The 144,179-nt window shown below is 36.9% G+C and overlaps 2 protein-coding genes across 5 annotated transcripts; one reads left to right on the forward strand and one right to left on the reverse strand.

Annotated features, from left to right (window-relative positions):
* Window positions 1–10,136: 10,136 nt before the first annotated feature.
* EXOC5 (exocyst complex component 5) lies at window positions 10,137–72,166 on the reverse strand. Of its 2 annotated transcripts, XM_007986793.3 has the most exons (18): window positions 71,893–72,166; window positions 50,871–50,965; window positions 49,954–50,101; window positions 47,437–47,631; window positions 43,238–43,302; window positions 41,066–41,094; window positions 39,438–39,547; window positions 37,729–37,773; window positions 37,483–37,623; window positions 36,076–36,158; window positions 34,925–35,134; window positions 33,162–33,309; window positions 25,939–26,047; window positions 22,978–23,098; window positions 21,668–21,754; window positions 13,503–13,611; window positions 13,115–13,330; window positions 10,137–12,357 (listed from the first exon to the last, which is right to left on the reverse strand). In XM_007986793.3, exons 1-18 carry the CDS (start codon window positions 71,917–71,919, stop codon window positions 12,169–12,171), a joined length of 2,127 nt encoding a protein of 708 aa, XP_007984984.1. In that variant the 5' UTR covers window positions 71,920–72,166; the 3' UTR covers window positions 10,137–12,168. The 2 variants fall into 2 exon arrangements, with proteins under 2 accessions (XP_007984984.1, XP_007984985.1); XM_007986794.3 differs by lacking the exon at window positions 47,437–47,631 and having other exon boundaries at window positions 71,893–72,142.
* Window positions 72,167–72,238: 72 nt separating this feature from the next.
* On the forward strand, window positions 72,239–91,745 carry AP5M1 (adaptor related protein complex 5 subunit mu 1). Of its 3 annotated transcripts, none has more exons than XR_012090967.1 (9): window positions 72,322–72,638; window positions 76,051–76,696; window positions 81,906–82,133; window positions 83,805–83,944; window positions 84,636–84,721; window positions 84,815–84,933; window positions 87,554–87,639; window positions 88,432–88,528; window positions 91,047–91,745. XR_012090967.1 is itself a non-coding variant. In XM_037984034.2 (9 exons), the coding sequence occupies exons 1-9, from the start codon at window positions 72,565–72,567 to the stop codon at window positions 91,127–91,129; spliced, it is 1,533 nt and encodes a 510-aa protein (XP_037839962.2). In that variant the 5' UTR covers window positions 72,322–72,564; the 3' UTR covers window positions 91,130–91,745. The 3 variants fall into 3 exon arrangements, 2 of the variants coding, with proteins under 2 accessions (XP_037839963.2, XP_037839962.2); XM_037984034.2 differs by having other exon boundaries at window positions 87,580–87,639; XM_037984035.2 differs by lacking the exon at window positions 87,554–87,639 and having other exon boundaries at window positions 72,239–72,638.
* The last annotated feature ends 52,434 nt before the right edge of the window (window positions 91,746–144,179 follow it).

Below are 144,179 nucleotides of genomic sequence, written 5' to 3' on the forward strand. Positions count from 1 at the left end.
TATTTTTTACAGCATCATTAATGGCTATGAATAAAAAGCTGAAGTAGTTATGTTTCAGTTACTTTTTAAAAATAACCCTTTTATTAGAATGTAACTTAAATAAGTGAACAAATTGTAAATGTATTATCAATGAATTATTACCAAGTAAACACACTCATGTAACTCTGCTCAGATCAAGAAATAAAACATCCTAGAAGCTACCATCTTGCCCTCCTCAGACACCATCCTTCTCTTCAAAGGAAAGAGTGGAATTGCTGGGTATGCATATGCAGTAGAAACAAACATAGTTATCCAAATAGCAACATATCTATCTATTCTCACCAGAAACATATATATATATATATATATATATATATATATATATATATATATATATATGAGTTCCACTTGCTTCACATTGACAAACACATGGAATTGTTAGGGCTTCTTATTTTTTGCCATTCTGGGGATGTGTAATGGCATCTCATTGTAGTTTTAATTTGTAATTCTCTGGTGACCAGTGAGATAGAGGACCTTTTCATATGTCCATTGGGCATTGGATATTCTCTTTTGTGGATCAAGTCTCAAATGTTTTGCCCATTTTTCTGTTGGATTGTATTTTTCTTAATGACTTACATACATTTTTCATATATTCTGGATATGAATCTTTTGGCAACTATATTTTATATTGCAAATATTTGTTTTGTCTTTCAATTCTTAAACTTCTATCAACAAAACTTTTCAAGAATCTTTATACCTCTAAATCCAGTTCCCCAACCTCTTGGCCCCAAAGATTCAGAGGCTCTTTTGCTCCCACTTATTCACTCTTAATTCCAAAGTCTATTCATTTTCTGCCTTAGGATAACTGGGAGTGGGAATATTTTTTTTCCTTCCAGATGAAAGCTTCTATCCCACCCACTCAGAGGGGGATCTGATCCCCACAGTCCAAATGGTAAAACTCTACCAAAGTAGAAGGGATTTTTCAAAGCCAAGATGAGTCTACAAATTGATCTAAGCATAAGTTCCTAATTTTAATTTAGTTTTGTTGGTTTTGTTACCTATAAAGATATCTTTGTTTACACCATAATGAAGATATTTACCTGTCACTTTCTAGAAGCTTTGTTTCATCTTTCACATTTGAGTGCATTATTCACCTAGAATTTATTTTTGTGTATGCTATTAAGAAGGGTCAAGATCTAGAGTGAGAGACAGTAGACCATTTTTTAAAAACTGCCTCTCCCCCACTACTGTGCAGTGCCAATTATATCATAAATCAAGTATCTGTGCATTTGTCAGTCTATTTCTGGACTTCCTATTTTGTTCTATAATTTTTCCTTGGCCAACATCAAATTGTTTTAATTATTGTAACTTTAAAAGAAGTGTTGATATCCAGTGGCTATTATTCGACCTTTGCATTTTCACATAAATTTTAGAATCAGCTTGTCAATTCCCACAACAAACCTGCTAATTTTGATTAGGATTTTATTAAATGTATGGGTCACTTGGTAAAGAACTGAATAATATTGAGTCTTTCAATTCATGAATATGACCTTTCACTCCCTTAATTTCTCTCAACAATGTTTTATAGTTTTTCACAAACCTATATATTTGATGTTTTGGTGCTTCTGTAATCTGTATTTTTTAAATTTTATTTTCAAGTTGTTTATTGCTGGTGTAAAAAATAGTTTCTTATATATTGATTCTGTATCTAGCAACCTTGCTAAATTCATTTAATAGTTTATCTTATATGAACTTTATATGTACACAATCATACCTGCAAATAATGAGTTTTATTTCTTACCTCCTCACTTATTACATTGGCGAGGATCTCTGGTACACTGCTAAGCAGAAGTGGTAGCAAGGATCCTTGCTTCATTACTGACTTCTGGAAGAAAGCTTTCAATATTTCACCATTATAATGTTTGCCATATATTTTTTGCAGATATTCTGGCATATTAAGGAAATTCCTTTTGATTCCTAATTTGCTACGTTTCTTTAAAATAATAAATGCATATTGAACTTCACTACCTGTTTTTCTCCTGCTTCTATCGAGATGATTTTTTTCTAATTCTTTAAATATGGTAAATTTCATTGACTTATTCAAATATCTAATCAACCTACTTTTGAAATAAGTCTGATATGGTTTCAGTATATTCTCTATTTTATATACTACTGGGTTTGGGTTGCTAATATTTTGTTTAGGATGTTTGCATCTATGTTCACAAGAGAGACTGCTCTGTAATTTTCGTTTCTTGTAATGTCTTTGTTAATTTTTCACATCAAGTTTATGCTGGTTTCATAAAATGTGTTGGGATGTTCTCTCTCCTTTACTACTTTCTGAAAGGGTTTAACAATATTGGTATTATTTTTCTCTTTAATGTTTGGAGGAACTTATCAGGAAAGTCATTGGAGCCTAAATTTTCCTCACAGGAAAGTCTTTAATTATGGATTCACTATTTTGGACATAGACTGTTAATATTTTCTATTTTTATCTTATATCAATGTTGGTAAATTAAACTTTTTTATATATATATATACACACATATATACATATATATATGCCAAATTACATACCATTAAAATTTCAAAATCATTCTCCTATGTTTCAAAGCCATTGATGGAGTTTTTTTTCTCCTGCCACAATTTCTAGTAGATTATGAAGTTTAAATTTTTTGCATGAACTGAACCAAGTTCTGGCAAAAGAGATGTTCTTTCAGTAGTCAGTGACATTCCTCCTAGACCTACTTTTCCTAATGTATCTATTTTAAGTCCATAGTGTTGGTATTCACCAAGATATGTAAACTAAGAATCTCGGAATCATCTTTGATTCCTTTTCTTGCTTACTCCCCACATCTAATAAAGCAACAATTAATAAGTCCTATTGGTCTAATCTTCCAAATATTCCAAATATTTCCTGAATGCATCACCTCCTCTTCATTCCTGTGCTACTCCCCTAGTTCAGGCTTTCACCAGATTAATGCAGTAGCCTGGTTTCTGTCCTCTTCTCTCCTGTAGTCCACTGCATACATTCTGACCAGTTCTCTTTTTCTAAAACACAGAATTGTTCATGTCATTCATTTACTTAATTTTCAATGGTTTTCTGGTTTTATGATAAAGCCTAAATTAATTGGGATACCATTTTAAAGACTTTTTTTTTTTTTTTTTTTTTTTTTTTTTGAGACTGAGTCTTGCTCTGTCACCCAGGCTGGAGTGCAATGGCACAATCTCGGCTCACTGCAACCTCCGCCTCCTGGGTTCAAGCAATTCTCCCGCCTCGGCCTCCCGAGTAGCTGGGATTACAGGCACTTGCCATGTGTATTTTTGTAGAGATGGCGTTTCACCATATTGGCCAGGCTGGTCTTGAACTCCTGACCTCAGGTGATCTACTTGCCTTGACCTCCAAAGTGCTCGGATTATAGGCGGGAGCGACCGCACCCGGCTTAGACTCTAAATAAGCTAACCCCAATCCAAATATTCGTTTTAACTTGCCCTTTTTGATGGACCCCACACATTGAGCTCTACTCACACAGCAGTTTTTCCATTCAGTGATATACAAGTGACTCATGCCTTCACATCTTGCAAGTTTAAGTTACTTCTGCCTAGAATTCCCCTTCTCCTCCCCTACTGATGAAATGCTACTTGCCTTTTTAAAGCACAGCTGAAATGTGACCTCCTTTGAGAAATCTTCTTAAAGGTAACAGAGCAAAGTGGTTAAAACATAGGCTGTAGAAGTCTAAGGATGTAAGTTTGAATTCTGATGCTATTACTTTTTAGATACATAATTTTGTGAAGTTATTTAACTTCTCTGTGCCTCCATTTGACTCCTATTTCACATTAAGTTTATTGTAACATCTATTATAACAGATCTAGCCCAGAGACTCCTTTCTCACATTAAGTCTATCTTTCTTAGCATATATATTTTCTAATGGCCTACAAAAACAATTGTATGATCATTTTTCCTTTGAAATTTATTAGTAAAAATATCCTATTGGTATTCAGTACTTAATGGTCAGGTTTCCATTCATACAGTTTCTCTGATGAACTCTGTTATTAAATAGCAATTACAGTAGCAAGGAGATTATATAATAGAAAAACATATGGTATGCATTTCAAATTTAATTCTTTCAAAATGTAAGTTCTGTGTCTTGGGCATAACACTTTACCCCCTCTTCAATTCAGCTTTACTAATTTGCTCACTACATTAAAACAAACTTCCACCAAAAATATAGTTGTTTCTGAGTGATAAATTGTAATTTTTAAATTTAATATTTTAAAATGTTTACATGATTTCTGCAATGACCATTCTTATTCCCTCAATTTGGTCCTAAAGCCAAAACTTTAAGAGCTATGTGAGGTGAGGATGGTCTCCTCCTGAGAGAGGGGAAGCCCAGTACGGGGTATGGAAGCTCAAGTGAGGTGGGGAAGATGTTGCAGAGGGGAGCGTGTGTGCAGGTGTATATTTAAAATGTGTGTCTGTGTGTGTGTGTACACACATGAAGCCCCCTAGCATTATCTATTGAGAAAGAGTAGGGCTGGATATCTCAATAACAATAAGCACATCTCATGCACAAATCTTGGTTTCTAACTGCCAATTTCTTTCTTTTTTTTTTTTTTTTTGAGACGGAGTCTGGCTCTGCCGCCCAGGCTGGAGTGCAGTGGCCAGATCTCAGCTCACTGCAAGCTCCGCCTCCCGGGTTCACGCCATTCTCCTGCCTCAGCCTTCCGAGTAGCTGGGACTACAGGCGCCCGCCACCTCGCCCGGCTAGTTTTTTGTATTTTTTAGTAGAGACGAGGTTTCACCGGGTTAGCCAGGATGGTCTCGATCTCCTGACCTTGTGATCCGCCCGTCTCGGCCTCCCAAAGTGCTGGGATTACAGGCTTGAGCCACCGCGCCCGGCCCTAACTGCCAATTTCATTAAAAGGTAGAGGAATGGCTGATTCCAGAGCTAGGGCAAGTTAAGTACAAGATGAACTTGGAAAATCATGTTGTGCCCAGAAGAAAGTGCTGTAAAAATGATGGGAACATGCTAAAACAACATAGGAGACAACCTGAAGAGGCTTCTTCTGACCAAATTGAAATAATTTGAGATTTGGTAAAATGACAGATTATAATCAACTTAACAAAAAACTATGAATACATAGTGTTATCAAGAGAATTCTGATTAGAAGGATACATACACATACACACATATAGGATGGCTGGTTAAGGTGGCTCACACCTGTAATCCCAGCACTTTGGGAGGTTGAGGTGGGTGGATCACTTAAGGCAAGGAGTTCGACACCAGCCTGGCCAACACGGCAAAACCCCATTTCTACTACAAATACAAAAATTGGCTAGGCATGGTGGCATGCGCCTGTAGTCCTAGCTACTTGGGAGACTGAGGTGGGAGAATCGCTTGAATCCAGCAGGCAGAGGTTGCAGTGAGCTGAGACAGCGCCACTGCACTCCAGCTTGGGAAAAAAAGCGAGACTCTGTCTCCAAATAAATAAACAAACTAGGGGGATCTATATATGTCTGTATCTATCAACTAAACCTACCTCCAAAATATTTACAAAGGGAAAAGTAATAGTTTTAAAGTGCAGAAGCCTGGTACACAGTACCTTAAGAAAGTGATAAAAATGAACATCATCAGAAATGGGGCAAATTGAAATTGTATACTATGTGATAGGATGCAACAGTAACACAAATTGCATCTGTGGTACTCCTGCCAAAAAGCACAACCAGAATCTAATTATGGGGAAAGAGAAATCCAAATGTAGGGGTATTTTACAAAGGAACTTCCCTATAATCTATAAAAATGTCCAGAGTCACAAAAGTCAAGGAAAGACTGTGGAACTGTGTCAGAATGAATGAAACTAGAGATACTACAACCTAAAGCAACACATGATTTTGAACTGAGATCCTCAAAAGGAATTAGGACAGCTAGTATAACTCGATTGGGGTCTGAGGATTAGATAGTAGTAATATGTCAATGTTACCTTCCCAATTTTCATGTATTGTAGTTATACCGAAGCATTCTTCTTGGAAATACAAAAGTACTGGAGGGTGGTGCAGCATCATGACAGTGACTTATTCTCAAAAGGGAAAAATTTTATTTGTACAGTATTTACAACCCTTCTGTTAAGTCTCAGATTGTTTCAAAATTTTTTCTTTAAAAAACAGAATTCAGAACACTAATCAGTAGATTCTTATTAGAGCTGATAAAGAAATTCAATGATATATAACTAAGAAAACATAATTTTAATCATGGTAAACTTTGTTCAATTCCTGTGTCCACTGTGCACATGTTCTTCAAAACTGTTTTGGTTTTATTATTAATTTCCTTTGAAATTTTTCCCATGCATGACTTTCAGAATCTTGTTTACACACATGCACACACACACATAATTAGGAGAGCAAAATGTTCATAGATGCTGTAAAGTTATGTGAGTTCTATTTTTAAAATAAAAAAAGTACGTATTACTATAAAAATAACTTCTCCCCCTTGTGGCAAAAATTGAAAATACATTCTACTGGAGAACTATAATGGAGAGGCACTTGGGTATTATTCCTTATAAAATATTCTCACATAACTTCATGTGAATCCCCCATGTTATCCTCTAAATGGTACACAGTATTTACAGACAATATACTTAGAGGTAGCTTCAGTTTTCTTTACATCCAGCATTGTCCAGACTCTATTTGGATATTTTCTATAGCAAAAAGCTAAGGGTTATTTTTCTAAAAACAGGGACTCACTATGTTCCCCAGGGTGGTCTTGAACTCCTAGGTTCAAGTGTTCTTCCCACCTCAGCCTCCCAAGTAGCTGGGAAGCTGCAGACTTGATAAAAGTGCTACAATAAAAGGCCAGTTGAAAGGAACCAGTTACGGTATAAAGATTAAAATGATAGGCAGGCAAAGAGGGATGGCCTCACTTAAAGGCACCTGCCAACTTTAGATTACAGGGGCATCAGGAAGACTTCTCACCTCTCAAAGTTTAATCTCAAAACTCTGGAAGTCCACCATTGGAGACTAATTCCTTTGTTAGTTCTGTCCAACTATCACTTAGTTTATTAATATAAAGATAACTGGAAAGGATACGACACTTTCTTAAGATTCCCAATGGTGAAAACAAAGTCACTCATCTGAGCTATAAAAGAAACTTAATCTTTTTATTCCAGGTTCCTACTTCCTTTCTTAACCCTCCATATTTCCTCCTATTAAGTCACTAGGCACTTATGATTCTACGTTTTACTGACCTTTCACTGATTATAAAGTAATTTAAGTGATTTTTGAAAGCAAACTTAATTCCAGTTTCAGACTTTTAAATTAAAAGTGGCTCAGTTGGATACTGTCTCTTAAACACAGTAATATAAATATTAGTATCTTGGCTAAAATGAATTATTGACAATTTTAATACATGTTGCACAGTACATATTAATATAGAAAAATACATGTTATCAGCAGCATAATGTTGACCATGTTCTAATCCATTCCACCTGCTCAAATATTAGTGCAAATAATTATATATTTGTAATGCATCACTGCTGTCTAGCAAAATCTACGCCTTCTGAATAAATGACTTTCCTCTGAGGTTGATTGCTATTTGAAATATGATGCGATATATTCCTATTTAAACTGGCTTTGTATGGTGAGGCAGACTGCGACCTTCTAAACCACTTAGAAAATGGGCAAGCGTGTTTAATTACTCATCTTTCCCCCAAAAGTAGATATTTAATCACAAAACAAAGGTTAATGGTACCTATCAAATAATAATGATAAAACACATTGCGTCTAGTACAAAAATAGGAATTTTGTTAAGCTCAGGGGCAGCCTAACTGCTCTAATTTGGCAATTAAAATCTCTGTTCTCTAAATGTCAGGTTTCTGTCCCCTATACATTTGAACAGTTGTTTCTTCCCTAAATTTGTAAAGAGAAATGATTGATCAGTGGTAGAAATAAAAGGTAAGAGTTATAACAGCTTTTAAAACCCTTAACATGCAATTCTGATTACATGGAAATGACTATCTACTGTTAATATACTAAATATTTTGCCTTACATTTTCACTCCAGCATTAGTCATTTACAAACTACCAACGTATTAAATAGTTAACACAATTGGCAAGCCTATGACATTTAATAGTTTTTGAACATAAAAACACTGATTTCTTCATATCTTCCAAGGTAGAGTTGTCATTTACTTCTATGTCACAAAATATAGTACCAAATATTTGGTCTCTTTCTATTGTGAAAATTATCAAGCTGGAAAAGTATATAAAATAATACCAATAAAGATTTGTGATACATATTTCTATGAGGTACAAACTTAACATTAAAGTTTCATGACCACTTATAAAATTTAAAAAAATCCAATTTAGAAAGTATGACCACACATTGAACATATTAAGAAAAACACAACAGTAAATTAGATACTGACCCTGTATGCCAACTCTGTAATATAAATGCTACAATAAGACTCATATTGGAAGAAACGATTAAGCAAAACTAATGAACCTACCAAACTAAAGGATCTATTTAATGTTATGTAAGGAGAATAGCATATAGAACCTAAAAGTGAGTGAGAAAAGATTTAGGTTTCAATCTGCGCATTTTACTAGCTGTAGACCTTGACTGGTCTACTTACCTTTCTATGCATTAGGTTTTTCATCTGTCAAATGGAAATAATAGTACCCAAATCCTAGGGTTGCTCTAGAATCAAATAATATATGCAAAGGACTTATTAGCACAGTGTGTGAGACTTAAATCAATACATGTAACTATAATTATCTTTATTATGCAGTAAAATTTTTTAAATTGCTAACTTTTAACTTTATATAGAATTATTCAGTCTGACAAGATGAACTGATCTTTTCTTCTAAAGTACATAATAATGTATTACAGGATAGGTCAGAGAGAAATAGTACAGAAACTGAATACAGTTAAACTAATTGAATGAAAGCACAAAATGCTTTGTATGTAAAATTCAGTAATATATGGGTAATATGCAGAATATTTTTGCATTAAAAAAAGTTAATCTCCCAGATGTTGGCTTTGTTAGTCATCAATAAATTATCTACCGACTGAACTGCTGTCTCTCAAACACAGTTCAAGCATGCCTTAGCCACTACCTTGAGAACTTGACCACTTTAAGGGGTTTTGTGGCATTTCAAAAATCAACAACTCTTTATCCAGATCCTTGTAAATACTTACCATCATAGGTAAGAAAAACGCATTTTAGGGAAGCAGTGAATTCTCCACTTGGAATCAATCTACTGATTGATAATTAAATTATTTCCCTGTGAACCAGAAGGCTAGTACTTAGAAAGCAAAATACTTAGAAGTGAATGAGGGGGGGAAAAAAATGATCTCAATGTAATATAAATTAACCTAATTTAAATTAGATTTTAATTTAACTTACTTTGACAGTTCTTTTTAAAATAAGGAAGATTCTAAGGACTTGCAACTATGGCAATCCTCAAAATGGGACTAAATATTGTCTTGGAATGGTCAGGTGGTCATCTGTCTAAAGATCCATCCAGCTACTATTTAATAATTCTTCATAAGGACACTTCATCTACTCTGGTTGACTGTCATTTTCAACATCATAATTTATGAAAGGTAGGCTTCCTTTACTGAACTCATATTCTGCATTTCAGGTATTTCTCAATTTTAGAAAAACAATATGCAGTGTGTTAGAGTGTATTTTCAACTTCATTCGATGCATTATGTAAATATTGCATATTAGCTCATGTGGTATTGTGTAATACTGCAAAGATTGCACTTATGTAAATGTTGGTTAAAGTTACCAATTATAAAAGCTCCATTCTCTACCTAAAATTTTACCATGTGCAAATGAAAAACATTTTACTTATTGATCATCTCTACTGAGCCATACACTTTGGGCAAAATTTTGTGATAGCTATAAATATGAAAACACTTAAAAAATCAGAATACAAAGAATGCATATTGCTTCATATGACGCATTTTTTTCCCCCCTTAGAGAAAGACCATCTGTTTAGGATAAATTTCTAGTCTTATTTATATAGTCAGTATTTTTTGCTAAAAAAGAAAGTGAGAAGACCTATGCTGTGAAAAATTTTTAAAATCTTAAATTTTTAAATAAAAAATCATTTATAAAATTCAGGATGGATGGCTCTAAAAGATAAAAAGAGTGAAATAAAAAAAAACAACTGCAGGGAATTTGTTTATTGAGCATTAATGTTAACACTTCTAAATTAAGTATTCACTTATGAATTTTGCCACTGTCCTATCAACGGACATAATAGAAAATATTGCACCGAACTCAAGCATGAAAATAATTAACAAAATAACTAAGCAACAAGTATATGCTTTACATTTTAAAAATTAATCCAAACAAAATAATTTGAAGCACTTCTCTGATTTGGAAGTCTTAAAATGTTATCTCATGTTTTATTTGAGATTTTTTTTCGTTTTTTCTTTTTTACAAATTGACACTGTACAAAGAACTTAAATGGCCAGTAAAACTACTGCCTTAAAATTGTTGGCTTTAAGTAACAGAGGTAAAATTTGAATTCACATCAGAGCTTTCTAAAATGGCAATAGTACAAGCATGTGACTTTCTCTAGTATCCAAAACCTGTTCTGGCTTTTCCTTGGCTAGAAAACAAGACAGCCTTCTAAAGCTGTCACATATGTCCTAAAATTCTTTGAAAAAAGTTGGTATACTTCATTCCCTTGCTTACCTTGGTAACACTGAACTAAACAGAAAATGAAGAAATTTCAGTCAATAGTAACTTAAACAGTACTAAGTTAGCTCTGGACTTAGAAGGTTTGGTAAAGTTGATGACATTCAGATTAAGGTTCTCAGAAGAAAAGCAGTTTTCCAAAAACAGGCTTAAAAGCCTGTATTAAAGAAAAAATGCCAAGAGTGAGTAACACTTAAGTTTATCTGTTCCTAGAAGACTATGAACAACACGATGGGAGCTGAAACATTACATATAATTTAGAATGCATTCTCCCAGAGCAAGTTTACAAGGTTTATAGAATAGCAATCGCCTTTCTAAATTTTCACTTGATGTTCAAAATTTTATAAGTGATTTAATACGTATTCAAATTAAGTCAATTCCATTAACTATATCCAAGTAGGAATAACTTCAGAAATGCTTTGAAAAAGGACAATGACAGACCTATAGACATGAAAAGCAACCAGTCTTTGCAAAGCTCATCTCCAAATCTATCAATTCTCAATTCCTCTTAAAATAAAAGACTAACCACATATTCAGCCATTCCATCTTATTCAAGTTTAGCATTACGACAGAAAATCTTAAAGGGCTGCATTGTTGCTAAACACTGTCAATATTTCTTATATGCACCATTTAGACTATACCTCACTTTTTTTACTTCCCTTATAATATTAAAATAATGAATAAATATGGTCCTTTAGTTAAGATCCTCCACCTTAAGTGAAATATAAAATAAGGTAGTTTTATCAATTTCTTACTAGAATTGGCTTAAAATCTATTTACCAAATAAGAAATAGTAAACTTTTAAGTTTTACCCAGAAAGCAGAAGTATTCTGATCCATTCCTAATGTCTACATAAAATATTTCATCATTTTAGTTCAGTTTATGACATTTTTTGGGCTAGTACTAATGTTGTCCCTCAGAAAAAAATCCAATCAACCAACTACAGAAAGTAAACTTAATTGTTAACCTTTTGAAAGAGGCAAAAAAATTATTTATGAAAACCTAAAATAACCTGATTAACAATTGATGCTGAAAAGGTCATTAAAAACTGAGGAATAATAAATGTAGTTTTCCTGTATTTTGCCTATTATTAATGGAAAACAGAATGGCAAAATTTCTAAATGGAATACGTTAAAAGTACAAGAACCGAAAACACTGGTAACATTTCCTTTGCCTTCTGACAGCAACATTTTCTAGGATGAAAACAGTGACATGTAGTTTTAAAGAATCTGAAATTTCTACATTCAAGAATGGAATTAAAATTCAACATAAGGGGCAAAAAGCAAAATATAGTTAGTGGTATCCAAACTTTAAATAAAACCTCAAAGGTAAGTATGGCTGCTGTTTTGTTCCAGTCACTGTTTCACAAAATGTTGGCTGTGTCATAAGGTATCTCCTGTGCTTTCTATCAACCGAGGTCTGCTGAAGTACAAGAAATTCCTCTGCAAAGGAATTGACATTGAATTCCTTTGTAAATTCAATCTCAGCTGAAGTGTCGAGCAAGGCGGGCAGATCTATAATCAGCACGAAGTTGTACGAAGGAGTGAAGTATATTCTTGTCCAGATTAGCAAGTTGTTCTCCTGAGCAGACTTGCTTTAAATTATCTGGGGCAACTACCAGAAGATTGCAAAGAGCATGCAGAGTATCAAAAAGATGTAATACCATTGGAATCTGAATTGAGAGAAGAAAAAAAGTAACATTGAAACAAAACAGTTTCCAGTTTTACAATTAGCTTGTAACTTCTTACATACTGTCAGGTGGGACTTACTAGTGTGCGTGGAGTTCAACATATTAGAATTTTTTAAAGATCACAAAGCATTAAAACTTAAAGATTTCGTAGTTAAATAAACTTACTATAATATTTCAAAAAGATTCATATGTCAATTCTCTTCAATATATCATATATACTTCAGTGGACTAAAACTAGTTATTAATATATAGCATTTTTCATAATTTAAATGTTACAGAAAAATTCAGAGGGACATAAATGAAGACAACGTTATTTTCCTAATGTGTGACATATACAGCATTAGTCATGGATGTCAGTAAGTCAAAGACTGTGGAACTGAAAATACACTGTGAAGCAAAAATGTGTTTAATATTAAATATGTGGGCCAGGCGTGGTGGCTCATTCCTGTAAACCCAGCACTTCGGGAGGCTGAGGCAGCGGATCACTTGAGCCCAGGAGAGACCAGCCTGGGCAACATTGTGAAACCCTGTCTCTGGAAAATAAAATAAAATTTAAAATTTAAAATTAAAAGAAAATGACTGCAACAACATTGTTTCAGGTAGAATGTGTTAATCTATCTCATACAATATCAACAAAAGTTATAAACCTTTCACTAATTATAAGTAAATAGTGATTTTTAATGATCTGACTTATGTTCCTGGGCCTAGTTGCAAGTTTGATGTTTTTGTGTATACATACCTTGAAGTCTTTGGCACACTTCCTATATTCAGCTACATCACAAATTGCCAACATGCCACCCATACAACTGTAGGAATATTGTTGAAGATGCTCATAGATAAGTCGATGAAAACGTACTCCAAGTTCCATCAAAACTGTATCCACATTCTTCCCATCCATGGAATTTTTAATCTTCTCCACTTGTTTTCTTACGTAAGCACAGACTTTTACACAGGCCTATAAAAGTTTTTCTACACTCATTACACAGAAATGTATACCAGCTTAGCTAAAGAGGAAATACATAGTTTCTCATTAATCTGTAAGTATAAAAGAAAAAAATCTAGGGCACAGTAGGATACACCAATGAAAATGTTAGCAAAGTATTAACAAATTGAATCATTTTACTCACATTAGTATATTGAATCAAAACATTGTTTTCATCTTCTGGCTTAAAATCTGTTTTCTTTTGTTCTGCAGCCAAAATATGCTTCATCTGTCCAATCATACAATTTAATGTCCTAGAGAATTGAGAACACAACATTCTTTAACCCATCTAACTTATTCTATGTTTATATTTAATTATATTATTTATGCTAAATTAAATCAGTTATTTAATATCCTATCACCATAAAACTCTTTCACTATTGGTAAACTTTAGATATTAGAAAAAGTCAGCTCTAGGTAGTAATATGAAAGAGCTCTTGGTTTTATTATCTTTCTGCTCAAAACAGAGGGCAAAAATTCTTTGTGCAATACTTCAAGATTCAAAGATCTCAGAAGCCTGTCACTAGTTTAATTCCTTAACAACTAAGGATCTTCAAAGGCAAAAACCATATACAAGTTAACTATCCCTTTCTCAAAATTCTTGGGACCAGAAGTGTTTTGGATTTTGAAATTTTTCAGATTTTGGAATATTTGTATATACATAATAAGATACCTTGGGGATGGGATCCATTCTAAACACAAAATTCATCTATGTTTCATATATATCTTATACATGCAGACTGAGAGTAATTTTATAAAATATTTTAATAGTTTTATATATGAAACATTTATGTTCATTGAGCCATCAGAAAGCAAAGATGTCACTATCTCAGACACCCATGTGGACAATCCATGGCTGTCTGGCATCACCACCATTCCTGACTCTGAATTTATATGCTACCAGTAAGCAATCATTTTCTTATACTTATTCACACATTAGTACTTAACAGTAAAAAAGATGACATGCCATTCATACAGAGAAAAAATAACGTTTAAGGTAACCAAACAGCACAGTAACATCACCACAATACCTGTATTGCCTATTAAACAACAACAAACAAGGTAGCAGGTTTTCAGTCTCCACCTACGATGCTGTGCTTTCCTGAAAAGGTTACTCTATCCTACATTTTATTTTTTTAGGTGACAAGAAACATCAGAAGCAGCTGGGAGACCAGAAAGCAGGACCTCTTTGGATGAGGAGATATTCTGCTGGATGGCTTCTTAAAAGTTTCCTCTGGAGTTATCTGCCTCATTAATAATGGTTTTTGTCTTAGAAGTCTCTATTTGATTTTGTAAAATGATATGACTTCTTGTTCTGTTATGAATGTACACTGCTGTACTTTTTTTATAAGCGCATTGCACATTTTCACCATGTAATCTACAGGCATTTTTTCTGCAGTGTTAGCAACATTCCTTTGTCACTATTATCACAATCACCTTGATTTAGAAGCATTTTGGCTATTTCACTACCAGTCCATGAATGAGCAACTGGAGTCTCACTGATGTTAAAAATTATTTGATATTCACTTCATCCAACTTACCGATAGACTCTAAATGTATTATTTTTTGTATATGTAAGAAGTCAGACATCACTTTTTTCTCACTTGAAATATGGAAATCTTCAAAGTCACTACCTTGTTCATCCTCTTCACTGAACATAGCTGAAGGCCAGAGGTTGTGCCAGGCATGCATCACTGTCTTTAGTTACTGTGTTCCAAGCACTGGCAACAGCATATACAGCATCTTTCATGCTCAACTCATTTTGAAAACCTTCCATACTCCTACCTCTGTTCATCGTTGCTAGTATGCTGTTCAAGAAAGTGTTCTGAGAGGCCGAGGTGGGAGGATAGCTTGAGGGCGGGAGTTCGAGACAAGACTGGCCAACATGGTGAAACCCTGTCTCTACTAAAAATACAAAAATTAGCCAGGCGTGGTGGTGGATGCCTGTAGCACCAGCTACTCAGGAGGCTGAGGCAGAAGAATTGCTTGACCCGGAAAGATGAAGTTGCAGTGACCTGAGATGGTGTCGCTGCACTCCAGCCTGGGCAAGACTCTGTCTCAAAAAAAAAAAAAAAAAGTGTTCTGAGACAGGGTCTCACTCCATCACCCAGGATAAATGCAGTGTGATGATTGCTCACTGCAGCCTGGACATACTAGGCTCAAGTGATCCACCCAACTCAGTCTCCTGAGTAGCTGGAACTACAGGCACATGCCAGAACACCTGTCTAATTCTTAAATTTTTGGGGGGTAGAGACAGGGTCTTACTATGTTGCCTTAGACTGGTCTCAAACTCCTGGGCTCAAGTGATCCTCCTGCCTCAGCCTTCCAAAGTGTTGGAATTATAGGCTTGAGCCACCATGCCCACTCAAGAAAGTGTTTCTATATTTACTCTTCATTGATCTAAAGATACCTTGGTCAGAAGACTGAATAAAGTCACATTTGGGAAAAAGTATGACACGAACAGTTGTCAAGGAATAACAAAATCTTGTAGTTGTTATCCAGTCCAGCTTTTCTGCAGTATGTGCAAGCCACTAGTAAAAAACGTTTGTAAAACCAATCAGAAAAGATACCCTTGGTTATCCATGTCTTTCTGTTAGCATAACAGTGGACCCAACAAGAAATTCATTCCCTGGAAACAATGAAGATGCAAGCTTTAGCCTATTACAGCAAGCTTACACTTCTACATGCCTGCTGCATTAGCACACCCCAGCACAATTACTCTGCCCTTGGCATCCTCAATTTCTGTAAAAGCCATCTTATCAGCTGTATTGTCAGTGTTTTCCTGGGGCAGTAATGCCAAAATAGTAGTGTTTCATCAACATTACAGACTTATTCTCACACCAGATTTTCATCAGCAATAACCCTGGCAAACTCATTAAGGAATTTCTCTGATGCTTCACGACCAGCAGATGCTTTATCACAACCAACCTTTAAAAACATAATGCCGTGTCTGTTCTTAACTTCTGGCAAACAGCCTATTGAATAGCCATGATTCCCTTCAATTTTCAATTCATTGTGATAGATCTTTGTTTGTTTCATGATCACCATACCATTAAGTGGCAATGTATTCATTGCAATGCTGACAGATCCACTCTTTCAATACATAATCAAGATCTTCACTTTTAGCTTTATGTAGTGTTTTTATATTTTTCATTAACTTCCATTCATCACTTTCAGCACAGAGTTTCTCCTTCTGTTTCTTCAGGTAATATATGGTGGTCATTCCAATACCATACTCTTCTGTAATACATTTCACACTTACACCACCATCCCGTTTGTCCAACAGCTTTGATAAACGTAAGTGCTGCTAGGTATGGTGACTCACACCTGTAATCCCAGCACTTTGTGAGGCTGAAGTGGGAGGATCACTTGAGCCCAGGAGTTCAAAAATAGCCTGGACAACATAATGAGACTCTATCTCTACATTAAAAAAAAAAAAAAAAAAGGCTGGGTATGGTGGTGTGCATCTGTGATCTGAGCTACTCAAGAAGCTGAGGTGGGAGGACTGTGTGAACCCAGGAGTTCAAAGTTGCAGTGAGCTATGATTACACCACTGCACACCAGCCTGGGTGACAGAGTAAGACCATGGTCTCTAAACAAATTATTTTTATTTTTATTTATTTATTCATTCATTCATTCATTCATTCATTCATGTTTTGAGACGGAGTTCTGCTCTTGTTGCCCAGTCTGGAGTGCAGTGGCATGATCTTGGCTCATTGCAACCTCTGACTGCTGGGTTCAAGCAATTCTCCTGCCTCAGCCTCTCGAGTAGCTGGGATTACAGGTGCCTGCCACCATGCCTGAACAAATTTTGTATTTTTAGTAGAGATAGGGTTTCACCATGTTGGCCAGGCTGGTCTCGAACTCCTGACCTCAGGTGATCCACCCGCCTCAGCCTCCCAACGTGCTAGGATTACAGGAGTGAGCCACTGCACCTGGCCACAAAAAAAATTTTTTTAAAAAGATAAACAGGCTGAGTGCAGTAGTTCATGCCTGTAATCCCAGCACTTTGGGAGGCTGAGGCAGGTGGGTCACTTAAGGCCAGGAGTTCGAGACCAGCCTGGCCAACATGGCAAAACCCTGTCTCCACTAAAAATACAAAAAATTAGCTGGGCACGGTGGCGTGCACCTGTAGTCCCAGCTACTCAGGAGGCTGGGCAGGAGAATTGCTTGAACCCAGGAGTCAGGGGTTGAACAGAGCCAAGATCACACCACTGCACTCCAGCCTGGGCGACACAGAGGGACTCCACCTCAAAAAACAAAAACAAACAAAAGGATAAACTTCCTCTTTTTCTTATCACTGTTAACCACAGGGGTATCTGTAGGCCTTTTTTGAGATTTCACATCTTTATACCACAGAGCACAGAATAAGGAGAAAAAAAAAGCACACACACAGTGAGTAATACACACAGGTCTTGGCTGCATGTGGGGCATTGTGAGCAACCTACCACTGGCATGTCCAGCCTACACACATGCCATTTTATTATTCTTTGTAGGCATGCTTATTGTGGGGGGAGTGGAATTCGGACATGCACAGAAAATATCTATCACAGTTGAAGAGGGTTGGGAGGGTCTTTTTTCCCTTGGGGGTACTCAAATAAACCATGTGCTGTGCATCTGTATTTTGACTACGCCCTGTCACGTGAGATCAGGTGTAAAATTTTCCACTTGTAGGGTAATGTCAGCACTCAAAAAGTTTCAAGTTTCAAATTTTGAAGCATTTTTACTTTGAATTTTTGGATTAGAGATGCTGAATGTGTACAGAATGCTTCCAGTGGAGATAGGGGACTTATGAAGAATTGACAAGGTTGGGAAAAACAGGTAGGAGCAACGCTGAGTCGCACTGTGTAAAGACAATCAGAAGGATGGATGAGAGGTACTAAAGACTCAACTGAGAAATGAAAGCATGGATTTGCAGTGGTACCAATAACATACATGTTATGTGATATTCTCCAACAGCGAGGAGCCAACCAGTTATGGGAATAAAAGAGACTGCACCTATCAGAGGTTAGGGTCTGTAAGACAGTTGTGTTTGAAGGAAATACACTTTAGGGTATTTCAAGAAAGTAATTCAAAAGATGGACCAAGTGATATAAGCACAATAACTAAAGAAATAAAGCTAGGAAAAGGATAATAGATTGGCAGAAGATGAAGAGATTAAGAGACAGAGGTCCTGCTGAAGTCAGAAAAATCTCAGGACCAGATGGCCTTACTAGTGAATTCTACCCAATATTAAAAGAAGAATTGGCTGGGTGCGGTGGCTCACGCCTGTAAGTCTAGCACTTTGGGAGGCTGAGGCGGGTGGATTGCCTGAGGTCAGGAGTTTAAGGCCAGTCTGGCCAACACGGTAAAACCCCGTCTCTATTAAAAATACAAAAAATTAGCTGGGTATAGTGGTGTGCGCCTGTAATTCCAGCTGTTCAGGAGGGTGAGGCAAGGGCAATTGCTTGAACCAGGGAGGTGGAGGTTGCAGTGAGCCAGGATTGCGCCACTGGTCTCCAGCCTGGAAAGATGGAGACATCGTCTCAAAAAAAAAGAAGAAGAAGAAGAAGAATTAACACCAATCGTTCTCAAACTTTTTCAAACAATGGAAGGACTTGTAACACTTTCAAACTCATTTTACAAAGACAGCATTACAGTGATACCAAAGCCAGAGAAGGACAATACAGGTAAGAAAATTACGGGCCAATATCCCTGATGAATAAAGATGTAAAAAAAAAAAAAAAAAAAACCACTAGCAAACTGAATTCAACAGCATACTAAAAGGATCATACCCCATAATCAAACAGAATTTATCCCTGAGATTCAAGGATGGTTCAACATATGCAGTTCTATAAATGTGACAGACCACATTAACAGAATGAAGGATAAAAATCATATGATTGTCTGACAATGTGAAAAAAAACCACTTCTGGTAAAATTCAACACTCTTTCATGACAAAGACTTGCAAACAAATTAGATATAGAAGGAATATACCTAAAGATAATAAAGATCATATATGACAAGCCCACAACTAATATCAAACTCCATAGTGAAAAGCTCAAAGCTTTTCCTCTAACATCAGGAACAAGAAGGATGTCCACTCTCACCACTTCTTTTCAACACAGTGGTGGATATCCTAGCCAGAGCACTTAGGCAAGAAAAAGAAATAAAAGACATCTAAATTGGAAAGAAAGAAGTAAAACTGTCTCTTTGCAGATGATATGATCTTAGAGAAAACTCTAAATTTTAGACTCCATCAAAAAATAGAATAAAAGAATTCAGTAAAGTTGCAAGATAATCATCACACAAAAATCAGTTGTTTTTAAACATTATCAGCAAACTATCCAAAAAAGAAAGAAAAAAAAAATCCCATTTACAATAGCATGAAAAAGAATAAAATATTTAGGAATTAACCAAGGAAGTAAAAGACTTATACACTGAAAAAACTTCAGAACATTGCCAAAAGAAACAAGTAAATGGAAACATATCTCGTGTTTAAGGCCTGAAATAATATTGTTAACACGTCCATACTACCACTACCCAAAGCAATTTAGAGTCAATGCATTCCCAATCAAAATTCCAATGGCATTTTTCACAGAAATAGAAAAAAAAAAAAAAACACTAAAATTCTTATGGGACCAGAAAAAATCCTGAATAGCCAAAACAATTTTGAGAAAGAACAAAACTGGAAGCATTATACTTCTTGGTTAGAAAATATATTATACAGCTACAGTAATTAATGCAGTATGGTACTGTCATAAAAACAGATATACAGCCCAATGGAACAGGATACAGAGCCCAGAAATAAATCCATCCATTTATGGTCAACTGCTCTTTAACAAGGGTGCCAAGAACACACAATAGGGAAAGGATAGTTTCCTCAATAAATGGTGCTGGAAAACTGGATATCTACACACAGGAAAATGAAATGACACCTTTATCTTAGACTCTACACCAAAAAAAAAATCAACTCAAAATGAATTACATTTAATATAAGACCCACAACTATAAAACTAGTAGAAGAAAACATAAGAAAAAAGTTTCTTGACGTTGGTGATGGCAATGACCTTTTGGATATGGCCTCAAAAGCAGAGGCAACAGAAACAAAGACAAATGAGATTGCATCAAACTAAAGAGTTTCTGCACAGCAAAGGAAACAATTAACAGCCTATGAAATAGAAGGAAATATTTGTAAACCGTACATCTCAGAGGGGTTTAACACTCCAAATATAGGAACTCAAACAACTCAATAGCAAAATAATAAATGATCCAATGATTAAAGGCAAAGAACCTGAATAAAAATTTTTGAAAGAAGACATACAGATGGCTAACAGGTATATGAAAAGGTGCTCAACATCACTAGTCATCAGGAAAATGCAATCAATTATCACTTTACACCTGTTAGGATGGCTCTTTTCAAAAGGCAATAGATAACAAGCATTATCAAGAGTGTAGATAAAAGAGAACATTTGTACACTGTTGATGGGGATGTAAATTGGTACAGCCATTATAGAAAAGTACGGAAATTCCTCAAAAACTTAAAAACAGAGCTACTATATGATCCAACAACCCCACTTCTGATTATCCAGGCATACCTTGTTTTATTCTGCTTCATTTGATTGTGTTTCACAGATACTGTGGTTTGTTTTGTTTGTTTTTTTACAAGTTGCAGGCTGGTGGCAACGCAAGTCTATCTGCCATTTTTCCAACAGCATGGGCTCACTTTGTGTTTCTGTGTCACATTTTGGTAATTCTTACAATATTTAAAACATTTTCATTACTGCTAAATCTGTTATGGTGATCTGTGATCAGTGATCTTTGATGTTACTATTTTAATTGTTTTGAGGTACCACAAACCATACCCATATAAGACAGTGAACCTAATTGACAAATATAGTGTGTGTTCTGATTACTTCAATTAATGGCTATTTCTCTGTCTCTCTGCCTCTCCTTGGGCCTCCCTATTCCTTGAAACACAGTAACACTGAAATTAGGACAATTAATAATCCTACAATGGCCTCTAAGTGTTCAACTGAAAAACGTCACATACTTCTCACTTTAAATCAAAAGCTAGAAATGATTAAGCTTAGTGAGGAAGGTATGTTAAATGCCAAGATAGGCCAAAGTAAAAAACTTCAGGATCCAATAAAAACAACATTAATAAGGATGAAGGCAATATGTAAAAATGTTTTTTTTTTTATCAAATAATGTAGCAATATGGTGGAATTAAGATAAATATTTTTCTTTTCTACAAAGTATTTGCATGCTGCTATAATATGGTGTTTTTATAATTTTAAAAAATGCAAGAGACAAAACCAACAACTTGCCTGTCAATGCCAGTATCCAATTTCATCTCCATTTGTTCAATTATTTCTTTTTTCTTCTGAAGGCATTCAGATAACTTAGGAGAAGAGCTATTGTATATTTAAAATGGAAAAAGAGTCATATTAATAATCTGAGATTTTCTAAAAGTTTTTCTTACACTGATGTGTATTACATTGTATCCATTTATAAATACATCCATATACATGCATTAATATTGTTAACAAATTCAAGAAGCATGTAAGAAGCAAAGTAATTATTTAGCATTCACTATGCCCAATTCATTATAATAGACTAAGGAAGAGGACCACTTAAATTTGTTATTTTGATCTCTGAGGAGACATCTCTCAAGAATATAAATGTGACTTTAAAATTGTGGAATTATTTGGTTTTCTTTATAAACAAATATCTAGTGTAATACCAACAAAAGTTATAGACTAGCATCACCAGCGTTTTAAGAATACAGTAAATCATACTATAAAATTTGGAGGGTAACAGCCAATCCAGTTGTATTTTTAAAAACCTGACAATCATATTTGCCTTCTGAATGCTATCAGAATGTCAAAACATTCAAAATATTAAGAAATAGGCAACCCTAATAATTGTGTGAATTCTCTGCTATGTGGTATAACAGATCTTGAAAAGTAAATTTCCTTTCAAAGTATGATTCAGGGATTATAAGTGACTGTTATCTTTGAGACTGTTTCTGGACTATTCTTGGCATATCAGTGTTTATAACAAAAAGTCAAAAAATTTTATATGAATATTTTTCCTCTTACATAATAGTGCTAAAGAGAATTTTGTAAAGCATGTTCACATATACACCATCTTATTTGATTCTCAAATGTTTTATAAGTTCACATAAATTGATATGAAGATATAAACCAAACTTTACTTAATGACTCATTAAAATCTGTCCTATTAATCTTATAAAATTTTTTGTATGTCTTTATAACAAGTGGGTACATGGACTTTGTCTGTGAGATCTTTTAAAAGATGTCAAATTTGCTGAGTTTCACTAAGCTGGAAGTCCTCTTTCACACGAGATTTCAGTTTTAGGTTTGTGACAGATTAAATCTTTTGAAATACACCAAAATTAATAATATAGTGGAAAGAGAAAACAGAAATGCAAGAAGAAACAATATTTAATGTTTTTTTCCTAGGAATTTTTATATTTTTATTTCATTCCACTTGTCCAGTCTGACATTTTTGTGAACATGTACTTTTTAAATTTAATGAAAATGTACGTAGAATATTATGTAGAATGCTATAACAGTCACTGAAATATCAATGAAAATCAGATAATTTGACTAACCTTATTAGTGGCATAAGGTGATCATTAAACTGTTTGTCAAAAAGATGAAAAATAGTATTGGCCTGTTGCACAACATCCAAAAAATAAAGATTTGCATTCCTAGAATCTGAAGAGGGAATTCCTAAAACCAGAAAGCATACATATGTTAGAATCATCCTTGAAGAAATTCATCTTGGCAACAGAAAAAAAGAATGTGGTTTTTAAATCTATAACATAAATGAAACCACTGTTTTAATACATCGGTAATGACTTCTGTGGACAGAAGAGGAAAATCAAGCTAAGCTTATACTAGTAAAACTCATCCAAAGTTATTTTTATGCCCAATGTTCACCATCTGCTTTGCCTTCATGATTCACGTGAGCCATGAATACATCTCCACATATTTCTTATAACCAGGCCTCTTTATCTCTGATAATAGTTCGAGTAATTCTCTCATTGGTCTTTCTCATTCAAGTCTCTTTATCTTTTATCCTAGATATTGCTGCCATAGTAATATGCCTAAACTGACACATTTCACTTACTGTGCTCTACACTATTTTCTCAAAAATACTCAAAATGTTCTATCTACAGATTACATACCTGATTTTATTCTGGAATTTATTCAGAATAAAATAAAAAGGGAATCAAGTCACTCCATATTCTGACCTCAAAATGTCAGCTGACCTCTGGATTTCCATTTCCTCCTTTTCGTAAAGAATAACAGATGAACTCTAAGGTCCTAGATGTTTATGTTTCTAGCTAAAAGTAAAAGACTTAAGAGACTAAAGAAAATATGCATAGCTAATGAGAAAATACAGGCTTGATACTTAGAGTTCTTTACAGGACAATGATTTTTTTGTCTTAATAATGGAAAATAAAGGTGTTCCCCTCCCCCACCCAAGTAAAAGACAAGATTACCAACTGGTAAGAAAATTGAAGGCTCCAATAACAAATGAACTTTACAAGAGAAAAAAAATCAATACATATGTATAAAATATGAATCATTGTTATTAATGAAAGACATAAAAATTAAGGTAATACTGACGTACTTTTTTTCTTTATAGGCATCAGAACTCAGCTATGATGTATGTTTTTAACCATGAAATTAAAATTTTTAAAGAATATTCAATAATTACAGAAAAACTGGCACACACAAACAGTCCAGCAGTGGCGTAAGTTAGTAGGAAAAGAAACCTTTAGGAAAACAGTTTAAATCAAAACAAAAAATTATTGAGAGGCTGAGGAGGGAGAATCGCTTGGAGTCAAGAGTTCAAGAACAGCCTAGGCCCCCATCTCTACAAAACAGCAAGACCCCATCTCTACAAAAAAAGAAAAAATTAGCTGGGTGCAGTGGCACGCACCTATAGTTACAGCTATTCAGGAGGCTGAGGCAGGAGTATTGCTTGAGCCCAGGAGTTCAAAGTTGCCATGAGCCATGACTGTGCCACTGCATGCTAGCCTGGGTGACAGAGCGAGACTCTATCTCAAAAATAAAAATAAGGGCATATCAAAATTATTATATATACACACTTTTAAAAAATTTTTAATCCCTTACTCAGTTTTATTTTTCTTCATTGCACTTTCTAATCATTTGTCTATCTTCTCCATAAGCATGTAAACTCCACAGGTGCAGGAGTAGGCATTTAATAAGCATGTGTTAAATGAATGAATTCTGGTGAGTGGAGGCAGGCATTAACAGATAAAAATTTCATTGTGATAAGTGCTATAAAAAAAGTTAATGCAATGATAAGATAATGAGGATAACTGGGCTGGGAGAAGAGGGCTACTTTAGCTACGGTGATCTGCAATGGTCTCTCTGAGAAGATAACATCTTAGCTGGGATCAGATGATTGAAAAGCCAGCCACGAGAAAAGCTGAAGCAAAAGGATTTTGGGGATAGGGAAATACCAAGTGCAAAGAGACTAAGCAAGGAAAAACAATGAGGGTCAGAGTGACTGTTCAGTGACAAGAAACGCAACGAGAGATGATGAATACATACCAGGCCAGATAAAAAGTCATGCTTCTCTAGAGTTTGCTGTTGTTTTCCCCTTAAGAATAATAGGAAACCACTACAGAGTTTTAAATAAGCAAATAATTAAACTGGCTGTTACATGAAGTCAGTAATGTGGAGAGGCAAGAATGTACACAGGGAGACCAGTTACAAGTTGTCAGAGAAAATGGTGTTTAAATTAGGGTGGCATCAGTGAAGATGGAGAAAAGTACATGAATCTGGCTTATGCCTGGAAGTATATTAACAGGATTTGCTGATGGATTGGCTATCAGAATTGATTTCTGAAAAGGAGGAATTAAGGAACTCCTGGGTTTTGTTGGGGCTTGAGCAAGTGGTAAATGATTAGTAATGCCTTTCAAAAAACTGACATACACTAATCATGCATATTGGTAATGCCTTTTAATGACATGGGAAGAATGGGAAAGGAACAGGTTTAGAAGGAAGATAAAGAGTTTCATTTTGGATATGTTAAGTTTGAGATGACCATTAAACAGATGAAGTAGACAACTGAATTAATGAGACTGGACTCAGGTCATTATTATACTAACTACTAAGACCAAAAGACCAAAAGCAAAATAAGAATTTTAATTTGAATCTATTTTTTTCCAGACTTAGTTTTTAATACTTCTCTTTCTAAATCTAGATTACTCAATTCCCCAATCAGAACTGTTTTTGCCTTCATTTTTGTTCCTTGACATTTTCTAAGTTACAGCATTGTAAGACATTGTGTCATACATTGTAGTGACTTAGGTAGCTTATTATTCTATTATGCCGTATGTAAACAATATGAGAGAACCATTCTGTATAGCTTTTAGCACCTGGCAAATCTTTGCATTATAAAAGCTCCAACTTCATTGCATTGAACTGAATTTGACATACAGAGATGATTACATGCAAAACAACATTATGCATATAGTTTAACCAAGCAGGATCAAAGGAATTTAACACAAGTGTAACACAAATATACTTACCAGCAAGTCCTGTTTCCAAAGCATAATCAATATGCTCAATACATAAAAATTCCACAAGAATGGTAAAAATTCTGAAGGCATTCCTTGGTAAGTCAGAAGGATCAGAGAGCTTAAAAACAAAAACCAAACAATTATCATTCCTCAAGTCTACCTTTTGAAAATGCCAATTTTTTAAGCAATTTTTTATAAGATGTAGTCAGTGTTTCAGGTATCAAAATAACTCACAGCTCCCCCCATACTGCGCACGCATGCACAAACACACATACACACAATTATAACGCTCCATATTTGCCTATAACTCTCCTGACTTAGAGCAATGTTTTTCAAACTTGGACTGCAATCCATTAGTGAAATCCAAGTACACCTTCATAAAATGTATACCTCCCCCATTTAAATATGTATACACAGGGCTAACATGTAAAACGCATTTCTTACTATGGGTCAGAGGTTTGAGAGCCACTGATTGAGCAAAGAACAGTCTAGTAAAACTTAGAACAAAAAGAATTATTTGTTTCACTGGGGAGTGGATATGGAGAAATTAATAATAGATGCACCATAAAATATGACTGGCTCAAATAATGGTTTTATCATTTCCTGACTAAGTGAACCTTTGAGATGTTATTTAACCCCACCACCCCTCGATTTCTTCATTTGTAAGATGGAAATAATATTAACAGTACTTACATTCTAGCCTTGAGGTGAGAATAAAATACGAAAATAAGCGTAAAGTGTTTTTAGCACAGTATTTGCACATAGTGAGCTTACAATATTCATTTTGGTGCTGCTGTTGCTGTTAAACTAGCTATTTAGTAAAATAATTATTAGTTATGCTGGGAAAATAAAATCCTTTTTTAACAGAAAATTACTCTTGACTTCTTATAATTGCTTTCCATATTATTTATACATTGATTTCTGCTTCTGTCAAACCTATTTGTAGTCTTCATTCACGTATTCTCTTGGGGTTAATACTTATTACCTGATGTATTAAATTAGAAGTTGATAGGAATTCTATAACCCCCTTTGAATTCCCACTGATTATAATTTGGTATTACTCAGCTTCCTTCCTGGTCTTATTAATAACTACCCCCATCTTTACCCCTCCTTCATCAGTCTCTCTACTCCAATATTCACCCTCCTCCTCTAATCACTGATGTTCAAAAAATGCTCTTACCTTCTTCACAAGCCATTCTTACACTCCTCCTATTTACATCCAAACATCCATGAATAATAGAAGAGGCAGATGGAAAATTGGTAAAGATATAGAAGACTTGAACAACATAATCAACTAAGCCTAACTGACATTTATACAATACTCCATCCAACAACATCAGGATATATATATTTTTACAAGTGCATACAAAAAAGATGGACCATATTCTGGGCTAAAAGAAAACCACAAGTCTTAATAAATTTAAAATGGGTTCACAACATACAAAGTACATCCTCTGACCACAATGGAATCAAATTTAAAATCAGTAACGGAAAGATATCTAACAAATTCCTAAATATTTGGAAACTAAATAACATATTTCTAAATCACGTTTGGGCCAAAACAAATCAAAAGCAAAATTAAAAGGATTTGAACTGAATGGAAATAAAGCACAACATACAAAAATTCTGGGGATGCAGCTAAAGTAGTATTTACAGGGAAACTTGTAAGACAAAACACCTGCATCAGATTAGGACAGAAGGAAGTTCTCAAATCAATGACCTCAGCTTCTACCTTAGAAAACTAAAAAAACAGGCGGGTTGTGGTGGGGGGTATAAAACCCAAGTAAGCAGAATAACAGAAGTAATAAAGAGTAGAAATTGATGAATATAAAACAGAAAAACAACATGGAACAATTAACAAAACCAAAAGCTGGTTCTTTGGGGGGAAATAAATCAGTAAAATGAATAAACCTCTAGCCTGACTGATCAGAAAAAAAAAAAAAATGACATAAATTACTAATATTAGGAAAGTGGTCACATCACTACAAATTCTACAGATATCAAAAGGATAAGAAAATATCATGAATATAATTTTATTCCAATAAATTCAACAACTTATGTGAACTACACAAATGCTTAAAACATACAAACTACCAAAGCTGACTTAAAAAGAAGTGGATAACCTGAATTGTTCTGTATCTACTAAAGAAGTTGAATTTGTAGTTTAAAATCCTCACACACAAAAAAATTCAGGCCCAAATGACTTCACTTGTGAATTTTACCAAACACTTAAAGAAAGAAAGAATATCAATTCTACGCACTCTTCCAGAAAACTGGGAGGGGTGGTGGAAATATTTTCCAACACATCCTACGAGGCCAACATTACCCTGATACTAAAACCAGACAAAAACATAAAAAGGAAAAAAAGCCAGGCGCGGTGGCTCACACCTGTAATTCCAGCACTTTGGGAAGCTGAGGCAGGCGGATCACCTGAGGTCAGGGGTTCAAGACCACCCTGGTCAACATGGTGAAGCCCTGTCTCTATTAAAAATACAAAACTCAGCTGGGCATGGTGGCAGGAGCCTGTAGTCCCAGCTACTCGGGAGGCTGAGGCAGGAGAATGGCTTGAACTCGGGAGGCGGAGGTTGCAGTGAGCTGAGATCATGCCACCGCACTCCAGCCTGGGCGACACAGTGAGACTCCGTCTCAAAAAAAAAAAAAAAAAAGAAAAAAGAAAAAAAAGGCCAATATCCCTCATGAACACAGATGTTAAAATTCCTTACAAAAGTTTAGCAAAACTAATCCAACAATATAGAAATATGACAAAAGGTCAAAGGTCAATTGATGACCAATTGGAGTTTATCAAAGAAGGAATGCAAGGCCAACATTTGAAAATCAACCACTATAACTTACCATATTAACAGAATAAAAAAATTTTGCACAAAATCTAACATCTAATCCTCACAGTTAAGTAGGATAAAATAATTTTCTCAATCTGAAAAAGAACATCTATGAAAAACCCAATTAGTATCACACTTAATGGTGAAAGACGAAATGATTTATTCTTAAGATCAGAAATAAAGTGTTCACTCTCACCACTTCTATTCAGCATTGTACTAGAAGTCTGGCCAGTGCAATAAGGCAAAAGAACAAAATAAAAGACATCTATATTGGAAAAAATAAGTAAAACTGTATTTATGGGCTGATAATATGATAATCTATACAGAAAAGCCAGTGGAATCTACAAATTAAAAAAAAAGCAAATAGAACTAATAGGTGAGTTTAGTTAGGTTGCAGGTCTGAACCCAAAAGTATCTGAGACAAGTCTCAATCAATTTAGAAAGTTTATTTTGCCAAGATTAAGGACATTCCTGTGACACAGTCTCAGGAAGTCCCACTGACACGTGCCCACCTAAGTTGGTAAGGGCACAGCTTGGTTTTATTCATTTTAGGGAGACATGAGACATCAATCAATAGGTGTGATGTACACTGGTTCTGTCCGGAAAGGCAGGACAACTTGAAGGGGGGAGAAGGTACTTCCAGGTTACAGGTAGGTAAGAGACAAACAGTTGTATTCTAAGTGTGATCCACCCTTTCACTGAATATACAATTTGCATGTCAGAGGTGGGTAGAGGAATAATCACTTATACCTTAATCTGGCTCAGTGAATCTACATTTTTACACAAACAATAGGACAGAGGAAACAATGAGATATGCATTTGTCTTAGGTGGGGTGAGGGATGACTTGAGTTCTCTCCTTTGTCCTGCAACTGTGAAGACAAGCTATCAATTTACATTGCCAATGTGAAATTCAAAAAAACTGTTTTAGGGGAAAGATCTTGAGGCCCACAAGGAATTTCCTTGTGGATATAAGAGCAACATAAAGAAATGAATTTTATTTCTATATACTAACAACTAAGTTAAACTAGAAATTAAATATAAATTTTAAAAAGACCATTTACATATACTATAATGGCATCAAAATATGTCAATTCTCCCCACATAGAACTACAGAGTCAATGTAATTCCAATCAAAATCTCAGACTTTTTCAAAAACGGACAAGCTATTATAAGACATAATACAAAATGATTTATATAGAAATGTTAGAGGACTTACACTACCCGATTCAAGACTTATTATAAAGCTACAGCAATTCAGACAGTATAGTACAGGCATAAAGACAGACCAAAGGAACAGAAGAGTCCAGAAACAGACCCACATATAAATGGTCCATTGATTTTTTGACAAAGGTTCTAGAGTAATTCAGCCGGGAAATGATAGTTTTTTCAATAAATGAAACTGAAACAACTGGATGCCTAATTGTAAAATTATGAACTTTGATCCACAATACCATATAACTTAACTCAAAATTGATTATACATCTTAACATAAAGCCTCAAACTATAAAACTGCTAGAAGAAAACACAGGAGGAAAACTTTGTAACCTTTGGTTAGGCAAAGATTTCTTATATGACACCAAAATCACCATCCAGAACAGAAATGTATTATTAAATTGGATGTCATCAAAATTAAGAACATCTATCCTTAGAAATATTGATGAGAATAAAAAGACAAGCCACAGGCATAAAAAAAATGTGCAAATCACATCTGATAAATTGTAACAATACAGAGTGCTCAAAAAATAAGAAAACACATGACTGATTTAAGAATGCACAAAAGATCTGAAACAAACACTTCACCAGAGAGTATATATTGATGGCAAATAAGCACATGAAAAGATGTTCAACATGAATCATCACTGCATTAGAAAAATGAAAACTAAAACTATAATCAAGTATCACTACACACTATTAGTTTGGCAGTTTCTTAAAAAAAAAAATACCATATGATTCAGTCATATCAATACTAAGTATTTTTGAGATTTATTCATGTTGATACATGTAACTCTACTTCATGTATTTAAATTGTTGTATAGTTTTCTACTGTATGAAAAACACCAGTTTAACAATTCTCTTTTGGATGGACACTGAGAGTTTGCTTTTAATTTTTCACCATGACAAAAACTGCTGTTATGATGTTAGACATATCACATGAACCTATGAGTTTCTCTAAGAAATTGCCAAATTAATCCTCAAAATAACCGTACCAATTTCACTCCCGTTGGTGGTGTGTGACAACTGCTATTGCTCCACTTCCTTAACAATACTTGGTCATCAGACTTCTTAATTTATCCCAACCTAATGAAAATGGGATGGTAATTCTCTTATTCTAAGTTGCATTTCCCTATTAGTGAGTCTAAGTATTGTACTAGTGATTTATATTTCTTTTTTGCAAACTGTGTATGTGTATCTTTGACTTGTTTTCTATTGATTTATATTCACATGTATAATTTAATTTACTGTCTCAATATAAATGTAGATTATATACATCAACATAAATAATTAAGACTGCCTCAACTCTCAATCCACTACTTAAAAGTCATGTATTTCAGTTCTTTATTTGCAAAATAACAACCTCACAGGGTGGTTATATGATGAAATAAGTTTACATACATATATATACACACACACACACATCCCCATATGTAAACATACAAACAAGATATACACACACACACACTCTCTCTCTTAAACGCTTAGAAGAGTATCTGGCACTTCTCAAAAGAAGATTTTATGCAGCTAACAAACATGGAAAAAAGCTCATCATCACCGGTCATTAGAGAAATGCAAATCAAAACCACAATGAGATACCACCTCATGCCAGTTAGAATGGCAATCATTAAAAAGTCAGGAAACAACAAATGCTGGAGAGGATGTGGAGAAATAGGAATGTTTTTACACTGTTGGTGGGAGTATAAATTAGTTCAACCATTGTGGAAGACAGTGTGGTGACTCCTCAAGGATCTAGAACCAGAAATACAATTTGACTCAGCAATCTCATTACTGAGTATATACCCAAAGGATTACAAATTATTCTACTATAAAGACACATGCACACGTATGTTTATTGCAGCACTACTCACAATAGCAAAGACTTGGAACCAACCCAAATGCCCATCAATAATAGACTGGATAAAGAAAATGTGGCATGTGTATACCATGGAATACTATGCAGCCATAAAAAAGGATGAGTTCATGTCCTTTGCAGGGACACGGATGAAGCTGGAAACCATTATTCTCAGGAAACACACACAGGAACATAAAACCAAATACCACACGTTCTCACTCATAACTGGGAGTTGAACAATGAGAACACATGGGCACAGGGAGGGGAACATCACACACTGGGGCCGGCTGGGGGGGGCAGGGGGGCTAAGGGAGCACTAGCATTAGGAGAAACACCTAATGTAGATGAGGGGTTGATGGGTGCAGCAAACCACCATGGCACGTGTGTACCTATATAACAAACCTGCACGTTCTGCACATGTAACCCAGAACTTAAAAAAAAAAAAAAGAGTGTCTGGAACATATTATGTACTATAAAATTATTGGCTACTATTATTTGTTTCATACAATCTTTTGCTAGTAGTATCATTTACAAATACTTTATCACTCTGACTTATCTGTTTATTTTGCTAAACTGTGTTTATTAGAGAAGAAAATCTAAGTTTTAAGGGAGCCAGATCTTCATTCTTTCCCTTTGATGTTGATGCTCTTAAAACACTGTTCTTTCCCTGATGCACCATTTCTTCAAGAGAAAAGTCTAACTGTCCCTTTCACATCTTCATTTAATCTTACATAACAAAAATTTGATCTGGTCAACTTTAAAGTTATTTTAAATGTGAATTTAAATTCACATTTATTCCTAATTTTAAAATTATTCTGATCTCCAAAACAAAAATCCTATCTTTTATTACAAAAAATAGTTGTTCCTAATCAGAGAGTAAACTTGTATCTTAGTAAAACAAGGTAAGACTTAAAACACACAACTATATAGTCAGTTCTCCCTATCTGTTAGTTCTGTATCTGTGGGTTCCGCATCAGCAGATTCAACCAGCCACAGATAAAAATATTCAAGAAAAAAAAAAGAGAATGGTTGCATCTGTACTGAAGATGTACTGTCATCATTTCCTAAACACTAAAGTTACAACTATTTATGGAGATTTACATTGCACTAGGTAATGTAATAATATATATAAACAATTATAAGTAATCTAGAGATGAATTAAAGTATAAAGGAGGATGTGCATAGGATATATGCAAATACTACACACTTTATATAACAGACTTGAGCATCCACGATTTTGGTATCCTTGGAGGTTTTGGAATCAACTCCCCACAGATATCAAGGAACAATTGTACACGTAAAATAAATTTACAATCACTCTTACCCTATGACATCTTTCAAAGGCTTGTTTGGTTTCTTGTAAAAGATTAACCACCACTTCTTGGGATAGAAAAGTTTCCCCATGAGTATCGATACTTGGCCCAAGTGGTAAGTTGGTACGTTGTCTAATTCTCTCCTTCAAATCCTGAATACTAGTAATCATAAAGAAAAATTTAAAAAAGAAAACATTTTACTTAGATTTCAACTTTGAGTACTTCCAAACTTAGTATATATCAACAACAACAACAACAAAAACGGACCAATAGCCAAGAGACCTAATTTCTAATTCCAATAACTAGTTTTGTGAAATAGAGTTAGCCTTGATCTCCAAACGGAAGATTTTCATCTGATAAATGAGTAGATTTGGACTTCTAATTTCTGAAGTTGCTTTACAATTCAGCCTTACAATTCTGACTCAATAGTAAAACTTGTTGGGTTTCCTTAGAAAGTGAGCTATTCCAAACAGGTTAGCATTCTAAGTGACTAAATAGTCCTGTTTAAAAAGAAAACTTTAAAAGTTTAACAATTTTAAAATATAGTCATTTTAAGATTCTGCACATTTACTCATGATATTAAAGAAGATATATTAAACATAATTTAGCTATTCTTAATTACTGAGGGTCACCTGAAACACTTATATGGGGTATCTTTGGAGGGTTAGACATTTTTTGCTCCTAGGATATGTAACTCCAGACTACTGTAAACTCAAACACACACACAAAAAATTCCTATTACTCATTAGTTTTTCTCTTCCCTTCCTTGCTACTACCTTTCAGGTATACCTCTTACTACTAATTTTAACTCTCTCTAATCATCATTTAATACACAAACAAATGGGAAACAAGAAACTGGTTTGGATATATATGTGTGGGGATTCTGGAGTCTCAGTCCATCGAAGTCATTCTGTCTCTTTTTAGAATCTGGGTTCCAGGCAGTTAAAGCCTGATAGCTGAGTTGCCAACTATTCTTGGAGCAAGTTACTTTCTTCTAGTCTGTTTATAATTGCAGGCTTTAAGGTATTCATTTAATAGTTTTTTTATGCTAAAGTCTCTGAACAAAACTCACCAATTCAAGGTACTTAAACTGCAAACTATTTTCTATTTTTTTCACACCTGCAACAGTAACAAAAAAAAGATGTGTTTTCTGGTCAATAACCTGGAACTTATTCTATCTAGAAAAAAAAAATGAAAGAAACTATGGAACTTTTTATACTACTAGTGTTCTGCTTGATAGTTTTAAAAAATTATTTTTTTATTGACAAATATCTGCTTTACTTTTTTTTGACGCAGAGTCTTGCTTTGTCGCCCAGGCTGTATGTAGTGCAGTGGCATACTCTTGGCTCACTGCAGCCTCCGCCGCCCGGATTCAAGTGATTCTCCTGCTTCAGCCTCCCAAATGGCTGGGATTACAGGTGCCTGCCACCACGCCCAGCTAATTTCTGTGTTTTTAGTAGAGATGGGGTTTCACCATGTTGGCCAGGCTGGTCTCAAACTCCAGACCTCAGGTGATCAGCCCACCTTGGCCTCCCAAAGTGCTGGGATTACAGGCGTGAGTTACTGCGCCTGGCCTACATTTTAATCATGTTATGTTAGGTCATTTCAACATGTGGTTTAAGAGCAAGATTTGATCAATAATATAAGAATCTGGATTAAAAGAACTCTTCATAAAAAATTCTAATGATAGTCAACATTTGATAAATTTGCCCAAATATAATGAAGTTATTAATGTCTTCAGTTTTAACAGTAGTATTTAACAAAAAATACTCACCCTCCTGTGCCAATGGATCTCTTTTGATGGTTTTTCGAATCATAATAGCGCTGAAGGATCATAGCACTTCTGCTTTTCAAATATCCAGTCTCCACTTCAATATAGTTCTCCAAATAGGAAATGAAAATGGATTTGATAAGCTTAGACAAGAAAGTCTGTTTATCAGTACCTAAATTAAATTCCATCAGCTTGCTGGAAAGATTGGTGGTTCTTTTCATGAAAAAGGGGGAGAAAAAGATTAATATATATTTTAGGTATAGTAACAATATTAAGGAATACAAATTTTTACAATGTGACTTTAATGACTTATGTTAAGCCACCATTTCTTAAACTCCAGGAGAGTACTTATGATGCAGAGATCAACTCTACAGGGTTACATGTAAAAGTACAGTGAAATATTATGAACAACTTTATGGTTTTGAGAACTGTTACAAATTCCTAGGAAAAGAAATTGTGAGGCAATGAACTAGTCCAGAAATGGCGACAGTGCCAGATTGGCCTCAAGTATGTCTAATGCCATTCATCACATGTGACCCAAAATAGAGTACTGAGAGATCTACTGTCTGTTCACCCTCTTTTGTTTTGTCCTTGTGGACTTTCCCTCTAATTTTCTATTTCCCGTTGCTGAAGATAGGGTCAAAACAGTGTTGTTGCTGAGATGGACTTCCTCATTACAGTAACTTTGGAAAAACCTTCTCCCAAAATGGAGACACTGAAGAAGAGTAATAGGGTGGGGAAAAGTCAAGGGAAAAAAACCCCCACAAAACTCCATATGAAGCTTCTGAGACAATCTCTAAGAGTAACACTGACATTTATAAAAGCACAAGAAAAGTTCCTACATAAGACTTAGAGCTGAAACTATCGTTTAAGATTACATCACTTCCTTTTGCAGTTTCTAAAGTTTTGACTGCAGATACACGTAATTACGCTAATGCTTAGAGAAAAGATAAAGCATAACACCCAATTCCTCAAGTTAACGTATTAAGAATGTTGTACAATACAGTCTTGTACAATAACTAGTCTATACAGCGAAGCATTTAATGCTAAAAGGTAAACTGGTGACAAACTTATTAAAAAATACCTGAATACTTCCTCATTTTCTATCAAAAAAATTTAAAAAATCTGTTATTTTCTAATCATTAAAAATTTACCTTGTATAGAGATCATAGAGATTTTTGAGATACTGCTCTGCATCAGACTTCCTACACTCTTCTAATTGCTCTTTTACAAAACTCTAAAAGAAAAAGGTTAATATTCTGTTAATTAGGCAAACATTAAATTCTGGAACTTCTCAAGATATTCTTTTAAAATTCACTCCACAGTTTTGAACCTTTCTGACTCACAATCCAATCAAAAAGGTAATGTACAGAAAACAGACCAATGATAAAATATTTTAAAACAGGTTTTTAAATTTTACAGCTTCTCGTATTTACCTGTAGAGGATCTATATCAGTCTCAGGAATAAGTATTAAGAATTTAGCCGGGCGCGGTGGCTCAAGCCTGTAATCCCAGCACTTTGGGAGGCCGAGACGGGCGGATCACGAGGTCAGGAGATCGAGACTATCCTGGCTAACACGGTGAAACCCCGTCTCTACTAAAAACACAAAAAACTAGCCGGGCGAGGTGGCGGGCGCCTGTAGTCCCAGGTACTCGGGAGGCTGAGGCAGGAGAATGGCGTAAACCCGGGAGGCGGAGCTTGCAGTGAGCTGAGATCCGGCCACTGCACTCCAGCCCGGGCGACAGAGCAAGACTCCGTCTCAAAAAAAAAAAAAAAAAAAAAAAGAATTTAGAAATACCTTTCCTTTTAAATTGGCCTATTCTGCTCTGTGAGGTAGATCAAAAAAACAAAACTGAGAGTACAAATAATAGAGTCAATTCCTTAAAGCAGCATTTCCCAAACTGAGCTGCAGGTAATACTAGTGTTCTTTCAGACATCTATAGGCATTACTCTAAAACAGGGTTTCTTAGACAGTAAATGTGTGAAATGCTGTACATTACATCCTCACTTCTAGAGAATGACAACACTATCAAAATTCCTGAATTGTGTTAAAAAAAAAAAAAAAAGCAAGCATTTATTGAATGCTGTTTAATCCAGTAGTAAACACAGTTTAGGAAATGTTATCTGAAAGTACAGTGATATGTGGGTAAATTAAATTTCTGTGTTTTCCCTTTTCATGTTAGTACCATATTATTAAAAATTCTACAGACTGCTCTTGGAATTCTTGTTCAGTTTCACAAACGACATCTATTGGTGAAGGCAGGGACCAAAAAAAAAGAAAAGTCTTCAAGGCTATCTTACCACAATATATTATATTACTACTACGAATACTACACAAATTTCAAGCATGTTCTCTGATAATACTTACTGATTAGCACTTTCTTCTTGGTGAATAACAAAACATTTTTTAAAAAGCATGAAGATTCCTTTCTCCTTAACTAGATTACTATTTCTAAGGTCATTACATAAGTAAACTAAATTTTAAAAATACTTTTAAAATACAGGAAAAAAATTACATATTGCCTTAAGAACTATTTACTTTGTTACTATTTAAAATTACCTGTAGTTTGATTTCAAATACATTTTGAATAAGTTTAGCCAGGACTGTTTCTGGATTACTGAAGATATCTCCAACCTGTTTGTTCACTCGTTGACAGAGTATTGCAGCATCTTCAAATATATCATTTCTCAAATAAGCACCCTAAACAGCAGAGGCATTTTACACAGTGAACATACAATTTCTAAATGATTTTAAAACACCAAATTAGCAAAAAATAATATCCAATAAAGTGTACTGTTACGTTACCTCCTGGCACTGCTTTATATAAACATCAACACAATGGGAATAACCCTACAGGGAAGAAACACATTGTTATTATTCTGGTTCAATTATAATAATTATTATTTCAATAAAAGAAGTGTTATATGTCATAAAGCTATGTCTATTTACCAGTAAATGGCTGATAGCAACACCTGTTGGACTTGAATAAAATTAACTATAGAAAACCAATAACTTGATAAAGTTATCGTCTCCCTAGTCACTTTCTATGATAAAATTTATCAGTTGGTACATATCCTTGTTGAACTTTAGACTGAAAAAGAAAGATGAAGTATGTAACTGAGTTCTTGAGTGATTTTTGTCCTATGATCATCTTTAGCCATCTCCTCCAACTCCAAAACATACCCACTCACACCCACCCACCCACATGCATACACACACACACACACACACACACACACACACACACAGTCAAGGTCTTGGGAAAAGGTTTTACATATATATATGTATCTGTCTTATATACATATAAAAATATTTATATATATTAAAACGTGTGTATATACATATATATATGTATATACATGTGTGCGTGTATATATACATATATACGTATTTCTTTTTTTTTTTTGAGACAGGATTTCACTACCGTCACCAGGTTGGAGTGCAATCGTGTGATCTTGGCTCACTACAACCTCTGTCTCCCTGGTTCAAGCGACCCTCCTGCCGCAGCCTCCCGAGTAACTGGGACTACAGGCGCACGCCTCCCCGCCAGCTAATTTTTGTATTTTCTGTAGAGACAGGGTTTCACCATGTTGCCTAGGCTGATCTCGAACTCCTGAGCTAACTGATCCACCCGCCTCAGCCTCCCAAAGTACTGGGATTACAGGCGTGAGCCACTGCGCCTGGCCTTTCTCTAGCATTTAGTTTTCCTTGCAAGAATCTGGACAGTTGTATTCAGCTGGCAGTTTGGAAATTTACTTTTTAAACTGAATCTATTTTAATAAAATGTGTTTAAAACAAACTAATTTGTCATTAAGCTCACCATGAGATTTTTGCCTATTAATAAATCATACACAAAAACCAGTAAGTAAAGCAATATGAAGTGCACTACTATCTCAAGAGCCATTCTCAGTACTCATTCAGATTTTACCAAAATGAAAAGTCCAACAAATAGGCTTCCCTTTCCCTAATCTGACACAAATCAAAGAAACAGACTGAAGGAAGAACCATTTCTTTAAGCACTTTCTTTGCAGAAATATACTCCTACACAGGGATTCTCTCCCCAGTTCAAATTCTAGGAAAACAATTCTGTAATACAAGGTCCTGAAGTCCCCTGGATTTAACTCTCTTACTAGTCATATTCCATCTACTCTCTGGTTCCTATATTCTACCAGATATTTACAGTCAAGTTTTCTTTCTTTTCACCTATATCATAATATGTGACAGTAAAAAGGCAGACAGTATGATTTTATCAAACTACAAAAATTCATCAATATGTAATTGATCAATTAATTTTAATTCAATATTAACATTGAATATAAAACCTTAAATATCAAATATATAACATTTAATACCATTTACAGAGTATAAAATGTACAAATTACTCAAAACAATGAAAATTATCACTGTGATATAGTTACATAATGATGGGGGAAGTCAGAAACTATAATATATAGAACTTACACAATTTCCATAGCCTTGAACACTAGTCTTCATTTTTAATTCTTAGTATTTACCTTAAAATGAAGTAAAACTGCTGCTACTTCTCTCATTCTGGAGATTTCACCTCTTCTTTGAGCACTGGTAAACTCCTGAATCAGCTGGCATTCTAAATCATGGTATTTACCTAAAAATAAAGTCATCAGCTACACTGAAGCATACAAGGCATCCATGTCATTTAACAGTATCTACATTATCTACAAATATAACGACTATGAATATAAATTTATTTTGAAGGAATTACAAAAACTAATGAGATTATAGGCAGTGAACCTAGCCCCTATAATACACTGTGGCATATAAATCTATATTTTCAAGACAAAATACTTCCAAACTGGCAAAACTACTGAGTGTTTCCAGAGTCTGACTGTCATATGCCATTGTTACTTAAACCAGTAGCTAACCGGAAAAAATCTTCCAGATGCTATTTCTGATAGCAACGCACATGAAAAATCCTACATACGGAAAGGGTGAAGAGGACTACAGAACTCTTTACTAGAGTTCTGATGCCTCTACCTTCAACAATAGTAGACTGATGACTGAACACCAAATCTCATCCTGATAATATACAGTATTTATATTTTTTTCATTTTTTTTTTTTTTTTTTGAGACAGTTTCTCTCTGTCATCCAGTCAAAGTGCAGTGGCGCAATCTCGGCTCACTGCAACCTCCACCTGCTGGGTTCCAGCGATTCTCCTGCCTCAGCCTCCCGAGTAGCTAGGATCACAGGCACCCGCTACCACACCTGGCTAATTTTTCTATTTTTAGTAGAGATGGGGTTTCACCATGTTGGCCAGGCTGGTCTTGAACTCCTGACCTCAGGTGATCCACCCGCCTCGGCCTCCCAAAGTGCTGGGATTACAGGTGTGAGCCACCATGTCTGGCCCTATTCACTATATCCTTGAGGCTAGTATGGTTCTCAATGAACACCTGAACTTCACACTAACCTACTGTGATCAAAAGTATTCCCAGGAAGTCTAACTAGCTGTGTCACCCTTATTCTAAGACTTTTTGGGAATACAGATGAATCTTTGAATCTTCTATGCAGTGGCCTACTCTAAATAGTGACCCCGGCTACCACAGAGCCTGCAAATTTAGTGGTCTTTTCAAAAACCTAGAATGATCTAACCTAAAATAAAATCCAAGACTGGCAAGAACCAAACTAATCATGTAAGGAGTTAAACAGATACTGAAATGCTTACATAATCTTAAAAAAAAAAAAAAAAAAAAAAAAGAATCTTATTCAGAGATAGATGTATGGAAAGCACACAATTTCCAACATGCACTGTTAAATTAAAAATGCAAGGCATAAAGCTATTTATGTAGTATGGTAGCATTTAAAAATAAATGAGGATAGAAGTACATATAAATATCTATACACACACATATATATGTACACACACACATATATGGAATTTATGTCTTATGCTTGTATGTCCATAGATTATTCTGCAAGAATATCCAAAAAATTGGTAATGGTTGTTTTCAGGGAAGAGAAATCAAACTCAGGGATCTTCTATGCAGTGGCCTACTGGGGTAGGAAGATGATACTGTTCCTGCTTTTTCTCCTTTTGCTAGTTGTTTTATTTTTACACACGTAGTTTTTTTACTTATTAAAAAAAGGTAAAATAAATACATCACTTACTTGCAATTTTGGATTTCACTTCTGAAAATCTGAAAGACAAAAACCAACGACGAGGTTAGTTGTGACAAACATCCTATAGCAATGTAAGATGCTAACCAAAGGGGAAAATGGGTGCAGGGTATATGAGAACCATCTGACTATCTTTGCAACTTTTCTGTAAATCCAAAACCATTATAAAGTTAAAAGGTTATTGTAAAAAGAAAAAAGACCAAATCAGAGGAGAGAATACTGATAGGAAGCATGCCAGGTGATAGAACTTAATGTAGGTAATTCAGATGGGGTAGCTGGTTCTCATTTAGGAAATTTACATTGAAAATCAATTCTCTTTTTAAAGAATCAACTGCTCTGCATAAGACACTAACAACCCAGCCAGTCCCAAAACTGACTTACTGTTCTTACTTATATTTGCTGGCATTTTAAACACACTTTATTATTTGTCTCCCTCCCCACTCCCATGGTTGGAATTTTTTAAAATAAAGTTCAATCATTATTATTCAAAAGAAAAAGAAGATCAAATAATATACCATATGATAATGATGTATTAATGACAAAAGATAAAAAGACCCAGCAATGTGCCTAGCAGAGTAGCCATTCGATCTTTACAAATTATAAAACTAAAATACCACACAGTAGAATTTTTTAAAGTTTCAAATATCTAATTTAAATGCATAGCATGAAAAAGAAATGTTTTAAGATTGTGTGCAATTGTTTGCAGAGAGAGTGGCTGGCAAAAGAGACGCCAAAGACAAATGAAGAAGGAAATAAAAATCTAGACTGTTATACAAAAATGATGTATCAAAGTCACAGTAGATCAGATCACATATAAGGCCATATTAATCTGTGTGAAAAAAAATTGAATCTAATTAGGATATATATTCAACTCCAAGGCTTGGTGAAGAGGCTAAAACAAAACCGTAAGAGAAGTATGTTCCTGAGTGGCGGTGAATATGAGAGAGAGAGAGAGAGAGAGAGAGAGAGAGAGTGTGTGTGTGTGTGTGTGTATACATATATATTTATACATGAAAGTGTGTTCTGCAGTAGAAAAATAGAATGAAGACAGGGGAGGGGAATGCAGTCAATAATTATTATGAGCCTATTTTGAGCTAGATATTTTACCCATTTAAGTAAATAGTTCAATTCTGAAATGAGATAAAGTTAAAGAGAGGTTTTGGTGGGTGGCTTTAAAAATTATTACAATAAGTTAAATCATAATGCTGGGCAACTGCCAGATTATTATTAAGAATGACAGATGATCATTATTGCTAATTCTTCATGATAATCAGAGTTGAGAATAAAATAGACACATTTTTCAGGGGGAATTCATTACATGTTTGGGAGATAATGGTTAAGCTTTAAGTATAGCAATATGTCCATACTTCATCTGTTCCTGAAGATCTTCAAGTATCAACAAAATAACATATGTCTATTAATATGTATCATTTGTAATACAGTAAATCATATTTCTTTCAAATATTCACATGGAGGAAGTACTAATTTACCAAGAGTTTATTAAAGAGTCTGACATTCCATACACTAGAAGAAATCATGAAAAAATTTCCTTCTCAGTGGATAGTTTATTTTAGGATGAAATCTAACTTAGTAATGGCTCTGGGGCCTTGTATTTAAAAAAAAAAGGGGGTTCTTAATGTGAAGTCCCTAGGAAGAGTTCTGTGGATAGGCTAGAGTCTAAAATACCATGAAATTGTATACAATAATCTGTGTGTATCTTAATTTCCTGAAGAAAGGTGATAGCGTTCATCAGCTTTTCAAAGATGTCCAAGGCCTCCAAAAGTGTAAGAACCTTCATCAAGAAATAGGAAGTGTTCTCTCTATCGTCTACCTACTTCTCAAAGTCCAAACTGTGAAAATCCAAATTTTACCTCAGTTGATTTCAAAATTCTCCTTCATCAAATTTTTTTCAGAAGACAGGGATTGAAATTATTTCAAGACCTATCATTAAATTTAGATATTAAGAAGAGACTGTATTTTTTCAATAAATTATTTTACACTGCATCTTGTACAAAGTGAATAAACTAGCAAGTAAATGAACCAGCAAGTGCTCAATAAATTCCTGTTTAATTAACGGGCAAAGAAAATCATACAGGAAAAGACACAATTTTATTTTATAAATTATACCATACATTCAAATTAGCTCTTGAGAAATGAACTTGCCTGTCAAAAGGTAACTCTTGGGCAATTAGGTGCAACTTCTGAATGATGTCTGCTGCTTCCTTTATCTATTAAAAAATAAATAAAAGCAATAATTTAAAAAACTTTCAGGCATATCAAAAAACAATTACGTATTTGAAATTAGTAATATCTCCCTGCAAATGCCCACAGTCCCTTCCCTAAAAAAATTTCCTTTAAAAATCCACAACAAATAAAACTTAATGAGCAACAAGAATACATTTGGGGTGTTACCAATAATGAGTCAATAAAATATAAACATTTATCTTTCTGGTACTGAAATTCTGTGATTTTTTTTGATGCCATAATCCCTTCCCAATGAAACCCATAGTTCAAGTTTATTCCAAAGAAATTCAAATCATTGCTTGCTGAAAGCCAAGTGTAAATCTCAGAATTCTAAGTTTATGAACCCGAAAAGGATAAACAAGATTTATAAAAATAATTTAGAGCATACTGCCACATATATCCTACTTTAAGCTAAATGCCTGTCATTTACTGACCATATGAATTTATAACACTTTTCTACAAGATAAAGTTTAATGTAAAGCCCCATGATGAAATATAATATAGAAATGTGTATATTTCTTTTTTTTCTCTTTTTTTTTTTGAGACAGAGTTTCACTCTTGTTGCCCAGGCTGGAGTGCAATGGCGTGATCTCTGCTCACTACAACCTCTGCCTCCCAGGTTCAAGTGATTCTCCTGTCTCAGCCTCCCAAGTAGCTGGGATTACAGGCGCATGCCACATGCCCGGCTAATTTTTGTATTTTCAGTAGAGACGGGGTTTCATCATATTGGTCAGGCTGGTCTTGAACTCCTGACCTCAGGTGATCCAACCGCCTCCGCCTCCCAAAGCGCTGGGATTACAGGCGTGAGCCACCGAGCCCAGTCAGAAATGTGTATATTTATTCAAGTTGTGGAAGTAAGGAACTTAGGCAAGAGTTCTAAAATTCTTTAATGCAGATATCTGTGCTTATTTACACAACAGTGTAGGGGAGTTCTATAATGTTCATTTATTCTTTAAATTTCAAATTAGTTTTCAGTTTTACTTTGGCACAATTTTAATAATTCACTTTATGAAGATTCATTTTCTTTTACATTTGAAAAGACAGTGAGACTCATAAATATGAAGGAAGAGCTAAGAACATCAATATATATATTTTTTCTTTTCTCTTTGAGACAGAGGCTTGCTCGGTTGCCCAGACTGGAGTGCAGTGGCATGATCTTGGCTCACTACAATCTCTGCCTCCCGGTTTAACGCAATGCTTGTGTCTCAGCCTCCCAAGTAGCTGGGATTATAGGTATGTGTCACCACACCCGGCTAATTTTGGTATTTTTTTAGCAGAGATGGGGTTTCGCCATATTAGCTAGGCTGCTCTTGAACACCTGGCCCCAAGTGATCTGCCCACCTTAGCTTCCCAAAGTGCTGGGATTACAGGCTTGAGACACCATGCCCTGCCCAATATAGATTTTTCTAAGTAGGCATATCAACTCTGACAAACAACTGTGAATAACAACAGCAGAGCCTCTTCTCCCTTCTTGCTCCCAATTACAGTGAATATAGCATTTCTGCTTCAGTCATCTCTTTTCTTCTAGTTAGCAGGTCACTGTCATTTTCAACTACCAAATACTCACTCTGTTCTGCTGTATATGGGCAAAAATATCACTGCAGTATCTGTCCTCACCATGCCATTTAGTTGTATTAGCAAAGTCCATCATTTTCTCCTCACCAATACCCCCTTCAGAAATAATATACTTGGCACATAGCCTGCTGAATGCTTCCATAAGGAGTTTGCTCTTGTTCTTTTAAGAAGTCGTCATCATCATTGTGCTGTTTGCAAACTTTGTTTAATGTACTAAGTAGTATACAGGTAAATGGCACTTGTTTATATTGAATTTCCATAGTAAATTATTTTATAGAAATTGTGTAAAGCACAGGTATCTCTTAAGGTTACAATATATGACATTTAGTCAGTTAAAATATACTACAACAATAGGTAACAAAAGCTGTCAAAACTATATTCTAATAGTTACTGATATTTGGGCGAGGCGAGAGACTACCCTTGCTAATAGCGTTAAAGACAATCACAGTCATCAAGTATTATCCACATGAGGTACAGTAAGCTGTCACTCTAGGTAAAAAAGAAAAACAAAAAACAAAAAACAACATATATGCAAGGACAGAAGTAAACAAATAATAGGGGTTTTTTTTCCCAGAATATGAGAAGATTCCTTTTTTTTTTTTTTTTTTTGAGACAGGGTCTGTCTGTCACCCAGGCTGGAGTGCAGTGTGGCAATCACAGCTCACTGCAGCCTCAACCTCCCAGGCTCAAGCAATCCTCCTGCCTCAGCCTCCTGAGTGCTAGATCTATGGACGTGTAGCACAATGGCCAGCTAATATATATACACACATACATATATATACACATATATATGTTTTTTTTTTTTTTTGTAGAGATGGGGTTTCACCATGTTGCCCAGGCTGCTTTCAAACTCCTAAGCCCAAGCAATCGATCTGCCTCAGCCTCCTAAAGTGCTGGGATTGCAGGCCTAAGCCACCACACCCAGCCAAGATTCTAAAAAAGAACAATTAAAAAAAACAAAAACGACTAGGGGGCGAGAAGAAAAAGAATATGATGTGTTGATATCTTAACCCATTCTAATTCCTCCCACAATCACACATTGGTCTAGCTCTGTGGGTGCTTTCTCCTTTTCTTTCCATTGGGAAGGTGACTGGTACAGAGTCCAGAAATTGAGATAGCTAGGAGTTTATCTAATAATTGGCAATCTAATACTACATGAGTTCTTAAGGATGGCTAACTGGTAGAACCAGGCCAAAAATTAATTTAACTGCAAATATACGGAACCAACCTAAGTGCCCATCAACCAATGAGCAGATAAAGATAAATATGGTACATTTACACCATGGAAAACTACTCAGCCACAAAAAGGAACAAAATAATGTCTTTTGCAGCAACTTGGAGAGGGCTGGAGGCCATTACTCTGAATGATGTTACTCAGGAATGGAAAACCAAATACCATGTTCTCACAAGCGGGAGCTAAGCTATGAGGACAAAAAAACATACAGAGTGATATAATGGACTTTGGGAACTCTAAAGGCAGAAGTTGAGAGGGGAATAAGGGATACAAGACTACATATTGGGTACAGTGTACAATGTTTGGGTGACAGGTACACTAAAATCTCAGAATTTAACACTAAACAACTCATCCTTATAACCAAAAAACCACCTGTACTCAAAATACTAAATTTTTCAAAAATGCCTTTTCTTTAGAGGAATTATCTGTACACACATAACTATTTTCCAAAGAACTCTAAAAATTATAAATTCTATAACCCTATAGAGTTATATTTAAAAAGTGTTGCTTAATTCAAAATGAGTGTCAATAATACTTAGCTTTTACATTCCACTATCTGAAATATTCTATGGAGTAAGTCTGGAATAATTCAGGAAGACTGTATTCAATATGAGTGGACAATGTTGCTATGTACACCTAAGATCCATAAGAATGTCCATTTTCTCACACATTTTGATTTTTTTTTCCCCTGAGGGAAAGAAAGTGAGCTAAATTACCTTCTTTCAAGATTGTAGAGCAACCAATAACATGTACCCTTAGACCAGGAGTAAGTGACGAGTGCTATGAAAAGGATTAACATAAACAATTAATTCAGAATTTTTTTCAATTCTCCTTGGTCCAAACTGCTTTAATTATTTATAAGAGATCTTTATTCAAGTAATAAAAACCAGAAGTTCTGAATTCCTTCTTCCTTTACAGAAAAGCATCTCAGCTTATCAATGATTTAGGTCAGACCACCCCACCACCACCCAATAGACTGTCCCTATTTAAAGACTACAGAAATTCTGTTAATATTGAAAGAAATGTATGGTAAAGAGACACTTATGAATACAGTTACCACAGCATTTTTAAGCCACAAAAAAATTCATTTAAAAAAATGCCAGGAAACCCAATTAAAAATCTCAATATTAACACTTCATCGGCAATCTACAAGTGACTGTATTAGTTTACGTTTCAGAACAATAAAAGCTTTTAATAAGTCAGCTTCTCAGTGATTTGAAGTCTAACGCTGGAAAGCAATTAGTGCAGTTCATAATTAGGGCACTGTTATTAATGCTGTGATTTGGTTTTATCCTCTGACAGCACTTACCTTTTCAGAATTTGTAAAAACATCAGATTTCAATTCTCCATCTAGAAACTCATTAAAGTATTTCATCAATTTCTGAGCCTCCACTGCCCGTTGTCTGGGTGTGTTTACCCCCTCTAACTGGTCTCCAAGGTGACAGACTTTAGTTGCTACATAGCTAATGTGCTCATCTAGTTCTTGGAAATGTTGGAAGGCAACCTAGGAAAAATGTGCATAAGCATAAAATACAATCAGTGTGCTCAGTTTATAATCTAAACTACTAATCTTATTGCTACTAACTAAAGATAACGGAAGTTATATATGAGATGATCTACAAAACTCATGCTCATTAGTGTGACATGATCTGAAAATCCGTTAACCAAATTGCAAACTTTTATACCATAAACTATTAAAATAATATTTATCATGAGTACATTAATCAACAAAAAAGCAAACAAAAAAAGCTATTTACTCCTCATCCTGTTTTAACAAAACACTCAACACCATTTAGCCCCAAATAATGATTCTGAAAACAATTAGCTAACTAAACTGAAAAGAGTAAAAAATATGTCAGTAGGAGGCCGAGGCAGGCAGATCACTTGAGGTCAGGAGTTAGAGACCAGCCTGGCCAACATGGTAAAACCCAATCTCTACTAAAAATACAAACATTAGCCGGGTGTGGTGGTAGGCCCTGTAACCCCAGCTAGCTGGGAGGCTGAGGCAGGAGGATCGCTTGAACTCAGGAGGCAGAGGTTGCAGTGAGCTGAGATCACACCACTGCAGTCCAGCCTAGGTAACAGAGCAAAACTCTGCCTCAAAAAAAAAAAAAAAAAGTCAGTAGTAAAATATACCTATTTTAAATATTTTAAAATGTGATGTTTATATATAAAGTAAAATAGTTCTTTCCCAATTTTGAAAAGAGAAAGTTAGCAATTATTCTACTAAGGCAAAGGTATATTACTTTCTAGAATATTCTTTCCCTTCTACCCGGGTACACTGATTGTCCTGTGGCATATTGAAATTGAATCCAATGAATGCCTTGTAATTGCCAATAGCAGAATTGCTGATAATCTAGTGTGGGACTTTTTTTCCAACCTTAAATTGAGGTGGGGAAGAGCTGTAAACATTTATTGAGGACTTTCTCTGTGCTACACTAGACACTGTTCTAAGCATATTACATGTATTTACTTATATAATACTCTCAACAACACACTTTACAGATTTTTAAAAAACTGAGTCATGAAAAGTTTAAATTGCTTGAGATTACATAGTTCATAAGTGGCAGAGCTGAAACTAAAACTCAGGCAGACTGGTTCCAGAGTTTATTAGCTTAACTATTAAATTATTATTACTAGCAAGGGAAAACAGCATTAGAAGTGTTTGGAAACTGTGACCTTAACTACTTAAAAATGAATTCCTTACCTTAAATTACTGCCTTATTTCTCATAGCCGCATATGTTTAAGTAAAGCAATCTTAAAAATTGAAACTTTAGCAGAAATCAGTTTGCTAATCCCTAACACTAAAGAATTAACGATCCCTGGGAGGGAGCAAAGCTAAACAATGTTCCAAACTACACTAAGGGCAATCAAGGCCAGTAGCAGTAGCTCACACCTGTAATCCTGGCACTTTGGGAGGCCGAGGCAGGCGGATCACCTGAGGTCAGGAGTTCAAGACAAGCCTGGCCAACATAGCAAAATCTCTACTAAAAATACAAAAAAAAATTAGCTGGGTGTGGTAGCATGTGCATGTAATCCTACTTACTCAGGAGGCTGAGACAGGAGAATCACTTGAACTTGGAAGGTGGAGGTTGCAGTGAGCCAAGAACACATCACTGCACTCCAGCCTGGGTGACAGAGTGAAACTCTGTCTTAAAAAAAAAAAAAAAAAAGAAAGGGCAATCAAATTCCAGATAAGGCCCAGCCTGTGAATGGGATTCAGAGGTTCCAGATTAAGTCTAGGACCTAAGAGTGACTAAGAAGTTTGGTCTGCTTAGCCTCAGGACCAATCTAGTGATCTGGTTTTACTCCAAAACGGATCAAGGCAGTTTTTCTTAGAGTTACACTAGAATTCTCACTGGAGCATATACCTCATGACTTTTGTGAAACTTCCCAGACCAGGTTTTCTCTAGGGAAAACCTAATCCAGACAATAGTTGGTTTCATATTACTTTGTTTTATGATTAAAGAGAATGCAAATGACTACCTAAATATCCAAGCTAATAAAGAGTCCCTAAAACTAGGGGTCTACTGAAGTGTCATTCTTGAAAGTTTGCATTATTAGAGGAGAATCAAGGACCACACTCAACTGGATACCACTCTATCCTGAGAAAAGTACCATGATCTTAAACCAACACTATGGAAAGCCAATGCCAAGAGTACTTGATAACAATTCATTAACATTTTACCCCACGGGACTGAAGCAGTAGAGAGAAATCTTGACAGTTACTATCATGTGACTAGACTTTTTTAAGAGCTTAAAACTGGAAGGAAATAAAGATATTATAGCCTATATAAAATACCCATTTCTTAACAAAATGTTTACCTGATTGCTTTTCTGGAGCTCTTGTACCTTCTTGGCAAATTCTTTCGCTTCTTTCTGACATTGTTGCTCTAGTTTCTCTACTTTCCTTTGAATCCTTTCATCCATTATCTGGAGTTCCTGAATATGATTTACAAATTCTTCTAATAATCTAATAGAGGAAAGTTTGAGTATGTATCAATCTACCTATTTTTAATCCTTAGGAACTAACCAGTTAACTTATAATCATAAAATCTTAATAAGAAGTGTTCCCTGAGCTTGAAATGATCATGTTAATTTTTTCTTTAGCATCTCGTTAGAAATTTCTTCATCAAAAGATCAAGTCTTTCTGTAATTTCATAACTTCCTCATAGTTGTGTCCAGGCCACATGGCTTTAAAGCAAACATGATGTTTGAAAATACGGCCAGGCTTTAACTACTGACTTTTTGGTGGACTATCTCAGAGGTGAATGAAAACCTCACCCAGAATCCCCATTAAACCCCTACAATAGAAATACATTTTATAGCCTATTTAAAATAGTCAAGAAGGTAAATGTACTGTATAAAAATAATAATATACATTCCAGAGTTCAGTGACTCTGTTCCCCTAATTTACAATTATATTTAAAACAATGTATTTAATGTTTTTATTTTAGAAGTATAACCATTTCTAGTTTATGACTCATTAGAAGAAATGTCAAATTTTTACACTCAATAAAATTACTTCCTGCATACCAGTAAAACTGCTTCATTAAAAGAATGTCAAAGAAAAAACAAAATCTCAAACTTTTAATGCTCTGCTGATTTATGTCTTTTATTGGCCAATTGTTAACTAAAATCCTTGTAGAGGAATGCTGAAAGCAATCTCAACAGTTATCTGTATTCTAACACTAATGTATACCAGATTAGATCTGTGGGGAAAAAAATTTTTTTTATTTCACCTTTTAGGATCAAAAGCTTCAGGTCCACCTCTAGAGCCTCCTCCTGGGGTTCTCCATACAAGACGTTCAATATATTCATCTGCCACAAAAGGCTCCTAGTTTACAAAATAAATATGCTTTAACAAAGTTTCACATACAAATACTTAATATTATTTATAAAATTAACACAGCTACTAGGTAAAAACTTAAAATGAAATTACTGTTTAAATACATCTATATTAAAATGTACAGTTTTTTTCAATTAAAAAGTCTTCAATAAACAAACTACTTAACGAAAATTAGGATATTAAAATACTAGAACAGTATTAATGACCAACTGGAACAACTCAAGAGAAAAATGAGCAAAGAAGAAATAAAATGGTCAAAAAAACTATTTTTAATGTACAGCCTTACTAGTAATCAAATTATCCTTTTTTTTTTGAGCCAGAGTCTCGCTCTGTTGCCCAGGTTGGAGTGCAGTGGCACGATCTCGGCTCACTGCAAGCAGCTCTGCCTCCCGAGTTCACGCCATTCTCCTGCCTCAGCCTCCTGAGTAGCTAGGACTACAGGCGCTCGCCACCACGTCCGGCTAATTTTTTTGTATTTTTTAATAGAGACAGGGTTTCACCATGTTAGCCAGGATGGTCTCGATCTCCTGACCTCGTGATCCGCCCACCTCAGCATCCCAAATAGCTGGGATTACAGGCATGAGCCACCGCACCCGGCCTATCCTTTTTTAAAAAATCTCACAAACTGACAAAGTTTTTTTTTTTTTTTTAATTATAACAAGCAAGGCAGGAAAGGATAAACTGAAATTTATACTCTCATTATTGTTAGAAATGTCAACAGTTACAATCTTTTTGGAGGCCAACTGGTATTAGGTAACATCAATAGTGTCACAAATGCTCGTATACCTTAACAGTAATTTTATTTTTAAAATCTAAGGGAAAAGCATATATGAATGCAAAAATTTCTGCAGAATGTTCATTGAGCATTATGTATATTACTAAGAAATTGTTTACACAAATAATATTCACAAAGCCATAATTGACAAATTAGGGTAAACTTACAGGATGAAAAACAATGTTCCTATTAAAATCATGATCATGTAACGAGTTTAGAAACGAGAAAAAGTCTAACACATGATAGCCGATGAGAAAAAGCAAGATACGAAATCTTATAATTTTCTTAAAAACATTTTTTAAAAAAGGATATTAGAAAAGGCTCAATCAAGAAAATAAAACTTCAAATGTTCACCATCAGCAGATAATACATTTTTTAGACTAATACACACTAATTTACATACTTTTCATACTACCCTCTTTCATGTAAATGGATACCACATATTGCCTCCTACCTAGCATGTAACTTAGTGATCAGCAGCATTTGCTGGTGATTACAATTTGAACTTTCATATCTGCAAAGTTTTTTCTTAAACTTTTAAAGATATAAAGTACTGACATGTTTAAGAATTAAGTTCCAAGGATGAATTAATATCCTTACAAAGAAAAAAATATGGCACCCTGAAATGAAATGAACGCATTTAGCAACACATAATCATTTAGATAATCAGCCTCTAGTCTGCCTCACTTCTGTCGAAACAAGAGTTGATGCGAATCTAAAGATTTTTAACATCATCTAAAATTGAGAAATATGAACTCAAGATGAACTTGTATTTAGAACTACTTAGAACTTTAGAAACTAAGCTACTTAAAAATTTTAGAAAACTTGGCCATCACATGAAATACCCCATACAATGAAATGGTGATGACAGCTAAAGTTTTTTAAGTACTTACTATGTGCCAGGCATTGCCTAGTATTTTACATACTTTATCATATTCAATATGTACTATGGTAAGTAGTAAGTCTACAAGGTAGGTTCCATTAATACCAATTGAATTTACAGTTGTGAAATTACTTTAGGAAGTAGTCAGCCCTTTCAAAAATCTGCAATACTTTCATTAAAAAACTTCATATAGTAATCATGTACCTTTTCCCTATCATTTGCTTGGCATACACATTTGTATAAATACTTAATAATCTTAGTTCTTGTGTGTTGTTAATTTTATTTGTTGAGTAATCATAGTTTTCAATTAAACACGTCATACTGTTCATCAATTTTAATATATTAGTTTTATTAAATGACATATACTAAAAACTTATAAAGAGCAGGCATTTGCTGACATAAAACGTTAAGCTTTTTTTTATACAAAATATTTTCAATCACCTGAAAATACAGTATTCCTTCATTCAGCAAATATTAACTGAGCACCTATTACGTGCTACAGACTATGCTAAATATCCAGGAAATAGTAAAAAAGGAGGAAAAAAATCTCTGCTCCTCTGGATCTAGTGGAGGAGAGTGATAGAGAAACGAGCACAAAAAATGATAGCGGAATAAGAACCATGAAGAAAATGAAAGAGGATACAGAATGATGGATAAGAGTGAGATGATGATGATGATGATGATGATGATGATTTTTTTTTTTTTTTTTGAGACTGAGTTTCGCTCTTATTGCCCAGGCTGGAGTGCAGTGGCATGATCTTGGTTCACCGCAACCTCCACCTCCTGGGTTCAAGCAATTATCCTGCCTCAGCCTTCCTAAGTAGCTGGAATTACAGGCATGCACCACCATGCCTGGCTAATTTTGTATTTTTAATAGAGGTGGTATTTCTCCATGTTGGTCAGACTGGTCTCAAACTCCTGACCTCAGCTGATCCGCCTGTCTCAGCCTCCCAAAGTGCTGGGATTACAGGCATGAGCCACCAGGCCTGGCCAGAGTGAGATTATCTTTGAAAGAAGTCACCAGGCAAGGCCTTTCTAAGAAAACAAATTTTGAGTAAAGACCTGTATGCGGCCAACTAATAAGCTATCTGAGGGAGGAAGACTAAGCACAGGGAACACTCTTGGTATACAATCAATGAAAAGAGGCCAGTGTGACTAAAAGAGAGTGAATGCAGGGGAGAATAATTGTGGATGAGGTCAAGAGAGGTAATGAAAATCCAGAGTTTATACCAAAGTCTTATAGGATGTACTATGATATATTCCCTGTTATTGATTGAAGAAAAGGCCAGGTTCTCAAGAAGATAGGTATTACCTTCTTCTTGGGAATGCCAATACACAATAATAATTCTCCTATTCCTTCTTCCAAAAAAAGCTACAACCATTTACTTTAGTACGTTAAGGAAAGAAAAATATGCAAATATTTTGAAGTCTGTTGGACATAGGGTCCTAGTTGGCATTGGCACTTGGCTGGCCCAAAGCATCATGGACCGTGTCAGAGAGAGAACATATGGGGGCCAGGTAATAGATTCCTGGCCAAGATCTGGCAGAGTCAAACCAATATGTCCATGAGCATACCTAGTGGTGATTTCTGCAGTATACAAATGTTTAACAGGTATAGACACACTTAGTGGCTGATATGACTCCAACACTGGGTCCTTGGTCTACAAAATAAGAACTATTATAATGAGGAAGCCCAAGTAAAAATCCCTAAAATTGCCCCTGTCCAGTCAAGGTAGTTAATCATGTAGGATGGCAAAAAGTAATGCCACTCTTAAGAATATAAAGTAGAGATCGACAATTTTTTCTTAAAAGACCAGATAGCTAGTATTTTAGGCTTGCAGACCATATATAGTCTCTGTTACAACCATTCAACTCTGCCACTGTGGTGCAAATGCAAACACACACAACACATGAATGAGCATGGTTATGTATCAATAAAACAGACAGGATTCTGGGAAGATGGTGGAGTAAATCTGTCTCCCTATCTAGGTAACAACTGCACTGGCAGAATCTTAACTATTTTGGAACTCCGTAGGCTAGTGAAGGCTTGTATCTTCCCAGGTGAAGACTTAGACAAGAAAATGTGGTAATTTTGGTCAATTTCAGCTCTTAGCACAATAGCAGCTACCCAGGTCCCACCCTAGCCCTGTGGCAGAGTGCTGTACACAAATTTCTGGAACAACATGCACACAGGTTGTAGAGGCCAGCATGACCAAAAAGGACCCTGTCCTCTAAATATCTGGGATCCCTGCGCTGAAGGCTAATTGCTGCTTCAGACCACAGAGGCATAAAAAGGCCTTTGTTGTTGCACCTTCCCCATTTTTGCAAGCCCCTCTCCCTCTGGATAAAGTGACTGTCAGAGGATTTAAGTAAATGGATCAAAGAAGAAATTACAAGGGAAATTGTAAAATACTTAAGAAATGAATGAAAATAAAAACACAATATACAAAAACATAGGACACAGTGAAGGCAGTGCTAAGGAGTAAATGTGCAACTAGAAATATTTATATTAAAAAATAAAAAAGATCTCAAATCAACATAACTTTAAAACTTAAGTTACTAGAAAAAGAAGTATAAACTTAAGTAACAAGAAAAAAAAGAAAAACTAAAGCCAAAGCTAGCAGAAGGAAGGAAATAATTAAAACTGGAGCAGAAATTAACAAACTAGAGAACAGAGAAACAACAGAAAAAAAAAAATAATGAAACCGGAAGTTGGCTTTTTGAAAAGATCAACAAAATTGAAAAGCCTTTAGCTAAACAGACTAAGAAAAAAAGGGAGAAGGCTCAAGATACTAAAATCACAAATGAAAATGAAGACGTTACTACTAATTTTATAGAAACAAAAAGGATTATAAGACAGCATTACAAACAATTGTATACCAACAAATTTGATAATCTAGATAAAATAGAAAAACTCCTAGAAACATAAAATATACTAAGGCTAAATCCTGAAAATATACAAAATATGAATAGACCTATAGCCAATAAGGGGAATGAATCAGTAATCAAAAATCTCCCGACAGAGAAAAGCCCTGAAACTCATGCCTTCACTGTTGACTTTTGCTAAACATTTTACAAAACTAACACCAAGCCTTCTCAAACTTTTCCAAAAAATTGAGGAAGAGGAAACACTTCCTAATTCACTGTATGAGGGCAGCATTACCCTGATACACCAAAGCCATGCAAAGACTGTGCAAGAAAACTATAGACTAATATCCCTTTATAAACATTCATGCAGAAATCCTCAATGAAGTATCAGCAAACCAAATTCCATAGCATTATTAACATGATTATATACAACCTACAGGAGAAAATATCTGCAAACTATACATCTGATAAGGGGTTTATCTAAAATATATAAGGAACTCAAACAACTCAATAGGAAGAAAATAAACGACCTGAATTTTAAAAATGTGTGAAGGGCAGAAACAGACATTTCTCAAAAGAAGACACATAAATGGCCAAGGAATATACGAAAAAATGTTCAACACCATTAATCATCAGGGAAATGCAAATTAAAACCTCAGTAACATATCACCTCACACCTATTAGAATGGCTATTATCAAAAAGACAAAAGATAAGTGTTGGTAAAAACGTGGAGAAAAAGGGAACCCTTGCACACTGTTGGTGGGAATATAAATTACCATAGCCATTATGAAAAACGTTATGGAGTTTCCTGAAAAAACTAAGAACAGAAATACCATAATGATCCAGCAATCATACTACTAAACATATATCTAAAGGAAATGAAATCAGTATGTCAGAGATATCTGTACCACCATGTTTATTGCAGCATTATTCACAATAGCTGAGATTCAGAATCAATCTAAGTGTCCATCAATGGATGAATGGATAAGGAAAATATGGCATATATTCACAATGGAATACTACTCAGCCATTAAAAAGAAGGAAATCCTGTCATTTGCAAAAATATGGATGAACCAGGAGAACATTATATTAAGGAAAATAAGCCAGGAATAGAAAGACAAATACCACATGACCTCACTCATATGTGGAGTTTTAAAAATGTGATCTCATAGAAGTAAGAGTGGATTGGTGGTTACCAAAGAAAGGCTGGGAAGGGTAAAGGGGAGGGGAGGAGGAAGACGACAGCCTGATTAACAGATACAAATACATAGTTAGATAAAAGAAAAACGGAAAAATTAGTTGCTATTTCTATATACTAACAAGGAACAATCTAAAAAGGAAATTATGAAAACAATTCCATTTACAATAGCATCAAAAAGAACAAAGTACTTAGGAATAAACTAAGAATTAGCCAAGGAGGCTAAAGACTTGTACAATGCAAACTATAATACTTCGAAAGAAATCAAAGAAGGCACAAATAAACGGAAAGACATCCTATGTTTACAGACTGGAAGACTTAATATTGTTACAATGTCAATACTACCCAAAGTGATCTACAGATTCAACTCAATCCTTGTGAATATCTCAATGACTTTGCTCTATTCAAAAATAGACAAGAAACCCCAAAGAGCCCAAAACAATTCTGAAAAAGAACAGAGCAGCAGGACTCACACTTTCTGATTTCAAAACTTACTACAAAGCTACACTGATCAAAACAGTATATGATACTGGCATAAAGACAGGGATACAGAACAACTAAACAGAATAGAAAGCCTAGAAAAAAACCCTCACATATTTGGTCAAACAATTTTTGACAAGGGTGCCAAGACCATTCAAAAGACAAAGGACAGTCTTTCCAGCACTTTGGGAGGCTGAGGCAGGAGTTCCTCTTGAGGTCAGGAGTTCGAGACCAGGTTGGCAAACACAGCAAAACCCTGTCTCTACTAAAAACACAAAAATTAGCTGGGTGTGGTGGCGAGTGCCTGTAGTCCCAGCTATTTGGGAGGCTGAGGCAGGAGAATCACTTGAACCAGCGAGGCAGAGGTTGCAGTAAGCTCAGATCACTCTACTGCACTCCAGCCTGGGTAACAGAGTAAGTGAATCTGTCCAAAAAAAAAATGCCCAACATGACTAATATTTAGGGAAATGCAAATCAAAACTACCATGAGATGCCACCTTACACAGGAAATGGCAAAAGGCCTAGCTATCAGAGAAGTAAGATTGGAAGACCAAGGACAAGGAAGTCTAGAGCAGAGGCATATGGACGATACAATGAAAGAACTGTCCTGCCAAAATTCATAGGTTGAAGACCTAACTCCCAATGTGATGGTATTTGGAGATGGGACCTTTGGGGAGGTAATCAGTGTTAGATGAGGTCACAAGGTACAGGCCCTCAATATGGGATTAATGTTCCTACAGGAAAAAGAAATCTCTCTCTGCACACACAAAGAAGAGATTACACAAGCACAAAGTGAGACGGGGCCTACAAGCTAAGAGAAGAGGCCTCAGCATGACAACTACCTTGCTAGCACTTTGATCGTGGACTTCTCAGCCCACAGAACACTGAGAAATAAATTTCTGTTGTTGAAGTCATCCAGTCTATGGAATTTTGTTATGGAAGCCTGAGTTGACTAAGACAGACAGATATATGAGACTGGATGAAAAGTATGAAGTTCTTTGTATAACACGTTAGCACCAGAAAACATATACCATGAAAGAGGAACTAAGCAACCAAGCAGAAAAAATGACTCTGCTTGGCATTAGCACTCTGAGCACATGAACAAAGCAGACACAGTACAGAGACAACATGACCCCAACTGCAAGGGGTCCTACTTACCAAGGCTCATCCAGCTACTGTGAAACCAAATATCTAGCCTAACAGTGACAAAGACCAACTCTAAGCCCCTAAAATAGCCCCATTCAAGACTAATCACATGGTTGGCAAGTTGACTACACTGGGTCCTTTCCACTCTAGAAGAAAGAATATTTTACTTTGATAGAAAGAGAAATATTTGAGTTGGATTTGCTTTTCCTCCCTATTAATAACGTCTGGCTTAATCATATGATTTCACTTTTACTCCATCACCCTATTAACACTAGGCCTACTAACCATCATATTAAACCTATACCATATTAACCCTATACCAATGATGACTATACCAATGATAACCCTATACCAATGATGAATGATGCCAATCTGGTCTCGAACTCCTGACCTCAAGAGGAACTCCTGCCTCAGCCTCCCAAAGTGCTGAAAAGACTGTCCTTTGTCTTTCGAATGGTCTTGGCACCCTTGTCAAAAATTGTTTGACCAAATATGTGAGGGTTTTTTTCTAGGCTTTCTACTCTGTTCAGTTGTATTATTATACCAATTATTCGAGAAAGCACCTACCAAGGCCATCATTTTTTGTTGTGTTTGTTCCTCTGGCACAGGACTTCACATACCACATCACACCAAAGGACCCAGGCACCCAGGTTACAGTAAAGGAGGTAACCATGGGATTCACTGGTCATATCATAAACCACACCAAACAGAAGTAGGCAGACTAACAGAGCACTGGAACAGCCTGATGAAGGCACAGCTGAAGCACCAGTTCAGAGGGTGTACTCTTATCAAGATGATGCACTGGTCTGGCGTGGTGGCTCATACCCGAGCTCAGGAGTTCGAGACCAGCCTTGGCAACACAGTGAAATCCTGTCTCTACTAAAATACAAAAAATTAGCTGGATGTGGTGGCGGGCGCCTGTAGTCCCATATACTTGGGAGGTAGGAGAATTGCTTCAGCCCGGGAGGTGGAAGTTGCAGAGAGCCAAGATCACACCACTGTACTCCATCCTGGGCAACTGAGCAAGACTCCGTCTCCAAAGGCAAAAAAGAAAAAAAAAAAGAAGCACTATCCTCCAAGATGCAGTATATATTCTGAATTAAAAGGCTTTATATGATGCTTTGACTCCAATACGAAAAACACATGAGTCTGGCAACAAGGGGTAAAAGCAGAAAGTGGGTTCACTTATCATGATTCCCAATTTGTGCCTGGGATCCCTGTGACTCTAAGTTCTTCAGGAATAGTCTTGGTCCCCAAAGAATGAACACTTTTGCCTATGAACATAGTATAAGAGTATCATTAAATTATAACTACAAGTACCACCTGGTCATATTGTCTCCTTATACCTAGGGAATAAGAAGAGAAGTGATCATCTTTGGCTGGGGCAATCAAACATAATGATCAGGATGAGGCAGGGCTGCCAACACACAATGGGGGCAGAGAGCAGTATGTTTGGCACACAGATGATCCTCTTGGGGATCTCTTGACACTCCCTCAACCATTCCGAAAATGTATGGACAAGTGTTACAACCCTGGCCTCAAAAGGGTATTGTAACCAGTTAAAATACCAAGAACATCAGAGGTACTAGCTGAAGGTAAGGCAGAGTTACAATCGATAGTAGAGGTGAGAGACAGTGAATATCAGTTGCAACTCTGAGACCAGCTATAGTAGTGGGGGCCACAGTTCATCTCACTAGCCTTCTTCTTCGAATTTTCCTCCAGGATAAGACTCAACCAGAATGTCAGAAGAGCTACTCCCCAAATGTATATGAAGAAGTGAAGTCTAGTAGTGGAACAAGGGTGGTCTGTGGTGAACACAATTATGTGCCATCCAGCTCGCCCTTCAAGAAGGGACTTGCCCTAACTGCTAACAGTGCTGCCAACAAAAAGGCTTCATAGGCAGTATTTTCAGGGACTTCATCAGATGCAAAGAGCCACTTCACCCAATGTCATGCCTTTCCCAATGTGATCCATAGCCAATGACTGATTAAGATGGGAGTATAAGGGCCAGACCACTTTGGTCCAAAGCAGGACAACTCTGACAGGTCATTTTAGTTTCAGACCTCCCCACAGGAGCCATCAACACTGCCATTGGACCAAAACTGTAACTGTTTCTCCACATGCCCAATCTTGTATCCTTGCTCTGCCCCCTCATAAATGTTTATCCAAGGTTACTTCCTAATAAATATTCTGCATGCTAAACTGTCTCAAAGTTGGCCTCCCAAAAGACCCAACCTGCAACACCTTAGTAGTCCAGTCAAGAGACGGCAGTGACTCAGATGAAAGTGGCAGTGGATGAGGTGCTGAGCAACAGGTTCATGACGTTTTAAGGCACGCATTCATGTAAGTTGCTGATAGACTGGATATGTGGAAAAAGAAAAAAAAGGAATAAAAGATTACTCATACAGGTAGAGGTTTGCAGCCAGGACGACTCTGTGAATGGTGGTGCTAATTACTGAGATGGGAAGATCAGGGAAAGAGATGGATGAGGGAGCAGTGAAACAAGAGTTTTGTTCTGCAAATGTTATACTGTAGATGCCTATTAGATAAATAAGACAAATATAGAGCACATAGATGGAAAAACAAGTTAGTACTACACGGAAGAAGCTGGAGCTTCATAAAATTTGAATCATCAACACATAGATGGTTACCGAAGGACTGGGTGAGATCATCTAGGAGGAAGAAAGGCATGCCAACATTTGGAGATAAGAGGAAGAAAACAATCCAACAAAAGAAAACAGGAGGCACCAGTGCAGGCGGAAGAAAATTAGAGGTCAGTGTCCTGGAAGCAAAGTACACGTTTTACCCTCAGAGACAAATTATCACTAGGGTTTAAGAGAAGTCAGCGATTGATCCCCAAGGGATGGAAGTTCCAAAAAAGCAAAAAATAAAAATAAATAAATAAATAAAAATAAAGAATTCTGCTTATATAAGCAAATAAATCCTAATGCCTTGCTTTCTAATACTTTACCTTCCTGCAAAGGCACTTACAGTGAGAAAAAGATAGCCAAATTAACAAATCCTAAGACCTCCAAATGACCAAGTCCCCCCAAGAGACTTCTCAAACAATTCCCTATAATACAAGTACCTGTAAAAATTTTTTTAAATCCTTTAAAATTTTATAAGCCTGACAAAGGTTTAACTTCACTTTCTGTTTGCTACAGTAATCAAAAGCAAAAATCACCAAGCCAAAACAAAAATCTAGAACTATGCACTAAGATACTATCATACGAAACTTAGCTTTACATAATTGGTTGTTATATTGCTCCGTTAAACTGATTTTAAATGCTTTACAAATGTTACCAATTGTAATATTAAAATATGGTGTTTGTCATTGTGGAAGACAGTGTGGCAATTCCTAAAGGATTAGAACCAGAATTACCATTTGACCCAGCAATCCCATTACTGGGTATATACCCAAAGTATAACAAATCATTCTACTATAAAGACACATGCACATATATGTTTACTGCAACACTATTCACAATAGCAAAGATTTGGAACCAACCCAAATGCCCATCAATGATAGACTGGATAAAGAAAATGTGGCACATATACACCACGGAATACTATGCAGCCATGAAAAAGGATGAGTTCATGTCCTCTGCAGGGACATGGATGAAACTGGAAACCATCATTCTCAGCAAACTCACACAGAACAGAAAACCAAAGACTGCATGTTCTCACTCATAAGTGGAAGCTGAAAAATAAGAACACATGGACACAGGGAGGGGAACATCACACACCAGAGCCTGTCAGAGGGTGGGGGACCAGGGGAGTGATAGCATTAGGAGAAATACCTAATGTAGATGAGGGGTTGATGGGTGCAGCAAATCACCATGGCACATATATACCTATGTAACAAATCTAAGTTCTGCACGTGTATCCCAGCACTTAATGGTGTTTGTGGTCATTTCTACTGAAAACTCCCTTGGATGTCAATCCCTTGGACAGGAACATAAATCCCTAATTTAAATAATGTTGCTTCCTTGACAAAAATTCAAATTTTTGTATTTTCTTATATCTCCATTCCCAAAAGTAGATCCAATACAATGTGTTGGAACCACCCACAAACTCAAAGAAACTAGGATATTTATCCCAGCCTAGGTAAAAAAAAAAAAAAAAAGTAAGTCTCAGATCATTTCAGAGAGATATTTCTGTATCCTGTTAAACCAACTAACCCATTGGTTCAAAAGTACTGCTTATCATGTATTTTCCTTAAATTTATTATGGATACCACTGTCTAACAGATCATTAAAACACTATCTCCTTTTAGTGAGAAACTTCCTTATATAATTTCTATTACACTATCAAATTCACACACCTTTTTTTTTTTTTTTTTTTTTTTTTTTTTTAAGATACAGTCTCACTCTGTCTCCCAGTCTGCAATGCAGTGGTATAATCTCGGCTCACTACAAACTCTGCCTCCTGGGTTCAAGCAAGTCTCATGTCTCAGCCTCCTGAGTAGCTGGTATTACAAGTATGTGCCATCACGCCCGGGTAATTTTTGTATTTTTAGTAGAGATTGGTCTTTGCCATGTTGGCCAGGCTGGTCTCTAACTGCTGGCCTCAAGTGATCTGCCCGACTCAGTGCTTGGATTACAGGTGTGAGCCACCACACGCAGCCAAGTTCACACTCTTATATCTATCCTTTAGGGTTCTTATCTTGTACCACCTACCCAAATTTCTCTGTACCTCAAAACAAATAGCCACACTTCCATCAGACTATGCCAGTCTTCTTTTTAAGCCCATGTTACTCCTGCTTCCTAACCTGTGGCCAGGTAACTCACCCTACTAAGTATGCCCTTTCTCCTCCAAAACTTCAAAGACTGCTATACCATTAATTAAAGCCTGGCTCCATTCCCTTTTCTTCTTCGAAGGGTTCCTTCCCTACATGGTCTCCATTAATTTCTCCACTCTTAAACCCCTATGAAGCTTAAAAATTCAAATCCCAACAAAGAATATTACTGTCATTTTATCATTTATTGATTTAGAATCATTTTCATAAGTTTCACTCTCTTCTCCATACTTAAATTGAAAGCAAGGGGAGGCTGTGTCATACATTTCTCTTGCTTTCCAGCTGTAGTCAACAGAACAATGCTGAGTATAGCAAAACACTAGCTAGTTGGGGCCATGGCTGAAATCCCTGCAGAGGGTCTTGAAAGTCATGCTCTTGATCCATATATCCAAAACCAAAAAGGCAGGACCACTACCCCACAACCCAGAAATAAAGAACAGGCATTACATGGTACTATCAATCCAAGATTCTAACAGAAACCAAATATGAGCCTAATACAATTCTGGCACTACAAAGAACTAAAGAATTTTACAATATTTGGCCTCTACTTTCTAACCCCATTTTCTTTGATTTTTCAGTGAGATTCTTTATGTGTTTTCTGTATATTAATAACTTATATTTATTGACTACTGATTTTTTTTAAAAAACACAAAATATTTTGTCTCCAGCTAACAAAATGGATTTCAAAAGTAGTATGAAAAGGTAGAAAAATAAAGCATTTTAAGACACAAATATAACTAAGGCAAACTTTGAAAAAGTATTTTGAAAACTACCTGCACAAACACTACAAAATAAATAATTTTACTTTTTAAAATTAGTCAATTTTAACATTCAATCTTGAAGCCCTTTAAACTATGAAATTGGTCAATTAATCATGTCATCAAAATTGTTCTGAAGACTATCTAAATGATGGTAATTTAGAATATTACAAAATATTTTAGATTCTCTTAAGCAAAATATTTTTCCAGGATAGAATATTTCTCATTTTGAACCGTAAAGTAATATATATGATGTGTATGACCAAAAGAGAGAGGTAACAAAATGTTACAATTCCTGTTATACTAGGCTCAGCAGAATCATATAATCAGATTTAAAATTTGTAATGCAAGAATGTTCTTTAAATATCATCACAGCCCAGCTCTTTCATCTCATTTTTACATATGAGGAAACTGAGGAAATGAAATTTAAGTTTTATCAAGGTATTAAACCAGTATTCTAACCCAGATATTTTTCCCACTCTATTATAGAGATTTTAATATAGACTGTGAAATTACTTTAAGTATTTAATAAAATCTGCCATTAGCATTTCAAATCAAATTAAGTGTATTTACAAATACACACGTTAAATATTCTTACAGGCATTTAATAAACACCTTGGAAATGAAATTAAACAAGTAAGGAATCATTGCTTCTTTCATTTATTATACCCTGAATAAGCAAAGATATATAAATAACTATATTTTCTTATTTTCATATTTCAGCTTCAAGGAAATAGCATCAGAAAAGTTTGCTAAGTTTTAAAAATATATATATACATAAAATATTAACAACCAAACTTTTAAATTATTTATCACTCGACTAGAACTTTCATTTAATTTGTAGGTTATATGTTTATTTGCCAGGTGTTACGTGCAATTGCAATCCACTTTTAAGAGAACAAGGCAATCACCCTTTCAAATCTCTCTCACACATGTGGGCACACACACACCTCAACTATTTAATTTCCTGGGAACACCAGGGATTCAGTATTTTAGATTAATTATACACATGTGCAGTCTATAATACTGTCCTCAATTTAATGACTTGCTTATTCCAGAAGTTCACTTTCAAGTTGGTTTGACTGGAGAACTCCAAAGCATAAAACACTTAAATGGAACTCTATTACTCTTAAACATCAACCTCTACCTCTACCACTCTCTCCACTAACACCAGTAGAAGGTAAGAAATTGATCAGCCTTTGTTTCAGTTATCTATTGCTGCCTAACAACCACTCAAATAGTTAGTGGCCTAAAATAACAATAATCATACTGTTCACAAACCTGATTTGAGGAGGGCTGAACAGGGAAATCTGGTCTCTGCTCCACATGAAATAAGCTGGGGCTGCTCAACTTGGCTAGAAGATACTCTTTCAAGATGGCAAGCTGGTGTTTACTGTTAGCTGGGAGTTCAGCGAGAGCCAAGGGTGAAGGGCCTTGGTTCTTTAAAAGGGCTGCATGGGCTTTCTCTTGGTATGGTTGCTAGAGTCCAAGAGGTTAGGTCATCAAAGGTAATACATTCGGCCCTCTATGGGGCCTAACCTTGCCAATCACTACGTAGCAACACTTCTATAGTCATAGGTCTGTACAGATTCAAGAAGTGAGCAGAGACCCTGCTTCCCTATGGGAAGGGCATAAACATCACGATGTGGGATGGCAGATCTTGTGACCATCCTGAAAAATATAACCTTCCACAGCCCCTTTTAGTAATCCTCTCCTACTATAATCTCCTACTTCTTGGATCATTTACTCTAAGTCAGCTGAGACCGAGAAGGCTGAAGGCTTTCCCTCCCTGATAGATCTTTAATCTAGTTCTCATCTCAATCCACTTAAATTGAAAGTGGCCGACACCTAATTTTTAAAAATGGATACTACTCTTTTGATAGTATGTTGCTAAGCAATTTAAATTTCTCAATTCAATTTAGTCATCAAAAAAACCTTCTGAAGTAGATACTACTATTTCCCCCATTATACAGATGAGAAAATTGAGGTACAAAGAGGTTGGGTAACTTGCCAAGATCACACAACTAGTAAGGGGCAGAGCTGAGAGATGTCATCCACCTCCTGACTAAAGTACCACCCATATAAAGTGATACTTCCTAAACTGCTGAGTTACTAATTCATATTTCCATTTGCCTAGTGGACTTCTTTACCACGATGTCTTGCTAAAAACTCAAAGTATAAAACAAAATATATATATATATATAAAATGATAGAGAGATATATATATTTAATGAATATATTATTTCTTTCCCCTGCAAAGGTCCTTCTAATTTTCTCTGTCACAGTTAATGAATCACCAACTACCTACTTTTCAAAGTTTACAAATTTGGAATTTTAACTCCTCAGTAATTGAATTATTTTAATTCTTCCTCCAAAATGTCTTTTCAAATTTCTTCTCTGTTGCCATTGAATTAGGTTAGAATTTCATCTAGCAAGATTAATCAGTCAACAGATAATTCTGGAACACTTACCAAATGACAACAATTATGTTAGGCTGCCCATGATCCCAATTTTCCCAGCTAACAATTTCTTCCCCCATCGAAGGCCATTCTTCACACTAACATTAAAATTGTCTGTCTTCCTGACCCTTACCCAAAAAAAGTAAGGTCAGCCCTCTTGCATGATCTATAAAAAGCCTTCTTAAAAATTCCCCCTGGCTGGGCCCAGTGGCTCATGCTTGTAATCCCAGCACCTTGGGAGGCCTGAGGTGGGAGGATCACTTGTGTCCTGGAGTTCGAGACTAGCCTGGGCAATATAGTGAGACCCCATTCCTACAAAAAATAAAAAGTTAGCCAAGCATGGTGGCACATGCCTGTAGTCCCAGCTACTTGGGAGGCTGAGGTGGGAGGACTGCCTGAGCCTAGGAGGTCAACATTGCAATGAGCTGTGATTACACTACTGCACTCCAGCCTGGGTGACAGAGCAAAACCCTGTCTCAAGAAATAAAAAAAACTGGCCAGGCACGGTGGCTCATGTTTGTAATCCCCCAGCACTTTGGGATGCCAAGGCGGGTCGATCATGAGGTCAGGAGTTCGAGACCACCCTGGCCAACACAGTGAAAGCCCATCTCTACTAAAAATAAAAAAATTAGCCGGGCATGGTGGCAGGCACCTATAATCCCAGCTACCCAGGAGGATGAGGCAGCAGAATTGCTTGAAACCAGAGACGGAGGTTACAGTCAGCCAAGATCACGTGACTGCACTCCAGCCTGGGCAACAGAGCTAGACTCCTTCTCAAAAACAAAAAACAAAAAAACGAAAAACTGCCCTCGAACTCCCATGGTCTCAATGCCTTGCCACCACTCCCTGTTCTTAAAATATGCATATACACATCCTAACTCTTCTCAATTGCCTCACCTTACAACAAACTGCAGTCATCTTGTGTCTCTGCCTTGGAATGCCCTTCTTCTATTTGAAAAATCTCTACTCATCCATCAATATCCAATTTCTATATGCCATTACTAAATGAAACCTTTCCTAATAATCCCTGGAAAAGATTCTAAATTCCCACTGCACTGTATTAATGTATTAACATGTCTGTCTCCCTCAATCAGATGCTTAACTCAACATCTTTTAACTCTAGTACCTGGAATAATGTCTGGTCTACACATTCATTCAATGTTTGCAGAATGAATACATTTTATCATACACATGATACAATTGGTAGCCAACGTCTATAAACACTTAATAACTAATATGGTAAAATAAATAGCATTTCAGCACCTTGACAGTTAACGGGGTGCTCCTTATATATCTCATGCTCATTAGTATACACCTGGCTAGCTAATTGAACAAGAGACATCATTTTCAACAAGTCTATTTAAACAGCTTTTGTAATTTAGTTTGAAAAATTAAGAGACAAATAAATGTGGGAAAATGTGTTCTTCAGTATTCATACTCTAATTTGGAAGTCAAACAGCCATTGCTATCACAGCCAAATTACCTGACCTCAAGCACTATTATCAAGGAACTTACATTTACAGAAAGAAAAAAAAAAATGAATTTTTAATCCTGGCATATAGGACCTCCAAAATTAAACCCCAATTTACCTTACATGCCACTCCTCCTCTTTACATGTGCTATACTCCAGGCAAAATGAATGTTCCCCTTATCTCCAGGGCCTACAACCCTCCCTGTATGTCTTAGCTTTCATTGTCTGCTTTACTGAAAAGTCCCTCCACCCAGTTCCACAAAAAATCTAATTTTTCCTCTGTAGATAACTGAAATGATAATAATCCCTCTGTAGATAATTCTAATCCTTTCTTTCTTCTAGAGGTAATCTTCCCATCCTCTTGACACCTATGGCACTTTATCTAGACCTCTTTGAAACCATTTATAACCTTATTTTTAAGAGTATAGTATCATATATCTACCTTCTCTCCCTCTATTTGCTAAGGACAGGTTCTATACTTAACTCAACATTTTCCAAAATATGTACCTTGTAATTTACAACATTAAGTTAACAAGCAGTAGAAAATAAAAGTCTCTTAAAAAAAGAAGAGTCTCATGGTGGAAAAAGTTTGGGAAATGGACTTCTCATCATCTTTAACATATTAAGGTATACTGCAAATCTCCAGCAAAACAGATTATGCTCATTTCCATAAGTTATTTGGCCACTGAACCCTGTTAGTTTTTTTGCGACACATCTCGTAGGATTAATATTTCTATGGCATGCCCTTTGAGGCATGCAGATAAAGTTCAAGAACTTTACCTTGAACTTAATAGGTACTCAACAAACATTTGTAGAATGAATGAATAATTAACCCTAGTTACTAACCAAGAACTCTCCCATAATGGTAGTCTAACCAGAGAAAAAGGAAGATTCTTGAAGAATTATGGGGAAAAAATAAGCAAATGAGAAAAGAATGTCCTCAGTAGTACAATAAAAGGAGAAAGGAATATTTGCAATAACATAAAAAGAACTTCTGGCGCGGCACAGTGGCTCACACCTGTAATCCCAGCACCTTGGGGGGCCAAGGTGGGCAGACTGCTTAAGCCCAGGAGATCAAGACCAGCCTGGGCAACATGGTGAAATCTTTTTTCTCCAAAACAATTTTAAAAATTAGCTGGGTGTGGTGGCAGGCACCTGTAGTCCCAGCTACTCTGGAGGCTAAGGTGGGAGGATGGATTGTGCCTGGAGGGTAGAGGCTGCAGTGATCACCCAACTGCACTCCAGCCTGCGCAATAGAGCAAGACCATGTCTCAAAAGCAAAGAAAATTTAAAAAGGAATTTCTGAGCCCAGCCACTTTGCATATGTAGAAGATACAATTTATCTACACCACGTAACAATCCTTATTCAGAATGTCTATCCCGAGAAGATTTAAAAACACTGTACATGGATCTTTTCAGAAAGATCTGTCAACAAAAGTTGAAACTAAGAAGGTATTCTGAGAAACTTTCAGGATATACACTATTACAATAGCCAAATCATCTATTACTAAATCATTTCGGTCAACTGAGGAAATATATTACAGTCTGATTTTGTTATATGAAGTTGTTTTCATTAAGTGTCATGGGACCAATAAGATTTTAAAAGAAGTAGAGTTAACACAATGAAGTTTCATGGATTCAAAAGCTTAATTTTGTTTTCATTTAACTTCTCTTAACACGAAAAGTAAAAGTACAATTCTATTTAATAGTGCATGAAAATCAGGATGAATAAAAACCAAACATCCTTGACTACATCCTGCCTTCTGTTTTCCACAGTTCTCCAGCTGGGACTAAGAAAGGGAAGCAGGGGGAAAAGATACTTCCTTTGACTTGTACTACAATCTAGATGCTATGGCAGTAGCTACAGGAAACTGAGCAGTGACAAGATTTGTTTTTCCTCCTCCCTCCAACGCCAAGAGATCAACTTTTCACTTGGGGATGAAAACTTACTCAAGAGTAGAGTCCACTGTAGGGCTGGATTCATAGCAGCACCAGAAAACATAAATGCACTTCTTAATTATAACTACTAAAATTCAATTATAACTATTATGCTTTTAATTTTGACGAAGCAACAAGCTACATACAGTCAAGAAAAAAAGTCACATAAGTTTTACGATCTATACATATGTTTAAATTTGTTCTAAAAACCCTCTGGCCTAAGAGTAGTCTAAGGGCTACTGTCTCTATTATCACTGAATCTTACGGGCTACCATATAACTAGAGTCACTAAATTACATTAAATCCTAATCTGGTTTAACTACTCAACCTAATGGCAGGACCCCAGAGAGCAAAATATATATTTCCCCATCTCCTCCCCTTCCCCGCCAGGGGGAGGGAGAAAAAAAATCAAACATATTTCCAAGTAAGTTACCGAAATCATGCGGTCAAATATTTAAATAAAAATATACATAAGATGGTCCAAGGTACAACTGAAACTGGATTAACTCAAAGGATAATGTCTTATGAACTGTATAACAACATATATAATAGTTTTCTGTTGAGACCTGGCTTGTCAGCAAATAAACATTAATTGAAGATCTCATACAACTTCATCGTGTTCTCCCTCTATAAGATGTGAAAAATAAAACAAGGAACCACAGCACTACTTAGTACCCAGGGACACAGTAAAAGTTCCTAGCAGGAAAAGTGTCTCCCCGATCTTGTGTCAATAAACAGATGGCACAATTTTGGAATTACAGAAATTAATGTAGCTTATCTCCCAACACTTAACTGAGAAAATACAGTATCTCCGAAGTCTTTCTTGTAATTACGATCCTTCATTCACAAATTAGTCTTATTACAACTTATTATAACAATAACATATATTATTCCTCTCAAAAAAAGCACTATCGATCCGAAAACTGACTGATATGCAAAATATAGCAACATAACAAACGTAAAGTTCCATTTATCAAAACTGTGGCATTCAAATTGTAAGCCACAAAAACTGCTGAATCTTAGGCAGAAAAAGGATACCATTTTCACTTATGGAGAAGTTCCCTATTGTGGATTACAGTCTTCTCAATTATTATACTTTTGTTATTCAATGTGAAACACAAGCACACACACACAAAGGGGTCTTTCTTTCCTTTTTCTTAAGTGTTTTCATTTATTTCACACAAGGAGATGCTTTATAAGTTTCATTGTTTTGTAGTCCAATTAGTTTTCCTATTCTATTATCTCAAACTTTTATCACAGCTTCTTACACCAGACTTCACGAAATTAAATTTTAAGGTTTAGATACTGAAAACGCTCGAGGAAAGACAGTATTCTCACTATTACGTATTAAGGATTCTCTAGTTTGCAGTTAGGTGATTTTATAATACATGAAAATGAATATAATACACTTAAGGTGCATTATATATATGAAACGAAGTGTTCGTTTTATAGCGTTCATTTCGGTTTTATTTTATAATACACGTAAATGCTTTCAGTGTATTATTATGTATTATATGAAATAAAGTGTTCACTTGAATTTTGCCTCCCTTCAGTCGAAAGAGATAAGTAGGCCTTTATTGTACAAAAAAAAAAAAAATTGTCCCAGCCTTTTCAAATGTAAGCTTAAACTGGCAGGCCTATGAATGCCACCTGCAGCCTTACTAAAGGAGTAATTATTCAAAACGAGAAGCCCCCAAGAGTCCCCATCTTAAGTGGCTTCCTGCTATTATTCCCGCAAGAATCCCAGCGACAAGACTCGCCCAACCTGAGGCTCCTGGCTCTCTTTCCTCGTCCTGAGTCAGCCCTTCCCACTACTCATCCCGAGGAGACATCTTCCAACATCCGAACCTTCCAGACTCCCCTTCTTGCCCCCACAGAGAAAACCAACCCTATTCCCTTCGGACACCCAGTTTCCCCTCTCGGCCGACCGGTCGCCCAACCCACCTCGGCCCCAAGCACCCCTCCCCCATTTCACGCTCCGCCCGCGCAAACACGGAGCTGCCACCCCAACCCTTCAGTTTCGCGTCTCTCTCCCGAGGGCTCCTCCTGGGTAGCCAGCAAACGCCCGCTCCTCAGCCCGCCCACCTAGCTGCCTGCAAACCCCGAGCCTGCCACTCCCTGAAGAGCCGCCGGGGCCCACCTCGAAAAGCTCGGCCGTGGTAGCCATCCCGGCCGGCTGAGAGGCTCGCCCCGCACTGGATGCCGTCTCCGCTTCACATGCTGCGCCTCAGAGGCGCGGCGCAGAGGTCTCCGCTCGGCTCGCCAACCCTGGCTCCAGGCCGCCGCGGGCTCCCCCACTCCCCACAGATCCCAAGCGGGGCGGGAGAGCTGCCATGAAGCGAAGCCGCAAACGCCTGTCAGCTGCCTCCCGGCGCCACCCGCGCTGCTCCCATTGTCACCGCCTCATACGCCGGAAGTGGAACTGCGCGCGTCCCGGAGGTTGTCGGGAGGGGCCAGCGAAGAAAACGAGCGGCGGGCGATCCGAAAAGAGGCTCGACGCTACGGTATATGAGGAACTTTGATCCTTGCGGGCCACCGTTCCGGAAGTGGAATTTAGAGAGAAAGTACCGGAGTTGCAGGGGATAGGTAAATTTCTCAACGTTATAGGTTGCGGTTCTTAGAAGTTTTTGTGGTGTATGTTGAGCTAGAGCGACTCAGAAGTGTTAGTCACCTCACCTAAAAATAACCTCTCTGCTGAGCGCGACCGGTTTGTGGCGCAGGATGAGCCTCGGGGCTTCTGAGAAAGCTGGTCTGCACTGTTCCTCGGTGGCGACCTTAATTATGAGATGAGTTAATGCTTTACTGACTTACCATGGCGCAGCGTGCAGTGTGGCTTATAAGTCACGAACCGGGAACTCCACTTTGTGGCACCGTGAGATTCTCCAGGTAAATGCAAATCTGAATCCTGATCGATGAAGTAGCATAGTTTTGTGGTGCTTCGTGGCCCATGTTTGCCACGAATAGCTGCGTGACCTTGGGCTAGCCAGTTAACAGACCCCTGTTTCGTCTGTTAAATAGAGATTTTAATAGTCTTACCTTACAGTGTTGTGAGAATTGAGTTGATGGCTCGTACATATTAAGTATTACGGTGTATGTTTTCTATTAGTATTGGATTTTAAAATGACCTCCGTCTGCTTAGGATTAAAATGGAGATGACTAAGGGAAAGGTAGAAAATTTACTGAGCACTAAACATGTTTCAGATTTTCAACATGCATTGACAAAATCATTCAGGAACATTTTATTCTACTGAAAAATCCATGCTAAGTTACATCAGACTTTGTTGTTGTTGTTGTTGTTATCGCTATTTTTTCGAAACAGAGTCTCGCTCTGTGCCCCAGACTGGAGTGCAGTGGTGCGATCTCGGCTCACTGCAAGCTCCGCCTCCCGGGTTCACGCCTTTCTCTTGCCTCAGCTTCCCGAGTAGGGCTGGGACTACAGGCGCCCGCCACCACGACCAGTTAATTTTTTGTATTTTTAGTAGAGAGGGGGTTTCACCGTGTTAGCCAGGATGGTCTCGATTTCCTGACCTCGTGATCCACCCGTCTCGGCCTCCCACAGTGCTAGGATTACAGGCGTGAGCCACCGTGCCCTACCCAGACTTTTATTTTTATCATGTAAATTTGTGTCATTGGTAGAAATCAGCTGTTTACAGTTCCTAATTGTTGAAGAAAATAGAAACACAAAAAAAATTAATTCACTTTTTCGTATATTGTGTTAAGTTGATCTGGTTCCACTTTTAGAATTTGCCCTGTGTAATCAAAATAGCTCTGTTAAGAGAATTATACAATAACTCATTGTAAAATGTTGGTGGCAGTCGACTGGGTCTGTTCACCTTCTGTTCTCTGGCCGTTGATAATTCTTTTTTGTCACAATTCGTTCTTCCCTGAAGAAAGTTTATAGTGAAGTAGCACCGTAGTAGAATTGAGATCGAGGCAGAAAAAAATGAAAATTGGTTGGCAATGAGGATATGAAAAATTCCTTCTTTGCAACCTAAACAGTTTTTGTTCTGGAGGGCATCAGAGTTGGAGTTTACCATATCCCCGCAGGATTTCTGGCTGACACTAACCCCAACATTTGTTGTTGGACCTCACTCTCTGGTTTAAAGGTTTCCTTTCCAGATAATAATAGCATCCAGTTACATCTGGCTTAGGTCGGTATCATACCCCATAGTTGTAGACCCATTTAAGAAGCTTTGAATCCTGTTTTAGAAAAAGCATATAATAAATTAGAAATGATAGATTGAGTCATCCAACAAAATATTCATTGAACACATATTGAGACATTGTATAAGGTCCCAGATTAACTTATCTTCACAGTCAGTTGTGAAATTTTTATACTTAAGAACTTTATCCTCTAGAAAATTAGATAATAAGAGATTGGACTACAGTTTAGTACAGAGAGCTCTACTATTCATATACAGAGATTTAGATTAATAAATGGCATTAACCTGCTATGCCATGTCATTACTGGTGTGCTACCTGATTCTTCCCCTTTCTCAATCAAGAAAATGCATCAGAATGTAAGTGAGATTTACCTACACATGGGTAACTGCTTTTGGGTTTTTTGGTTGGCTGGTGGTTTTTTTTGTTTGTTTGTTGTGTGTGTGTGTGTGTGTGTGTGTGTGTGTGTGTGTGTGTGTGTGTTTGAGATGGAGTCTCACTCTGTTGCCCAGGCTGGAGTGCAGTGGCAAGATCTCAGCTCAGCTCACTGCAACCTCCACCTCTCGGGTTCAAGATTCTCCTGCCTCAGCCTCCCGAGTAGCTGGGATCACAGGCATGCACCACCACACCCAGCTAATTTGTGTATTTTTAGTAAAGACAGGGTTTCACTATGTTAGCCAGGCTGGTCTCAAACTCCTGCCCTCAAGTGATCTGCCCACCTCAGCCTCCCGAAGTGCTGGGTGAGCCATTGCACCCAGCCTACATATAGATAACTTTGAATACATTCTTTTATATATACACACACACACACACACACACACACACACATATATACACACACATATATATATATATATTTTTTTTTTTTTTTGAGACAGAGTCTGGCTCTGTCGCCCAGGCTGGAGTGCAGTGGCCGGATCTCAGCTCACTGCAAGCTCCGCCTCCCGGGTTCACGCAATTCTCCTGCCTCAGCCTTCCGAGTAGCTGGGACTACAGGCGCCCGCCACATCGCCCGGCTAGTTTTTTTTTGTATTTTTTAGTAGAGACGGGGTTTCACCGTGTTAGCCAGGATGGTCTCGATTTCCTGACCTCGTGATCCGCCCGTCTCAGCCTCCCAAAGTGCTGGGATTACAGGCTTGAGCCACCGCGCCTGGCCTTTTATTTTTTTTTAATATTAATAAACATCAATATTTTTTAGCAAAAACTGTTTTAGCCAGGTATATTTTTGACTCTGGTAAAAACTGCTGATTTGTTGCCACCCCTTTATTTACAAACAAGAAGATAGGCTAAGGGAAGTTAAGTGATTTACTCAAAAGTTAACAGCTGATAAATGACGTTGTTCTGGACTTTGGAGTGGAGGTAGAAGGAATGAGGAAAAGTACATATTTTGGAACTGAGAAACTGTGATCTAACAGATTTCTGTAAACAAGCAAAAGCATCTTCTGTTTCCAACCAAAGAAAAGATAAATTAGTAACTGCTTACTGTTCAACTCAGCACATGCAAAAACATTGTGATTTTATTCTTTTTTATTACCTAAAAGTATCTTCCAGGGCCATAGAGATAAACTGTTATTACTAAAATGATCTTCCTTGTGTTTGTAGGGATTGGCAAGAAGACTTAGGGTACCTGTCATTCACTATAGGTTGAGCAGAATAGAACATTCCTTTTAAAATTCTACCATCTCAACTAATGAATCCAAAATTGTGGAGGGTTAAATTGAACCACTTTGTTAGTCCTACTGTAGCTACTAAGACAGAATCAGAAGAAAAAAAAAGTTCTTATAGATCCCTAAAATGGTTCAAGTACATACTCCTTGCTGACCAAGATGATATCTGAGTGGCTGAGAGACAAAGATTTTGAATTATAATCATGTACTCTACCTAAACTAAATAAATAAATTGAATTAAGCATTTTCAATAACAGATTATATACCAAATATGAAAGTTACTCTAATAGTAACTTAATGGGCAGTATAATTTTTTGGTTGTTGGCATTTGTGGTTGTGTGTATGTATTTGTTTCTCATGTATTTTATTATTATTACTGTTTGCCTTATATTTGGGAGTTTTTAAAAAATTCTTTCATCTTGGTTTTACTTGGAAGAACCACTTATAATGTTTCTGTTTCCATAATGCAGGCGGTATCCAACTGTTGAAAAACGAGCCAGAGTCTTCAATGGAGCAAGTTATGTGCCTATTCCCGAAGATGGTCCCTTTCTTAAAGCACTGCTCTTTGAACTTAGATTATTGGATGATGATAAAGACTTTGTTGAGAGTCGTGATAGCTGTTCACGCATCAATAAAACATCCATTTATGGACTCTTGATAGGAGGTGAAGAACTCTGGCCAGTTGTTGCTTTTCTGAAGAATGACATTATATATGCTTGTGTTCCACTAGTTGAACAAACTCTGTCCCCTCGTCCGCCATTAATTAGTGTTAGTGGAGTTTCACAAGGCTTTGAATTTCTTTTTGGGATACAGGATTTTCTTTATTCAGGTCAAAAAAATGACTCTGAGCTAAATACAAAATTGAGCCAGTTGCCTGACTTGCTTCTGCAGGCTTGTCCATTTGGCACTTTATTAGATGCCAACTTAAAGAATTCATTAGATAATACCAATTTTGCATCTGTGACTCAGCCACAAAAACAGCCAGCTTGGAAAACTGGAACGTACAAAGGAAAACCACAAGTTTCTATTTCTATCACTGAAAAGGTAAAATCCATGCAATATGATAAACAGGGTATAGCGGATACATGGCAAGTTGTTGGAACAGTGACTTGCAAGGTGAGATTTTTCTCTGGTATTTGCTTTATCGTTTTATTTAACATATGGAGAAAGTTAAATTTGCTAGTTGTGTTTTAAATAACATTTTTTATTTTCATCTTAAGCAGCAGTTGTTAAATGGGAGAGTCATGTAAAATTTTATGTTGTCTTTTTGAATTCCTTACCAATTATATTAGTTATCTGTGGCTGTGTAAAGAATTGTCTCATTGTCCCCAAAATAGACATTTATTATTTTCATAGCTTCTGTGGGGAAAGTCTACACTGGGAACTTTCAGTGTAGAGTCACTCATGAAGTTGCAGTCAGGTTTTCAGTTGAGACTATAGGCATCTGAAGGTCTGACTGAAGCTGGAAGATCTGCTTGCAAGATGACTCACTCACATGGCTAACAAGTTGGTCCTAGTTATTGGAGGAAGGCCTTAGTTCCTTTCCACATGGACTTCTTAACTGGCTGCTTAAGTGTCCTCACACTTGGTGACTGGCTTCCCTCAGACCAGATGATCTGAGAGAGAGAGAGAGGAGAGAGAGAGAGACAGACAGCCAGGCAGAAGCGATTATTTTTATTACCTAGCCTGGGAGGTTACACTTCCACTACTTTCTGTTCAGTAGAAGCAAGTCATTAAGTGGTCCATATTCAAGGGGCATGGAATTAAGCTCCACCTATGAAAAAAGTAACGTCAAATAACTTCAGAACATACTTTAAAGTCACCACTCCTATTTTCCATTTTCTTTAGGGTGTGAAATTGACATCTCTGACATATCTAAAATTATATTGAAGGACTCTTATTTAAATAAGTCATTAGATTAATATTGGGTTCTCTGTAGAAATAGAAAATAGGAAGGAAAAGACAATGGAAATAACAATACAGTTAGTGGTGAGTCATGCCATGTTGAATAATGATTGAAAATAAAATCCTCCAGGTAAACTTTCTACAAGTTTATATTAATAGTATTCTCGTTTCTTTATTTTTCTTTCTTCCTTTATTCCCTGCAGTTATGTATATTTTTTATATGTCAAATTTAATGTGTGGCTGTATATAAATCTGATAGATAAAACTAGAGTTCAAGAGCAGAGAATTAGAACAGTCCTGACAGAAATATTGGGTCTTTTTTTTTTTTTATCCTGTTTAATGTTAAAGTTACGTAAAAGTTTTTGTGCCTATTTTAAACTCATATCTATCGTGGTCAAAAATACACTCCAGTTACTCACTTTCTTAGAAATAACTATTGTAAATGGCTCCAAAATTGAGGTGTTCATGGATTATGTCATTCTTAAGTTTTAAAGTAGTTGAATCTTTTTTCTCATAAGTTCAACGAAATGAAAATAGAAAAATAGGGCCCGGCGCAGTGGCTCATTCCTGTAACCCAGCACTTTGGGAGGCCAAGGCAGGCAAATCATTTGAGGTCAAGAGTTTGAGACCAGCCTGACCAACATGACGAAACCCTTTCTCTACTAAAAATACAAAAATTAGCCAGGCGTGATGGAGCACGCCTATAATCCCGGCTACTCAGGAGGCTGAGGCATGAGAATCGCTTGAACCTGGGAGGCAGAGGCTGCAGTGAGCCAAGATTGTGCCACTGCACTCCAGCCTGGGTGACAGAGCTAGACTCTGTCTTAAAAAAAAAAAAATAGAAAAATTCACCAGTTCTGTTTTTTTTTCATTCTGTAGCAATAAATAGGGAATATGTTATTTTTGATATAATGCTAATTAATACCATGGCATTTAATGCGTCTGTTCATTGATAGGCTGACTGCAGTTTACTCTTAGGAGAATTTCAGATTGGTTCCTACTCTTAGTCCTGATACAGATTATCATGATGGGCAATTTTCTTATTTAAAAAATGTTCTTAAGGGAAAAAAAAGGGGTATACCTTAACCTACATGCTAAATGTTTCTTTAAGGTTGTATGTACATAACATAACTGTTAGCCAGATATTCTTTAAGTACTTCCGAAACTTACTGTTTAAAGGAATTTTATTGTGAAGCCCATTGTAAATGGAAATAATCATCTTCATTTTATCCTACTCTGGTAGAAAACCAGAGCCAAAGGCCAGTGGTCCAAAGTTCTAGACCTCATTCTTCCACTAATTTTCTGTGTGTCTTTAGAAAGTTACACAATTTTGTGAATCTTTTCTCATTTTTAAAATGAGAGAAACTCTTAGGTGCCTTTTTATTTCTTTAATAACTTTTACTGCTAAAGTTGGGTTTACATATGCCAGATTGGTTTAAAGGGTAGTACACCAATTCCTTCTAGAATGGATGTTCTCATCCTATAGTAAATAACTGATGATCTGGCATTTTAAGTGCCCAGATAGATTCATTGGCAGATTCCATGATGGCTGATGTTTCTCTGACCCTTTACGAATGTTAAGAGATTAATTTACTAAGTATAAACTGAATATTATTAAATTATAATGGTATTTACTATTGATGTTTGCTTATTTTGTCTCCATAAATATCTATCAAAAACAAAACTACTTTTCATTTGTTCTTATTAGTTCACATATAGAAAATAGCAGATGATTTAAAAGTTAAAACCCTAAGTTTTTTTTTTTAAGTTTTAAAGTAAGATTATATGGCATATTTATTTTTAATGTGACTGACATTGTTGTAATTGTCACTGACAGACCTTATAAAGGCACTGATTATATGTAGTACTCTTCGTAATGCCCGCCTGCTAAGTACTTACATTGTATAGCAGATACATAATGAATTCCCACACATGTCAAATAGTAGATAAAACATTAAAAGTGAAACATTTCATATTAGAAATTGAAAACAAAAGTGGGTTTATAATTAGAAAAAGATAGCCACTCAGCAAACATTTTTTATTACTGTTTTCTATGCATAGAAATGTGTCAGGCACTAGAGATACTAAGAAAAATGTAGCGATTCTTGTTTCAAAGAATTTAAAACTTGAAAAGAGAAATGGACCAGATACCTGTAGATAGTGGACAGTTAATGCATGGTGCAATCTATGTATATGATAGTGCATTAGGAACTAAGTGTTATGCTTTCAGAGTTCACTAACTCTTAAAATATTGTGTAGTTCTGGTGAAACAGAAGATACTAATAATTCTTATGGGGCTCAGTTGGTCAGTTTGATCCAGGCTTTAATAGAGGTGAATTTCAAGAGAGAGGTACAAAGACCCTGGCTACCTACACAAACACAAGTAAAGTATGTCAGTCTGGTTGGGCCAGAAGAAGCCACTATAAGATTTATAGGAGTAAAGATGTTTAACATAGAAATTAGGGCTTATTCAAGAAGCACTGAGGAAATAAGTCTTTGATCCTCTAGCTATAGCCTTTCAGAAACAGTCACTGAGGAGATAGTCAAATCAAAAGTTCACAAAGAAGTCCGAGAAACTGCCATGTCTGTCTGTTAATGACCTCACAGAGGAAATTCAAGGAAAGGTCCGCAGAAGTGTAGCATCTGGCCACTTTGGCCTTGAAGTAGGAGTTCAAGGACAGGTTTGAGAAGCTGACCTATCTGGCTTCAAGGAACTTTCAAGAAAAGTTACTTCCTTTTCTCTTTTCCCTTGTGAATCTCTCATGAGTACCTCTCATTGGCAAACTAACCCAGACTACATAGGGAAGAAGATCCTGGGCTTCTCTACATTGCAAAGGTAGGCTGTAGAGGTGAAACAGAGTGTAAGACTTCACAGAGAGCATCAAATGAGCTAAGACATGAAGAATGAAAGCATTTACAGGGAGAAAACATTGCAGCTGGAAGGAATAGCACATGCAAAGGTACATTTGGAGGTATAAGACAGTATGGTTTATTTAGGAAAATGCAAGAATCCAATATGACTACATGTAAGTTGCAGGGTAGAAAATTATTAAGGAGGTAGATTAAAAAACAACCCCATTAAAAAGTGGGCAAAAGGCATGTACAGACACTTGCCAAAAGAAGACCTACATGCAGCCAACAAACATGAAAAAGAGCTCAACATCACTGATCATTTGAGAAATGCAAATCAAAACCACAATGAGATACCATCCAACACCAGTCAGAATGGCTATTATTAAAAAGTTAAAAAACAACAGGTGCTCGCAAGATTGCAGAGAAAAAGGAACACTTTTACGGTGTTGGTAAGAGTGTAAATTAGTTTAACCATTGTGGAAGACTGTGGCAATTCCTCAAAGACATTGAGGCAGAAATACCATTTGACCCAGCTATTCCATTATTGGGTATATACCCAAAGAAAAATCATTCTGCTATGAAGATACATACACACGTATGTTCATTGCAGCACTATTCACAATAGTAAAGACATGGAATCAACATAAGTGCCTATCAATGATAGACTGAATAAAGAAAATGTGGTACATATACACCATGAAATACTGTGCAGCCATAAAAAGGAACGAGGTCATGTCCTTTGCACGGACATGGATGGAGCTAGAAATCATTATTCTCAGCAAACTAATGCAGGAACAGAAAACCAAACACCACATGTTGTCACTTATAAATGGGAGCTGAATGACGAGACCACACGGTCACGGGGGGAACAACCACACTGGAGCCTGTCAGTTGGGGAGGTTAGGGGAGGGAGAGCATCAGGAAGAACAGCAAATGGATGCTAGGCTTAATACCTAGGTGATGGGATGATCTGTGCAACAAAATACCATGGCACGCGTTTACCTAGGTAACAAACCTGCACATCCTTCACATGTACCCCAAAACTTAAAAGTTGAAGGAAAATAAAAAGGAGGTAGATGAGAACCAAACAATGAAAGGCTTTACAAGTAATTCAGAATTGAAGTAGAATCACTGAAAGGATTTGAGCATGGAAAAAGTATAATAAAAATTATGTTTCATTAAGATAGCTCTGGCATGGAGAGCTAGGAGGATGGAGGATTAGAGGACTGATTATAGGAAAGCAAGTCCAGAAATACTTAGTGGGCTGTGGCAGAAATTGTAAGGGCCCGTATTGATGTGGTTCAACAGGAATGGAGAAAATTCAGATTTAAATTATCTTTGTAAGAGCTTTAGAGATAAGCAATGGAGTCTATGAGGGCCCTCCTGGTCTCTGACTTGGGTGTGTAAGAACATGATAAAACCATTAATAAGAACACAGAAAGCAAAGAGAACAATACCTAGAGAAAAGTGAGTTAATTGGGGAAAATGACTTTGGTAAATTTTGGGAAGCCTGAAACAGACATTTGCTTCTGAGATTTTGGTGATAATCTTTCTGTTTGCATTTCAGTGTGATTTGGAAGGAATCATGCCAAATGTTACCATCAGCTTGAATCTCCCCACCAATGGATCTCCACTTCAAGATATTCTAGTTCATCCTTGTGTAACTTCTCTTGACTCTGCAATTCTGACTTCTAGTAGTATTGATGCAATGGATGACTCTGCATTTAGTGGGCCTTACAAATTTCCATTGACTCCACCTTTAGAGTCATTCAACTTATGCTACTACACTTCCCAGGTAAACAACCGTAGAATAGTTGAGAGTTTGCTGATCTTTATATTCATAAATACTATTGATAAGTAAATAATTCATACTCTTGGTATGAGAACTTAGAAAAAGTTCTATTTATCAGACAATAATTGATGAATGAAGATGAAGATTTGGGCCGGGCACCATGGCTCATGCCTGTAATCCCAGCGCTGTGGGAGGCTGAGGCGGGTGGATCAATGGAGGTCAGGAGTTCAACGCTAGCCTGCCAACATGGTGAAACCTTGTCTCTACTAAAAATACAAAAGGTTAGCCAGGTATGGTGTCGTGCGCCTGTAGTCCCACCTACTTGGGCGGCCAAGGCAGGAGAATCACTTGAACCCAGGTGGCGGAGGTTGCAGTGTGCCAAGATTGCACCAGTGTACTCCAGCCTGGGCGACAGAGCGAGACTCCATCTCAAGAAGAAAAAAAAAAAAGATTCACTTCTTTGAATGAGATACCTCTTATCTTTGGTGTCGGTAACTATACTTGTAAATAGCTTTCAAAATAATTGAATTTTTTGTTTTAATGTTCCCTAAAAATGTTCACGGTCATGGGATAGATTTTGGTATGATTTAGTCGTGGTTTTAACCATGAACGTAATAAAATACCCCTCATCGCAGGCAACCTGAATTACAAATGTATATTATTACTCATATCTGTTTATTTATTGAATAACTGTTTGTGTGTTAGACATTGTCCTAAGCACGTTACATGTATTTTCTCTAGTACTGTAGTACTGGTAACAACCTTTAATTAGACATTATCCCCATTTTACAGCTCAGGAGAGTCACAGAGAAGTGAAATGACTTGCACCAGGTCTATAGTTGATAAATGGCACTGCCTGGATTTGAACCCCAATTTTTCAGACTCCCAAACCTCTTTTCTACTATACCATTTATCTCTTGTCCTAGTTGTGGATAAGTAGGTTAGAAAAACCTACTCAAGCTAGCTTAAGTAGAGCAAATTTATTTTGAGAATGCAATAGGCAGTCTCATTGCCATTTAAGAATAAGAAAAGAAGCAGACACAGTTCTTACTGGGACTGGAACCAGAAAATTAATATCAGCCTGTACTCAAGGTCCACCTTGTCTGTCACATGTCTGCTTCTCAGTCTCCTCTTTCAGCTGGCTTTCTCTGCTTACACATGACCTTACAGCTCTAGGGCTTGCACTGTATAAGTAGCCTTTCTGTGTCTGTCTTCACATGTACCAGAAATAATGATTGGCTCACCCTAGCCTACAAGTTGTTTCCCCTTCAGTCAGTTATTGATGACCAACCAAGTAAGTTACTGCTGAACGAGGGGATTGGAGAACTCATGGGATTCAATTGGAGAACAGGAGCTGTGGGCAGATTGGCAGTGCCTGCTGCACGCCTACTGCATACCCTATGCTGCGGGTCAGAGAACATGGAGACGGGGAGCCTGGATGAGCAAGTATAGGAACAAGCATGCATTGTACACCTTTGTAAAGCACTTTTCTCATCTCTGAAAACAGAAAGAGAGAAGAATCCCTATCCTTATAACGAATATAGATTCATCATTGCTGTTACTAAAACAACTTGGAATAACCTCTAAGTCATTAAAAGTAACTCTTCTCAGTTACTTTTGGTGTTTTAGACCCATTAACCTGAGAATTATATAGACATTTATGTTTCTTTTTAGGTCCCTGTCCCACCAATTTTGGGATTTTATCAAATGAAGGAGGAAGAAGTACAACTAAGAATAACCATTAATTTAAAACTTCATGAAAGTGTGAAAAATAATTTTGAATTCTGTGAAGCTCATATACCTTTTTACAATAGGTAGGAATAAAATCTGTATTGCCATAATTTCTGTCTTCCTTAATACATTCCCACTGCTCCACAATAAATTGTCTTTCTCTTTTACCTTACTTTTAAGGTCTGAATAATTTTATTCTATTCAAATGAATGCTGATTTTCTTGATATAGTCATAAAAATAATCTGTTTACCTTTAAATATGCCTTTATCTTTCTAGTAAAACTTACTAGTAAATTATACACTTAAACCAATGTAGCTTCCTCAGGAATTATTTTTCTAGCAATTTTTCCGTATACCAGTCAAACCAAACTATCAACAACCTGGTGAATTAGCCAATTATAATATTACTTTATTATCAGTTCTACTTTTAAATTTATTCTGCAGCACAGTTTTTTGTCAAAGTATATCTACATATGTAGTAAAATCATAGTCTTAATGTTATAGCAACCTATGTGACTGTATTAATACATTTTATATGATTTCATAGTTGTCTTAAGGACTAATAATGAAATACACATCACCACCAAAAATGTTTATGTGTGTTTTATTGTTTTTCAAGATTTAATATTCATTATTTTTTCTATTCTGGAAACTTGAATACAGATCTGCTTTTATGCTGTCCTTGTATTAAGTAGCAGTGGCCAAGTTTGACTTAGATCTCTTAAAACTGTTATATCTGTGATCTTTTTCTATTTTGTCCCTTTCTTTTTAAAGGGGTCCAATTACACATTTGGAATACAAAACTAGTTTTGGCCAGCTCGAAGTATTTCGAGAGAAAAGCTTATTGATCTGGATTATTGGTGAGCAAGTTTTATTTATTGATTTTTTTTTCTTTTCATTTACTGTAGAATCTACTTGATTTAGAATAGTTGATTGGTATATTTGTATTTTAGGCCAGAAGTTCCCAAAATCAATGGAAATTAGTCTTTCTGGAACTGTGACTTTTGGAGCCAAGAGCCATGAGAAGCAGCCATTTGACCCAATTTGTATTGGAGAAACAGCATATTTAAAGGTAAACATATTTATATGGCTTACTACAGTAGAGCCCTTCCTTTGTTTGTAAATTGCATGTTTCTAGTTGATTTTTAATGTTTTCCACTAATTGTTTTAGAATTCTATTCTTTTTGTCTGGGATAAGTTCTCTTTTGGATTTTTGTTTGATTTTTTGTTGTTGTTTAGTATTAGTCACTTCTATTTCACTTAATACTTGAACATTTTAAAAAGCCAGGCATAGTGGCGGGGTGTCTGTAGTCCCAGCTATTGGGGAGACTGAGGTGGGAGGATCGCTCAAGCCCAGGAGTTCAAGGTTACAGTGAGCTAAATTGTGCCACTGCACTGCAACCTGGACAACAGAATGCAACCAGATCTCTTTTAAACAAGGGTTTTTTGTGTTTTTTTTTTAAGGGAACCAGCTAACCTAAATACCCCAACTCAGTCTAATTCCACTCAGCTCTTGGTTATCAAATTTGAGATTTGGGCCAGGCATGGTGGCTCCCACCTGTAATCCCAGCACTTTGGGAGGCCAAAGCGGGTGAATCGCTTGACCCCAGGAGTTCAAGACCAGCCTGGCCAGCATGGTGAGACCCCACCTCTACAAAAAATAGAAAAATCAGCTGGGCATGGTGGTGCACACCTTTAGTCACAGCTTTTTGGGAGGTTCAGATAGGAGAATCACCTAAGCCTGGGGAGTTCAAGGCTGCAGTGAGCCATGATAATGCCACTGCATTCCAACCTGGGTGATAGAGTAAGACTCTGTCTCAAAAAAAAAACAAAAAATTTGAGATTTGTGTACAAAAAATAGAAGATGTAGTCCTTACCCTCCAAGAATTTTTCAGTGTTGTACATCAATAATTTATCAGTGCTAACAGCTTTGATATTTCAAGAAAACGGTGCTACAGCTGAAGTTATTGTGGAAAGCTTTACAGTGGAGGTGAAGTTTAAGCCAAACTCTGAGGCCTAGATATGCATGAATATGAAGACTTGAAGACTGACTAACAATTGTTTAGGTAAAGAAGTTACTTAAAAGAGTAAAGAAGGATAAACAAGGCATGCTTAGAAACCAGTGCTAAAAGTAGTAGTACTATAAGAGACTGGATACATAATTTAGATTAAGATTATACAGAATTTGAATCTGACTTTTATTCCTTTGGTTGATGGTGTACTTTTTTAAGTAGGGGAGTAGTCTTTCACAAGTGATACTTTATGAATGTTAATCTGGAATGGACGTAAGCAAGGTGAGTAAAAAAACTAGAGATAAGCCAATCTATAGCATATTCATATTCCATATGAAAGGGTAATATTATAATAAGTTAATAATGCTGAGTTAGTGTAGTGTCAACAGAAAGAGAAAAGAAGGGAAAAGGGAGAAAAATGAAGGGACTGCTGTAAAAGCTGTGATAAAAGTAAAGCCTTGACTACTAAGTAAATACAGAGACAAGAAATGGTGTTGTTCAAAGATGATATTGTTAAAAAAAAAAAAAAAGGAACTTAAACCAAATTTGACGCTTTCGAAGAGGGTAGAGATATGTGAATCTCATTCGTTCATTGTTTTATTCCAAATATCTAGTCCAGGACCTAGGACATAAATATTTGCTGAATGAATGAATATACCTAAATTATTGATATGAAGAAAATTGGGAAGAAATGGGTTTCATATCATATTTTTGGCTGGTAATAGCAATATAGCCCATTGTAAATGTTCAGTGGGTAGCTAAAAATCTAAAGCTTGATTCACAAGAGAAGGCTCAGCTGTATATAAGGATTTAGGAATTATCCACAGAGAAGAAATAGTTGAGGCAGTGGAAATAAATAACAGAAAAAAGATAAAATAATAACAGGAAGATTCAGAAGAACAAGTGAGGGAATTAAAGGAGTGATTAGAAAGGTAGCAAGAAAACCTAAATAAAATGTATTAAAGAAATCAAGAGAAATACAGGCAATTAGGGGAAGTGGTAGTGAAGTCAGAAGTATACTGGTGATAATTCATTTCTTCTATCTTGGCTTCACTTGTGTCCAGAAGCTTTGTTTCAAGGATTATTATAAAAATTCCTACTTCAGATACCTTTCAGAAAAAAATGTGGAATGTTACCACACATTGTATGTCCTTCAAGGGTTGGAATTATGATTTTTCTATTCATTCCCATCACCAACCAGTTACACTCACATTGAAAGCATGTAGCACATATTTTTGTTGACTGAATGATCTAAGTGTGTTTTACAGTATTTCAGTTGTATGCATATCAGTCTGGTCATAACTTATACTTACAACTATACTTAATGTTGTATTGAGAATTATACCAGCGTTGAGAATTATACCAGCATTGAGAATTATACCAAAAAAAAACAAGCAAAAGCCCTTTATTATCAGAGATAATTTGAGTTGCAACAGGAAAAAAAATTGCTGAGAAGATCTGAAAATTACATTCTAAATCCCATCTTATGCATGTGATCAGTTAGTTTGGTAATTAATAAAGTTAGGAAATGGGAGAAATTTTGTGGGAATAGAGATAGGAGAAAAAATATATAAAAAGATATCAGGATACTGCAAAAATCTGGAGCATTTAGCAGCAGAGATGAGGAGAATCACAGCAAAGGAGAACAGGCGCTCCATGAAATGTAGATTTTTTTCACAGGTCATGTGAATGTCATTGTAACTTAGGGGCACCCTGGCCACTACACTTCAACCTGGACAACAGAGTGTGCTATGTCTTCAGAGAAGGTACTAATGATTCACTCTCTTACAGCACAGTGTAATAGTTGGCATGTGTAGTGATAGCCCCACATTGTCAATGAAATCCAGGAATTATGGAGGATGTTTTAGAAAGGTTTTCTAGGTAAGGGAAAAGGTAATTCCTAAGCTTAGTTCTATAAAAGTTAAATTTCACCCTTCTGGAAAATTAAGTAGTACAGCTCATTCCCCCTAAACACAAGATAAACTGATGTTTCTGTTTTCATAATTACATTATGTTTTGCTAGAAGGTTTATACTTTCCTGCCTGTAAAAGACTTATGATCTAGAATATATCATAACCACGTAGCCCTAGGGATAGAAGAGAATATACGGCATACAAGACAGCAGCACAGTGGGAGACAGCACCAGCTTTTGGAGTCGGTGTGGTCTGAGTTCAAATGCCAGCTCTGCTGCTTATGTGCTGGGATACCAGTTGCTTCCATCTTTGAACCTCAATTCACTCAGCATACCTTGCAGTATGGATTAGAGCTGTTAGTGAAGTGCATATTGTGTGTTAAGTACTTCATAATGACAGCCTTACAAAGAAATGGCCCTAAGGCAAAGGGAAAAAAAAATTATGTGTGTGTTTTTGTATACATATGTGTGCACACACACATGCACACACACACAATTCAAGTTTAATACTTGTGTATTAAACTTTTTATTTTACTTTGTCAACTGTGTAAAATAAATTCACTAAAACTGGGTCAAGGGAAAAAATGTTACCATCCTTTTTACCAAATGATCACCTTAATTTGGTATATTTCTCTCTTCTTTCTAGCTTCATTTTAGGATCTTAGATTACACACTCACTGGGTGTTACGCAGATCAGCATTCAGTTCAAGTTTTTGCATCAGGAAAACCAAAAATAAGTGCATGTAAGTTATACAGATTCAAACTAACTTAAGGGAACTAAAATGGTGTTTGCAGTTATTACCTAAGGTAAAATTTGAATGTAACAGAATTTAGAGATTAGAGAATAATCCCAATTTATAAAATTCTGGACTGATCCTACCCCACATAACTGTTTGTGTACTTTGCACTGTCCTCTGCCTTCTCCTTGTTTATAAAGTGGTCTGGATGAGCAAAGATTGGGATAGAGGTGAACTTCAGTATAAAATTAGATTTGTTTTTCTCTGGTTATTTTATTCAGAGATGATTCACAGAGACTGTGGTGTTGAACAGACAGGACCTAAGCCTGGCTCAGCCATTTCATTAGGTGTATAACTTTGGGCAAATTAGTGAACTTCTTGAAGTTTTAATTTTCTTGTCTATAAAATGGAAATAATAGTGCGATTTACCTCAGGCTTGTTATGAGGTTTAAATAAGATTATATTGACTCAGTATGATACTTAGCATATAGTATGGATTTAGTAGATACTAGAGATGGTTCTTATTTAAAACTTTTAAATATCTTTAGCAAATATTGCAATCAATAAGCATTATTTAGCACCTTCTCTATTCTATCAATAGGAAGACAATAAAAAAAACGTTTCCGGATTTTAGTATGTTTAATGGTTGGTAAAGTATAGATCTATATGTGTGTACACACACACACAAAACATATGAAAATATGAGACAAAAAACAATTTATAAATGAATCAAAATTATTTAATTCAGATCAAATGGAAATATGTAACATAGAATAGTAGCTAAAATGAGGTAGAGTTACCTAAACTTAAGCAAAACCTTTTTGCCTCAAGGAGAATAAAGCTGTTATATATGTGGACAAGAATGATCCCAATTTACACACATTTTTATTATTATAGTTAGATTAATATTTCTTGAACTAAGGATTAGGGTTCCTAAAACAGGAAGAAGAGGAAAGGACTCTCCATGGTCATTTCAAGAGAATTAGAGAACTTAGAACTACAGAATTTTAGGCAGCTACTGTGCATGACAATATAACTTCTATGTAATGTAACCAGAGTAAACCAGTATTCTTTACTTCCCTAGGCTGGCCCTGTGTTTTCTCTTACATCATTTTTTTGTTGTATATATGGGAGACTGAAAGCAAGCAGACCAGTATTTTAGATTGTCTATGGGAAAATATTTTAATTTATTTATGTTAACTAAACATACTACAGTAATTTCCAGAGAGCATAATACAGCATGGGAATATACCTACTTCTTAATACAAAATATGTTGAATGAAAGAACTCATTTTAAATTAATATTATGACCCATCTTTTCTTCCTCTGTTAGTTTCGGAATCTGACTGCCAGTTTGTGCAATTATGTAAAACTTTATTTTGCCATCATCTTGATAATAAAATCTGTTTTCAAAATATACAACTTAATTTAAAAATAGTAATAATAATACTTTAAATAATAATGGCTAATTTAATTAATTTAATAAATTTAAATAATAATGGCTAATAATAATTTAAATAATAATGGCTAATATTTATTGCTTACTATATGCCAGGCAAAGTTCTAAGTGTTTTATGTATATTATCTCATTAATCCTCACAGCACCCTATTAAGTGTTGTTATCTCCATTTTACAGATGAGGACACTGATGGAACTGAGAGATTAGGGTCCCATAGCTAGCAAATGGCAGAACTGGGAGTCAGATACTCAAGCATTCTTGCTCCAGAACCTGTCCACTTAACAGTATGCTGTCTTGCCACTCATTGTTACTGGGTTTGAGTACTTTGAAGAGAACAAAAAAGACAATATAGTCTATATTCTTTTCATTTATGAAGAAGGGCATGAAGAAGAAAGGTAGAGAAGGCTGAATTGCGCATTTAATTATATTTAATCGGATATTTAATTATATATATATATAAAGAATTTACATATGTAATTCCAAATGAACATTATTATCTCAACTTTACATATCAGAAAACTTTAGTTCAAATAGGTTGCCATTTTTGTAGGGTTTCAAAGCTATTTTTAAAAAGGCTTAAATTGATCAGAACTAGAATAAGAAATCAGTGAAGCAAACCATTTAGAATGTTGCTAGGAAGTTGGGTGTTAATTTATATCTCTGACATTTTGGGTAAAGAATAGCAAGACCCAGAATCAGGGCCATCGTGATAAGGTTATAGAAGAGAAACCAATGAAAAATGTTTACTGTTTTTACAGTCAGAGTAATGGTCCATACGAAAAAGATTTTAGAGAAAATGTGAAGATAAAATTGGCAGATTTGGCACAAATGAGAGATATTTCATGTAAGGTCAAAGATGGGTTGTTCAAATATTTAATGAGTCCATATTTGTAAAATGATAAAAGTTATAATAAAGTCTTGATAATATCAAATTAAAATGAATATTTCAAAGTATTGCCTTGAAATAACTGCATTGCACAATTTCAAAAAATCATGACTTTGCTCTCGTTGAATTTTTGCTAAGATAAAATAGTCTTATCATTAATTTCTTTTTCTTTTCTTTAGACCGGAAACTAATTTCTTCTGATTATTACATCTGGAATTCTAAAGCCCCCGCTCCAGTAACATATGGATCATTGTTACTGTAATAGTCTCATGTTTAAATGGGATTATATAATGATAACAGTTTGAAGGAAATCATAATCTTATATTTTTAATGTGGATGCATATAACCTGTGAGTGAAAAATCACTGAATGATTTATTGTAAAAGTAGTCTTATTTAGTGTTTGTAGTCTGATAGAACTTGAAAGGATGTTTTAAAAGCTAATGTCTCCAATTTTGTTAACCTTTGATTTTATGCCAGTATAATTCAGAACATAGAAAAGTAATGATTCACTTGGGCTCATTTTAGACTAGCCCTGGGTCACCCTGCCACACTTGTTTCTTAGTGTTTCTGTGGCAGACATTGCTAATCAATTATAGCCCTTTTCTCTACTGAGCCTTGAATAAAGGGTCAGGCTCCTTTTCAGTTCAGAGATTCAGGGTTGTAGATGATGTGCAATATAAAAACTATTTTCTCTTCCACATCTAAGTACTAAGCTCCTAGTATAAGGTGTTGTTGCAGAATACCAGAGGCCATGTTAGAAACAACTACATCTCTTCAAAAAACAGCCAACAGAGACAAAGGAAAAGTGTTTAAGTAGTAACCTGTTCTTCTTAATCAGAACTATCCTATTGACTAATAAAGAATCTGCATAATTCTACTTTTCTACTTAAGGTGTGTAATCTCTGTTCGAGAGTTAGTTTTTAAGTAAGCTTGTTAATCTGCCACAATGACATTTTGCTTAGGATGTCAGTAGCCATATTAAGATGTGTGGAATAGCTTCAGAAGAGGATCATAGTGTTTTGTAATCATTTAATGTCTGCAGCTAAATTTTTAAAGGTAATTTAGATCTAATACTGCTCTTTCTGTGTCTTACTAAGTTAAAATTAATGAATGAATTCTGGAAAAAATTCAAAAGGCACTCTGTGGGTAGAGAGTATCATTTAAGCTTATTTTAGTCACATGTAGTATGTATCTCCTTAAAGCTGTCACTCTCACTTTCTTACCATTCTCTTGATTTCTTCAGAAACCATCTAATCATCTTTATTCTCTACCTACTTCCGCAATTATATGTCATATTATGTTTTCACAGCAGTTCATTGTCAAGTTGGACTTTAAGTGACCATTCAAGAAAAGATGAAATCTCACGAACCTCAAAACTTCATTCATGTCTTTTTACAGATTAGAAAAAAATATGCATTAAAGATTAATACTCAATTTGATAATATCTTGGGTTCTGTTTTTTAATGAGTCTTCTAAGGAAACGCTTAGAAAATTTGCTGACTCCTCAAAAAAAAGCATGATAGTTTAAAGGGATAGCGCATATAAATTTAGGATTTGAAATATGATTTTTTAATTAAGGTCAGTCCTACTCATAAACTCATTTTCTGCAAAGCATTATCATGGCATAAGGTTCTGTGTTCAAAATTATCCCAAGTAACAAAGAAAAAAGAATAATTGCCTGACCAGGACTTTAACTTGTTATTCTAGCTTGTTATTCATAGATAATCAGCAGTGAAAACTTTCCTTTAGAAAGAAGAAAATATCATTCCCTGTAAGTTATTTGATCTCTCTTAAACTCAAATAAAGCTTAACATTTCACTTATGTTGATAAGTTAATGGTAATGGAGCCATTTGGAATCTTGATTGTATAAATGTTTACCAAATAAACTAAGGTAAGCAAGAGGCATTTATCTAGTGAGTAGGCGAAGATTTAATATAATAATCCCCTCGGCAAAAGTTTATAAGCAGTTAGAAAAATCAGTGAATCTTCTATTTGGCATTTCTGGAAACCGTAGGAAAATCTAGGGTGTCCTGGAAAAGTGATGAGGTGTTGGGGAACCTGATGCCATCTGTTGCCATTCCATTCTAACATAGTGCTACAGAACTGAACCAACTTAGGTTTTCATCCCATTGAGATCAGCTGGGCACACTGTGATGCTTTTGATTTTGTCTAGAAACCTGTCACTTCAGGATAATTTCTGAAGACAGAGTCTGTTTCCCGTTTGGTAGGTGACCTGTTTAATGTTTTCCCTGTGTCTGGGAACTCCTTAGTGTAATTAGCGACCTTTGAACTCCACAACTAATCCTGAGCTATTTTGTATTCCTTACTCATCTTTAAGGCTGGACCTTTCTTTTCTTCAGAGTCCGCTGCCACAATTAAAGAAGAAACAGCTGCATTTCAAAGGGATTCCGATTCCAGAAGCTTAATCGTGATTGACATGTTCTTATTCTAAGCTATAAGACACTCTAAGAGTCCTTTCTTGGGTTAAAACTTCAATCATTTTCTAAAAAATTATCTCACTATGGATTTTATTCATTTTCTTTGATAACTATTCTTTGCATTTTTTAACTTGAAAGATGCTTTGCGTTTGCAGTGAATATGAGCAACTACTTCCAGTGAAAGATTTGGATAGTGTCAGACCTTCTCTAGATGCAAAATTGCTAAATTGCCTTTTAGTGCCAAAATATGATTATGAAATCTGATGTCTATCACATAGGTAGTTATTCTTCAATAAATTCAAAAGGTTAAAAAAAAAAAGTGTTAAATTTTTTAGAATGAACTCCAGAAAAGATGGTTCATGATTTTGTAAACCCTTCTTTTCTCCATTTTTTACTAACAATATTTTAAAAACTTTTTAAAGCCAGCAATATAGTACTCAGGCAATACACCCTGACAGTAGTGGCATTTTTTATTTTTTATTTTTTTTTTTTACTTTTTAAGTAATTGATTCAAATGTCAAGTTTGAAGTAGTCTTGTCAGGAATTCCGATGACAATTATTTGTTTAAAAAAATTTTTGTATTAAACATTAATCTGTCCCATAAAATAGTTTTCATTTTTTCACACTAATTCAGTATTTCTACTGGATTAAAATTATTATGGTGTTTTTATACATTGTATGATTTAAGATCTTTCAAGTCAGACATTTATACTTAGTCACAATTGCCAATTTTTTTTCTTTTTTTTGTTACAGTATTTCAAAATACCTCATAGACATTGATAGACTCCTACACTACCCCTGGGAGCTAGGTAGGTGGAATTATCATCCAGGACTTCTGTAGGGACTGCTGCCACAACAGAATGGTTGTTCCTAAGACAAAGGTCAAAAAAAGGGGTGTTAATAAACAGTCCTCAGGTTTAAGGGACTTTTTTAGGATTACATCTTAAATTCCAACAAATCAGATTTAGGAGTTACTGAAAGTGAAATTGATCCATCCCTCATCCAAACTTTGCAATACTTTCCTGTTCTGACATCATTTAGATAGTTAGCTGTATTATCAGATTAGAAACCATTGTACCAGGCTGCTGAAAGGAAAAGGAGGCAAAAAGCTAAACATGGGATGAATTCTGAACCTTTTAACCTGGCTGAAGTACGTTGGTCCCTGTTATGCAAATACCTTCAATCCTCTGCTAAGTTCAGTGGAAATAATTTTCTTGAATGACAGGTTTATTCAGTAAGGATTCAGTTGGTGATTAATCCCCCTTTGATCTAGGGTATTTCACTTAACTACCAGTTACCTCGTTCTGACAAAGTGCAACTGAGATTAGGGAGATCACTAGAACACTACCAGGGTGTGCGTTTATTCTCTATAACCTTTTAAAGCAAGGGCCAAGAATGCAATTTATTTTCAGTATTTGAAGATGTAAAGTCCTGTCTGCTAAGTTAGAAAGTCAATTGAATACCAAATGAAGTTTATTTCTTACGTAATAGAACAAACATTTCTTTTTGCTTTGCCTAACAATGATATTAGGAAACATAGGCTTTGAAGAAAGAAGAAACAAAGACTACATTCTAAGTATTGCTTCTAGTTTTGTTTCATGCACTAGAGTATACTTACTGGCCCTGAGATAACCCAAAAATCAAAGCAGTGGCTACAACTTAGGCTGAGAAAATGCTTCTGTTTTATTAAGCTGCGTGGTTTCTTCTCACCTTTCCCCCTACCACCACCAGCACCACCATCAGAAAATGTCATACTGTGTGGTAAAGAAATCCAGTTGAGGAAAATGTGTTGTAGTACACGGTTATCCACCTTAAGACTAATGATTTTGAAGCTTTGTTAACTATTTCTTTTCTTGAGGCAAAGGAGCTTCTTATGTTTCCATTATAAGAATAATTGCATTCATTTTCAGAACGCTTTTTTTCAAAAAAAAAAAGTAACAGCATTACCAAAATACTCAAGTAATTAAATTTTTTCTGCCTGCCTTTCTCTCAGTTATCTGAGTACCTCTTCTTCCATAATTTTAAATTTTGAAATATTACATGGAATTTTGCATAGTATTTTGAGAAAAAAATTTAAGATAATGTTTTGTGCTAGGTTTCTCGATTTGCTGTTTAAAACTGTTTCAATAGTAATGTCAGTCTTTATCTTGTGAGATGTCAAATCAGAGGATTTATTCCTCCAGTAGATTTTAAGACCTTTAAAAAAAAAAGTATAGTGATTTGTTACAAAATATGTTTTTAAAGATTAGATTTTGATTAATGATTGAATTATAAGCAAAGCATTTTAATGCTTAGTAATTACTATTCTAGTAGCATTTTACAATACAAGTGATGTATTTAGATTCTTATACTTTTTTTTGGCTCAGACTTTTTGCAATCTAATTTATAAATTGAAACAATGACTCAAAGAAGTACATATCTAACTTATGTTTATGCCAAGCCAGCTTCCTCTAGTTTCAATTTAATAACTAGTTTCAAAATATATTTTGATAGCAAGTTCCTAAACCATAGCAAAATTGCGGATCAGGAAAAATATAAGATGCAGTATTCTATAAAGATAGAAGGCAGGTTCCCATTGGCTATGTTGCTAAGAAACTAGTGTTTTTAATCATTACACTCCGTGCAGTTATATTTATTCAATAAAACAGGATATATTTTGAAATTGACCATCATAGAATATGTATATGTACACACAACATACATATACAAGTATATGAATTTATGTAAATGTATACAACACTAGTGTGTCTGACTTGATGGGTTTCCCTGTGAAACATGTCGGTATCATGTAAGATGAAGAATATTTTAAGGTCAAATATTCAAATATCTTTCCTCCAAACACAGTATTAGTTAATAGTAGTGAAAGGATTCATTAAACTGAAAATTGCCAAGGAACTCATGAGTTCCTTGGTGATTGAAACAAAGTGATTAAAACTCATGACCTGAAGTCTTTCCAACTAGCCTCCAACTTTCCTCACCAGCTGTTTTATGGATATAACATTAGTGTTTGTGTATAGCCTGGAACAAGACAAAGCTGTACCTGTATCACTAGTTTCTTGCCTTATAACTGCAAGGGCTCGTTGATTTTTCGAATGCCCTGGCCAATCTGTATAATTGACATCAGTGTATTGTTAATGTGTGATGCACAAGCATTTACAGATGGACAAATACTCCACACTAAAAACCACCTGCTGAATTTTTTTTCCAGTAGGATGTGAAAATTTGCGTTTCTAATCTGTCAGACATTTAAAGTCAAAACTGCATATTTCCTTTAAATGGCCTCTTTTAAATATTTTATGTTTATAAATTTTGTTATAATGAAAAAATTTTAAATTAGTTATTCCTCTTAAATTTTTACTTTTTCCTTCAAGGGACTTGGGTGCCCTCTGCAGGTTATAAAGAGATAATTAGTGACTATATTTTAAAACCTTGTGATATTTCTCTTTCATACACATAGCCTGTTTACACCCAATTTCAAAGAAAGTGTGAGCTAATTTATCTATGTTAACTCTTATTAATTTGCCAGTGGTTGAAGTTGGAGTTTCTTTTCTCCACTAGTTTTATAGGTGTGTTTAGTGTGAAGAATGTGATGCCATTGAACTTCCAGACTACTTAGCTGGAGCTCTTTAAATGTTGGAACTATAGTAATACACATTCCCTCACAGAAGGGAGATTGGGAAAATAGCTATTTTGAAATGTATCGCAAATGTAGGGAATAGCTTATTTCCTGTTACGTTTTTAGAATATTACACATTTGGAGTAAGTCTTGCTTTTTTAACAGTCGTCATGTAAAATTACATGAAAGAAAATAATTTGAAAATTACACAAGATTTCTCTTTCTTGATCTTGTTGATGATGATGATTGTGTTCTAGCTCAAAAAGCAGACCTTCTCAGAATGTCTTATTTTTTTAAAAAGTGAGTACTAAACAGATAATGCGTAGGTACTGCCCATTGCAGACATAGGTCTACTAAACTAGAAAGAGTATTTGAAGAGCAAAAGGCAAAGGTTTCCTCACCATCCTGTGGAAGTACATGAGTTACTCCTTTCAGTACACCTATACTTTCTCAACAGGTGTAGCAGATTTGTTTCTGAAGGACATAGCAGTTCATTTTTTATATGAAACTGTAGAACTGGAGTGGTAATGGCACTTCTGATTCAATTAACTTACTTGGTGAAGCTGCCAGGGAAGCTAAATATGATGAGAACAAGAGGAATGACTGGGTCAAATTAATAGAAATAGATCTTTTTGCAAGCAACATAATGATTCTGATCATCAACCTTGAAAAGTAAATTAGAACAAGCAAATTGCTATTGAAAAATTCTTTCAGCACTCTGCTGTTGCTACTCAGCTAGTCATAGCTCAGCCAGAGGGAAGGAAAAAAATGCACTCAGTTTTGCATTAACAAAGGAAACATTATTAAAGTGAATGTTTACATTGTGTTTATTGAAGTGTTGAAAGAATATTTGTTGCATCTTCAAGCAACCTGCTGCTCTCCAGACTTACAGTGCATGAGTGATAATAAAAATGAGTCAGTCACTTGTACATTTTAGAAAATAAATAACTTTTAACATAATATTTCTCAACTATGTTAGTTCAAAATATTTAAGTGCCAAATTTAATGTTACCTTCTCTGCTAAAGATTTTTGTCTCTAGGAAATATATTCCATCAAAAAAAAAAAAAAGAAAGAAAAGAAACTCTCATTTATTTATTTATTTGAATATACCTTCCAGTTACTTCCAGATGCTTTATGTAACTTTCCTCCCAGAAGCTATAATACATAAGAAATAATAAGCTGAAAATAATCAAAAAATGAAAACAATTGTGAAATTACTGAAATGAGTGTGTAATATATGCATTAGAGAAATACCAGTTGATTACTGTGATAACTTTTGAGCACTACAGTTACTTGATCTACCTCATAAAGACTACATTGAGAATGAAAAAGCCATTGAACAATAGGTGTACTAATTTGATCTTTAAAAGTTCAATCTTTATTATATGCATTGATAAGTGGGAAAGTTAATAATTAAAAATTTAGAAAGAATTTTAGCCTTTACCTTTTTAAAATGAACAATTTAAATCACACTTTAGAAATTGAAATATAGTATTTAACAGGGATTAAAATGTTTTACTTGGTCTCTTAGTGTTATTGAATACAAGTTTAGTATTCTGTAATCCCTTATGGATTGGCTGATTTTTGAAGAACTATTTTCTTAGATTTACCAACAGGACAAGTTGTCGGCCTTTTCCCACATTTCAACCTAAAAATGGTGTCTATCGCAGTTATCAAAGATTAGCCTTAAGAAACTCTTAGCCTGTTACTTTATTACTTACCATTTCTATAATATGTATGTTTACAGAGCATCATGTATTTATTTTAAGTCTAGAATCAATAAAAAGTTGTCTTTGTCAATAATCAAAAAATTTTTAATCTAAAATAAAGTAGATGTCACGTCTCTAATTCTGCTTTTGCTAAGGCAATCATCAGTAGAAGTGGTTAGTAATATTTGTTGCTTGTTAACTAACTGGAGCAAGAGGACTTTATAATATGAATAACAGTGGTCTCGTGCCATAAGTATTTATTTTCCTCATACATATTAAAATAGCACATTATTTTATTTAATATTTAAGGCCTAAGCAATTGATCATAAGGTATGGCTTGGAATTTAAAACTGCTGAGCAGTATGGTTCAGAGGGAGACCTTAATTTGGTCAATAAAAATTCATAATTAATGCTAAGCTTTGTGCTCATGTTATATGCTACTCTGGGATTAGACACAAAGACAAAAAACAGTTCCATATTTTGAAGGATATATTCTGCCTCCTGCAATGTATTAGTATTGTAGTGTAGAAGAGTATTTCTATATGTTATTAGTACAGAAACTGCCCAAAAAGGTGATGGTGGAAGTTTACCTGCCAGTTAAAGGGCACGCCGCGGGGGCAGCATATCTCCATGGGTCTATCTCTAGCAAACGGAATCCCGGAAACTTGAGCACCTGATAGAGCAGAAGGCAAGAAAGATTATAGGACGTATATTTATTCATGAGAGAGAATTTGGTTTTGCCTCCAGATGTTTGAGAGAGAATTGGTTTTGCCTCCAGATCCAAACATCTGGATACATAGGGTAAATATAAATGTCTAATGAAAGTGATTACTATTGTATTTGATTTGATATTTAATTTATTATACTGAAATACTAAATTAAATACAAAAAAACTCCTACATACAGAGTATACGTTTCTCCCATTGATTCCCCTCCTGCCTCCTTCACTGATTTTTGAATGTGTGCTCAATTTGCTAGTATGAGATTTACCTCTGCCTTATCAGTGAAGAAAATATGATATCTATATAGAATTATAAGGAAAATATATATGTGAAGAAATGTTATGTAATCTAACATTTATATGCTAATGTGTCTTAGATTTACCAACTATCCTAATGTGTAGTCCATTGATAAACTAAATTTTTCTTTAGGATAGTTCACATCCAGTAGAACTTCTACCTTGGAACACATTCTTAGCCTTGTTCATTTTGAATATGTGTGTGTGTGCATGTGTGGAAAACAAGAAAAATACAAGCTCTAGAGCAGTGGCCTCACACTGGTTTATATGAGTGTGCCAGTCTTTCCCCTACCTCCCTAATATTTCAAACCTCTTGTGAACCATGACATTCATTTTTCATACCTTTATATTTCCGGTGCCACCAGAAACACAAAAGCAGCTTAGTGTTGATTTAGTGAAGTAGCAAAATGTTAAATACATAATAAAGCAGATTGTCCTGTCACCTAAAACAAATTAGTGATGTTTGAGTAATTAGGGTTTTGCATGTGTGTATAGAAAGGCCATTGTGCAAACAGTGGTTCATTCTGTATTGGGCACAGGTGAATTCTGCCCTGTGACTGCCATCTTTATAGCACTTCTCAGAGAATTTGCTGCCATTTATGACACTGATCTTCAGACACACTTTGTAGTGCCTTGGCTTAAACTGTCCGACTGGCAACAGCTGAGGCTGCCCATCATAGGACACATTGCTTGCAGTTACGCTTCAGTGAACCTTAAAACATTTGGCACTCGTATCTTAGAAATGTCCTTCTGAAACTCACTCTACAACAGCTTTGTGGGCTCCCTACTATTTGCTAGAGTCAATCCTGGTTTTGTTTGGCATAATACGACCTGGTATGCTATGACTCTCCTATAAAACCACAGCTTTCAGCGGTCCCCGTGTACTAATGAAATGGAGTCGCCAGTATCTATAAGTTCCAAGTGATTATTTAGAACATTTCCATTAACCATAAAGGCAAAGTGGTATAGAGAAAATAATACAGTCTTTGAAGTCACACAGGCCTGATTTCAAATCCCAGCTCTGCCATTTACAAGCTGGGTGGTCCTGGATAAATTACTTAACCTCCGTGGTCTTCAGTTTCCTCCCAACTTTGTAGGGTTATTATGAGCCTTGAATGATACTAAGTTATAAGTGCAGGCCGGGCGCAGTGGCCCAAGCCTGTAATCCCAGCACTTTGGGAGGCCGAGACGGGCGGATCACGAGGTCAGGAGATGGAGACCATCCTGGCGAACAGGGTGAAACCCCGTCTCTACTAAAGTACAAAAGAAGTAGCCGGGCGAGGTGGTGGGTGCCTGTAGTCCCAGCTACTCGGGAGCCTGAGGCAGGAGAATGGCGTGAACCCGGGAGGCGGAGCTTGCAGTGAGCTGAGATCCGGCCACTGCACTCCGCCCTGGGCTACAGAGCGAGACTCCGTCTCAAAAAAAAAATTTATAAGTGCATAGGTATTCAGTCAGTGTTCATTCCCTTCTGTATTAAAGATTCATAATGGCCTTTTCATGGAACTGTCTCTACCTATAATTATGTGATTGTGCCTTCAGATTATCAAAATTAGATGAATTATCCATGTGCCCTTGGTTTTGAATGTTCAACTCTGTATTGCAGAATGCCTACTCAGTTGCTTGAATGGGTCTTGGAGTTAATAAAATGGCTGTAGAATTCAGTGGGCGTAAGTGTTTGCTAAAGTTTGCTAAAGTTTAACAATTCATCATTATTCATGGAAAGACATTTACTCAGAATTCACGAATTATAAGAAAACAGTTATATTCTACCCAAAGTGGGACTGAGTGAAAATAAAACTCATCCACAGGAACGTTGGACAAATGTGGTAATAATGCACAAACTATTAATAGAGCTCAATTAACTTCTGGAGGTCTTTTATATTGTCCAACATATGGTCCGTACCATTCATAACAAATTGCTATATGTGGAAGTCATTTCTTTTTAAGATGAACCATGATCATACCTGAGTTGGATGTCTGGTAAAGAGATGAATATGTTCAGAATATTCTAACACACATTATGTAATATACCGTACTGGGCCTGGTTGGGGTTGCAGGGGTGGCAGGAATGTAAAATTAGAATAAGTACCTGCTTTCCTAAAATTTACAATCTAAAAGATGTAGAAATGCTTGAGTACCAGCTATTATTATCTCTTGGGGTTTCTTCACTTTTTTTTCACAAAAAATAGAAAAATATTGGCAATATAAAAATTTTTAATATCAGATTGCTTGATTTATTCATGTGGTAAAACATTTGAGTTATCAAATTTTGCTTGCTGAAAATCTGAAGTTTCTGAACAAGGGCACTTAAATCTCAGTAATTTGTTTTCATCTCACAGAAGAGACACATTTTGTTTTGTTTTGTTCTACCAGCATTTTCCCCAAATTTGCTCCATTGAATAAGGTATCCTAGGCTGCAGCTACATATTTCTGATGGCAGTGGGTATATTCCTTAATCTTCCGTAGGGTTGCATCTCTGCCAAATGCCAAGTTTCTCTCATGTTTGAAAGGAGAAAAGTAAATGACATCGAAGCCTGGATTTGACCCTGAGAAACTCCCGGAGACCACTCCCCTACACTCGAGGAACTTCCTGACTTCCCAGTCCTGAATAAGAGGGCCCCTGCCCTCCAGGGAGGCACAGTTGGTAGTGCTGGAGAGCTTAGGAACTACATGTATTCCCGTCTTTTAATAGTTACTTCTCGGTGTCTTCTGTTGCTGGCAAACACATTGGTTTTACATTTTTAATAGTGATTTGAAGTTCTCTTGAAATAAATTTAAAATGAATTCATATAAAGAAAATTAGTAAATCATTTGGGTAGAGTATAGCTAACATAAAGGTTAAAACTCAAATGAGTGCACAGTAATCTTGGGCCTTTGTGAAAACCAAAGATTGATGCTTTAGGGAATCCAAAAGAAAGATAACTTTTTATTATGCTACCTATCGATAGTTTCTCAATAAAGCCTTTGGTGGGTTTAGTAAGCAGTGTAGTCAGTGGAGTATGTATTCTGGCTGTAGCATTAGGCAGGCTACAGTTCAAATGCCATCTCTGTTTAAGGAGGTCTCCTGGGGCCCAGGGACCTCTTTTATAAAATAGGAACCTTACCTCTTCAGATTGGTGTGTGAATTAAAGATATAGCACATACGAAATGAATGCAACATAGCTGATACCTTTTCATTCCCTCTGACTCCCCTCGAATATCAATGTCAGCTGTTTCTATTCATGACTTATGAACTGAAAATAGGTCATAATTATTTACATCCAATTATTGTTTGTAATGTATTCTAGTAAAATAGGGAAAAGCCAAGTGTTAAATCCTCATGTTTACTGCAGCACATAGAAATCAAAAGTTTGTCAATGGCAGAGTCAGGTTTAGATTTTCATCTAGTTAAGCTAACCAGTGCCACTTCCCCTACACACACACACATGCATATTAGTGTATATATGTTTTGTAACAGATTGTTTTCCTCTCTGGTTTGATAAGTAGGAAACTGAGAGCTGAAATTCTGATCTTTATTAGAGTTGTGCAGAGCCTTCTCATGTACATGCTTTGTTGATAGCTTTGTATTGTCTTCATTTTTCTATTCTTTCCTGATTTTCCCTTTGCCTCAATTTTGTTTTTTTTTTTTTAGCTAGGGTCTTGCTCTTTTACCTAGGCTGGAGTACAGTGGTGTGATCACGGCTCACTGCAGTCTCAATCTTCCAGACTCAGCATTCCTCCCACCTCAGCCTCCCAAGTATCTGGGACTAAAGATGCCTACCGCCATGCCCAGCTAATCTTTAAAAACATTTTTTTGTAGAGATGGGGTCTCGCCATGTTGCCCAGACTGGCCTCGATTTCCTGGGCTCTAGCAATCCTTCCACTTCAGCCTCCCAAAGTGCTGTGATTACAGGTGTGAGTCACCTCTCCCACCCTCAATCTATTTTTTTATGTTGCATCCTATTGTACTACCCTATCATATTGTACTGATCTTTATTAATGATGTACTACTATATCCTTTATAGTTTTCGCAAATCATTTTTGGAATAAGGCTGAGGATAATTATATATACAAAATAATGTCAACCCACTGCTGAGTGATGTTCTAGGCCAAATTTAGAAAAAAAGATTGGGGAAAATGTAATGTGACCCTGAAACGGATGTCAGATAATTCCCTGGTGGCTTCTAAATTTAAGCATTTCATTCTTGCCCACACACAGCTGTGTCATGCCACTGATTGTTGCTTCACATCAATAGCCATTAAAATCTATTTGACTATTAAAAGAAAAAGGAGGACTCATCATTAACAACTCTACCAGTTCAAATACATGTCTTTCAAATTAGCCTCCTCTGAATATGATTCCAGTGTGTCATAGCTAGAAAAGTATTCAGGGTACCTCTCTTACAAAAGCCTTCATAGCTAATTTAGAAGCCAGAGAAGAAAAATGAACCTCATAATTCCCTCTTCTGTTTAAATAATAACCATTTTATCTAACATAATTAACCACCTTATATTCATGAGGCTCAATACATCAAATGTTTGGAAGAATATGCCACATGGTTCAAAGGCCATTCACAAGGAAAAAGAAATTCCCAGAAAGATTTGGCACAATGGCAGAGTTACTGGAATAAGTGTAGTTAACCAAAAGCTACTTTGAGGCTCAGTTGCAAGTTCTGGTATGTTTGTTTTTAAATGAATCTCAATAGGACACCCCATACAGCATAATCCTACATGTTTCTAGGGAGCCAAAATATTCTAAATATCAAGATTTATTTGGGTTCTGTTTGTACAAAGCATAGAGAAATTATAAAAACAAAAATAACTATTTAGAAATCTTTTATAGCAAATATCTATTTTGGCAGGAAAATTACAGCAATCGTACCTGTAGTGTATAGTCTAGGACTGGGACTGCTTTGAATGAAGGGAAAATAAAAGAGTATTTGTATATGTGTTTTCATATTCTGATTTGAAATACTCTATCAGGAGAAACTAAAAATTATGTTTTACAGCTCATTCTCATTCTTATGACAATCTTGTGATTATTTTTATTTAATGTTAAATATTTTCTGGCATTTTTTTAGTTTAATTATTTTTAGCTATTCACCCACAATTGCAGTAAGGCTGACATAATTACCTCCTTTAATTTCCAAAGACATGTATTTACCTATTTGTTACAACGCTTCCTATGCTAGCATGCTGTTACTATGACAAGACTACTCTGAACACACAGTAGGTAGAATGATACCATATATTGCACAGCAACCCCAATAACTGAATGCTAATTTAACCGATCAAGACAAAATAACTGCAATAATAAGAACTCTTATCTTTTAACCGAATTAAACGGAGCTCACATTGGTCTTAAGTAGCTCATTGCTTTAGCAATCACTAGAAATATCAGCCAGTGAAGGTACAAAGTGTATTTGCAAAGCTGCAGGTAATTAAGAGATCCGAGTAGAAGATCTCATTGTAGTACCAGTGTTATAGGTATTAGTGTCATATCTAGAGTATTTGACACCCAAAGTGGATTTTTTTTAATACCCACCTTCACAGGACAAAATTGTTTTCAGTAATAATCATGAAAGGAACGAGAACGATGACTGAAAAAGGAGTGCAGATACTGAAAATGTCTTTTATTGAAAATGTGTGTGTGTGTGTGTGTGTGTGCACACGCATAATCATGCCAGTACAAAAATTTAAAAAGGAAATATTACAAAATAAAAAATATCATTATTTTTAAATTATATTATATATCTCAAAAAAAGGGGAGAGTTTATACCTACATGTTAGTCTGTCTCGGTAATACATACTAACATTACAGTAATTGATAACTGAATTTTAGTAAAACCAAAACATCTGCAAAAGGTACAATTTAGACAACTAGATTACACTACTGATGTAACATTCTGTTTTCTTGAGTTATTCTTTAGTTGAAAAAAAAATGGTTAGACCAGACACGATGACTCACACCTGTAATGCCAGCACTTTGGGAGGCTGAGGTGGGAGGATATCTTGAGACCAGGAGTTCAAGACCAGCCTGGGCAACATAGGGAGACCCCGTCTCTACAAATAATTTTTAAAACTCATCTGGGCGTGGTGGTATGAGCCTGTGGTTCCAGCTACTTGGGAGGCTGAGGCAGGAGGATTGCCTGAGCCTGGGAAGTGGAAACTGCAGTGAACTGTGATTGCACCACTGCACTCCAGCCTAAGCAACAGAGCAAGACCCTGTCTCAAAAAAAAGAAAAAAAAGTTAATGAAGTAGTAGTATTCAAATTTAGTAAAAGACAATGCTTGAAATAAAATTTGCACTTGTCAAAAACATTACGCCTCAGACTTGGCATGCTGCTTCACTATTGTAATAAAAACTACACAGAATGACCTAATTGAAGTAACTCAGGTTCTTCATCTTAAAATCATGGCACTAAATTGTTCATTTCAATTGTACTGCTTAAATATAGAAGTTGCCTTCAAAGCGAATTTCAGCGCTTCTCAATTGTTACTCTCAAAAAGAATGGGTATAGCAGAGCCCTTTTGTGGGGGATTAACTGTATAATTGGAAATTCTCCAAATTAATTTGCACGTAGGATACAATGTTTATTAAAGGATAAGTTATCAAGATGTGGTTATTTGAAACTTTCATATGTTTTATTTCAACTCAACCACAACCGGAGCAATTGTTTAGAATTTAACACAAGGTAGTTTACAGGAGGATTATTTTATTATTTGCATAGTTTAGAATTGGTGGCACATAGTGATAATGAAAAGCAGACAAACTTTTGGTCAGTTGTATTACTATGTACTTCTCTACAGACATTGCATCCCCTTTTGCCTGTATCAGGAGGGGACTACCCTGCCTGCGACACATTACTGCTTACCCTCATTTCATCTCTCTCGACAAAAACGTGCTTTGTTTTGTGCCAGGGGCATCCAACTGCAGAAAACCTTCAAAGATGTGCTACACCAACCTTGAACGTTGTATGTTCATCAATATTCACTTAGTGAGAAGGAGATCCAAGGATGCTATCTATTAGTAAATTAACAATTCTCAAATAATTGTGTGTCAACCACATGCTTCCCAGGGCCTTTATACAACAAGATTCGTTCTGCATCATAGTCCACCATTAACACTATGCAGGCTCGTTTGGCCCATTTTACTGGGGAGGACATTCAGAGCTGGCCTTAGGTGGGCAGTTGACCCTCAGCATTTTTGCTTTCTCTTTGAGTACATTACTAGTATCCACTTTGCCCCTTCTCCATACCTAAAATCTCAGTACTTCTGTGTGCCTAGATTTTGGGAATCACTTCCAAGTCTCCGTGTCCCCACTAAAGTATTACGGATTTCGCGCGCTCTAATATTAGAGGATTTGCTTTTCAGATAGAATGTTGCAAAGTGAATAAAGCTGAGCAAAAAGGCCAATGGTGCAATTTCTGACATTGGGAGTGTTCTGTATTTTGGGCTATAGGGCCTCCATACTGTTAGATACCTTTCAAACTATGCTACATCAGCAGCTCCTTATCCGTCCTACTCATGTGGTCCATCCACCTTGATAAAGGGACAGCCAAAATTATTACTCATGATTGCAAACAGGGAATTAGGGCTCATGAGCTTATGGGAGCATCTATCCTCATGAGCACAGGTTATCAAATCTTTTTATAAAGTCACAGGGCTTTTCTATCTTAAAACTAAAACAACCCTCCCCCAGTCCCCAAGATCCACACAGTGCAAGTAGCTGTGCAATCACAATTATATCTATTTTCAGTTTCTAAATCTGAAAAATGTGGAAGCAAGGCAAGATGATTAGATGATCTGTTTTTTACCCATCTCTTTTTAAATCTTTTAAAAAGTCAATCTCTGTTTTTTAAATTGGGTCTCTTTTTAAATTAGTGTAGGTATCAAATTTTATTGTTAGTAGCCATGTAGTTTTGAGAGAGAAGACAGTAAGAAAAAAGTAATGATGACAATGATGGTAGGGCTCATAGTTAAGGAAGTTGAGTTATAAAAATCTTCACCCATAATTTTGGAGGTTAGGTCACAATTTTAAAAATTAATACATTTTACCTATAGATAACTATTTGTTGAACATCTACTATGTACCAGGCATTATTCTAGTCACTGGGGATCAGCATGAATGAAACAAAATCCCCTGATCTCAAGGAGTTTAACCACAGTAAGAGAAGATAGAAAATAAAGATGTAAATAAGTAAAACACATAGTATATCAGGTGGTGATAAATTCTTTGGAGTTAAAAAAAAAAAAAGAGGGGAGAGGTAATCAGGACAGAGTCCTAGGAATGGAAGTGGGGTACAGTTTTTAAAATGTAATGTATAACGGTCACAAAATGGGGGAGAGCCAGGTAGCAGGGGGCAAAAGTGAACCCTCTAATGATTGGGAAGAGAGAAGCACATGCTGTGAAAGGCAAAATCCACACACCAGGAAAAAGAAGTGACCCAAGCTTAATCATCACAAGGACATCTAGGCGTCACAAGACAAGTAAAGGTATCATTGAGAAGTACTTCTATTTCTCAAACTCAGTATCTTGCTATTTTAAAAGATCTTTTAAAAAACAGCTGTTATAGTTTCACAAAACACCTAAAGCCTAATTGCAATTGCCAGCTGCCTTCTGAAACATCAGCATAAAATCCACAGGTATGAAAGATAATGCTTGAAATATTGTATCCTAAGCAAGACTGTTTCTCAATAAGATAGTCTGCTATTTGACTTTTTAAGCTTTCTATTAGTAACTATAATTGGAAGTCAGAGGTTGGAAATTTTCAATTCAGGAAATCCATTGTGAGTAAAATTGTGGGGAGAGGGAACTGCATTCATAAGGTGACTGATCTAGAGTTGCTGAGGCCAACTGCTACCCTGGAGGATGTGGGGTATAAAAGAGAAAGAGGCATACGTTAGAGCTGCACCGTGGTCAAAGTCAGCTCCAAGGAAGAGAAGTTGGGCTTTGTCTAAGAACTGCTTTGTCTTGCCCAGAGAGGTAGGCAGTAGACCACCCACTTTTCAACAGGCTCTGGGCTGCAATAAGAAGCAAGAGCAGTAGTGGACTGCTGTGCTCAACATCAGTATTCCATGCAATTGGGTAGAGAAGTTGGACCAAACAAAAACCCCTTGTGTTTTGGATAATGGAGGGAAAAGTCCATTATTTGCCCATATTTATCCATATATTTATGAGCAATTTGTAGAACAGTTCAGACATATTACATCTCCAAATTGTATAAATATTCTATACTACTTCTTAAATTGAGAGGATCTTAAGTAAACTATTTAATTACACACAAGTAAAGTTTGAACATGGAAATTTTGGCAAAGGATATGTTGAGAGTATTAATTATCACACATATTTACTTATGCTATACAAATGCATGGTGTTGTAGGCTAATTGTGAACCTAGATAATAATACCTGACATTTGTTAAGCACTTACTATTGATTAATCTCTATGGATTTTCTCTTTTAATCCTCCCAAACCCGTGGACGTTTGTTCTATTGGTACCTCCATTTTGCAGAGGAGAAAAATAGGGACTTGATGAGAGTAAGCGGTAGAGCCAAAATGTGAATACAGGACAGCCTCTCTGGGGAGCTTGATTTCTTCTCCCTCTAATACAAGTCCTGTCAGGAGCAAACCTGACTCTTTGACAGCTGCAATGCCAAGACTTACATCTATTTTTATTCTTCAGTCGTCTTCTTTCTAACGCAAATAACACGAAAGCTAAAGTACTGACATTGATCCAGTTCATCTTTTCCCTAATTAGGTTGGTGTGAGCATTTCTCTGCAGATCTTTCACCTTTCTTAACCCTTCATTTTACTAATGGGGGCATTCAGTTGATGGGTGCTCTCTGGCAAGCCTGCCAATGATGCTTTGTAATCATCTGTAAAAGAAACTTTCACCCTGATCCCTCCATTTCCACAAGCAAATGACTCACTCAAATTTCAGAGGCAAGAGGTGAGAAAAACATAAATGGGATTCCTTGAAATGCCTCCTTCAGGTTCAGAGACCATACCTTGCAGGGGCTAATTGTCAGAAAGTTTAATTGTTACCCTGCAACTTGAGCTTCCCTCCTGTGCTGGGGCACACCATAGGTGCTAATAGTGAGGAAATTTGTGGCTCTGCTGTGCTCTCTTCATTAAGCTAATGGAACATTTTCCTCTCATTTTCTCCATAGGGTGGCTGTAGGAGTACAACCTTATAATTGTTACTCTTACAGTAATTGGAGGTAGTAGGAGTATATATAATCTTACTGTCTTTTCTGTGTGAGGGTAGTTTATTTATGACCTATTGATAATTCCCAGCCAGCAGCAGAAATCAGTGAGTATTACATTAGCATTCCCTCCTAGGAGAGTGACTACTAAACAAAGACTATTATTAACCAAAAGAACACACATGAGGGATGGCCCATCATCCCAGATATAAACTTCATTACTGCAAACATTGACCCCTCTGGGAATCATGGGCGTTCATTTCTTCTGCTAGAATTCATAAAGCCTTAATCCTTACCTTTCTTTAGATATATGACTAGGCTTCATGAATCATTTTGGGAGGCTCTCAAAGTCCACTGCACATTCTTCAATATGGTAGCATGTTCTGTTTGGTCGTTAAAGTCCTTGGAGTATAATAGGCCAGGAGAAAAACATCAAAATTCACCATTCGACCCCTGAATCAGAGCCACTGGGCCATGCTGAGTGTAATTTTGGGCCAGGAGGACCCTCCCCAAAAGAAGGACGCTGGGATGCCCTTGGAACCTGTTAACCTAAAGACAAATGGGGAGATGTGCTAAGGTACAAACACCCTTACTGCCAAATCTTGACCCCCTGCAGTGTACCTTGATGAATTAACCCTTTCGTTGCCATCTATAAGGTGGAACATTCATTAGGACATTGAGTATTCTCTGAAAATTCTCCACAATCCATGTGTTACATTTGGTCTTCGTTGCAGAGCAGCTGAAAAGAATGTGCATGTTGGCAATTTTGCTGCTTAAAATAGTTCCATCCAAGGACTGCCCTTTATTTTTGGATAGACAATCTCTTTCAAGATAAGTACAAAGAGCTCATAAGTATAAAAAAATTAGGTTGGTACTCATGAGAATATAATATTACATATTCTGCTCTACCAGGATATTAAACATCCAAATATGGAATGCTAGACAGGATGCATAGTCAAACATCTGAATTGATAAAACTTAGAAACTTAAAATCAGCATTAATCAAGTATCTATTATGTGGCAAGCACAGTGCTAAGAAAATTCACAGATATTATTTAATTTTCTACTCTGGTGGTAGGTAGAATAATGGTCCCCCAAAGATGTTCATATCCTAGTCACCAAAAACTGTATGTTACCTTACGTGGCAGGTATTATTAAGGATTTGATACGAAAGATTATCCTCGATTACCTGGGTGGGCCAGTGTAATCACAAGGGTCCTTATAAAAGGGAGGCACAAGGATCAGAGTCAGAAAAGAAGATATAACCATGAGAGAAGTCAGTGATATGACCATGAGCCAAGGAATGTAGGCAGCCTCTAGCAACTGGAAAGGGCAAGGAAATGGCTTCTGCCTCTAGAGCCACCAGAAATAATGCAGCTCTGCCAACCCATTTTGGGCATCTGACCTCCAGAACTGTGGATAATAATTTTGTGTTGTTTTAAGCTACATTTGTGGTAATTTGTATTGCTATGCAGTAGTAATGGCCACAAGCTATTGGCCACAAACATGGCCACCCAATTGACTAAGTAGGATACTGTCTTAATCCACTTGGGTGGCTGTAACAAACTACTGCAGACTGAGTGGCTTACAAACAACACAAATTTATTTCTCACAGTTCTGGAGGCTGGGAAGTCCAAGATCAAGGTGCCAGCAGATTTGGCATCTGGTGAGGGCTGGCTTCCTGGTCCATAGGCAGACATCTTTTCATGTGATATCATGTGGCAGAAGGGAACAGGAGCTCTCTGGGAGTCCCCTTTATACGGGCACTAATTCCACTCATGCAAAGGTCCCAGCTCCCAACACCATCACACTGGAGGTTAGGATTTCAATGTACGAACTTTGTGGAGAGATATAAACATTCAGTCTATAGCAGACACTAATGCAGCTCCCAACAATTTTACAAAACAAAACTATCATCTCAATTTTAAAGACAGAGAAATTGATATTTCAAGGGATTCAGGTGGCTTGATTCCGCCTTCAAGAGAGAATTGAGGTACACTCAAAAATAGCCACACCTTATGCATTGTGAGAGCAATCAGTCCTTGAAGCAAATAAGTTTTCCCCAGGTCCTGAAAAAGCTGCAGGATGCATAAACTAGCTAACTTACTGACAGAACATTCATTCTTTTGTCTTCAGTCGTCAGACTAGATGACTTTTTAATGAACGTAGCTTTTATTTTTGAAAAATCTGTTAAGTTGGTGAAGATTAATTCAGCATTTCTGAAATCAGAGCTTGCTGTATTGCTTCTTCCATTCTCTCACCATTTTAGTTTGGCCTCTCAAACCATGTATACCTGAGTGAAATAAACAGTCTGCGAGGAAAAGGGGCTTACTGTGTTTCCTGGTATGCAAAATGGCAACTTTAATCAGGTAGGGGCCTAGGAAAAGATGTCATATTCTAGTCTCAACTTTGCAGCCTATGTAAATCGAGAGTGTATTTTTGGATGATTAATGGTCATTTTCCATGTACCTGGCATCTTGCAGTTCACTGAGTTCTGCAGCACGTCTTTAATAAAGATCTGAGCCACCGGGATTTAGGAGGGTTGCTTTAACTTTGAGCCCATTTGATTCTATAATAGATATAGTGTTCATGGCCCATCACCCCTAGCTTGGGGGAATATCCCTGCCCTTTCTATGTGGTACAGATGAGGACAAGCTAAATGTCCCCATGTGACCTAAGCCTAGCCAATCAAAGTGCTCTACCTTCTGATCATAATGATTGGTTCAGGGATCAGGGATGGGTATGTAGCCTAAGATGATCCAGAGTTCTTTTTTGGACTTTATTACCAAAGAAGAAAGATATTTTTTCTTCCTCTTTGGCAATCTATAATAATAGATTGTAGCCACTGTAGGCATGTGACTCATGCATCTTGCAACCATTTTTCCAGAACCTTAGGGGGCAGCCATCTGCTGTAAGAGAATGCAGCCAACACCCTCAAACTGAGAGTTGAGAGTTAGGGAGGAAAGAAAACAAAAGCAAAAAAGTCCTAATTTATCCAGCCATACCTTATGCAGCTAGTCCTGCTCCTGGACTCTTCAAGCACATAGGGCAATACACCACCCTTTTTAAACTTAAGTTATATTTGATATGGATTTGTGATTAAAATAGAATAGGTTTTTTGTTTTATTTGAGACAGAGTTTCACTCTTGTCGCACAGGCTGGAGTGCAATGATGCGATCTCACCTCATTGCAACCTCCGCCTCCCGGTTGAAGACATTCTCCTGCCTCAGCCTCCTGAGTAGCTGGGATTACAAGCATGCATCACCATGCCTGGCTAATTTTTTGTGTTTTTAATAGAGACGAGGTTTCACCATGTTGGCCAGGCCTGTCTCGAACTCCTGACCTCAAGTAATCCTCCCGGCCATCTGCCCAGTACCCCACAGGTCATTCCTAATTTTTAAAATGTAACCTTTTAGATTTTCTTAATGCATATATAAGCAAATGGACAAATATGTCTCTATTTTCCTCTATTTTAACACAAAAAGTAGCACAGTAGACATTTTTCCTCACCTTGATTTTTTTCACATAAGAATATATAATGGCAGTCCTTTCCTATCAATGGATAGAGAGCTTCTTCACTCCTGTATACAGCTATACAGCACTGCAAGATCAATTCTGATCACAGGCCGGGCGCGGTGGCTCACGCCTGTAATCCCAGCACTTTGGGAGGCCGAGGCAGGCGGATCACGAAGTCAGGAGATTGAGACCATCGTGGCTAACACGGTGAAACCCCGTCTCTACTAAAAATACCAAAAAGTTAGCTGGGCGTGGTGGCGGGCGCCTGTAGTCCCAGCAACTCGGGAGGCTGAGGCAGGAGAATGGCGTGAACCTGGGAGGCGGAGCTTACAGTAAGCTGAGATTGCGCCTCGGCACTCCAGCCTGGGCGAGAGAGTGAAACTCCTTCCCCCTCCCTGCCCCCCCGCCAAAAATCAGTTCTGATTAGAAGGACTGTGGAAAAGCAGGCTGGTTTTGAGAAACTGAGTCAACTCTATGTAAAAAAATAGTATAACTCTTATGGCAAAGAGTATATAGGATTTTTGGCCTGCATTTTTAGTAAGTCAGAATCTCCCATTTTTGCATCCTACTAAGCCTAATATTTCCCAGAGATGAATATTAATCTTCGGTGCTACTTTTGCCATGACAATTATGAATGACCCTATATAATCTTGAAAAATGAATCCAGGGCAAATAGAAGACTATGGCACAGGTTGCAGACTGGAGACCTACAACTCAGCCTGCTTCACAAACACATTTTCTTTGTCCTGCACACTATTTAAAAATATATATATTTAGCTACTTTTTAATGTTTAAAATGTTTTAATTGGGCTATTTCATATTAACATTTTAATATTTTGTTTTATATCTTATTTTAAAATTTCATATTAAAACACAGATTTCTGGTTTCCCTTGACAACTTGGATTGTTCATTTCCACAAGGCAGCAACAGGTTGAAGTTCAATAGTGAGGACCCTCTTTAAATAGGGCATTCCCTTTTCAGTTCTCCACAGTTCCTATTGCTTTTTGTGGTCCCCCGCCTGTAAGGTCAAGGGTCTTCTGCCATATATTATGTCTCTTGCTCTATTGCTTCTCTTTATTTACACCCAGGTAACTTCTATGGACATTTGACTGTGTGACCTTAAGTTTATTATATTTGAATCGTGGGGGACTGTAACACACCTTCAAAGAAGAGTTATTTTCACAAGACTATCTTGGAAATGCTCAGGGGGGAAGAAGAAAGTTTTCCTCTTTTTCATCTTCATTAGTTTTTTGGGTTGAATAGTAAAAGAAAAGAAGAAAAAAATTATTACAACATATAGACATCTCAATACATAAAGTACCTAAGGAAGATTTTCATACTCATTCTAACAGTTATTACACCATGTTTTTTCCCATCTTTGATTTGACCTCGATCATGGGAAAAGTAGCATCTTGAATTACTCAGTCTTTCCTAAGGCCAATTCTAAATTTCAGGTTAAAACTGAGTCGTGACAGTGATTCAGTTTCATGACTCGAGGGAACATCTTGTATTCCCCATTGTTCCTAGCACGGTCCAGTCCATGGTAGGCCCTCTATAAAGACATACTGGATTTCCATCAAAATATGATAGGTTGCACATATGCATGCCTTCTGTCAGCCTTAACAAAACACACAAAAATAACAGGAAAGGGTTTTTTTCTTTAAAAAAACAAGAAGCCACCCTCACGCGGTGGCCCATGCCAGTAACCCCAGCACTTTGGGAGGCCGAGGCAGGCGGATCACCAGAAGTCAGGAGACGCTCAGGTCAGGACAAATAGAAAGCATAAGAGCATTTATTCAAAAATTAGAGGAGAAATACAGGAGATTCAAAGGAGATAATCAGATAACAGGGAAAATGGAAAGGGGAAAGGTAGAAATCACCAACAAAAACAGTCATGAGAATTTTCCAAAGTTGAATTAAGAACATGACTTTCTGCATTCAAAGGGCCTGGTATATGTCCAGTCCAATAAATAAAAATACACTTATACATGGCTCATAATTTTGAATTTCAGAACTCAGAGAACAATGAGAAGATCCACAAAGCTTCTAAAGAGAGAAAACATTAGACATAAACAATCAAGATTCAGTATTGGATCAGACTTCTTAAGAGAGCACAGAAAACTAGAAGAAAGTTGAATAATACTACAAAATTCTGAGGGAAAATAATTTACATTCTAGAATTCTAGGCGCAATCAAAATATCACTTGAATGAGACATTTAGAGATTCAAGTTCTCCAAAATTTGCTTCCTTATGTATTCTTTTCAATGAAACTTCTAAAAGAGGTCCTCCATTAAAAAAAGAGAGAGAGAGAAAGCTAGTTTAAAAAAAAAAAAAAAACAACTTATAATTCAATAGACCAATAGACTGGGGATGGATCCTACACATTTGAGAGGCAAAGGTAATCCCTAGTACAACAGTAATTACAGGTGCCAGTCCAGGTTATATCAGAATCACAGTTCCAGCCTATGCCAGATAAGGCAAATCCATCACATTAACCATTAGCTTAATACAAAACATGGACTTCTTCAAACCCAGTTTACAATATGATCACTAATATCCAGAAGGGTGGAAAGCTTTGGGAGTGGGTGTGACGGGAGGTATTTTTCACAAATCATGTATGCTTTTTGGAGAGAGAATTAGTTCTTGTGTCACATTTTCCTATCCTCCAGCTCCAATTTCCCCCCAAACCTATCAAGATCTATGTAACAGAAATGAAATATTAAATACCTTTTCTTTTTTAAACAAATTTTAAAATTTTAGAATAGTTTTTGACTCACAGAAAAGTTGCAATAATAGTACAGAGTTCCCTTATTATACCCCTCACCCAGTTTCTCCTGGCTCATTTGTCACAACTAGGGAGCCAACACCAGTACATTACTATTAACGAACTTCCACAGTTTCTTCAGTTTCACTAATTTTTGTTTTCTATTCCAGGATCATATTTCCAGGATATCGCATTATGTATAGTCGTCATGTGTTTTGTAGAATGTCTTTCAATTTGTGTTTGTCTGACTTTTTTTTTTTATCATGTTTAGTGTATTAGTCCATTCTCACACTGCTATAACGAAATACCCAAGACTGGGTAATTTATAAGAAAAGAGGTTTAATTGGCTCACAGTTCCACGGGCTGTACAGGAAGAGTGGCTGGGAAGGCCACAGGAAACTTAATGATCATGGCAGAAGGCGAAGGGGAAGCAGGCACGTCTTACATGGCCGGAGCAGGAGGAAGAGAGAAGCAGGGAGGTGCCACACACTTTTGAACAACCAGATCTCATGAGAACTCTACCATGAAACAGCATGAGGGGGATGGTGCTAAACCATTAGAAATCACCCTAATGATCCAATCACCTCCCACCAGACCCTACCTCCAACACTGGGGATTATAATTCAACATGAGATTTGGGTGGGGACATAGAGCCAAACCCTATCAGTTAGACTGGGGTTATGAGTATTTGGGAGGAAGACAATGAAGGTAAAGTGCCATTCTCATCATATCAAGAAAGCATGCTATCAACATGACTTTTCACTGATGATATGTTGGAGCCAGATGATATATTTCTCTGCTGTAGTTACTTATTTCCTCTTTCCACATTCTACTTCTCACAAGAAAGTCACTAAGCACACCTCAAACGCAAGGGGTGGAGAGTTAAACTCTACCTACTTGAGGGGTGGTGTTGAGCTTCTCCTATTTGTTTGTTTATTCAAGCTTTGATTCATGAATATTTATTTTATACTTTGGGTTATAATTTAATACTACCTTATTTATTTATGCCAGATTTGTCCACTGGCAGCTTTAGTTTGACTCCTATGTTCCTCTGACACGCCTGATTTATTTTTTGTCTGTTTTTGTGTTTTGAGCACTTTCTTACCCTCTAGTTTTACAAGATGCTCTAGATTCATCTTGCATATTCTCTGCATCAGCTCTCTAATCAGTCATTTTTCTAAGGAGCCTTGCTCCTTTAACTAGAGTCTATCATGTGCCTCTTCTTTATTGCTGTTATTTTTTTAAGGCTTGACTCCTTCTGTAAAGTTAAGAGCTATTTGGATGATCAGGGAAGGAGAAATATATTGATTTCTTTCCTCATGATTAATGTATAATTTATTTTAACATCTTAATCTAGCTTCCTACAAGACAGAGACAATATTAATTGTCACTTATCCTAAGTAAACATTACTAGAAGTCGAAATTTTCATTATTAACCTTATTCTCTTAGAAATATTATTTAACTAGCAATTTACAATCCATCTGAAGAATGCTAATCAGGTATTCTAAGAATTAAATTCTGTGTTACTAAGTATCTTAAAAGCAAGGGCCACATAAACATATATGATAATTAATATTCTTAGTCTTCACATTTTTATTAAGAATATCCAACAGACCAGCCTGGCCAACATGGTAAAACCCTCTACTAAAAAAAGAAAAATTTGCCAGGCATGGTGGCAAGTGCCTTTAGTCCCAGCTACTTGGGAAGAGGCAGGGGAGTCACTTGAACCCAGGAGGCAGAGGTTGCAGCCAGCTGAGATCACACTACTGTACTCCAACCTGGGTGACAAAGCAAGACTTTGTCTCAAAAAAAAAAAAAAAAAAAAAAAAAAAAAACAACTAACATACTTTACAAATTCAATACTCTGAGTCATTCCGTCTGTACACAGGTATTGTCATTTATTTTTTAACTTATCTTAAGGAAAAAAAGATATCTTCATTCTACACATAAAATGAATGGCCAATACTAGGCCTAAACAATTACTTCGTAAAGGAGCAGTTAAGTTAAATTAATCTGAAATCTATGCTATGTAAATGCAAATTCAAAGTTAATTATATTTTTTCCCAAAAAGCTACATTTGCATTTACAGATACAGGGCTCAACTCAACTGTCTGTGTCAAATGACATAATCTGGTTATTAGACTTATGATGGGATTTAAACATTTTAGTGAGAGGAGAAAAATAAAATATTCTTTTGTTTAAATTAAGTTTGCAATTCAAAGGATTTGTTCATTTGGTTCTCCAAGTTTTACCTTTCAACATGAGAGAGTCTTGAAAGTAGTATCTTTGCTTCAAAGGCTTTTGCTTTCAAATTTAACTTTTACTTTGAAACGAACTGCAAAGAAACTAAGTGTATCAGAACCATACCTAATCCCCTAGGAGTCAGCATTGTATCGAGTTTATTAAAATTAAACATTCCTCTTTTTTCCTCTCCTTCCCAAATAGACATCTGGCAATAAAAAGCAAATCAGCTGGGCTAGGATAAAACAGGAAATGTTTTTCCTTCACTAGTTCATTTGGAAAAGTCGCTTTGCTAATTGAGAAAAATTTTAATGAACTTTACTTGTATTAAAATAAAGATGATTGCTTCATGGCAACAATGTACTCATTTGAGAAAGTCATTACATTTATGTAGTGTGTTGTCATGTAAATACTTTTGCCAAAATGTATTAACAAGAAATATAATATTATGGTTCATGGTTCATGTAATATCTGAAGAGAATAATTGTATAACTAATCAGTGAAAACAAAGCAAACATTCCTCTTGGGTTTGTACAATAAAAATGGAATTAAAATTATTCAGGCTCAAAAATGCAAATATAACACATCTCCACCGGCAGAAAAATAAAATTTTAAAGGCAAAACTTTTATGTTCAGTTCCTCTAAAAGTCTTAGTTTGATTCCTAAGCCTTTCTCATAAAAGTTCACTTCATGCATTTTTACAAAGTAACCAAATATTTCATTGTTTTAAAAACAATAAAATTATTATTCATTTTCCTGAACAAGGTCACTGATATTCAGAACACATTCTGGGAAAATTTAACGCTGATCAGTGCAGTGGCAGCAACCAAAATGGCACTTCAATGTATTAAACAGTAGCATAAGATTAAATTCACAGTAAACTTAACAGCAAATAGCCAATATCAATGTGAACACATTAAATCTTGGGAAACGGTAAAGATTAGAAATGATCTGAAGTAATAACCAAATTCTCTTGCAAAGCATAGGTCTTATATTAGACAACAGCACCCCCTACCGGAAGCTTGAGTGTGCAGGGACTGATGGGCCGGGGGAAGGGAATCTGTGAGGCTGGCAGGTGGAGCCACCGTAGAATTCAAGTGCATCAGCAGTCCTAGAATCATTTCTTTTCTATTGTATAACCACAAACTTCAGGTTCATCACCTAGAACTTTAATGATTCCCTCAACTGTAAGTGGGAGAGAAACTGATTCAGAGTGTTTTATTAGTAAATATTTGGTATGTCTTTTTATTTAAGAAGGCTAAAATTCTGTGATAAATACCTGACTTTAAAAAAAAGGTATCTGGTCATGCAGTGATCTTGATTAGACTTCCTTGGAATTTCCCCACAGTGCTCAAAATTGTTTCTTTTCTTAGTAGATAATATATTTCTGAGGGTGCTTTGTTCTGATACCCCACAAGCATGCATGGTGGCCATACTTACACATTTATATACAAATATTAGTACATGCAAATACACACATACACACACACACCATAAACACACAAGGTGCCACTATGGTTCAAAGTCACCAGGTGGCAGAGGTTACAGTGAGCTGAGATCAAGCCATTGCACTCTAGCCTGAGTGACAGAGTGAGACCCCATTACAAAAAGAAAAGGAAGAAGAAGAAGAAGAAGAAGAAGAAGAAGAAGAAGAAGAAGAAGAAGAAGAAGAAGAAGAAGCAGAAGCAGCAGCAGCAGCAGCAGAAGCAGCACTTTATGCATTTCTCAAAGAAATACAATTAAAAGTATTTGCAGTTACAGGTATTTGAGGGGCAGCCATGTAGTAGTTGGAAAAAGCATGGAGTCAGGACACAGGAGCCCAGGATCCTGTCCCAGTTTGGCCCCACTGTGCCCCTGCATGTCATTCCACTGTTGTGTGCCTTAGTTTCTTCATCTGTAAAGATGAAGATACTTGACTACATTTCCATCTCAGCCTTTGATGACAAAGAAGTTTTAATGAGGATTTAGTGTTCAGACAAGACATGATCTAACAGTGCTTCATAAAATGATCATGGTGCAAAAAGGGAGAAGCTTCACAGGATCAAAGAACTATAGTTATTATGGATCTTCCCTGGATTCACTCATTCATTTATCCTTCTGTGGGTGTTTATTAAGGGTCTATTATGTGTCAGACTTCAAACCAGGCAATAGAATACAAATTTGAATAAGACTCACATCTCTTTGCTCAAAGAACTCACAACTTAATGGGGAAGAAAGACAAATCAATCTATATTCACAAGACAGGGCAGGGAGTTCTCTACTAGCATATGCGGGAGTGCTGGGGAGTATGTCTGGAGGATCTCAAGCAGGAAGGAAAGGGTGAAAGCTGTCACCAAGGAATGCTTGGAGGAGGTAACCACAAGCCTGACCTTAAAGCATGAACAGGAGTTAGCCAGGAAGAAAAAAGAAAGGAGGGGCATTTTAGGCAAAGGGAGTACTCTTTGAACTAAAGACTGAACAAAGGAGAAAATGTAGAAGATTCTTGCAACTTCAAGTAGTTCAGTGTGGCTTGACAGCAGGGTGTGTCCTGAGAAGCTGCTTCAGATGGAGCAGAAGTGGAGTCTGAAGTGCTGAAGGAAAAAGCTCATTCTACCCAGCATGGGGGTGGGGACAGGACAGAATAGACTGGAGGTTTTAAAGACTGGTGGCAAGAAGAGCACAGTGGTAGAGATTGTGATAATGATCTGTACCAAGGTCACAGCAGTGGAAATAGAGAGTTGGAAAAGAAATTGCAAAATATTTTAAAAATAGAATTAACATAGTTCAGTGATTGACTGTGTTTGAGTGAGGGAGAGGGAGATGTTGAGGATGACTTACTTTCAGATTTCTGGCTTGGATGGCTGGTACTGGGACCAGCAACGCAGGATGGAGATCGGATTGGCTGGGGAAAGATGCAGAATTCTGCCTGGGCCGGGGATTGATGAGACATTCAGATGCAGGTGTCTTTAGGGCTCTGGAGGATAAAAGAGTTTAGAGCAAAGCAACAAATATTCCCAACACCCTTCTACATACCATCCATTAGCTTCTGAATAAGAACTCATTCTCATGACCACATCATGAAAATGTATCATTCTGGAACTCCTCCACTGTTCTTGCAGATCTATACACAGCCTTCTGTCATCTTGCACCTGTCTCCAAAACTCCCAATCTCATACTTGCACTTTACCTAATCTTCAACTTCATCCAGACTCCAGTTTGCAGGTTGCTGCACATTTTCTCAACCCACCAGGCTCCTTCCAGCTGTACTTTCCTCCGTATCTGGAGAAGGGAATCATATTTGGTCTTATTGTGATACCATCTAGGATCACAAGAAACTCTTAGGAGACACCCTGACCATACTGAATGATCTCATAGACTCAGACCTCAATATTCACACAGTCCCTAACACGTCCTCCCCCAAAAAACCAGAGTTTAGATGATGCTCCACTCCCACACAACTACCTCTGCATTGTCCCAAACTAGGTATGGTTTTTGGTTTTTGTTTTTTTTTGAGATGGAGTTTCGACCTTTTGCCCAGGCTGGAGTGCAATGGCGCGATCTCGGCTCACTGCAACCTCCACCTCCTGGGTTCAAGCGATTCTCCTGCCTCAGCCTCCTGAGTAGCTGGGATGACAGGCATGTGCCACCACACCCAGCTAATTTTTTGTACTTTTAATACAGATGAGGTTTCACCATATTAGCCAGGCTGGTCTCAAACTCCTGACCTCAGGTGATCCACCTGCCTCGGCCCCCCAAAGTACTGGGATTATAGGCGTGTGCCACTGCCAAGCATGTTTTAAAGTGGTCTGAGATGGAATTCCTAGGCCAAATCCTCTCCCTTTAGAAAATTCAGAAGCTGCCGGGGAAGATCACCACAATTTTTAAATGGCAGCTTCTCTGAGCCATTAGACAAACCTCACAGTTGCTAGACTTGATGAGTTACTCTGTTTATTTTTTCAGTTAAGTACTCAGTGAATATTTGTTAAGCAAATGTATTTTCAAAGTATGTCTGTAGCCTTTAAAATTTGATTCTAGACTGGTGATGGTGGCTTATGCCTGTAATCCCAGCACTTTGGGAAGCTGAGGCAGGAGGATCGCTTGAGCTCAGGAGTTCAAGACCAACCTGGGCAAGATGGTGAGACCCTGTCTCTATTTTTTTTATTATTCTATAAATATTTTAATAATAAAATACTTAAACCTTTTAGCTGTCTGCCAAAATGCCAACCCAACAGGGACCATTGATAAATATGATGATAAAGAGAAATAAAGGTACCTAGTTACCCCTGGAGAAACTATCGGTATCCACATATGATGAACATGAACAGCCATCTGAGGAAGTAAACCAAGACTTCAATTATAAATATGTGACATAAACCCTTACAACTGGAACCCACACAATTCCAATCAAGATGACCTGGAAAGGGTGTTTAGAAAGGAAAATCTCATGTGGCTAATTATATGGTACCAAGACTGGAGATTGACTATATGAACTGTCCTGGAAAGAGAGTAACCTATCTGAATGACAAGGCTGCATACACATTTAAATCATTGCTGATGCTGTCTGTCTGTAAACTTCTGTTTTTGTTTTTTTTTTTTTTTTTTTTTTTTTTTGCTAGCTGTTTGACTACAGAAGGGGAAATACTGGTTGTACACATGGAAATGCACCATCTTCCTGGCAGTTATATATCATATTGCCAATTAATAAATTTGTCTTAATTCAGCCATCTCTACTGGGTTTAGTTATGAGTTGCCATCTCCAAATCCTATGTAGGTGGATACATGTTCTGCAAACTCTAAGGTTTGAAAGCCATAGAAAAGTAAGTTCTACCTTGTGAAACCCTCAGGGACTCAGGGACAAGGCTTGCTAACCCCTCCAGCCATATACCTGAATGTGACACCTACAGGGCCACTTCTGTAATATTTGAATGGCAACTCCAATGGATAGTCAACAAACACTTATTGACTTTGCTACACATATGTGTGGTTGTCAGTAATTATAATAATTCTTATTTGTCAAATGGCTACAATGTGTCAAGAATAGCTCTAGGTCCAATCAAAAGTATGTAAAATTTTTTCCTTTTAATTTATTTTGAGCAATTGATGCTCTCTTGAAAAAAAAATATTATTCATAGCAGTGAAAAACTGGAATCAGCCTAAACATACAACATACCATAATAAAGAGTGATATCAACTGGTGAAAACACATACATGAAAAGACTAAAGAGCTACACATCAAAGTTAACAGACAGAATCAGCTGTCTTTTTCATCATCGTCTTTGTTCTTTTATATATTCACATTTTTTTCTGCACTGAATATGTACTTTATAATTGAGAAGTTTTCATTCACTGCTAATTCACAAAAAGAAACTTCAAAAATTATTATATGTCTTCGGAGTCTTCTTTGGGTCTTATTATTTCAACAGAATGTGGGAGTTCTTAAAAAATTACATGAATTTTTAGATGAAGTACAATTAAATTGTTCCTTTGGTTTACTAAAGAGTTAATCTGCCATTATGCTTGCACATATTTGGCCTCTCATTCAAAGCAAACCCATAGAGCAGTATCAGCCCAGTTTTGCTTCATTACCATAGCAACATAATAATGACAACAGCACACAGCTCCTTCCCTCCCTCTCACACATATGCCCTGTTACTGTTTCTCTTTCACCTATTTTTGTTCATCGCCGTTTTCCTCCATCTATTTTTTTAATCCTTTTTCCTATGCTGGCTTCCTTCTTCCCAAAAAAGTTTATGTGTGGCAAAAAAAAAAAATAAAAATGTATGTTACTAATCCTAACACCCTCAATTCAAAATGCCAGTTTGTTTTTTCTGTTTGCACTCTTCGAGACTCTTGCTAGTCAACCATAGGTAAGGAACAGTTATATTTTGCTGGGACACTTCTCTAATCAAATACTTTTGAATACAAATAATTTCAATATTCAGAACTTAATTCAAATGAGCTTTTAGGTGGGAGGAAAGAGTGCATACTGGGGGAGCCACTAGCAGTAACTGCATTTAATTGGGCTTCTTCCACTTCCCTTTTCTCGTCTTCACACACAAAAACACAATAAATCCACTACTGATTCTGGCAGTGTGGAGAGATGGGATGGTAACAGGAGCATCACAGGTAAACACTTCAATTGCACTTCATGGAATTAGGGACCTGGACACTGTTGCACTCCATACAGAGGGTATGCAGTGACCACGCCTACCAAATCCACTCTACACCCCTCCTTCTTTCCTGTTTTTTCTGTGTCCTTTACTTCTTCCTAAGCATTCTGACTTCACCCAGGTATCTGCTCTTTTGCTGGAAGTCATATCCTTCAGGAGAGGCTAGTCCCAATTCCAAGCTTAGACTGGGAGTCTTGATTGATGTAAGCTAATCATGATGGCACCTACCAGTCCCTTGTCAAGGTTGGCTTAGGTATGGGCATGCAATACTTTGCTGGCCAATAGGGCATAAGGGGGAAGTCTGCCAGTGACTTCTTGAGAGGTTCAAGAATGTGGCGGTGACAGCTTGTGGTTCCCACTATACATGTTCCACCTATTCCACAGTAGCAGAAAGTTTAGCTGGGTACATGGACATCCAGAATAAAGAATGCATTTCTCAGCCTCTTCTATTGCCCAGGTGGCCTGATAAGTTCTGGCTAATGAGATAAAAGCAGAATTGTAGTGTGGCAGCTCCTGAGAATCTTCCCTATTGGACAGCTGACAGGTGCTTTTTATCTACTTTTTTTTTTTCCTGACAGGGTCTTATGCTGTTGTCCAGGCTGGAGTGCAGTGGCATGATCAAAGCTCACTGCAGCCTCAAAGTCCTGGGCTCAAGCAATCCTCCTCCTCAGCCTCCTGTGTAGCTGGGACTGCAGGCATGCACCTGGCTAATTTTTGTTGTATTTCTTATAAAGATAGGGTCTTGCTGTTTCCCAAACTGGTTTTGAACTCCTGCTTTGGTCTCCCAAAGCACTGGCATTACAGGTGTGAACCACCACACCTGGACTTTTTTTTTTCTTTTATTCTGCTATGTAGTTGTGGTAGTTGGAGGCAGAACAACCACCTTGGATCATGGATGACCTTAGGAATGGAGACTGTATGGCAGAACTAAAAAAAAAAAAAAAAAAAAAGCCACACTTAAGTGGCTGTTATTTTAGGTTTCCTGTCATTTACAGTCAAATCTTATACTAACTAATACAAAGAAAGAGATGGCCCATTTTCAGTTTCTAAATGTTATTGTATCTAGAATTTATGTCTGGAATGCTGCATCCATTTTGTAAGCATGAGAACCAGCTCAAGGCCAACGTCAAACGTAAAGATGGCAGGGGATGACATACAGCTAGCATCAAACAGCCCTGCAACCACCTTTCAGAGGATTTTTTATTATGCGAGAAAATATACTTCAATATTGCTAAAGCCATTGAATTGATGATTTCTGTTTCTTGCAGTTGAAAGCACTCTAGTTGTTACAGATATTAATAGTCTCTTTTTTTTTTTTTTTTTGAGATGGAATTTCACTCTTGTTACCCAGGCTGGAGTGCAATGGCGCAATCTCGGCTCACTGCAAACTCTGCCTCCTGGGTTCAAGTGATTCTCCTGCCTCAGCCTCCTGAGTACTTGGGATTACAGGCATGTGCCACCATGCACAGCTAATTTTGTATTTTTAGTAGAGATGGGGTTTCTCCATGTTGGTCAAGCTGGTCTCAAACTCCCAACCTCAGCTGATCCTCCCACCTCCCAAGGTGCTGGGATTACAGGTGTGAGCCACTTCGCCCAGCCTTTTTTTTTTTTTTTTTTTTTCCAGGCTGAGTCTCGCTCTGTGCAATGGTGCAATCTCTGCTCCCTGCAGCCTCTACCTCTCCGGTTCAAGTAATTCTCCTGCCTCAGCCTTCCAAGTAGCTGAGACTATGGGTGTATACATGCCACCATACCCAGTTAATTTTTTTTTTTTTTTTTTTTTTTTTTTTTTTTGTATTTTTAGTAGAGATAGGTTTTTGCCATGTTGGCCAGGCTGGTCTTGAACTTCTGATCTCAGGTGATCTGCCTGTCTTGGCCTCCCAAAGTGCTGGGATTACAGGCATGAGCCACTGTGCCTGGCCACAGATATTAATAGTTTCTAATGATTATAAACCATAAGCTCCTTCAGAGAAGACTCAGCTAACCAAAGATTTGAAAGAAGCAGGATTAAACAGGAAGGTCTGAGGAAGGTGTGTTATAAAATGTTTAGAAAATAGAAAATGGGGGGAAAAAATGACACCAGTGCAAAATAATCATGATGATAATTTTGAATTTCAAGTCTTTAAAAAAAAGTATTACATATAACTACACATATTTTTAAATGTAAGTAATCACACTACATGTTTATCTTCATCTGTCCCACTGAATATAGATAAAGACTACAGAATTCAAGAAGCAACTGCCTGGGAACTCTGAGAAGTATAACAAAGCAGTTTGAGGAAGAAATTCAAAACTCAAAGAATGGCTGCGTGAGGTGGCGCGCACCTATAAGGCGAACACTTTGGGAGGCTAAGGTGGGAGGACTGCTTGAGCCCGGGAGTTTGAGACCAGCCTGGGCAGCATAGAGATACCTTGTCTCCACCCAAAAAAAAAAAAAAAATTTTTTTTTTTTAATTCACTGGGCCTGGTAGCACATGCTTGTGGTCCCAGCTAGTTGGGATGCTAAGAAAGGAGGATCGCTTGAGCCAAGGAGGTCAAGACTGCAGTGAGCCGTGACAGCACCATGGCATTCCAGCCTGGGTGACAAAGGGAGATCACCATCTCAAAAATAAATAAATAAAATAAAATAAAATAAACACTAGAAGAAAAACCTCAATGGTGTTAGTAATGGTGATCTTTCTTTCTTTGGGGGTGGGCAATTTTTGATTTGGGGCTTTTTGTTTTTGTTTTTGTTTTGCTTTTATTGGAGGGTGGGTCACACCAGAAAACTGCTCAGCAGATGCAGACAACAAAAACTTTCTGGCCAGAAGACTGGAAAGAAAACCACTGAAAACTGAAGAGGGCAGGGGACGTCCCTGTTTTTCACCTTCCCCTTTTCCCTCTCCCTGACCTGACCTGAGGCCAGTCATGCATCTCTGCGTCATGGCATGCATGTGGTGAAGGGTGTAGAGGGGTCTCCCATTATTTTCCCTCCACTTTTCTCTCACTCCCGCACTGAGAGTGGGTCCAGTTGTACAGAACTGGGAGTTTCATTAGCACAGAGGTTAAAACTCTTAACGAACCCCATCTCTCCAGCCAGAAGAGCCAGGAAAAGAGATCACTGGAAGTTAGACAGTGTGGAGGAGATCTCAGAGAGGAGAGATTTTGAGAATGAACCTAATTCTGTGAATGAACTGACACAAGTCCCAGGCTCACCTCCAAGCTGTACATGGAGGAATACACACACACACTCACACACACACACACACCACACACACACAAGCATGGCAAAGGCTTTAAGAACTGAACTAGTATTGGAACTACTGCTCAAAGAGAGAATTTGTAATCTAAACCTATGTGGGCTTTTGCCTGCTGAAACAAACAAAATGGACATTCTCCAGAGAATTTTAACAGGACTCAGAGACTCACAACGTAATATTTAAAATGTTCAGGATACAATCCAAAATTACTTGATATATAAATAACCTTGAAAATGGGATCAATTCTCAAGAGAATAAACAATCGACTAATGCCAAACCCAATGTATTAGTCAGGATACTCTAGAGGGACAGAACTAATGGAATAGATTTATACATAAAGAGGAGTTTATTAAGTATTAACTCACACCATCACAAGGTCCCACAATAGGCCATCTGCAGGCTGAGGAGCAAGGAGAGCCAGTCCAAGTTCCCAAACTAAAGAACTTGGAGTCCGATGTTCAAGAGCAGGAAGCATCCAGCATAGGAGAAGATGTAGGCTGGGAGGCTAGGCAAGTCTTTTCACACTTTTCCGCCTGCTTATAGTGTAGCCTTGCTGGCAGCTGATTAGATTCTGCCCATGAAGATTAAGGGTGGGTCTGCCTTTCCCAGTCCACTGACTCAGACATTAATCTCTTTTGGCAACACCCTCATAGACACACCTAGGATCAATACTTTGTATCTGTCAATCCAATCAAGTTGACACTCATTTATTAACCATCACAAGTCCACCCCTTGTTAACTTGAACCCATACACATCTCCTGAGATCATATATAATCTTCGAATAAAGACAATAATAAGGTCATAATTATGCCTGATAATACAACTATCCTTCATACAACCAGAAATGCACCCATCCCCAATCCAAATACTGTTACATAAAGTTAACAATACTTAAATGCTGATGTGAAGTCAATAAATCTTATGCCACATGATAAAGGAGAAAGGAAATAAAGTGAAGATATTTTCTTAGCATAAGTGTATACATGCACAAACATGTTTTTAACAAAAGAAGGAGGAAATATTCATGACAATTACAGTCTTCGTTTCTGCAGCTGGTCACATGGTCATAGCTGGTATTGATGACTACCTTCTTCTACTACCCATTCTGTATTCCCTTTGCATTCAGCAAGCACTTCAGCAGGTCGTGGTTTTTTCTTGGTGGAGCGACCCAAACCTTCATTCCTGAAGGGTCTAGATCATTTGTAGTCCTGCCTGGATTGGGCTGCTGTAGTTTCCCATTGACCTTAATCATAGTGCATGGTAATACTAAGGGATACCCTAATGGATCTCATGTATTCCATACACACTTTTCCTTACCTCCATTGTGAGGCAGTAGACTGATTTCATCTTGATAGTCCAGGTCAATCACCCCAGCCAACACTGTAGCTCCCTTCTTAGCTTGTTGACTTAAAGATAGGAGAAGCCCAAAGTGTCCAGGTGGCAATCTTAACTTCCAGTTTAATGGAATCATTGTTGTGTCTCCTGGTGGCAGCATTTCTCCCTCTGAAAGTAAGACCTCTAGGCCACAGAATGTAATGTCGCAGGAAAAGGAAGCAAAAATTTTGCTAGTAGATCACTAGGGGGTGATGGTGAGTGGTGCTACTTCCACTTCCACCCCTTGATTCCTGGACCTGTGAATCCTGGCTATGGGAAAAACAGTACCATATATTGGACACTGATTCAGAGCATACGGGGCCTTCTGAAGAACTTTGCCCCAACCCTGCAAAGTATTGTCAGCTAGTTGGCATTGTAATTGTGACTTCAAAAGGCCATTCCACTGTTCTATCAATCCAGCTGCTTCAGGATGACAGGGAACAGGGTAAGACCAGTGAATTCCATAAGCATGAACCCACTGCTGCATTTCTTTAGCTGTAAAGTGCGTGCCTTGGTCAGAGGCAATGCTGTTTGGATACCGTGATGGTGGATAAGGCATTCCGTGTGTCCACAGATAGTAGTTTTGGCAGAAGTATTGCGTGCAGGATAGGCAAACCCATATCAGCAGTAAGCATCTATTCCAGTAAGGACAAACCTATGCCCTTTCCATGATGGAAGAGGTCCAATATAATCAACCTGCCACCAGGTAGCTGGCTGATCACCCCGAGGAATGGTGCCATATCGAGGGCTCAGTGTTAGTCTCTGCTGCTGGCAAATTGGGCACTCAGCAGTGGCCATAGCCATGTCAGCCTTGGTGAGTGGAAGTCCATGTTGCTAAGTCCATGTGTAACCTCTGTCCCCACCACCATGGTCACTTTGTTCATGGGCACATTAGGTGATGACAGTGGTGCTGAGGGAAAGAGGCTGAGAGGTGTCCACAGAACAGGTCACCCTATCCACTTGATTATTAAAATCCTCCTCTGCTGAGGTCAGCCACTGGTGAGCACTCACATGGGATACAAATGTCTTCACAGCTTTTGACCACTCAGAGTGGTCCATCCACATACCTCTTCCCCAAATTTCTTTGTCACCAATTTTCCAATCATGCTTCTTCCAAGTCCCTGACCATCCAGCCAAACCTTTGGCTACAGCCCATGAATCAGTACATAATTGCACATCTGGCCATTTCTCTTTCCATGAAAAGTGCATAACCAGGTGCACTGCTCGAATTTCTGCCCACTGGGAAGATTTCCCTTCACTGCTGTCCTTCAGTGATGTCCTAGAAAGGGACTTCAGTGCAGCAGCTGTCCACTTTTGGGTGGTGCTTGCATATCGTGCAGAACCATCTGTGAATCAGGCCCTAGTCTTCTCTTCCTCTGTCAACAGATCATAGGGAACTCCCCATGAAGCCATTGGTGCAGGCTGGGGAAGAGAAGGCAGGGTGGCAGGAGTGGAGACCATGGGGATTTGAGCTACTTCCTCATGTAACTTACTTGTGCCTTCAGGACCTGCTCAAGCCCAATCACATATATACCACTTTCATTTGATGATGGAATGCTGCTGTGCATGAACCATTTTCTGGCTAGATGGGTCAGAAAGCACCCAATTCATGATAGGCAGTTCAGGTCACATGGTGACTTGATGACTCATAGTCAAATGTTCAGTTTCCACCAAAGCTTATTAACGGGCCAAGAACTGTCTGCAAAAGGAGAGTAGTTATCTGCAGAAGATGGCACAACTTTGCTCCAAAATCCTAGAGGTTTCCACTGTGATTTACTTATGGGGGCCTGCCAAAGGCTTTAAATAGCATCCCTATCTGCCACTGACAGCTCAAGCACCATTGGACTTGCTGAGTCATATAGCTCAAGTGGCAGAGCAGCTTGCACAGCAGCCTGGACCTGTTGCAGAGCCTTCTCCTGTTCTGGACCCCACTCAAACTGGCAGGCTTTCAGGTCACTCAATAAATGGGCCAGAGTAACACACCCAAATGAGGAACGTGTTGCCTCCAAAATCCAAATAGACCCACTAGGTGTTGTGCCTCTTTCTTGGTTGTAGGAGGGACCAAATGCAACAATTTATCCTTCACCTTAGAAGGAATATCTCGACAGGCCTCACACCACTGGACCCCTAGAAATTTTACTGAGGTAGAAAGCACCTGAATTTTAGTTGGATTTCTTTCACACCCTCTGGCATGCAAATGTCTCACCAATAAGTTCAGTGTGTTTGCTACTTCTTGCTTACTAGAAACAGTCAGCATAATGTCATCAATGTAATGGACTTGTTTGATATCTCATGAAAGTGAAAAGAGATCAAGGTCTCTCCAAATAAGATTATGACACAAAGCCAGAGAGTCGATATACTCCTGAGGTAGTACAGTAAAGGTATATTGTTGGTCTTCCCAGCTGAAGGCAAATTGCTTCTGGTGGGCCTTATGAACAGGAATGGAGAAAAAGGTACTTGCCAAGTCAATGGCTGCATACCAGGTACCAGGAGATGTGTTAATTTGCTCAAGCAATGAAACCACATCTGGTACAGCAGCTGCAATTGGAGTCACCACTTGGGTAAGCCTAAGATAACCCACTGTTATTCTCCAAGATCCATCTGTCTTCTGCACAGGCCAAATGGGAGAGTTGAACAGGGATATGGTGAAAATCACCACGTCTGCATCTTTCAAGTCCCTGATAGTGGCACTAGTCTCTGCAATCCCTCCAGAGATGCAATATTGTCTTTGATTTATTATTTTTCTAGGCAGAGGCAGCTCTAATGGCTTTCATTTGGTCTTTTCCACCAAAATAGCCATCAGCCTATCAGTCAGGGAGCCAGTGTGGGGGTTCTGCCAGATACTAAGAATGTCTATGCCAATTATGCATTCTGGCACTGGAGAAATGACCATAGGATGAGTCCCAGGACCCACTGGACCCACTGTAAGTCAAACCTGAGCTAAAACTCCATTAATTACCTGAATTTCATAAGCCTCCACTTTAACTAGAGGACCACAATGACGTTTGGGGTCCCCTTGAATCAACGTCAGCTCAGAGCCAGTGACCAGTAGTCCCTGAAATGTCTGATCATTTCCCTTTCCCCAGTGCACAGTTACCCTGGTGAAAGGCCAGAGGTCTCCTTGGGAAAGGATGGGAGATTTACTGCATGAATTGTCAGTAATGTAGTGGGGTCCTTCCTCAAGGGGACCTGGCCTCCCCTTCATTCAAGGGGCTTTGGGTTTATAAACTCACTCAAGTCTGGAAATTGATTGAGGGGCCATGATTCTGCTTTTATAATTCAAATTAGTCTTTTGTCCATTTGAGTTAGAAGTCTTCTGCTTGTATAAATTAAGTAGGAATGCAGTAGGTTTTCTATGAATTTCACTTCTAGGAACACTGTGATGAATTAGCCAATGCCAGAGCTCTACAGAAGTCAGATTATTCTGATTGCCACTTTGCCTCTGCTGTTCATTATGGTATTAGCTACAACCACCTTGCCTTTGACAGTTGAGTGCCACCACTTGGCCTCTCCCACCTCGGGATCCAATTATTCCCATTGTATTTAAATTTTGTAGTTGAGTGACTGTGGTTCCCACTGTTAGATCTGACATACAGAGAAGAGCAATTACAGGGATCTTCAAAAATGCAGGTGCTGTCCTCACAAATCTATTTGGCAAGGCATTGGTCAAGGGTATATCTTCTGGGCCCTCCCAGCTGGGAAGGGTAGGTCTAAAGTGGCTAATCCACTCCACCATCCCATTCTCCCTAAGCCTTTGGATCCCTTCCTCTACATTAAACCAAGGGAGATCAGGCATTTCCGCTCATTCACAGTGGGCCATCTTGTAATCCATATTTCAGCTAACCAAGCAAATAAACTATTAGAACTTTTTTGAACTCCCTGAGCTGCAACATTAAATGTAGAGTCCCTACTTAGTGGGCTCAAATCAATAAATTCAGCCTGATCCAACTCTATGTTCCTTCCACCATTATCCCACACCCTTAATATCCATTCCCATGCCTGTTCTTCAGATTTCTGCTTATATAAATCAGAGAACTCAAGCAGTTCTTTTCAAGTGTAGTGCACCTCCTCATAGGTCATATTCTCAACGTCACTTCTAGGGGTCTGCCAGGACTTTAGTCTAGTTGTAGATCTAGAAGCAAACAGGGGTGTTAGGGGTGGCTCCTGATGAGAATCAATAATATCTTGCCTGTTGCCTCAGGCAATGCAAGGTTTATCTCCTCAGACAAAGGCAGAAAGGCTGATGGCAGCATGGGTTGGGGAGGGGATGTTGCCACTACTGGGGATAGGGAAGCTGTTTATTCTGGCAAAAAAGGTTTCATCACAGTTTACAAACTCAGTGTCCCCAGTTTCATCAGGGTCCTCCCACACATCCCCATTCCAAGCTGCAGGGTCCCATTCTTTTCCAATCAAGCCCTCATTTTAACAGTAGACACCTGGCGAGGCTGTGCATGCACCTTTCATGGCAACTCAGCCACTTGCATGATAAGAGCTTGTATCTATTTTTCCACAATTTCAGCTCTTTCTCTTCAGGAGATAAGACTCTCACTCAGGGAAATCTTAGCAGATTTGAGGCTCAGTATCTGCTTCTGAAGCTGGGAGTTAAAATCCCTGAGTTCATCATTTTCTTCTATCACTTTTTCCACTGAACTTAGGAGCAACCAACCAGCTTCATCATGTTTCTTGGTTCTCCACATAGGGTCAAAGGTATTATGTATAGAGTCACTAAACTCCTTGCCTCTCATGAGTAGTGAATCAGGAGTGTCAAATGCATTTATTTTGCATAACTCTCTAAACAGTCCATGCCATGGACTATTAGTGTTCTCCATACTATTAGAAGTAGAGTCCTTCACATTTTTGGGTCTAATTATATTAAGCAGCCAACTCCAGAAACCCCAAAACCAATGAAAGAACTCCATCCTTAATATTCTGTTCCTCTGGAACCACTCCTGGTACCAAAATCTGTATTAGGGTTCTCTAGAGGGACAGAACTAATGGAATAGATATATATTCGTAAAGGGGAGTTTATTAAGTATTAACTCACATGATCACAGGTCCCAAAATAGGCCACCTGCCGACTGAGGAGTAAGGAGAGCCAGTCTGAGTTCCAAAACTGAGGAACTTGGAATTTGATGTTTGAGGGCAGGAAGCATCCAGCACAGGAGAAAGATGTAGGCTGGGAGGTTATTTTTCTGCCTGCTTATATTCTAGCCACGCTGGCAGCTGAGAAGATTGTGCCCACCCACATTAAGGGTGGGCCTGCCTTTCCCAGCCCACTGACTCAAATGTTAATCTCCTTTGACAACACTCTCACAGACACACCCAAGATCAATACTTTGCGTCCTTCAATCTAATCAAGTTGACACTCACTATTAACCATCACATCCAAGATTATGCAGATGTTGAAATTATAATACAAAGATTTTAAAGCAGCTTTTATAACTGGTCTCTATGAGATAAAGGTAAAGGCTCTTGAAATGAACGGAGGGATAGATGATCTTAGCAAAGAAGTAGAAAGCATAAAAAAAGAACCAAATGGAAATTTTAGAACTGAAAATATAGGAACTGAAATAAAAAATTCACCAGATGAGCTCAGTAGTAGAATGGCGATGACAGAGAAAAGGGCCAATTAACTTGAAGATAGACCAATATAAATTATCCAATTGGAAGAAAGGAAAAAAACAAAACATATTAGAGTATTTTTTGTTTTTGTTTTTCCCCAAGATGAAATCTTGCTCTGTCTCCCAGGCTGGAGGGCAGTGGTGCAATATTGGCTCACTGCAACCTCTACCTCCTGGGTTCAAGTGATTATTGTGCCTCAGCCTCCAGAGTAGCTGGGATTACAGACATGCGCCACCATGCCCAGCTAATTTTTGTATTTTTAGTAGAGATGGGGTTTCACCATGTTGGCTAGGCTGGTCTCAAACTCAGAACCTCAGGTGATCCGCCCTCCTTGGCCTCCCAAAGTACTGGGATTACAGGTGTGAGACACCGCACCCGGCCCTCACTGGCAGATTTTGAAGAAAATCTGTGATCTGTGCTATGTAACCCCCATTCTCCACAGTGTATAAATTTCAGTGCAAACTGTAAAGCTCATTAATCCTTTGTAGCATGTGTCTACTTCTAGAAAATAGGGCAAAATGGAGACCTACTTCAGCCTTGGGAGGGTGAAACAGAGGCTGTCCTTATGTCCTGTGACTTCTGGCCATGTCTTCCTTCTCTTGACTCTGCTGCTGCTGCTGTTCATTCTCTTTCTGACCTTTCTCTAGCACAGGAGTGAGCAAAATTTCCTGTAGGATGGCTATTTCAAAAAAATAAAAAATAAAAATCCATATTAAAACATTACGGTTTAGATCAAAAACCCTCTAAAACCAAGCTTAGGCATTTCTTTGAAATGTTCCTTTCACTAAAGTTTTTCTCTTTATTCATTTCTTTGTCTTTTCTTTCTTTTGTTTCTTTTTGTTTAAAAATAACACGCTTACATATTGCAGTTATGTAGTATACATTGGAATCCCTAATTATAATGTTTCTTATTGAACAAACGTTATTTTGACATCTTTTTGTTGTTCACCCTTCCTTGTTTTGCCTTTTAAACCACAAAAGGCAAATTAGGCCTTTTCTGTCTCACTTAGGCCTCTAAAAATTGTATCTTTTAAATTTAGGAATAGAATGGAAGGAAGGAAAAAATTTTGTTAAGATTGTATCTTTTTTTTCTTTTTTGAGATGGAGTCTTGCTCTGTCGCCAGGCTGGTGTGCAGTGGCGCAATCTCGGCTCACTGCAACCTCCACCTCCTGGGTTCAAGCAATTCCCCTGCCTCAGCCTCCTGAGTAGCTGGGACTACAGGTGCGCACCCCTAAGCCTGGCTAATTTTTTTGTATTTTAGTAGAGATGAGGTCTCACCATGTGGCCAGGATGGTCTCAATCTCGTGATCTTGTGATCCACCTACCTTGGCCTCCCAAAATGCAGGGATTACAGATGTGAGCCACCCGGCCTGGTCAAGATTGTATCTTTTAAGACAAGACATTTTCTTCTTCGTTTTAAACAAGTAGCAAGGTCCGTAGTACCCAAGAAGTACTCTTCAATTAATTTATTTGAAATCATTAACATTATCAGTCGTTTTTCTATGTTGATAGCATCCACAGCAAGGGTTTCCACTTTAGTTATACCTACATTCAGCCAATTTGACCTCACAACCAGCAAAAAAATCAGATCCATTGTTTTTCAGGACAGCACAGAAGCACTGGTTGTTCAATGTAAGAGGTGAACCTGGCTGAGCTTGGCCATCCCTGGGTTATTTTCTCCCTTCTGTAAACCTAAGGATTCCTGACTGAAGCTAACCATGATGGCCTCACTCCTGTGCAAATGATCAGAGAATGTGAAGAGAAATAATAACAAAGAAAACGACAATGGGTATGGAGGAAGAAGGCCAGGGTCATCTTTGCAGCTAAATGCTCATTGATCTCAGAGAGGTGGCCTAAGCAAGCAGGAAGCCCAGGCTACTCTGTGGGATGCTTATCTTTTTCCTAGTGGATTTCCTGATAATCACAGCTCAGAAGAGTTTTTCCTTTAAAGTGACAGCATTGGGGTTCTTGTCTATAATCAATCCTAAGTGATGCTTACTTTAAGATTCCACAGTAGCACTGAAAATAAAATTGAAAATACTTTCTGCCTTAAGATGTATACATTATTGGTTTTTGTATGTTTGCTGATTTAAAATAATCATTATTAAAATATGATTTTTAATAAAATAATCAGCATTAAAATATGCTGATTTAAAAATAATCATTTTATCTATAATAAGGCAATTCAGAAAAGTCTGATATTTAAATAATTCATGGTTCCTTGTGTTCTGTTAGGTGTAAAGCATTTTTTTCTGTTAAAATTGCAAAACCTTTTTTGTAGACACCAAGTACAATCTTCGTAAATGTAGTTGTCTCAAAACACATCTGTGCAAACAATTCTTAAACTGAATATCCATAATATAGAAATACATACGCATACATAAAACGATTTTAAAACTTCAGTCATAGCAAACTGAAGATTATCTAAGTTTAAAAAAGTTAAAAGAGTTATTTTCAGCCTGTTTGCAAGATTATAGCTTTATGTCTAGCATAAATGTTTCTCCTAGTTTTCTGGAACAGGTAGGCTAGAAAACATTCACAAACAAATAAAAATAAAGAATTTCAGGCAAGAATAAAAGTTAAAAAAGAAAGAATGCTGTTTCCTTTACCAGGCTGGGCGCAGTGTGGTTCATGCCTGTAATCCCAGCACTTTGGGAGGCTGAGGCAGGTGGATCACTTGAAGTCAGGAGTTCGAGACCAGCCTGGCCAACATGGTGAAACTCCATCTGTACTAAAAACACAAAAATTAGCCAGGGGTGGTGGCACACGCCTGTAGTCCCAGCTACTCGGGAGGCTAAGGCAGGAGAATCACTTGAATCTGGGAGGTGGAGGTTGCAGTGAACTGAGATGGTGCCACGGCACTCCAGCCTGGGTGACAGAGCGAGACTCTGTCTCAAAAAACAAAAAACAAAACAAAACAAAAAACTTTTACCATTTCCAATGCATTCACGCTGACACCACCATAACAAAGTAGTTGAAATGTTTGTTGTGATCAAGAAATTGCAAGTAAATGAAAAGCCAGATAGGTGAATAGAAATAGTTTACCTGTACTACAATAAGAAGAGGAAACTTACCACCCTATGCAAAGAGGCAGCATGCAGGGCAGAAGGGCAGGAAGCCCAAGGGAGTCTGCACTCAGGAACACTGAGTTGTCACCTCAGAGAAACATCCATCTCCCTTATTACCCCACGGTGCTTTTCTGCCACACATCAAACACCAGCTGGACAGCCAGCTGTCAGAAAGCATTGTCTGCTTGCCTCATAAATGGGAATACAGTGTGTAGACGGTACCATTTTAGAGTCTTGTACTTTCATGTAGAAGTGCTAGTAAGGCAGCAGGAGCTCAGGGTAGGGGTTACACGTTGCAAAAATGTCCAGAAACATCAAACACTGTGCTCTCTGCAAAAAGATAGGCTCCAGCTTTAGCTGCTGATTCTTTTGGCTCAAGCTGAGTCAAACAGTACACAAAGAATAGACAAAAGCCTGCAAACGACTGGCAGTCACCATGGGGTTCGCCAAACCAGTGCTGGCCCACTCTAGACATTGTTCTTTCCCTGTGGAAGTGCGGCTGCACCTGCGCTCAGGTGGAGCTTGGCCATATCTCCTCTGCCGGACCTCTGGAAAACTCTCCTTTAACGAGAAGACAGGACTCAGGTCATTGAAGGTTTTTGTTTCTGTACAGGGTTGAGTGCTTATTCATATGGAGATTTTTATTCCCCAGTCTTCACTTATTTTAAGCTTGAGGGTTTATTTAATTAATCCATTAATTTATTATTATCATTATTTTGCTGGAGTGGACTGGCGCCATCTTGGCTCACTGCAACCTCTACCTCCCAGGTTCAAGCGATTCTCCTGCCTCAGCTTTCCGAGTAGCTGGGATTACAGGCACCTGCCACCATGGCTGGCTAATTTTTGTACTTTTACTAGAGACAGGGTTTCATCATGCTGGTCAGGCTGGTCTTTGAGTTTTGGGTTTTTTTTTTTTTAATGAACTATAAAATGAGGTATGACACAACTGTTAAAAACAGTTTCTTCTTCAGTGACCAAACCCCAGTGCAGTTTCCTTTTTCTGGAGGCACATGGAATTAGCCACATCCCTCTAATATTACCACTTATATTGCCCACCCAACCCTCTGACAACTCAAACTACCCACTCATTTTAATCATCTGTTTTATTTTTGCCCTAATACCAATTCTCACAGACCAATTTTTTGAGCGCCTTCTCACCATTGTCAGGGCATATCAACTTTTTTTTTTAAATTACTTTTTTCTTCAAGAAGTGAAAAGAAAAATCATTTTCTTTCATTTAATAGTATGGGTATCAAGAATAATGTGATATTTATGGATCTTAAGAACTGTCTGCCCATAGGGTTCATTTCTTAAATGACTATTTCTTTTTCTTTCTTTTTTTTTTTTGAGACGGAGTCTCGCTCTGTCGCCCAGGCTGGAGTGCAGTGGCCGGATCTCAGCTCACTGCAAGCTCCGCCTCCCGGGTTCACGCCGTTCTCCTGCCTCAGCCTCCCGAGTTGCTGGGACTACAGGCGCCTGCCACCTCGCCCAGCTAATTTTTTTGTATTTTTTTAGTAGAGACGGGGTTTCACCGTGTTAGCCAGGATGGTCTCGATCTCCTGACCTCGTGATCCACCCATCTCGGCCTCCCAAAGTGCTGGGATTATAGGCTTGAGCCACCGCGCCCGACCATTAAATGACTATTTCTTAAATGTGTATAAAACATCCTATTACATGAGCAAGAGCCTCTTATTACTCTTTTCATTTTGTAGAAAAGAAAATTAAGGGCAATTACATGATTTTTTTTAGACAGCGTCTCACTTTGTCACCCAGGCTGGGGTACAGTGGCGCAATCACAGCTCACTGCAGCCTTGAACTCCTGGGTTCAAGCAATCCTCAGTTGTATGATTTCTGCAGAGCCCTACCTTGCAGTGGAGGGAAAAGTTTATGATGAGAAATTTCAGGAATAATGACTGAAGCACTATTGTGTTGTCATTTATCAGTGTAGGAACAGTATCAAGAAATCTGCACATTTCAATCCTTTATAGAATGCAAAGTTGAGGAAAGAAAAAACGCTTCTCTCAACACTTCCTTTTTTGGATTTTCTCCTGTATCAGATATAGGATAGGATTGCTGACCAGTGTTCACAACTCCAGTGGGCTCCTGGGTATTTCTGAGACAGAGCCTCTCTGAGCAAGAGATGTCTGGGGGTGGGTGAAGTAGTGGGCACACTGAAAAAGCAGATCTCTCATGTTAGGCTTTCTTTCCTATTTGTAGTTATGTGGTTGAAAGATCCTTCTTTTGGTCAAGTATCTGTTTACTTCCACACAAGTATGTGGCTATTGTTATGTTCACACAAAACAGTCTGTTCAAAAGTTGACCTTCAAATATCCTTGATGATAGGAAAGCAAACAAATGTGCCATTGTTCACTTAGATGACACAGGGCACCTCCCAATGTTTGCTCTAATCTGCTAATACCCTGTGGCAGGTGGAATCAGTTAAAAGAATTCCCACAAGAGCCATTTTCTCAGTTGAACAAGATGGAAATTGCGCTGGATTAAGTTCAAATATCATTTGTGACTGTAGCACATGAAGACATTAAAGAGGTTTATAACACTGTGATGACTACCATTAATTTCTCTTAACCAGTTTAACCATTACTTTCTCTTAAGATCCACCTCTATAGCCTATTCCCAAAACTTGGTAAGAAAATATAATGTGAAAGAGTGAACAACATAGTTATTTCACAGTAGATCTAGTAATTCATATGTGTTTAGTAATTCATTTAGAGTCTAATTTTTTAAAAAAAGCAGGTAAAAATGACACTGATTATTTCATTCGTGGTCAGTCACAGAATACCCCAGTATGGACCATGACAAGCATCATGAGACATGCAAGGGGCACCAATATCAATGGTGGAAGCAAAGTCTCTGGAAGATACAAGTCAATCATTTGCCACAAATAATTTCCTTGGCAATTCATAACTGGGTAATTCCCATACAAGATGACTTCAAAAATGAAGTACTAATCTGACTTCTGAGTCTGACTACACAATTGAACATATAAACAGAAAATGCACAAATCTTGAACAACAGGAGCCATAGTACTGATGAGATTATATATTCTTATAACCTGTATAGACAGGCCAATAGATTCAACACCGATGTTCTAATATTTTATAAAATCAATAATTTTGAAGAAGTAACTGATAATTACTGTTCAGTAGAAACGTCACAAAATTAAGCAAGACTTTAGCTTTGGCAGAGGGACAAAGGAAAAAGCTAAACGAAGAAGCACAAAAATAAGACATGCTATCATCTTGGGAAGTCTCTGGTTTCATGTCCACTGCTGACACTCTTTTGAATGACAATTCAGAAAATAGTATCTTCAGGATATTTCTATGTTAGCAACAAACAATTATTGATAAGTCCATATTGTTACATTTTATACCTGTTTCACTCAAGAAGCAGTTGTGGTGAAACATAAAAACTTCTGGTATTTCTGGTATCCTAAAATAAATTAGAATGAATAGATATAGCCTTTATTACCTAAGAGACACATTTATTTTAAACTTGTTTCCTTATTAAATCTTTATTATCTTTGCTCTATGTTATATTGTGAATGAAAAGTAGATGCTGGGGAAATATGGAAAATATCCTGAGTAGTATAATATGTCTTTCCTCAAAACATTATGATCATTGTTATAACACATGTACAGAGCTAAAGCCATTAAAGTTTATGATTCTAGTTTTAAAAATACAATGAAGCAACTTATACTTCTTTGAAAATATAAAAGCATATTAATAGTCTATGCACTTGGCAAAAAAAATCAATAACAAAATCTGGCCCCATTACAAAATTCAAGAGGTACTATACTTAAAAAAAAAATCTATTATTTAAGCAAATTCCATTACTTGAATGTGTTCCAAATAAAGAAGTTAATATTGATGAGAGACAGAACAAATTAAAGTATATTTAAAAACTCATAAAAATAAAATATTGAAAAGAACAGGAAAGAAAGTCTGAATATTTTGGAAATTGTCATTAGGGAAAAGAGTGACAATCCTTGTATTAGTGTTCTATTTTTGTAAGAAACTACCATAAACTTAAAGGCTTAAAACAAAATGCATTTATTACCTCACAGCATCTACAGGTCAGGAGCCTGGGAAAAGCTTTTCTGTGTCCTCAGATCAGGCTTTTACACAGCAGCAATTAAAATGTCACCTGGGCTGCATTCTCATCTGGAGAGTTAATTGGGGAAGAATCCACTTGCAAGCTTATTCAGGTTGTAGGCAGAATTCATTTCTTTCAGCTTTATGACTGAAGGTCCCTTATTCTTTTTTGAGACAGAGTCTAGCTCTGTCACCCAGGCTGGAGTGCAGTGGTGCAATCTTGGTTCACTATAACCTTTACCTCCCAGGTTCAAATGATTCTTCTGCCTCAGCCTCCCAAGTAGCTGGAATTACAGGTGCCCACCACCACACCCAAAATTATACAAAAATATAATTTTTGTATTTTTAGTAAAGACAGAGTTTCGCCATGTTAGCCAAGCTGGTCTCAAACTCCTGACCTCAAGTGATCTGCCCGCCTTGGCCTCTCAAAGTGTTGGGATTACATGCATGAGCCCATCTCATCCATGAAGGCCCCATATTCTTACTGTCTGTCAGCTAGAGGCCACCCTGAGGTCTTTAAAGATCACCCACAGGTCCTTGTCATGAACCTATCACAACATGAGGCAGCTTACTTTTTCAAGGTCAGTGGGAGAATCTCTCCCACCAGCCTGTTAGACATTGTCTTATACGATAAACATAATTGGAGCAGTGGCATCTCATCACCTCTTCCATGTATTAATAGTATAACCTACTCAAAAGAGTTATACTCCCATTCTTTTGGTTAAAAGCAAGTCACCTATTTCTGCACACAAGAGGAGAAGATTATACAAGGGTGTGACTCATTGGGAATCACTGGAGGGTGTATCTCCCATAGTCCCTAGCATTTATCATTAGTGCTTCCTTTCTGCAGGGTGCATTAACACTAGATGGTGATTTCTCTACCACCCTCTGGAACAAACGTAAACTTTAAAAGATGGTCCCCATGTCCACTTCTGAAAGAAGGAAGTGCAGGCTTAAATAATCAGCAATTATTTTGCATTTTAATGTGGCTGTGTTTTAATAATCAGTAGTTAGAATCCATAACATGTGAGAGACATAATTCATATCTCACCTTTTAAAAGGTGGAAATTAAAAAGAGGATATATTTCAATGAGAGGGCATCTGTGAAGGGGAATGTTGTGAAGGAGATGCAAGAATAGAAAAGAAAGCTTAACAAAAATAGTAACAAAATCTCCTAAAGAAATTTTCAGAGGAAGTTTGATTTTGTAAAATTGAATTTGAAGGATTTCAAAGAGCAATTTAAAAGATCCTTACAAGCTTAAGAAAAATTGAGACAAAACAAAAATGCTGGTATCTACAAACTTTTAAAGAGAGTAGGAATTTGTCCCCCAAGGAGGGATACACAGTAGTTACTGAGGAAGGCCTTAAGTGGTCTGTTCAATGGGAGAAGAAAAAGCAAAAGAATCCTGATGGTAAGGATAAAGATTTCCCCAAGGTAACAAAAGTATTTCAAAGAATAAAACATAAAAATAGAGACAGTGAAACAGGAGATGGTTTAACAAGCAACATTTGAAAATTAACTTAGGTTAAAAAAAATTGGTAAAAGACATCTGTAGATAACATTCAGTTGGGTTTTTTTTTTTTTTTTGACATTTGAAAGAAAGTTTTAGTTACTGGAATATATGTAAGGCATAAAATAGTTCATTAATTTAAAGTGAGAATAAAGTAATATAAGAAATGTGAGAACACTCTGATAAAAATATTCAACTATAAGTATATTATATTTTACATTCGTTAAGATGCTTGTCTTGCTGTTGCTTTTGTCAATAATAATGTGATGATGTAGTTTATTGACAATAATGAGGTATGCATATTTAAATATATTTGCCATTGATGTCAAAGTCAATAAAAACTTAATTGTTCTATTTTAATTATTGAATAATATATTCTTTCTTTGTGTATGTTTAGTTATGCACTTATTTAAGGTTTTTTTCCTCAAAAAAGTACATTAATTTCAATTAGTCATTTTTAAAAACTATTTTTGGGCTGGGTGCAGTGGCTCATGTTTGTAATGCCAGTTTGGGAGGCAGAGGTGAGAGGGTAGCTTGAGTCCAGGATGTTGAGAACAGCCTAGGCAATATGGCAAGATCCCATATCTACAAAACATGAAAAAGAAAGTTGGACATGGTGGCACGCACCTATAGTGCCAGCTCCTTGGGAGGCTGAGGCAGGAAGATCACTTGAGCCTGGGAAGTCAAGGCTGCAATGAGCCATGATCATGCCACTGTACCCCAGCCTGGGTGACAGAGCGA

Source organism: Chlorocebus sabaeus, chromosome 24 (assembly GCF_047675955.1).
Source record: "Chlorocebus sabaeus isolate Y175 chromosome 24, mChlSab1.0.hap1, whole genome shotgun sequence".
Taxonomy (NCBI): Eukaryota; Metazoa; Chordata; class Mammalia; order Primates; family Cercopithecidae; genus Chlorocebus; species Chlorocebus sabaeus.

Bases quoted from the DNA above. Each gene is read 5' to 3' on its own strand.
- EXOC5 (XM_007986793.3), bottom strand. From the start codon at position 71,919: ATGGCTACCACGGCCGAGCTTTTCGAG. The intron at 47,632-49,953 runs GTAAACATTTTG...CATTTTTCCTAG, and splicing joins AGCTCCAGAAAAGCAATCAG to GTTGCCTTCCAACATTTCCA. The intron at 39,548-41,065 runs GTAAGTGATGTA...CTTTATTTTTAG, and splicing joins AGTGAAATCCAAAATTGCAA to GTAAATACCATGATTTAGAA.
- AP5M1 (XM_037984034.2), top strand. From the start codon at position 72,565: ATGGCGCAGCGTGCAGTGTGGCTTATAAGTCACGAACCGGGAACTCCA. The intron at 82,134-83,804 runs GTAAACAACCGT...GTTTCTTTTTAG, and splicing joins TATGCTACTACACTTCCCAG to GTCCCTGTCCCACCAATTTT. The intron at 87,640-88,431 runs GTACTAATGATT...TCTTCTTTCTAG, and splicing joins GTGCTATGTCTTCAGAGAAG to CTTCATTTTAGGATCTTAGA.